Source organism: Pseudorca crassidens, chromosome 8 (genome assembly GCF_039906515.1).
Source record: "Pseudorca crassidens isolate mPseCra1 chromosome 8, mPseCra1.hap1, whole genome shotgun sequence".
Taxonomy (NCBI): Eukaryota; Metazoa; Chordata; class Mammalia; order Artiodactyla; family Delphinidae; genus Pseudorca; species Pseudorca crassidens.
This window is the reverse complement of record NC_090303.1, coordinates 84,975,511-85,119,689: the sequence shown is the minus strand read 5'-3', so window position 1 is coordinate 85,119,689 and position 144,179 is coordinate 84,975,511. Positions and strand designations below refer to the sequence as shown.

At 40.6% G+C, this 144,179-nt stretch overlaps 4 protein-coding genes and 1 non-coding gene across 6 annotated transcripts in view; 1 reads left to right on the top strand and 4 right to left on the bottom strand.

Moving 5' to 3' along the window:
* CPA5 (carboxypeptidase A5) overlaps positions 1-3,473 on the bottom strand; it is a 21,832-nt gene extending 18,359 nt beyond the window's left edge. Inside the window, exons 1-2 of the mRNA XM_067747010.1 lie at positions 3,401-3,473; positions 849-1,038 (exon numbers count right to left, since the gene is read on the bottom strand). Coding sequence (XP_067603111.1) covers positions 849-964 — 116 coding nt within the window. The 5' untranslated portion in view covers positions 965-1,038; positions 3,401-3,473. The remainder of the gene's footprint in view (positions 1-848; positions 1,039-3,400) is intronic.
* Positions 3,474-3,687: 214 nt separating this feature from the next.
* Positions 3,688-3,760, bottom strand: TRNAG-CCC (transfer RNA glycine (anticodon CCC)). Its single transcript has one exon. It is a non-coding gene; the product is annotated as a tRNA-Gly (tRNA).
* Positions 3,761-25,428: 21,668 nt separating this feature from the next.
* On the bottom strand, positions 25,429-53,917 carry CPA4 (carboxypeptidase A4). Its single transcript, XM_067747012.1, is given in 13 exon segments — positions 25,429-25,768; positions 29,948-30,032; positions 30,970-31,029; positions 31,140-31,339; positions 32,747-32,838; positions 33,990-34,099; positions 34,865-34,969; positions 36,262-36,363; positions 40,998-41,096; positions 42,346-42,446; positions 42,449-42,479; positions 42,911-42,992; positions 53,151-53,917. Coding segments are annotated over 13 exon segments (1,323 nt in total). The 5' UTR covers positions 53,219-53,917; the 3' UTR covers positions 25,429-25,580.
* A 2,425-nt stretch (positions 53,918-56,342) lies between these two features.
* Positions 56,343-111,731, bottom strand: CPA2 (carboxypeptidase A2). The gene is given in 18 exon segments (XM_067747011.1): positions 56,343-56,530; positions 62,832-62,909; positions 64,405-64,411; positions 64,940-65,138; positions 66,708-66,803; positions 67,947-67,973; positions 67,975-68,001; positions 68,003-68,040; positions 69,743-69,841; positions 71,712-71,813; positions 73,529-73,621; positions 74,230-74,282; positions 74,285-74,363; positions 75,065-75,152; positions 77,054-77,088; positions 77,090-77,207; positions 97,420-97,474; positions 111,688-111,731. Coding segments are annotated over 16 exon segments (1,239 nt in total). The 5' UTR covers positions 77,120-77,207; positions 97,420-97,474; positions 111,688-111,731.
* Positions 111,732-111,782: 51 nt separating this feature from the next.
* TMEM209 (transmembrane protein 209) lies at positions 111,783-140,623 on the top strand. Of its 2 annotated transcripts, none has more exons than XM_067747005.1 (15): positions 111,783-111,897; positions 112,847-112,983; positions 113,127-113,185; positions 113,999-114,130; positions 114,592-114,833; positions 120,675-120,876; positions 124,919-125,094; positions 125,696-125,767; positions 128,133-128,229; positions 131,066-131,191; positions 132,626-132,723; positions 133,974-134,088; positions 134,189-134,286; positions 135,975-136,048; positions 138,934-140,623. In XM_067747005.1, exons 1-15 carry the CDS (start codon positions 111,832-111,834, stop codon positions 138,986-138,988), a joined length of 1,749 nt encoding a protein of 582 aa, XP_067603106.1. In that variant the 5' UTR covers positions 111,783-111,831; the 3' UTR covers positions 138,989-140,623. The 2 variants fall into 2 exon arrangements, with proteins under 2 accessions (XP_067603106.1, XP_067603107.1); XM_067747006.1 differs by lacking the exon at positions 111,783-111,897 and adding an exon at positions 111,904-112,095.
* Positions 140,624-144,179: the final 3,556 nt, after the last annotated feature.

The window sequence follows — 144,179 nt, the reverse complement described above, 5'->3', positions numbered from 1 at the left end:
GGAGGGAGGGAGAACAAAAGGAATAAAGGAGAGAAAGGAACAGACACAGGGAGTCAGGGGCACCAATGGTGGCCCCTTGTGCTCTTCATACAAGGGCCCAAGGCCATGTCTGCCCCCAGCCCCGTGCCCTCTCCTGCCTTCTCCCAAGAGCCGCAGGACATGGAAGAGATCAATCTCACACTACCTCACAGGGGGAAGCTGAGCTCCTTCCTGTCCCTCCAGAGGGGTGGGGAGGTCATGTAACTGAGCAGCCGGCAGTGTGACCTCTGGGGTCTGAGCCTGGGATGGCGATGGCTCTCTCCCTGACCGGCTCTGACACCCTGGATGATGAACACCCTCTCTAAGCTTGTGTCTCCTCTTCTCTACTATGGAAATACTATGGAGTGGTTACCTTGCAGGATCTTTGAGAAGCTGAGAAATCATGTCTGTAGAGAGTATATAATACTCATACTTATTTTTACTCAAGGGAAGACAATACCACACCCATACGTTAGGAGTACATAGTCTTTGGGGGGTTATAACTTTTTTAAGAATCAGAAAAAAGTTACAAACACTTCCTCCAGAAAAAAAGTAGATACACAAAAAATTTTACATATGATTTCAGGGGGTTCTTGGAGCCCTGAAAGCTTACCCTTGGAGTCCAGACTAAGAACTCTAGGTTGCGGGAGGGACAATAATACAGCTGCGTGTCCTGCCCTCTCACATGAAATTGAGAGGTGACGGAGTTGGAAGTGGGTTCAGGATGGGAACTCAAATCCTGAATCCCTTCACCTTGATCAGGTCCCGCTGGGTCACCCGGTCACCTGGCTCCCAGCAATCCTCCCTCCCACTAAGGAGCAGCCACTCACCCTGTGAAATTCATTTGGCCCAAAGCTGCTGCCAGGACAAAGTTGCAGACCAGGAGCGTCTGCCTGTCCACAGGGGACAGCCCTCGGCCCACACTTCCTCTGGGGAAGCCCTGCATGCTTCTTCCTCCAGGCGAACTTCAGGGGTTCTCCTCGTGCACGGGCACGGCCAGGCCTCAGGACAGCAGAGCACCTAAAGGCCGACAGGCCAGACCCGAGAATGTGCGTTAGGCTCTCTCTGGGGAGACCCTGCGTGGGATTCCCACACGCCAGGTCTTGGAGAGCTGGGGCGCCCCTCCCCACTCCTAGGTGAGTCTTCTCCTGAGAAGGGGAGGAGGGGAGGGAAAAAGGAAGACAAGGCCTTTAGCTGTTTCCCTCCCCAGAGGTTTGCTGGGCCAGCCTCTCGTGAACATCGAATCCTCCATCTCCAGAGAAAGACGAGAGAAGCCAGAGGCCAAAGGAAACCACTCCTTTCCTCCCTCTTCCTAATCTTTCTCTGTGCTCCTTCTCCCTCCCCATCCACTCACACATATCCTCCCTGCACATAAGGATGTGGACACCACTGAAACAATGCCGTGTTTAGACACAGAGCCGGTGCTCATTTCCTGTCTAAAAGGTCTGGGGCAATTGACCTAATCTCTCTAAGTCTCAATTTACTCATCAGTCAATCAAACGGGGTTAATAAAATCTCTCCTCCCTGCTTCACAGGATTTTTGGGGGGTATTAGATGAGACAACTTGGGTGAACTGGCTTGGCAAAGCCTGCAAAATATAATGTCATTATCTCAAAGCATTAGCTCTTAGTCACAGCTGCATCTTAGCTCAGGACTCCAGTTGCAGTGGAGAGAAGGGGAGAGAAGAAAATGGAGAGGGGAACAAAGGAAATGTCTATTCTATGAGAAGGAATTCAGTGAAGAGTCCCTTTTCTCTATCTTCAGGTGGTCACCATTATGCCAGGATAGGTAGTGCATTTTCTGCCTATACATGAAGGTCACTGCAGTCATTATTATAGTTCTCGACAGAGAGCAGAGTCAATTTCTCAGTGCTGCTGAAGCCCCACACAGCCCCCTTTACAGTGTGGGAACAGTAGGAATAAAGCAGAGGCCAGCACACAAAGCAGTCATATTAGAAGGAGAAAGTGAAAGATGATGCCTGAATGGTAAATGATGAATCTAACAGAAAATCTGCAGGAGGTGGAGGAAAGGCAGAGACTAAATCCAACAAAGTTGTTCAGCAGAGGACATCAACAAAAGGCCACTTAACTGTCACTGGCGATTCTCAGAAGCCCCCCCCCCCATCCATGCTTTCCCAGAATGGCCAATTAACCGGCCATGTGTACAGAGAGGGGAGCTCTTTTATTGAGAGAATGCCCTGCTCCCACACCCCGCTGGACCTACTCCATTATCTCGTAGTTCAGCTGTTCAGACATGCCAAACTCTCCTAGAACCCTGGCTTTGGGAACTCTCAGACTGAAACATTAGCAAAGGGTTTAAGGACCTAGAAAAGAAAGCAATTAGGCTTTCTACCCAAGTAACAGTCAACTTCAGTTAGAAATAGGAATAAAAGAATGTATTAGTAAACAATAGCTCAGGAATTTAAAAGAAAGAAAAGTGAGATGGTGCTAGTCACCCAAAGTACCCAGCATCTTGTTCAAAAGCACCATTATAAGTCACTAATAATAAGACAATCCCTGCACTTGGTTTAGAGGTGGGGAGAGAGAGAAAGAAAGACTGAGAGCAAGAGCAAAAGAGAGACAGAGGAGCAGTTAAGAATTCTTGAGAATTCTAAGGCAGCACTTCCAGCAGAACTTTCTATGATAATGGAAATGTTCTATGTCTACAGTATCCAATAGGATAGCCACAGTGGCGAGTGTGAGTGAGGAATTTTAAATTTTAATTAATTTTAATAATTTAAATGGCCACATGTGGCTAATGACTGCCATATTAGACAGCATAGTTCTATGGGAATTCACCAGCCCTGAGTACTGTCTCCAAGGCTGGATCTGAAGCAGAGACACACAGCTGTGTTTGATCTAATACCTAATATTGGCTTCTCACTCAAAATTAATTACTCATTAATTAATTCTACTTTTAGACATTAAAATATCTAATTAAGTAGACATTATTTACTCAATAAATGTTTACTGAATACCTACTATGGGCCAAGCACTTGTTAAGGTGTGGGAATAAAACAGAGCAATACAGACCTAGCCCTTAGATTTCTAATGGGGTAAGTAGACAATTAAGTTAAAAAGCATAAAAATAAGTGTGAAAATATAGCTGATGTATGTGCTACAAGGGGAAGGTACAACATGCCAGGAGGATGGGTAACATGGACTCCATGTAGACTGAAGAGGCAGGGAGAGTTAACCTAAAGAAGTTGTTAGAAGGACTTTCATCTCCTACAGGTGAGTGGGCAATCCTGCCCAAATGAAATAACTAAAATGCTAGATAAAATATTTTTAATAACAACTTTTCTTAACACCTCACTGGGCTGGCATGAAAGTAAGAATCTACAGATTCCAAAAAGAAGTAAAAGAAGTAAAAGCAAACTTACCTGAGAGGTAAGCAAACATGTCCCCTGAAGAGTAGATAGAGGTCTCTCAACCCTAGAGTTCTTGATCTTCCTCCTAAAAGAAAATACCTTGTAACTAGGATCATTTTCCTCCTGCTTGAAGTATGTATTTAAATTTTCTTTAGTGAAGCTCTCTGTTTTTATTTGTTTGAAAATTCTTTATTTGCTTCCTTTTTTAAAAATATTTATTTATTTATTTGGCTGTGCCAGGTCTTAGTTGCAGCACGCAGGATCTTCCTTTTTATTTTAGTTGCAGCTGCGGGATCTAGTTCCCTGACCAGGGATTGAACCTGGGCCCCCTGCATTGGGAGCACAGAGTCTTAACCACTGGACCACCAGGGAAGTCCCTATTTGCTTTCATTCTTGAAAGAGTCTCACTGGTTATAAATTCTAGGTTGATTATTGTTTTTCTCTCAGCACATCAAAAACATTATCACTTTTGCTGTTAAAAGGTAATCATTTAGACACATGTATAATGTGTCTAAGTATAAATTTCTTTTGGTTTATCCTGCTTGAGATTGGATTACTGTACCTGGGGACAGCTCTCTCTCCACTATTGTCACAAATTTCTCAGTCATTATACTTTTTTTTTTTTTTTTGGCTGCGTTGGGTCTTTGTTGCTGCACGCAGGCTTTCTCCAGTTGTGGCGAGCGGCGGCTACTTTTCATTGCCGTGTACGGGCTTCTCCTTGTGGTGGCTTCTCTTGTTGCGGAGCACGGGCTCTAGGCACGCAGGCTTCAGTAGTTGTGGCACGTGGGCTCAGTAGTTGTGACTCGTGGGCTCTAGAGCACAGGCTCAGTAGTTGTGGCACAAGGGCTTAGTTGCTCTGTGGCATGTGGGATCTTCCCAGACCAGGGCTTGAACCCATGTCCCCTGCATTGGCAGGTGGATTCTTAACCACTGTGCCACCAGGGAAGCCCCCATTATACTTTTTTTTTTTTTTTTTGTGGTACGCAGGCCTCTCACTGTTGTGGCCTCTCCCGTTGCAGAGCACAGGCTCTGGACACTCAGGCTCAGCGGCCATGGCTCACAGGCCCAGCTGCTCTGTGGCATGTGGGATCTTCCCGGACCGGGACACGAACCCGTGACCCCTGCATCGGCAGGCAGACTCTCAACCACTGCGCCACCAGAGAAGCCCCCCATTATACTTTTTAACGTTGGCTTTTTCCCAGTCTCTTTATTACCTTCTGGAATTTTGATGTAGTATATGCTAGGTGCTCTCATTCTATCCTCCAAGACTCTTAGTCATTCTGTTATATTTCTATTTCGTTGTATCTCTGGGCTACAATCTGGATAATTTACTTGTATTGAATATTGTTTCTTTAGCCCAGTTAACTGATTCTCTCATCAGCTGAGCTTAATATGTATTTTAATCAATCTCCTAAATTTTAACGTTTCAACTTACACAGTTCATCGATTCTAAAACAACTTTTTTCCAGATTTTAACACCCCTGAAATCCAGGAGCATCTTACAATCGGTGGCATCTTGAATGATAATTGTCAGTATTTTTGACGACACATAAAATTATGGCTCATCTTATGATCAATCTTATTTTATAGTCAACACAGTATGGTATTCTTTTTTCATCTTTTGGATGTTCTATTTTATTCTTTTTGAGCCCAAATGACTTGAATTTCTTACCTATTTTAGAACTTCTTGTTTGTTTGTTTTTTAAACTTATAAAACTTGGACTTCCCTGGGGGCACAGCAGGTAGGAATCCGCCTGCCAATTCAGGGGACACGTGTTTGATCCCTGGTCCAGGAAGATCCCACACGCTGTGGAGCAACTAAGCCTGTGATCCACAACTACTGAGGCCATGAACCACAACTACTAAAAGCCCACACACCTACAGCCCATGCTCCGCAACATGAGAAGCCACCACAAGGAGAAGCCTGCGCACGTCAGTGAAAAGTAGCCCCCGCTCGCCACAACTAGAGAAAGCCCGTGCGCAGCAACAAAGACCCAACACAGCCAAAAATAAATAAATTTTAAAAAATTAAATCTTTAAACTTATAAAACTTAATAATCTTATATTCTGTGTCAGATAACTGCAATATCTGAAGACTTTGCAACTCTATTTCTACTGCATACTATTTCTGCTGGTTTTCATTCATGGTGCATTTTTTTCCTGTGCTATTTATCTGTGAGTCAGTCATTTTTTTTGGACCTTTACCTGTGGAATTGCTTTGAGGCCTAGATTGAAGTTGAGTTCCTCCAGAGAGGATTTGCATTTACTTTTATGAGTTGCCTGGGGGGCACGTCCAACCTGAGACCACTCTAAATTAAATTAATTTGCTTGAATTATTTTGGATTACATAGTTAGCATAAATTTAGACCACAGACTCATGTAGGGGCTTACTTATTATGGTTATGAAGTCTCAGGAGATATTTTTCTCTGGATCACTTAACATCAGGATTTTAAATCCTGCACAATAACAGCAGATTATTTGCAAGCAGGTAATCAGAGCTAGTGTTTTAAGGTCCTCTACTGTAACAAAGGTTAGACAGTGATACTTTTCTAGACTTAGGTTAAGTATGCATGTTCAGATTGCTAGAGTAATAACTTCCAAACGGGTAGAAAGGGTAAAGATGAAATGAAAAACAGGGGAAAAACAAATCAAAAGAAGACAGAAAGGAAGGTGGGAAAAAAAGGGGGTGTTAAAAGTAGGACAAATGGAAAGAACATAAAAAGAAGAAACTTACCTAAATATATTTCAGTCATACTAAAAGTAGTTTTAACTCTCCAGTACAAGACAAAAATTATCAGAATAGATTCTTTTTTAACCTAGCTATATGTATTCACAAGAGTTATGCTTAAAACATAAGAACAAAGAGAAACTAAAAGTCAAAGGTGGAAGAAAGATATGCTAGGTAAATGTTAACCAAAAGAAAATATCTGTAGCTTTATTAATATAAGATAAAATAAACTTCAAGGCAAAAGGCATTATGAGAAATAAGAGGGTCACTACATAATAATACTACTTTCAATTTCCCAAGAATTCTTAACATATAAAAATATTCAGGAATAATTCTAACAAATAATGTGCAATCCTTCCTGGAGACAATTATAAAACTTTATTGAAAAATGCTACAATTCTAAATAAACCTGAAGATATACTTTATTCTAGGACAAGAAAATTCAATGTCATAGAATTACCCATTCTCCCCAAATAGATTTAGAGATTCAATATAATGCCAATCAAAAACCCAACAGCACACAACTTCATGTTTATATAAATGTATATGAAAAAATAAAGGTCCTAAGAAGAGTCAAGACAATCTTGAAGAATAAAGTAGGAGAACTTTCCGTATCAGACATTGAAACATATTATAAAACTATAGTCATTGAGACGGTACAGTACTGGCACAGATAAACAGAACATAACACAGAAATAAACCCACACATATTTGGAAACTTAATTTTTTGCAGACTTGGCACAGCACATCATTGTGGAACAGAAAGACTATTCAATAAACGTTGCTGAGACAACTGTAGATCTACATGGGGAAAATGGAATTAAATCTCAATCATACCATATACAAAAATCAATTCCAGGTAGATTAAAATACTTAAATGTAAAAGGCAAAATTATAACACCCTCAGAAGACAACATAGAGAATATTTTATGACATTGGGATAGGTAATAATTTTTCTAAATAAGATGTGAAAAGCAAAAAAAATAACTATAAAGTTTCCCATAAAGGGAAGAATGGATAAAATCAACTACATTATAATTAAGAACTTCTCACTAGAGAGTAGAAAGTAAGCCTCAACTGGAGAGGACATATTTGTAGCACATAAAACTGGAAAAAAAATATCCATGATATGTAAAGAACATCTGTGAATCACTTTTTTAATGGGCAAAGAACACAAAAGTCCATTTCACAAGAGGACTCACAAATGATCTATAAACATGTGAAAATTATAATTAGTCAGGGAAAAGAAAATTAAACCACAGTGAAATTACCATATCATACTACCAATGTCAAGAGTTAAATGTCAGTCAATACCAAGAGTTGGCAAGGATGGGGGCAACAGCACCTCTCATTCACTCCTGGTAGAGCTTTAAATTGGTGAAATAACTTCAAAAAACACTTGTTACCTAGTGAAGTTGCACATCCTACACCCTAACAACTGCACTCCCAGCTATATGCCCTGAGGAAACTCATGTGCATGTGCAGCAAGATATATGTCCAAGATTGGATTTCTAAAATGGAGATGTAGTTGTAATACAACAGAGCAGAGGAAATGAACCGACTACAACTACATGCATCCAGCAGACAAACCTCAAAACCATGATGTTGAGTGAAAGAAGCCAAATTGGAACACGCACTGTATGTTTCTATTTATATACATTCACAGACAGGTAAGACTGAACAATATATTGTCTAGGAATATGTGCACAGCTGATAATTACAAGGAAAAGGAAGGAACTTAGTGTGGATTTGTGGTTTCATCTGGGGAAGGGAAGGGAGTGCAATGAGGAGCACCTGCAGGCTTCTAAGGTGTATTTGCTCTTGTTAAGCTGAATGGTGGGTAAAAGAGAGTTAATTATATTTTTAACAGGCTATGAAAGCTTTACACAGGCTCTTGTACATATGATATACTTCACAATAAAATATATTTTAAAGGAAATATGGGAAAGCTAAATTCTTATTTTTCATAGTGAGAAATCAATAGAAAATGCCTAAAACTGAACAAAGCAAGAGGTAGCAATATAAACACTGTATCTAGGTTTATGGATGTGAATGTCAAGGCTAAAAGAATTCAGTTTGGTTGTTGCTGGAGAGCAAGACATGGAAAGAAGGAATGGGGAGCAGGACTCAGCTGCATTTTTTTTTTTTTTTTTTTTTTTTGTGGTACACGGGCCTCTCACTGCTGTGGCCTCTCCCGTTGCGGAGCACAGGCTCCGGACACGCAGGCTCAGCGGCCATGGCTCACGGGCCCAGCCGCTCCGCGGCATGTGGGATCTTCCCGGACCGGGGCACGAACCCGTGTCCCCTGCATCAGCAGGCGGACTCTCAACCACTGCGCCACCAGGGAAGCCCTCGGCTGCTTTTTATAACAAGTCTTGTAGACCTGTTGGACTCATTAAACGATGTGCCGTACAATTAATTTAACTAAAAGTGAAGTTTAAAAAGTGGCGTCTGATACCTAGGATAGTCAAATGCATGGAGACAGAAGGTAGAGTGGTGGTTTCTGGGGGCTAGTGAGGGAACGGGGTCATGAAGGGTTAGAGTTTAATGGGTACAGAGTTTCAGTTGGGGAAGACGAAAAGATATGGAAATGGATGGTGCTGATGGGTGCACAACAATGTGAATTTCCTCAATGCTACTAAACTGTACACTTAAAAATTACTAAAGTGGTAAATTTTATGTTATGTATATTTTACCACACAAAAAAAATTAAAGTTCAAAAAAAAAGAGAGTGGAATTTGAGCTAAGTCAGAGAAAGTATGAAGGAGTTAACCATCTGAGGCAGGGAGAAGAGGTTCCAGGAAGTCTGATTCTTGCCCTGAATCCTTTCTTCATTAAAGGTATTAATTCCCACTTCTGGTTGGAAACCTCCCTAACGGTCTCCAGAGATCACATGAGGTGCTCCAATATTTGCAAATAAAACTCCCAAACTAAATTATGTTTAATTTCCAGAAGTCCCCTTTGGGTGCTTAATGGAAATGAATATATCAAATGTAATCTTAAAAAACAGAAAAACAGGAGTATCATCATTCACACTGCAAAAGGATTCTTTGACTGACAAGAGGATTTACTACAGTTTCTTAACATTCCTCCCCCGGGGACACTCAAAATGTGATTTAATTAACACAAAACAGGCTTATCCCACCTTCCAGAAATATGCCAAACAGGCGCCTTCAAGGAAATTGAGAACTGAAAATCCAAGAAAACAATGACGCACCAAAAGGTGGGTTAATGCTGCTCTAGACTAGTTTCTAAATCAACTTTATCATTGAAAAGTCCCACACTGAGGTCATTCCAGCAAGGGAAGCTGTAGCTGACCGACCATATCTCCATCACATCTCATGCTTCCCCCTATCATCACACACCATATAAATTCTAATTCTTCACAAGCATCCGTCTAACACGAAACAAGCTCATCCTGGGCTGGGGCTGTGTCACATTCATCTGTGTGACCCAAGAAACCCTGCATACAGCCCAGGCACTGCCCAGGACCTACTTATTGATGATCTGTTGATCCACTCATTCTGCTAACTGCCCAAAGCCTAGGGGAACAAACCTTGCTTCCTAGGCCTTTGCCCTTGCCTGTTCCACCAGCTCTGCATCCACCAGCTCAGAGCTCCTAAATCTTTGCTCTGTCCTGCTTCCCACTTTTAGTTACTGGACCCCTTTCTCACCACCCACAGTCAGAGACCTCACATGGTATCATACTTAAATGCAACCCTCCAATACCAGGGTCTTTCCTTCCCCTCCCCCAGAACTGGCATCCACCTCCAAACCTAGGCCCAGCAGTTGATGACAGACTCTTGGGCCACCCTCTGCCACATGGATGCCTTTGCTTGGACACCCAGCTGGCCTCCTCTCTATTGCAGCACACCCACCCTCTTCCTCACTGGTCCAGCCACCTACCCGGGAGACCCCAGCTCCAGTCCACCTCCACCCAGTCCCTAAAGGGGAGAGGGTTTGCCCAGTGACATTCCCTGGCCCTCAGCCCACAGCTCTCACCCCACTGTGGCTGAGGGACTGGCCATACCAGGACTACCCAGCCAATGACGATCAGGTGCCCCAGACCACAGGCCAAGAGCCTGCTCCCAGTGAGGCAGAGGGTTGGCCGCCACCACCCAAGAAGCCACTTCCTACTTTTTTGGAGGAAGGGCACCTGCAGGTCAAGGGGTGCAGCTGCAGCCAGGGGCCAGCCCCCGGTGCTGGGGAGCCATGCATACAGCCCTGTGAGGTGCTGGTGAAGTCTCTACTGTGTGGAGGAAACGCAAAGGTGACCAGACAGTTTTCCTGTCTGTGGGCCAGCAAACTCTTTCTGGAAAGGACTAAACAGTAAATATTTTAGGCTTTGGGGGGCCCATGAGGCCATATACAGCAAGTATTCTCACTGTATAGTCTTTCTTATATTTAAAAATATAAAGAGCTTTTGGGCTATACAAAAATAAGTGGATCTAGATTTAGCCTGCAGGCTGTAGTTTGCCCACCCCTGTCTAGTTGAAGAGGCAGGCATTCATTTATGAGACTATTGGAAACTATTAGAAAGCTCAAGGGAAATCAGAGACCAGAGTTAGAAGCATTCTTCAATCAAAGCCAATGATCTCCAAAGTGAGGCATTTGCTCTTACCGGGTAGAAAGGAAGAAATTAATAAGACTTCTAGTGTATATATATTTTTAATTAATTAATCTATTTATTTTTGGCTGTGTTGGGTCTTCATTGCTGCGTGCAGGCTTTCTCTAGTTGTAGCGAGAGGGGACTACTCTTCATTGCGGTGCACGGGCTTCTCATTGCGGAGGCTTCTCTTGTTGTGGAGCACGGGCTCTAGGCACGTGGGCTTCAGTAGTTGTGGCGCACGGGCTTAGCTGCTCCGCGGCATGTGGGATCTTCCTATACCAGGGCTCGAACCCATGTCCCCTGCACTGGCAGGCATATTCTTAACCACTGTGCCACCAGGGAAGTCCCTCTAGTGTATATTTTTATCTCATCCTTTTTTATTTCAATTTTTGTTTGTGTTTTACTAAATACATGATATAAATACAATGGTATTTATACAGAATTTATAAATACATAATCACATATGTTGGGTATGACATGCTAAAAACTTTAATTGTAAGGAGGGCAGGATGAAAAAAATCTGATTTTGAAATTTCACCAATTTTGAAAAGTCTCATACTGTCATGGCTTTGTTTCTGTAAGTACCTCTTCTCTTACATAGCATTGGGTGGCAAAATCTGATTTTTTTAAATTAAAACTTATTTAAATCAACGTTGACAGATACTGGAGGATTTCCCTATCTTTGAAATCAATGTATTATGGGGGGGGTACTATTTGAGCACTGCTATGAGCAAGGTTATGTCTTTAGAATCTGATGTCTGATTGAGATTTTGAATCCTTGCTGCTCCTTTTTGTCATGTGGTGTCAGAACAGTCTTCCCCCATAACAGGCCTTTGGGATCAAGAATTTTAAGACTACTGCTGGGTCCATGTTTACTTCAGGCTCTCCTTGACTTAATTACATAGTAACACTTCTTGTATGTGCTGAACTCAGCCTCTGTACAATAGCAGACTTTTGTGCAACAGAAGACAGCAACTGGGGGGATGGGGTGCTGCCTGACAATTTAGCTCCTCACCTTACTTGATTTCATCTAAACAGAGTTGTTTGCACATTTTGCCCAGATTTTGTAAAAATTAGTGGAAAATGGAAAACTGAAATTTTTAGTGCCAATTTTTAAACCGTTGAGATAAACTTGATGCAACTGAGATAAAGATGGAAAATAAACATTCTGGAAACAAATAGCCTCACTCGGACATTCACTGGAGTAACCTAGGTAACTAGGTATTGATTTGGACAGGAAAAGATTAAAACTATAAAAGATGTTGTCAAGAACTCTGAAAGGTCAAAATTTTTACCCTGACTTCAAGTTAATAAGTTGGCTGGCCACCGTTTCCTGGATGCCAGCAGAAGACACAAAACCCTGGGTCACAGGCAAAGAACTTTATTACTCATGGCAATATCAGCATTTGTGCCAGTTCTCTGAGTTCCATTTTCCACAAAGAGGGTCAGGTGACACCTGCCCAGGCAGTAGGTTGAATTATAGGAGAGGAATCCTGAGTGTAGGGCACCTTAAATCTATGATTTCTATTCTTTTAAATTTGTTAAGTTTTTTTTTTTTTTTTGCCATGCCGCGGCTTGCGGGATCTTAGTTCTCCAACCAGGGATCGATCCCACACCCTTAGCAGTGAGAGTGTGGAGTCCTAACCACTGGACTGAAAGGGAATTCACAAGATTATTTTTTATGGCCCAGAATGTGGTCTATCTTAGTGAAAGTCCGTGAGTGCTTGGGAAGAATGTGTATGCCACTGCTGTTGGATGGAGTGTTCCATAAATGTCAATTAGATCAAGTCAATTGATGGTGCTATTCAGGTCAACTATATTCTTTCTGATTTTCTGCCTGGTTGACCTAAAAATTACTGAAAAAAGGGTGTTGAAATTTCCAACCAGATAGCAGATTTGTGTATTTCTCCTTGCAGTTCTATCAGTTTTTGCCTCATGAATTTTTTTTTGTTTTGCGGTACGCGGGCCTCTCACTGTTGTGGCCTCTCCCGTTGCGGAGCACGGTCTCCGGACGCGCAGGCTCAGCGGCCATGGCTCACGGGCCCAGCCGCTCCGCGGCATGTGGGATCTTCCTGGACCAGGGCATGAACCCGTGTCCCCTGCATCGGCAGGCGGACTCTCAGCCACTGCGCCACCAGGGAAGCCCTGCCTCATGAATTTTAACACTCTGTTGTTAGGTGCAAACATGCTAAGAACTGTTATATATTCCTGGAAAATTAAATCCTTTATTGTTATATAATGCCCCTCTTTATCCCTGATAAGTTTCCTTTTTCTGAAGTCTGCTTTGTCTGAAATTAAGACAGCTACTACAACTTTCTTTTGATTAGTGTTAGAGTGGAATAGCTTTCTCCATCACTTCACTTTTAATATATCTGAACCTTTATATTTAAAGTGGGTTTCTTGTAGACGACTTAATAGTTGGGTCTTCTTTATCCAGACTGACAATCTCGGTCTTTTAATTGGTGTATTAGACCATTCACATTTAAATTTATTACTGATATAGTTGGAGTAATATCTACCATGTTTGTAACTGTTTTCTATTTATTATACTTGTTTTTGTTTCTTTTGTTCCCCTTTACCTGCTTTCTCTGGTTTTAATTGAACATTTCAAAGAATTCCACTTTATCTTCTCCCTTGGCATATCAAGTACGCTTCTTTTAAAAATTATTTTAGTAGTTGCCCTAGAATTTGCAATGTACACTTTTAACTAATCTATGTCTGCCTTCAAACAACACTACTTCACATGTGGTGTGGGTACTTTAGAACAGGTGGCCCCAACCCCTGGGCCACGGACAAGTACTGGTCTGTGGCCTGTTAGAAACCGGGCCGCACATCAGGAGGTGAGCAGCAGGCAAGCGAGCAAAGCTTCATCTGTATTTACAGCTGCTCCCCATCGCTTGCCTTACCACCTGAGCTCGGCCTCCTGTCAGCATTATGGTGAGTTGTATAATTATTTCGTTATGTATTACAAGGTAATAATAATAGAAATAAAGTGCATAATAAATGTAATGTGCTTGAATCATCCCAAAACCATCCCCCCACCACCCCAGTCCATGAAAAAATTGTCTTCCATGAAACCGGTCCCTGGTGCCAAAAAGGTTGGGGACCGTTGCTTTAGAACATTCCCAGTTTCTTCCTCTTACCCATTATAACATTGCTGAAATACAGTATATTTCACTTATCCATAAACTGTAATCTCATTGTTACCATTTTTCAACAGTTATCTTCTAGATCAATTAAGAATAAGAAAAATAAAATATTTTATTTTACCTTCATTTATTCCTTCCCCTTTCCTTTCTTTATGTAGATACAAATTTTTGACCTATGTCATTTTCCTACTCCCTGAAAAACTTTTTTTAATATTTCTTGCAGAATTCAAAATCCGAATTCCCTCAGATTTTGTTTGTCTGGGAAAGTATTTCTTCTTCACTCCTTTTTAATGTTGATATTTATTTATTATTATATTTTATTATATAAGTTTCAGGTGTACAGCATCATAATTCAACATCTGTATACACTACAAAATGATTATCACAAGTCTAGTTACCATTCATCACCATACAGTTGACCCCCTACCCTCTATTTCACCCACCTCTCAACCCCCTTCCCCTCTGGTAATCACTAATTTGACCTCTGTATCTATGAGTTTGTTTTCAGGTTTTTTTGTTTGTTCATTTGTTTTGTTTTTTTAGATTCAATATGAGTGAAATAATATGGTATTTATCTTTCTCTGACTGAGTTAATTCACTTATTTCATAATACCTTCATGATCCATCTATGTTGTTGCAAATGGTAGGATTTCATTCTTTTTTATGCCTGAGTGTATTCCAATTGGTATATACACCACATCTTCTTTATCCATTCATCCATCAGTGGACACTTAGGTTGTTTCCATATCTTGGCTCTTGTAAATAATGTTGTAATGAACATAGGGGTGTGTACATCTTTTTGAATTAATGTTTTCATGTTCTTTGGATAAATACCCAGAAGTGAAATAGCTGGGTCAAATGGTAGTCCTAGCCTTAATTTTTTGAGAACCCTCCATATTGTTTTCCATGGTGGCTGCACCAATTTACAGTCCCACCAACTGTGTATGAGGAATCCCTTTTCTCCACATCTTCTGCAACATTGTTGTTTCTTGTCTTTTTGGTAATAGTCATTCTAACAGGTGGGAGGTGATCTCTCATTGTGTTTTTGATTTGCATTTCCCTAATAATTAGTAATGTTGAACATGTATTCATGTGCCTGTTGGCCATCTGTATGTCTTCTTTGGGAAAATGTCTATTCAGGTCCTCTGCCAATTTTTTAATCAAAGTTGTTTGTTTTTTGTCAAATTATATGAGTTCTTTATATATTTTGGATATTAGCCCCTTATCAGATATATAATTTGCAAATATCTTCTCCCATTCAATAGACTGCCTTTTCATTTTGATGATGGTTTCCTTTGCTATATAGAAGCTTTTTAGTTTGATATAGTCCCATTTGTTTATTTTTGCTTTTGTTTCCCTTGCCTTTGGAGTCAGATCCACAAAACATCACTAAGATGTCACTAGATGTCAATGAGGTTACCACCTATGTTTTCTTCTAGAAATTTTGTGGTTTTCGGTCTTACATTCAAGGCTTTAATCCATTTTGAGTCAATTTTTGTGTATGGTGTAAGATAGTGGTCTAGTTTCATTTTGCTGCATGTGGCTATCCAGTTTTCCCAACACTATTTATTGAAGAGACTATCCTTTTTCCTTTGTATGTTCTTTGCTCCTTTGTCATAAATTGTCCTTATACATATAGGTTTATTTCTGAACTCTCAATTCTGTTCCATTGATCTGCGTATCTGTTTTTGCCAGTACCATATTGTTTTGATTACTATATCTCTGTACTATAGTTTGGTATCAGGGAGCATGATACCTCCAGCTATGTTCTTCTCTCTCAAGACTGTTTTGCCTATTTGAGTCTCCTTCAGTCTCAAGGGATAATCTCACTGAGTAGGAATTCTAGGTTTGTGTTTTTTTCTTCAAAACTTTAAACATTTCCTTCCACTCTCTTCTTGCTTTCACAGTTTCTGACAAGAAGTCCACTGTAATTCTTATGCTTGTTTCTCTATAAGTAGTAATTTCCCCCCTGCTCGCTTTCAAGATTTTCTGTCTTTATTTTTCTGCAGTTTGAATACGATGATTATTTTATTATACTGAACAGTAAACAAATCTTTCCTTCACAGGGAACATTATCTCTGTCTTCCAAAGCTATTTATTGTTCTAACAGCCTTGAAAAGATAATCTGGATGTGCAGAAACATAGAGATCCATGGAGAATTTATCCATGTATAAAACACTGTGAAAATGGGTTCAAAACAGGGTCCTCAGGGGGAATTCTCTGGCAGTCCAGTGGTTGGGACTCGGTGCTTTCACTGCTGTGGGCCTGGGTTCAATCCCTTGTCAGGGAACTAAGATCCCGCAAGTTGCCTGGCACAGACACAAAAAAAGTGTCCTCAGCCTTGGTTGTCCATTAGTATCACCTGAGCAGATCTTTACAAACCAATGTCCACAGATTCTGTTTTAATTGGTCTGGGATGGAACCTAAGCATCAGTAGTTTGCAAAAGCCCCCAGGTGATTCTGACTTATAGCCAGGGTGGAGAACACCTGTCTGAAAGATGATGAGGTGAGGTGTAATTAGTAAATATATTTTTAGCTCAGTGCTTCCCAAGGTTTGCTGGGCATGTGAATTACTTGAGAATCATGTTCAATGCAGATTCTGATTCAGTAGGTCTGGAGTGGAGCCAGAGATTCTGTTTCTGACAAGCTCCCTGGTATTGCCTGATGCTGTCATTTGACTTTGAGTAGAAAGGTTTGGGTTCACTGGGAATACTCTAATTATAATCTGTGTCTACTGCTAAAATTTCATATACATACATGTTCAGGAATTTATCATATATGAAGGGAGAAGGCAGCCTGACTCTGGAAGATGGTTTTGCAATAGAGTGAGGCCTTACGGTTCCCAGGACCACAGAAATACCTTGGGTGTTGAGATCTTGAGAAATTTGACAGACACTTCAGGGTGTTAAAAAAACAGATTTAGAACACAGGGCCATTAAATCCTAAGCAACGACTTTACTCTGAACCTTACATTGCTCAAATATTGATGATGGTAATAGTTGAGGACGGGTCCACAAATTTGGATCCAAGTGTCAGAGAAATAAAAAGTAAAATCCTGATATTAATAGAGCAAACATTCCATCAAGTTTGGGCAACTCAGGAAAAAAATGATCAATGTGTTATTATTTCTCCTTCTATTGGGAGTAAGGGAAATCATCTCTGGACTGCCTCCTCTCAATCTTTTGGTTTAATTTCTAAAGGTTACGATACTATTGGCCTCTGAGGCCACAGAGCTGGCACCTATATCCCTCCACCACTCTGTAACCCTGGCAAAGAGTAGGAGAGAAACACCCACTTCCAGGGCCAGTGCTATTCATCATCAGGCCTTCTCCAGCCTAGCAATTTGTCCACTTTCCAGCTTGAACAAATATCTTTCTGGCTACATGAGTCCCTCATTTGTTTTCCTGAGTAAACGGAAGGCTCCTAGACCTGCTGCCAGGCACTACAGAGCCTGGAGGACATAAAGAAACATGCCTGTAAGATATTTATCCTATTGATGGCCCTGGGGCAGGAGGGAGAGAGGGAGATCTGGGGACTTCTTTGACATGCCTCCTTAACAAGTTAATACCTGTTCAACCACCAGCTGCCTCTAGAAGTATTTAGAAATACCACTTCACAATGATGATACCACTGGGCCTAACGTCTCTGAGTTTTCTAATACAGATTTGCTGAAATGAGAGCAGTTCTTTGCTTTCCCTGACCTCTGTGCTTCTTACATCCATCAGAAAAGAACAATACTATAGCAAGGTACTCAGAGCTGAGGAAGGGAGAGTGCCTCAGCCAGTTAGCTAAGTAGATCAGCTGACTCTGCTGCAGGTGTCACCGATGCTTAGGTATTGCGGACCCAAAATAAATAAAACCTTGGCTCTGCCCTTGAGGGAATTATAAGCCCAAAATCTGGGTTAATGACTTTCTAAGGTTAGGCCAAGTTGTTTAAATACCCAAACAGAATATGTCTACCTCCTTGTTGACAGCAGTGGGCATTTTGTCATCAAGGTTTCAAGAGGCTAAAGTTAAAGATGGGAGTAGGTGGTTCTATAGGTTATCTAATCTCTAAGGGCATGAAGTCCTTAATGGATGGGTATAGTGTCTTTGGTCCATTTCAGATGTTTCTTAATAACTAAAATATTGTCTCTTGATGACAATGTTGGGTGCAGGCACAGGGGGCAGACCCATGGGAACCACACAATGTCCCTCAATTGTGGTCATCATCAGCCAGCAATGGCAGCCAGAGAGGGAGGCCTGGCTCCTGTTTCTTCCCTAAATTCCCTCTCATCACTGCAAACCTGGAAACTCAAAGGTTTCAGGGGTCAGGCAGATAATACAGGGCTGTGAGACCAAAGGAACTGGAGGAACTCTGTGTATTTTAAAAGCATTCAAATTGCTTTCTCAGCAACAATCTCTAGAGCTGGCCTTGAGAATCTGCTTCGCCATTTCCATCTGTCTGTGTTTGGACATGTTACTTCACCTCTTTAATTCTTTGACTCCTCATCAGTAAATAGAGATAATAATACCCATCCTGCACATATCCCCAGGTGGTTGTGATAATTTAATTATCCAATATCTATAAAAGCATTTTAAAACTATAAATCATTACAAAAATGCAAGCAACTTAAACAATATCAAGTCTTCCTTATCTCTGAAGGTTTAATTTATGCTCTGTTTCTCTTAGAACTTAGGGACATACATTCCTATCTATTTTACAGAATTCCACTGATAATACTTGTTGGAAAAGGTACTCTTTTTCTGCTGCCCTAACTTGTTGAGAGTATGGTTTATGCGATTGTTAACTTGCTGCCCTACAGCAAATCAATCGACAAATATTTACTAGCTGCTGAGCTCAGCTTTGTAGGAAATACAAAAACTATGAGATTCTCTTTCTGCATTAAAGGAGCAAATTGCCCAGCTGCACCATGGTACCCATATATTCTAAGGAGGAAAAAACTGCCTATGCTCTCTGGATGCCCCCAGTACACCTGGAGCTTTACTTCAAATACAAGAAACAGCTGGTGTTCATGATTTAAGGCTCAATACAAATAGTAGGGGGAATTTATTTTACAAGCTGTCTAGTTTGGCAAAATTCCAGAACTCATCAAATAGAAAGATAAAGATGATGGTAATAATGATAAAAATTATTCTTCAAATGGCCGTCGTCAAAAAATCTACAAAAAATAAATGCTGGAGGGGGTGTGGAGAAAAGGGAACTCTCTTGCACTGTTGGTGGGAATGTAAATTGATACAGCCACTAGGGAGAACAGTATGGAGTTTCCTTAAAAAACTAAAAATAGAACTACCATATGACCCAGCAATTCCACTACTGGGCATATACCCTGAGAAAACCATAATTCAAAAAGATACACGTACCACAGTGTTCATTGCGGCACTACTTACAATAGCCAGGACATGGAAGCAACCTAAATGTCCATCAACAGATGAATGGATAAAGAAGATGTGGCACATATATATAATGGAATATTACTCAGCCATAAAAAGGAATGAAATTGAGTTATTTGTGATGAGGTAGATGGACTTAGAGTCTGTCATACAGAGTGAAATAAGTCAGAAGGAGAAAAACAAATACCATATGCTAACACACATATATGGAATCTAAAAAATGGTACTGATGAACCTAGTGGCAGGGCAGGAATAAAGACGCAGACATAGAAAACGGACTTGAGGACTCGGGGTGGGGGGAAGGGGAAGCTGGGACAAAGTGAGAGAGTAGTAGCGTTGACATATATACACTACCAAATGTAAAATAGTTAGCTAGTGGGAAGCTGCTGCATAGCACAAGGAGATCAGCTTGATGCTTTGTGACAACCTAGAGGGGCGGGATAGGGAGGGTGGGAGGAGGCTCAAGAGGCAGGAGATATGGCAATATATATATATACTTATAGCTGATTCACTTTGTTGTACTGCATAAACTAACACAACATTGTAAAGCGATTACACTCCAATAAAGATATAAAAAAAATTTTTTTAAAGATTCTTCACAGCTGTTCTTAAGATAGTGACATAAAAGAAGTGCAATCTACATAGGACCTTCCAAAACTGGAACATACCCTCAACTTCACCCAAAATAGACTTATAGCAGTCAGGGCCTTCCCAGCACCTGTAGAAATCAATGGTGACCCTATACACTTGATATAGTTGTGCTTGGAAGCTGGACCTTTGAAGGTTTCAGGCCAGGTTCCTTTGATTAATCCAGTAAAAGGGCATCAATATTTGTTTAACATAGGAAAGCTCCCAAAGAACCCCAATATTTCAAAACCCAAATGATACTCAAAATGACAACATCCAACTAGTGCTTTTCTGTGAACTGTTGAGATCTTTAAGTCTCAAGATAAGTCTAAAGAAAATAAGGCTTCTATGGGACTTCCTTGGCGGTCCAGTGGCTAAGACTCTGTGCTTGTAATGCAGGGCACGTGGGTTTGATCCCTGGTTAGGGAACTAAGATCCCACATGCTACGCAGCACGGCCAAAATAAGATAAGGCTTCTAATAAGGGAAAATGCCAATGTCCTCATTCATAAATGAATTTTCACCACTTGGTGAGAATAATAATTCAAGCTAACACATACTGAGTACTTCTGCTTCCAGGTAAGGTGCTGAGGACTTTAATACATTAGCTTACTGAATTCTCTTGATAAGCTATTGTAAATATAGTCACTATTCTCATCTTAAAGATAAGGAAACTAGGGCTCCCAGAGGTTACATCATGGCCCAAGGTCACATGGCTGAGTTGGGCTATTCGGCTGCCCCTCACCACGTGTAACCCAGACAGAAGTGGATGTGGTCTGCCTTTCAGTCCCCAGGTGGCTGCAGTTCAATGAGTGGCTCTGGTTTCAAGTAGGCAGCACATGGATGACAGCCAATCCCACCCACAGCCATGGACAGTATCCCTCACCCTACCAGTTACTTCACAGAAGGTCTTCTTTTTGTCCCCAACAGGACTGGGTGTAAGACCTGGAAATGGCTCAGCAAGCCCCCTCCCCAGTACTTCGGAAAAGAGAATCTAAAATACATTTTTCCATTATCAATGGATTATCCCTTTCCATTCTATTTAGTGTCCTAAATAGTAGAAAATTCCATGGAGACTGGTTTGATGTGGTATAAGAGCCTTTCGAACTGAAATGTGTTTCAGAAATTTAAGTTGTGTCCATGAATGTTTATGACTTAGATATTCTCTTTTTCAGTGGGGTCTTCACTTAGAGGACCGGAGATATTATTTGTCTTGGGCAAGAAACCTATTGCTCTTGAGATTTTCCACCTGTAAAATGTGGATAATAACATTTAGCCCACATTTTCCACGTGGTTTTGGGGAGTATAAAAAGAAAGCAAAAAAGAGAGGTAAGAAGACTTTTACAATACAAGCCAGATGCCATCTTCTCTAACATTTCCAATCTAGAGGCCCCACCACCACCCATCACTCTCCTGACAGCAGCCAGTTTTCTTTTATTTATAGCAGCTCTCATTACCCAAATTAAAATTTTTAATTTGTTTACTTGAGAACTTCCTGTGTCTCCAACTACAATGAAATTCCATGCAAGAAAGGATTTTGTCTCCTTGTTTGTCATTGCATTGCCAGCACCTAAAACTGCCCCTGGCAGACATTAGACTCTCAATAAATGCATGTTGAATGGTAAAACCTTTTTGTAAAAAAATTTATATCTTTGATAACATTTTTAAAAATGGGATTTCAGGTCCATAGAAATAGATTAAGTATAATCCTTGGTTAATGGCACGACTTCTTTGGTTATTTATTTAGCTGTTGAATTAGGTTTTTTCCCTAAAAAAAAAAAAAAGAAACATAACCTAAAACAAAAGCTAAGGTCCTTCATTTCACCATAGAGCCTTGACCCTTATCTCATCTCCGAGCCTCTCCCCATCTAAGGTAATCATCATTCAGAATCCCAGGTTCTTCATTTCCCTAGAAGTAGAGCCTGAGATGGGATTCTTGCTTAGGTGATTTACTGAGGGAGTTCTCAGGAGAAGGGGAGTTTAGGAAGCAGGGAGGGACAGGGGGGAAAAAAGCTAAGCAAGAATGAGGAATCTGCTGGAGGCTGGATTCCGAGCTCTCAAGCATACACTGAACCACAGCATTGAATCTACCTTGAAGTAAAAGACTAGCTGTTTATACCCCGAGTCAGACAGTCATTGGCTGACATGTGGGAAGGTGATAAAGAGAAAGCAGGTGCATGGCTTCCTAGGTAAGGCAGGCCTCATTTGGCTAAGGACAGTTCTCCAGAGAAGGATGGGGCCTTGAGCTGTTGATAGCCAACACTCCTAGCAGCTGGGGATGAGTGCACTTGACTGGGAAAAGGGGTCTGAGCATGCCTACTATACCTTGCTTCCCTTCACCCAACCCTTTTTACTGAGTTATAGCTGATTAACAATATTATATGTTTTAGGTGTACAACAAAGTGATTCATAATTTTTAAAGATTATACTCCATTTATATTATAAAATATTGGCTATATTCCCTGTGCTGCACAATATATCCTCATAGCTCATTTATTTTATACATAGCAGATTGTACCTCTTAATCCCCTACCCCTATCTTGTCCCTTCCTTCTTCCCTCTCCCCACTGGTTTGTTCTCTATATCTGAGTCTGTTCTTTTTTGTTATATTCACTAGTTTGTTTTATTTTTCAGATTCCACATATAAGTGATAACTTACAGTATTTGTCTTTCTCTGACTTATTTCACTATTGCTTCCCTTTTTTACACAGTTTTATCAAATTTTATGCCTTCCTTATAAGCATATGTGTATATATAAATTATATATATATTTTTTTCCCAGTTATTTGGAACTTTCTAGAAAGGAAATCACCCTAAATTTTGTTTTGACTGTAGTATAATATTTCAGTATGTGAAAATACCATACTTACTCACCCATTCTCCCACTGGTGGACTTTTAAGTTGTTTTTAGGTTTTTGCTATTATGAACAGTGTTGCTGTGAACATTCTCATTTATGTCTCCTGTTGTATACTACAAGAATTTCTTGGGTTTATGCCTGGGGTGGAATAGGTGGATCATAAAGTATGAACTTTAGAAGATAATGCCCAACTATTTTCCAAAGTGATTTTACTAATTCACACACCAACCAATAATGTATAAAAGATCCTATTATCTACCTCCTCCCCAACTTTTTTTTAAAATAGATCTTTATTGGAGTATAATTACTTCACAATACTGTGTTAGTTTCTGTTGCACAACAAAGCGAATCAGCCATATACATACACATGTCCCCATATCCCCTCCCTCTTGAGGCTCCCTCCCATCCTCCCTATCCCACCCCTCTAGGTCATTGCAAAGCACCTAGCTGATCTCCCCATGCTTTGCTGCTGCTTCCCACCAGCCAACTACTTTACATTCGGTAGTGTATGTACGTCGATGCTACTCTCACTTCGCCCCAGCTTCACCCTCTCCAACTTTTTGACTTATGTAAATTGAATAAGTATAAAATGGCATTTCATTTTGGTCTTGATTTGTACGTCTTCCATCAGTAATCATCTCTTCCTGTTTTTATCAAAATACTTGTTACCTCTTAAGTGAAATGCTTGCTCATATCTTTTGTCCATTTTTCTATCGGATTATTTGTTCTTTTCTTACTGATCTGTAGGAGTTCTTTGCATCTCCTTCATCTGTTGAGTGTATTATGAATGTTGTGACTATCTTCTCCTAGTTTGCAACTTTTCTCTCTTTATGGTGTCTTTTAATTAATAGCTCTTAATTTTATTATAGTCACAGGTATTCTTTTATGGCTTTTTAATGCCTTGCTAATAAATCTTTCTCTTAAGGAATCTAAAGGACAATCTCAATCTTGGGGGTGAGCAGAGGGGTTCCACAAATAGAGCCAGGTTACAGGCGAGTCACAGAGGCAAGCATTGTCAGGTCTACTGAGGCATTGTCTGGTCTGAGGCAGCCCTGACTAGCCAGCACAAGCGACCAGCTGGCTGGCAGGTGTGTTCTGGTTATAGAATTGGATGTATCATGCTATTAGAGCTGGATACCATTAAAAATTCTAATCATAGACTGTAATTAACTTTCCTTGCTCTGATGCCCCGCTCACTAAACAACCTTCTGATTATAATTTGGCTTCCCATGTATCTTTGCCTACAGGGAGAGAATGTACTGTTCAGGCCGACGTGAGGATCCAATCCACTGAACAGTTACATGCCATGATGTAAATTAATAAATTCGTATTCTGATTTTATCATCTGCCTCATCTGAGCTCTCTAGGCATGAGTCAGCATCCCCAAGTCTAATCAATATGGATACAGAGAATATCAAGCCTCTGAGCTGAAAAACTAAGAACTAGACCTAGGACCAGAGCGAAATCACCAAGGTAACATTACCCTGGAGGCCCCTCGGCCTGATGGAGAAGGCTTTCCTACATGTGATGTGATATGGACAGGGATTAAAACTGACTTTTGACGTTATAAAGAGCTGCATATTCAAAACCACGGCTTGGTTCCATTCAGGTGAAGGCGAAGAATAGAGGATGATCAGGAGACTCATATTGAATATTTATTGGCTTATGAGCACACACCAGATGCTGCACAAATCCTAGGCAGAAGGATAAGATTTACAGTCATGTTCGAAAAAGGCAAATTTAAAAAAAAAAGAATAAAGAAAAAAGGCAGATGGTACATGCTAAGGAGGAATGTAGCAAGAGGAGCCTGACTGATGAATCCTTGCTCCACCTTGGTACTCATGGTCCAGGATGCAAAATAGAAAAAGGCAACTTTAAAGACCAAAAACAAAAACCAGGAGAAGGAAACACAAGGTACACCAGAGAACAAATTGTAATGTGCCGGGCAGGGAGATTACCCAGGCCGGCGGAGTGATTTAGGACCAATAGGGTAAGAGAAAGATCTCTGAAGTAAGTTCAAAAGGCAAAGTAGAGGGAAGCCCATTAGGACAGATAGGGATAATTTAGCAATCCTGCTATTAGATCACCACTTCATCCAGGGTTTCTGAGTGAGCAGTACCTATAAAGACACAGATCCCCTTCTGGGATCCCCAGTTACACTGAATGATAAAGAGAAGAATGTGATCAGAACTGTAGTATCTGGGAATTTTTGGCCCAGTGATGAGACGTGATCCTCTACTTTGTATTCAGACTAAGAATAAATAAACAAAAACAGAAAAGGGGGATGACCTATACTGATGACCCTTTGGGATTTATTTTTCAAAGAAAAATATGTTCAAGAAAGGTGAGATATATTGAAGGAAGTTATGCGTCATCTTCCGAGACCAATCTAAAAGACAAACATTATCTCCCACAGCACTTCCCTTGGGGCCTCCACCAGAGCAAGATCATGGGCGTGGCTAGATTGGATGAGGCTACAGAACCATTTCACATGTCCTTTTATTCTAAAAATGAGGTAGAGACAGGCCACCCAGGAAGGGTTGATCCCAAGTGTGGCCTGCCCACTCAGCTATGTGGAAGGAAAGGCATACAAAGGGCTCAGTGAAACAGCGGGACCAAAATACAGCAGGGTGGCAGAAGTGCTTCTCTAAGCACACCACCAGAATGCACAAACTTCAAGGAAGGGGGCTGGAGAGGGGCTGACCTGTGTTCTCTACAAAGCCAGAGGGCTCTGACTCACATGTGAAGGAATAAGCTCCCTTTAATAGTGGCCTCAGTGTGTGTGTGTACATGTGGATAAATAAATGTAGACAGAGCAGGCTCTCTTCTAGGAGAGGTTGTCCCGCACATGCTCCATGATGGTCTTCAGCCCCAGCCAGGTCTCCTCTGCAGTGGGGATGATCTGGTTGGCTGGCAGGAAGAAGCCATAGTGCCCAATATCTCTCAACTCAAAAGTGAATGCATACTTGATGCCATTATCATATGCCCAGTCAACACTGCTGCCACTAGCTGGATCTGTTAAGTCAAAAGAGAAAACACCTTTGAAGCCTAGTTCCTTTCAGGGTTAGATGGAAAGGGGCCTGGAGCTCTGCCCACCTGTGGTTCCTTAGGGATCTACAGTTATTTCTGAAAGTCATCAGGCCTACAACATAAACACTGGCCTGATCCCTATGTCTCAGACTGTCCTGCACCATGAGGGTCTTCACTAGTCTCAATCCAAGAGATTTTAAATCCTCATTTCCATCTTGTCACCAACTCACTGTGTAGACTCCTTCAGGTCACTGGAAGAAAATCTTTACAGAGTGTGGTAGGCAGCCTCCAAGATAGCCACGATGATCCTTGTCTCCTGGTATTCACATCCTTGTGTTGTGCCCTCCTACACTGGACAGGGCCAACTTGACCTGTTTTTCAGGAGACTGCAGAAATGAAAGTGTGTGCCCTTCAAAGCTAGGTGATAAATATCATGGCTTCCGCCTTGCTCTCTCTTGGATCACTGGCTCTGGGGAGCCAGCTGTCATGTTGTAAGGACACTCAAGAAGCCCTATAAAGAGGTCTATGTGCTGAAGAACTCAGTGCCAGTAATTATCCCTCACTTGCCAGGCATCTGAGTGAGCCATCTGAGAAGAAGATCTTCCAGCCCCATCAAGCCTCTAGATGACTATAGCCCTGGAAGACACCTTAACTGCAACGTCCTGAGAGTCCCTGAGCCAGAGCCACCCAGATAAGAAGCTCCTGAGTTCCTGACCCACAGAAACTGTGTAAGAAAATTAATGTTTATTGTTTTAAGCTGTTAAATTTTAGGATAGTTTTTTACATCTCAAGAGATAACTGATACACAGAGAGAAAGAAGCACAGCCCTTGGGACTTCTCTTTGCCGAGAGGCAAGAGGCCTGTTTTCCTGCTTCTTCCAGTCAAAACTCTACTAGAGAAGAAACTGGCTAAAAGTGCAAAGTGTAGATGATACTGAATACTAAAATAACAATGTAATAGCAGCTATCATTTGTTGAACATCTACCATGAGCCAGTCATCATACTGTAAAGTTTACACTTATGATCTCATTTCATCTTTAAGAGGCCAATGAGGTAGGTATTACTGTCCTTGTTTTTCAGATGAGAAAATCCAGGTTCAGAATGAATAATTTATCTAAGAAAATATAGATGGAAAATGGCAAGGCTGGAATTTAAACCCAATCCATCTGATGACAAAGCCCATGCTTTCTTCAACCGACTTGGGGTCCATTTATTATATAATATATATGTCTACTAAATGAAAATATGGGTCCCTTTGTTTTTCCATTGTTCCTAAAGGTTGTTTCTCATGATACCATTTGTGATTTTCTAGAGATGCTGCTTCTGCTACAATTACATGCTCCCAGAGGTTATGGAACAGGCTCTCCTATACTCTCTGAAATTCTTATGTAATTCCCACAGCCTTTCTCTACACTAAGAAAAATGATGAATTAAAAAAACAGGCAATGGCACCAGAAGTTTCTAGAAGTTATTTACATGGCAAGCTCAAGTATTTCAGAACAGATTTTAAATTCAGGAAGGGGCCAAGAAGACCTCTGCTGAGCAAAGTGATCAGGTTCATGAACTTCACTTTACTTGGGTCCCTGCTAAGTCTACCTACTCTTTTTTAAAAAAAAAAACATATATGGGGGACTTCCCTGGTGGCACAGTGGTTAAGAATCCACCTGCCAATGCAGGGGACATGGGTTTGAGCCCTGGTCCGGGAAGATCCTACATGCCATGGAGCAACTAAGCCCCTGCGCCACAACTACTGAGCCCACATGCATACAGCCCATGCTCCGCAACAAGAGAAGTCACCGCAATGAGAAGCCCACGCACTGCAAAAAAGAGTAGCCCCCTCTCGCTGCAACTAGAGAAAGCCCAGGCACAGCAACAAAGACCCAAACACAGCCATAAATAAATAAGTTAATAAATAAATTTACAAAAAAAAAAGAAAAAACACATATGGGAACTTACTAATAACACTGTTGTATACACTGTATTTTTCAATTAACATTTGAAGATTATTCCCTATTAGCACATACAGATCCACCTCACTCATTTAAGGGCTGCATAGTGTTTCACTGTAGTAATGCACCAAACGTGTTTTTATCCAGCACTCTACTGATGAACATTTAGTTGCTTACCAGTCTTTTGTGACTATAAACAATGCTGTCATGAACATCCTTAATACTCACAATCTATCCATGAGCTAAACGAGCCCAATGAACTTGTTTCCAGAGGAGGGGAAAGGGTTGCTAGAGGAAGGTGGCCTGAGGAAGGAGACATGAAAACTCTAAAAAGCAGACACAAGAGTTAAAGAAGCAAAACAGGCTGCGCTGTTCAGCAAAAGGATTGAGCAGTCCAGTACAGCACAGAAGGCCTTCAAGATACAACAACTGACATTCAGAAGGCCACTCAGTCATGAAGAACAGAGCTTAAATCTCTTCTACATACTCTGTTTAAGAAGGCAGGAAAGTGTGAAAACCCATTTTAGAATTATTTTCATCTAAAATGATTAATCTAAGGAAAAGTTCAGCACTTGAAGGGACAAATGTCAACTACTTATATAACACATACAATAACCCAGGGAGTTAGAGTGCTTTTATTCAAAAATTGATTTCATTTTGGGGAATAAAGGAGGGCAGACAAAGCCTATAAAAAATACAGAAGATGGGCTCTTGAAAGAGGTAGGAAATATTATGTATCCTGGACAATGCTCAGGAGAGCCTTTCTCCTCTTCTGCTGGAGGAATCTGATGAGTATCTCTTAATTTTGGCACAGCTTATGCTGGGGAGAAGAATGTTTTTGACATGAGAGGAAAAGGCCATTCTTTAAACTGGCATCTGACCCAAAAGCCAGGACCCTGGTGACCCGCAAAGATCTTTTGAGAGGACCTCCTCAGAAGGCTCCTGCCAAGTTCCTTTAGCTTTCTTTGGTGTAGGACTCAGTTCTGACTAATTAGAGGGTGGAGAACCTCTCCTGATGTGTTTGTTCTCTGAGGAGCTCCCATTCAACAACACTAGTAATAATAAACCATGAGTAATTACTGGATTGTTGCTGCAATTAGCAACACAACCACCAGCATCATGCTGAGGGCTTTATGCAGCTTGGTGGCATGTGAAACACAGACAAGAGTGCTGAGATCAGAGTACAGAGGAGGACCCAAGAGGTAGGTTGGAGAATCTTCGCAGAAGCGGAAGACTGAGGGGAACAGCTAGTTGAGGGCGAGGTAGGTAGGACGGGACAGCAAGTTACAGTATGGAAAAGGAAAGAATTATCAACAAGTTTGCAGGGGCTTTGAGGGTGGACCAACTGTTGGAAGACTATTTACAGAAGAGGCACAGGAGGGGAAAAGAAGGGCACTTGCTTGAAAGGAGCTTTGCTCCCCACATTTTTTGTTTCTGTTTCCCATTTATAGCTAGGGCCTTGGAGAATAATCATATCCTTCAATTTGATCTAAAAATTTAAAGATCACGGCTTCCCTGGTGGCGCAGTGGTTGAAAGTCCGCCTGCCGATGCAGGGGACACGGGTTCATGCCCCGGTCCAGGAAGATCCCACATGCCGCGGATCGGCTGGGTCCGTAAGCCATGGCCGCTGAGCCTGCGCGTCCGGAGACCGTGCTCCGCAACGGCAGAGGCCACAACAGTGAGAGGCCCGCGTACCGCAAAAACAAAACAAACAAATAAAAAAAAATTTAAAGATCAGACTCACAGAATAAGGGAACTGGAAGGATCTCAGCAGGAATAGAGTGAAATGCTCAGATGAAACACTTCAGTGAGAAACCAAAACAAGGGTATTTCCTCCAATTGGGGTTAAGTTGTAGATGATGGGCCTCAAGACCATCTTCAGGTCTGAAGTCTTGGTAGAGTTTTTGTTTTTTCAGCTCAATGCTAATGATTGTCGGGGGAACCCCTCACCTAAACCTGTTATGCTCAACACGTGTTCATTTTGGACAGGAAGGTGAGGGGTTCCCCTCTACCCACCGTACCACCACCTCAGTTTGATGAAGATGGCTGCACGCGACAGCTACCATCACACAGACTTGACATAAATTCAGCCTATCACTAACAACAAAAAAAGACTACAACATAGGAAGGCTGACTTGCAGCTCTTCTCCCGCTCCATTTCAAGTATCCTCTCAGAGCATTTCCTTATAACCAATAAACTCAGTGAGTACTTACAGACAGTGGTGCAGGTAGGACACACTTGGTACTCAGGGTCCGACAGGGAAGCCAGAGCTTTGGCTACACACCCTGCCACCTCATCCTAGGAGTGGGGAAATCATCAGAGTGAGAAAGAATGGATCCCGAAGCCAGACATTCCTCAGCTGTGCTGTACTGCAGTGGTTTGAAAAATTCCCGACCCCACCCTCAATGTTCCCTCCTGGTCTCCTTCTTTCCCAACCAACCAGAGCAAAGGCCTGACTATGAAGTGAGGGAAATGGTATGGTTCCTCCAACTCCTTCTCTTATCCTCAGTTCTTTCCTTCCAGTTTGGGGCAGGGGGTAAGGAGAGAGGTGGAAGAAGACCAGATAAGCATTCTGAAGCATGTATATTATAAACACAAATTGGAGGAACTGTATTCAAGCTCTTCATAGATCTGGAAGGCTGCTCACCAGCCCATTAGAAATCTAATAAAGGCACAACCATCTTCACCTATCCTGAGGAAAGGGAATGTCATGTTCATGAACATGAGGAAAGGGCAAGTATGTTCAAGAGAAAACCTTCTAAGAGTTAGGTGCTCCCAGAGAGGAGGTGGAGACAGGGATGCCATATATGGATGTGCCCTACACAGAGCACCTCGAGAGCAGAATCTAGTCCACACCTGGCCAGCCCTGGGTGGGGCTGCATCTGCTGGGAGGCGTGTGAGCTAGCTGTGGCCCCGGGCAGAGGGGCACACTCAAGCAGACCAGCGCGGAGAGAGAGGCCTGCAGTCACTCTGTGGATGCCAGCCCTACTCCAGTCAGTTCACCCTAAGTGCCTGCTCACATCCTGGGGTGAGTCATTGCATGTGACCCAGAGCACCCCTAGGCTGTGGCCTACACCCTACTTAAACTCTACCTTACACCAAGTGAGGAGCACCTCCCCCTTGCCCACCACAATGCTACCCACAGTTCTTGGCAAGCAGTGGGTCTGCAATATGTTTTGGTCGGAAAAACAAGTGAGAAGGAAAGACAGGGTTGGGTTTGGTTCTTGGAACTCACAGCAAACTCAGAAATAAGAGGCATCATCTTCTTCCTATTCCCAGTAGGCCTGATGGCACACTGCAAAGAACAGAGAGAGAATACTGGGGCTTCTTGAAATAAGCCCTGCTCCTGGACTTTGCAGCACCCAGGGGAAAAGCATGCCCAGGGCTGGATGCAGCCCCGCTTACCAGCTCATCAGCATCCGGGGCCTTTTTGACCATGTACCCACATGGATACGTCAGCAGCTGTGCGTAGCTGTGCAGGTCGATGAAGCATGTGAAATTCCCACGTTCCTGGATGAAATCTACCACCAGTTTCACCTCCACTTCTGAACTGGCGTGGGCTCCATGGTATACTTCGGAACAAGGGTTGTCACTGGCTCCCTCTCCTGTGGGGGGTGGCCGAAGCAGAAACCTTAACCCATAGGCTAAGGAAACAAAAATGCAGGGTACTCTACCCAGAGGAGGGGGAGAAGGCATAGGCAGGCCATTACTAGCTTCTCCCTGAGAATCTGGTCCATAGTGTATGTAAATTGCAGGGAGGGTGTGGCAGTGGGGTGCTGGATCTGCCACACATGGGCAGGAAAACTGGTAGAACTCCTCTAAATGGAGAGAGCTGACCTTGTATTGTATCACCAACAGTTGTCATAAATAATTAATATCATACTTGACGGTGAGTTGTCAATTAATAAGTATTCTAGATAATTAATATGAATACCAATTAATAATGAAAATGACTCCATTTATTCTGGTGTCAACTCATTCTCTTGGTTCAGATCTTAATGGCCAAGTGCTGCCAAAGATAATCTATGGTTGTGGCTAAAATCTCTTGATTATTTGACAGGTATTTAGAATTACTGCCTTCTGTATTACCTCACAATATAGGCCCCTAAGGTATCTGGTGTATGTGTGAAACCACCCCTGTTGTAACTTAACTTTGACACCCTCAATTCCCACATTTGTATCAGCTCCTTTCCCACAGTCACATTATTTTTCCCCCAGTGGTTTTTGTGGTATTTCTATGCAAGTAAGAGAATTAAAACCATTACATTAAAACATTACACTAAAAACAAAACATCAGTACAGCTGAATAGTGAAAGAGAACTCTCGGGCTTTGAAATTGAAAAGTGAGTTTAGGTCCTAATTCTTATCAACCATATGCTCTTGAGATTGTCTCTGAGCTTCAATTGTTTCATTTCAGACAAGAAAACTCAGTCTCCAAGTCAGAAGAATAAATAAGATTATACATGGGAAGGTACCTGGCACATAGTTGGCACTATTGTGGGGATGATTTTTAAATAACTGGAACTCAGAACCCAGGACTCCTAATTCTCATTCTCTTTCCATGACATCAAAGGGCTGAGGTTCATATTTACACATCTAAGGGTAAACTGCTGTAGTTTAATCCTCACAATGTGATTTTGCCTGTTGGGGTAACAGTGCTAATTGCTCTCTTCTGAGTTGCCACCAACAGCCCTTCCACCCATCCGGTATTGCCCAGAAGCTGGGATGGCCAGGGTACAAAGCAGGCCCATGAATTTATATATATAAGATAGAATAGTTTTTAAAATAGTAGCATTCTCTCAGGAGGACAGGAATTGTTCCTCCATTCCCTTTCAAAATTACAAATAATAATAGTAAAATGATACATAGAGAGAATAAGGGACTTACCCAAGTTTCTCAATGAACCAGCAATGGAACTAGCCTGGAAACCAGCTCCCTCACTGCCAGCTCAGAGGCCTGTGGACCAGACTACCCAGGGGTAGCAGGATTTAAAAACTGTCTCCCCAACCTACCTGCAAAACTAACACTCCAATTTCTATTTGGATCAGTACCAACGCAGGAGCTTCCAGGATTTAGAGACCGTGTCTTCCTCCATAATCGGTTCGGAAAAATTCACGAAGGAAGGAACAACATTCAGAGATGCGTCAGGGCACAGGAGAGGTGAAGGTTTTCTTTGGGGGACTATGATGGAGATGGCACCATGGATGGGACAAGCTGCCTGCAGCTCTGGAGGCAACTCCAGAGATCTGGAGGATCATCGGGGCTTCAGCCCTCACTAACTGCGGAGTCTCTCATGCCCCAGAGAGAGGAGGTTTAGCCCTTCTGGCCCGGAGAAAAGGACCTCGCCAAAATGCCCTGATGGGACCCAGGCTGACACCATCTGAGTCCACTGAATAACTTTGGGCTTCAGTAAAAGTGGGACAAATGGACATTATGGGCCTCAGTGATCACTGATGTGACAGGAAGTGCACGGCAACTATTTTATCCTTGCCTAAAAAATTAACCTGACTCCAACCAAGCATCTAGATCTGACCACAAGTGAATAGGAAATACAGGAGATGAGGGAATAAATTAAATGGCATAGAACAAAGAAGCCATCAGGCAAATTCAGAATGTGACACATTCTACAGGACAATTTACTTGGTTTCTCCAACAAATGAATGACATTTTAAAAGATATGTTGGGGGGGGCGGGGGTGGTACCACTGTAGAATAAAAAAGCCTGCAGAGCCGTAACAACCAAATGCAGGTACAGACCTTATTTGGATCCTGATTTCAACAAACTTGTCTCAAAAGACAGTTTAAAGATAATTAGGGATATCAGATGATATTAAAGAACTTCCATTAATTTTTTACAGTTGATAGTGGTATATTGTTCGTTGTTTTAATTATCATCAGCTAGAGATGACTACTAAAGAAGTTTGAATGAAGTAACCTTATGTCTGGGATTTGCTTTAAAATACATCAGGAAAAATGTGTGGGAGGGAAAGAAATGAAAAGAAGATTGGTAAAGTGTTGATAATTGTTCAAGATCCATAATAGGGAGTTCATTAGACTATTCTCTCTAAGAAAAAAATATTCCCTGGTGACTCTTAGCTCAGAGAATGACTGGAAAATGAGACCCCAAGGAAGCTCCTAACGTGCACATTTTGTGGAAGTTTTCTCTAAGGTCATACAACTATTTAGTTGCAAAGCAAGGAATTCAACAAAAAAGTCTTAACTCCAAACCCAGCCTATTCTGTCAGTATTACTCACTTGAGTTTGTGTGTATACATATCCATCAGGATTGGCCACAGTCAACAAGAAAATATCCATTTTCTCCAAGATGGAGGTGATGGCTGGATCCTTCCCATAATCAGATACAGTCTAAGCAGAGACAACGAGCTTGTCAGCTGTGCCCTGCAGGCTGGGTTGCTAGGTCTAAGTCCGTTTATCTTCCCAAGATGCCCAACTCCTAGAACAGCATCCACCCTCTGCAGCCTCCCTGCCACCCTCATAGGTGCAGTGCTCTGCAAAGCCCATGGAGCACTTCAAAACCTGGGGAAACATGGTTGCCTGATGACATCAACCTCAGTGAGTCCTGGGCTGCCTTGTTTATTCATTCCTTCCAGGGGGCGGGAACAGGGGAGGGGAGAGCCGCACATCATAATAGTTATTAGGAATCTGAGCACGCCCCCTCCCCGTGCTAGGGGTAGGGAAGATGGATCCTCCACTTGCACCACCCCTCCACTGGTGCTGGCTTAAAATAGACTTTCCAGAGGGACATGGAGATAGCATGAGGTCCCTGAGGGTCTGGGTGGCCTGAAAGGGACTAAAGGTAAAGCTTACCTGAGCTTTGCTACTGAGAAGACCCTGCTCCCTTCCTGCGGGACTGACTGTGGGTCAGGGTTTTAGGGCCACCTCTGCAGCTCATTAGCTTGCTTGCTGCTATGAATGCACTTTGTCATTTAGCCACAGTGGCCTGACTATGGGGCTCTGATCTTTTGCTTCTCCAATCAGAAAAGGCACCCCCCCAGCCTATCATGTCTGTGCATAGTGCCTTCCTATCTCATCGCCAGGGTCTAGCTGTGTGGGACGCTGCAGGGCAATCCGGGCCCAACAGAATTCTGGGGTAATACAAGGCAACATGACCTTCCTTGCGGTCCAGATCACCGTGGCCTGTGAGATTCACTCCTGGGAATGGATACCTGAATTCAGCCAAATGGTCAGCTGCTGCCTGCCTTCTCCAGTGCTGAACTGTGGAAGGAAAAAGAGGCCAGAAAATGACCCTCCTGCCCGCCTGCGTCTCCGCTCACCTCTCCTCTCCTCTTCCCAGCTCGCCCCTATTCATTTAATCAATTTAAGATCATTCAGAGACCAAATGTCTGAGGGCACCATCCCTTTATCGGGCTTCTTCGTGACCAGGGAGCTTAATTTGTTGGCTGGCAGGGCCCAGTTGCAGCACCGCAGCTCCGGGCAGCTTGAGCCACTCCAAGGTTGGAAGCAAATAGGAAGGGGAAACAATTGCTACTGTGAATTATAATGCCCGTGTGATTAGAGATACTATTATGCCTCTTGAAAGACCTCAAATGGTAGCCCAACAGAGAGACACAAAAGTGCATGAACCAGCCTGTTCTACTTGAGGCAATAAATGAAATCAGTTTTAAAATGAGGAAAGGGAGGGTTCACTAAAGCTCTTTGTAAACAGCATGAAATGAATTCTGGCTGCTGCTTTTTAGTGTGGGGCCCCCTTGGGTCAGAGCTTGGTGCTAATGAAGCAAGGGTCTCCAGCAGTTGGCAAATAATCTAAATTCATGTAGATAATTTTACAGCAACCAGCTCAATGGCAGGTCTTCTCCCACCGGTAATTTCACCATTGCTATAAACCTGGGCTCCTCAGGGCCTGTATGGATTCAAGGGTTTGACAAATTCTAGGCACCATCACTTGTTCCATGGTTTGTAACTCCAAATTCCTTTTTATTCATTTGGCTGGATTATTTATGTAATTTATGTCACTGCCATAAATTCTCTATTTCTTTTGCCAATATAGACCTGAAATCTGTTAGAAATATCTGGAAATTAGGCTTTATGCAGCCAAGGATCATAGACTGGGCTTAAAACTACATCAACCCTAAAATCAGCTTCCTAGATTGCTTTTCCAATAAGGAAAATAAGCAGAATAGAATTTTTAGGCCCATCCCAATTTGTCTTAATATTTACAGAAGATGGGAATGGAGGGAAAAGACTGTGGCCAATCTGAGAGCTTTCTAGAACACTAACCGCCTCCCATCTCTTCCTGATTCTGCTTTTCAGCCAAAACTTGGAATGCGATGTGCTCCTTCTTACTCCTCCCACATTAGGCAGAAGCAGGGGACCCTCTGTCAGACCAAATTCGAATCCGGGTAGATGTCTCCTCACCTCACCCTCCTCCCTAAAGTCAAGGAGGTCCTATAAAGCTACCTCTTTCAGAGGTGTGAGGGCTGAATCTTGGACACAAGGAACCAGGAACCTGAGTCTAGTCGGGCCCTTCAAAGTGCATGGGGCCTCACCTTCAGTACATATACTGACCGGTTTTCAAATAAATGCCCAATCTTCACCCTGCTTGCCAAGTCAGGAAAATCTCTGGCAATGCTGTCTATCTCATGGTAAATCTGAACTGTGAAAAGGTAAACACAGGAGCATTTAAAAATTTTGTTCAGCTCTGGGTGGGTATATGTGAACTTAATCTTGTTGACCTTAATGATTTTTTACAGTCCCCTAACCTGGGGGTTGTCAATATTATCGGCATGGAATGCTTATTCTTAAGCAACTGCCTAAGAATCCGTTTCTACAGTTTTCTAGAGAAAAACACATTTTATTTGTCCACAAAATTATAGCCCATTAAACTAGAGTAGAGAGACTTGTGCAGATACTGCTCCAACAGTGTGGCCCTTTGCAGTATACTAGGCTCAATAATCAGCAAGGGTCCCATTTAGCCAAGGTTCTTAAAAAGCATTGCTCTCCAAACTTTTTTATCACTTTCTCCATCAGTTAAAAAAAAAATTCAGTTGGGCTTCCCTGGTGGCGCAGTGGTTGAGAATCTGCCTGCTAATGCAGGGGACACGGGTTCGAGCCCTAGTCTGGGAGGATCCCACATGCCGCGGAGCAACTAGGCCCGTGAGCCACAACTACTGATCCTGCGCGTCTGGAGCCTGTGCTCCGCAACAAGAGAGGCCACAATAGTGAGAGAGGCCTGCGCACCGCGATGAAGAGTGGCCCCCGCTTGCCACAACTAGAGAAAGCCCTCACACAGAAACGAAGACCCAACACAGCAAAAATAAATTAAATAAATTAATAAACTCCTACCCCCAACATCTTCTTAAAAAAAAAAATTCAGTATGCACCATGAATATATATAATACCACACAAGTATATTATGTACATTATAAAACAAAAAATAGAAACAAAAATTGTTGCATTGCTCAATATCAGAAAAACAAACCCAATGCAAAAATGGGCAGAAGACCTAAATAGACATTTCTCCAAAGAAAATATACAGACTGCCAACAAACACATGAAAGAATGCTCAACATCATTAATTAGAGAAATGCAAATCAAAACTACAATGAGATATCATCTCACACCAGTCAGAATCGCCATCATCTAAAAATCTACAAATAGGGCTTCCCTGGTGGTGCAGTAGTTGGGAGTCCACCTGCCGATGTGGGGGATGCGGGTTCGTGCCCCGGTTCGGGAGGATCCCACATGCCGCGGAGCAGCTGGGCCTGTGAGCCATGGCCGCTGGGCCTGCGCGTCCAGAGCCTGTGCTCCACAACGCAAAAAAAAAAAAAAAAATCTACAAACAATAAATGCTGGAGAGGGTGTGGAGAAAAGGGAACCCTCTTGCACTGTTGGTGGGAATGTAAATTGATACAGTCACTATGGAGAACAGTATGGAGGTTCCTTAAAAAACTAAAAATAGAACTACCATACAACCCAGCAAACCCACTACTGGGCATATATCCTGCAAAAACCATAATTCAAAAAGAGTCATGTACCACAATATTCATTGCAGCTCTATTTACAATAGCCAGGACATGGAAGCAACCTAAGTGTCCATCAACAGACGAATGGATAGAGAAGATGTGGCACATGTCTACAATGGAATATTACTCAGCCATAAACAGAAATGAAATTGAGTTATTTGTAGTGAGGTGGATGGGCCTAAAGTCTGTCATACAGAGTGAAGTAAGTCTGAAAGAGAAAAACAAATACCATATGCTAACACATATATATGGAATCTAAAATAACAAAAACAGAAAAGGTCATGAAGAACCTAGGGGCAAGACAGGAATAAAGACACAGACCTACTAGAGAATGGACTTGAGGATACGGGGAGGGGGAAGGGTAAGCTGGGACAAAGTGAGAGAGTGGCATGGACATATATACACTACCAAATGTAAAATAGATAGCTAGTGGGAAGCAGCCACATAGCACAGGGAGATCAGCTCGGTGCTTTGTGACCACCTAGAGGTGGGGGATAGGGAGGGTGGGAGGGAGGGAGACGCAAAAGGGAAGAGATATGGGGATATATGTATATGTATAATTGATTCACTTTGTTATAAAGCAGAAACTAATACACAACTGTAAAGCAATTATACTCCAATAAAGATGTTAAAAAAAATTGTTGCATTAACAATAAATACAGGACTTCTATGGTGGCGCAGTGGTTAAGAATCTGCCTGCCAATGCAGGGGACACGGGTTCGAGCCCTGGTCTGGGAAGATCCCACATGCCACGGAGCAACTAAGCCCGCGTGCCACAACTACTGAGCCTGCGCTCTAGAGCCCGCAAGCCACAACTGCTGAACCCATGTGCTGCAACTACTGAAGCCCATGCGCCTAGAGCCCGTGCTCCACAGCAAAAGAAGCCACCGCAATGAGAAGCCCGTGCACCACAACAAAGAGTAGCCCCCTCTCGCCGCAACTAGAGAAAGCCCACGTTCAGCAACAAAGACCCAATGCAGCCAAAAATAAATAAATAAATTTATTTTAAAGATAATAATAAATACAAATATATGTAGAAATATAAATAGAAGTTGCAATAGTTTATTTCTCCATCCCAGTGGACCATCTTGCTTATACCCTGCCATACAAGCACCCCACTTTGGAAATGATTCTTCAAAGGCTTTGAGAGGGCACGTGAAGAGCTATATAAATCACGGCTACAAATGCTTCCATTTGCTTTCAGTAAAAAAAAAAAAGTTTGATTTAAATGGAGTTCATCCATCTTAGTTGTTCAAACCTTTTGAGGATTGAAATAAGGAAATAAACAAATTTCTGTTTAGACCTTAAAATTGAAAGAAGGAGCTTTACCAAGAACGAAAATGTGTAATCAATATAGAATAAAATCAAGCTTAAAGGATTTATCAGACTTGCAGCCATTATGGCAGATTGAGCAGAAGCAAGAAACTACCTCCCAAATATATAGACAAGCCAGATAAAATACAATGAAAATGAGTCCCAGCCAAATTTAAAAGCCAAAAAAAAGGAAAAATTGTGGGTGCCAGAAATTTAGAGGGAACAAGGTAACACAGTAAAGGGCAGAAGATGAAGCCCCAGAACCAGATATCCACTTTAGGCACCGAGAGTTTATAGCAACCAGGAATAGGAGTAGAGGGCAATGGACCCTGCATGGGGCAAGGAGCTGGAACTTGAGAGCTGGGAATTGGTAATTCTGGCCATGCAAAGGGCCTGGAAACTCTACCCACTGACCCTAGAACGTCAGATGCCTGCCCTGAGTCGTGAGAGGAAAAAGAGTCACCCAGGAAAAGTTAAAACACTAAGCTGTGTCCAGATGAGGGGTGCAAATTCACACTGCCAACATCAGGGGAAAACTTACCCACAAAACTAACAACAATAACAGCAACCACAACAATACATACAAAGGATCTGAAACTAGAAACCCTGGCAGAGACAAACATGAAATTCCCTTTAGAGACCTAAGAAGGCCCAAGTGATTGTGGAATATGAGCTCTTAAAAGCTGTTTTTAAAAAGAACTGACTATGAACAAGTCAGAAGGGAGATGGTACACCAACCCACAGCAAAAGGCCTTGCAGGGAATGATAGATGGCTGTAAGCCAGATGACAATGATACCTAAAGCCAGAGAACAAAAGTGAGTGGATGGGAAAGTGAGGCTCCTGCAGCAGGCAGGTGAGGGGATGGAGTTTCCAGAATCTGGGGTGACATTTGCTACTGGTTAGCTCAGCTAGGGAGTGCCCCATGTTAATGAGGCTAACATCATGGGTTTGATCCCTGTGTGGGCCCTTAGCTCTGCTTTCGTCCATGGCCCTGGACTGAACTCCTAACTTTATCCAGGTGTTTTGCAGCTGTATGTCATTGGTCACAAGAGGGATCAAGGGGCAGTGCGGCTGGAAGTGTACACATTAAACAAAGCTACTGACAATCCTGGGAAAGAAGGGGAAATATTTGGTCAAGCTTTGAAAAAAACCTCATCTAGAAGAAAAATAATTCAAAGGATATGCCTCATGAAAAGCATGCCAAGGACTCTATCTTTGGATATAAAGAACAACATATATTCAGCTATAGGAAGAATACCAATTTAGATTTGGGGTGTCTTCCTGAGTTAATAGAGAGTTTCCAGACTAAGGAAGAAGACATTGAGGGACCTAAGAAAACCGTATGCTATGTGATTCAGTTCCATTCCAGTCCTTCTTGGTTCCTCAAATTCCAATATCATATTAAATTATTCTGCTCTAAATTTCTCATTTGAAGGGTTGGCTTACCTTGAAAGTCAGTCATCTATATAAGTGATTTCTAACTAAACACAGCACCAAAGCGCATTATGGAATAAATATACGTTATAAGTAGTCATGATAAATGAGTGGAAATATTTGGTTAACCTTGGAAATAATCACTTGTCTATTTGCCTGGGATAAGAAACACTTTAATCTGAGTGAATAAAATACAGGGATTCTGGTGGGGTATAAGAAGGTTGAATTACAAGGACTGGAAATGATTGCAATTATTTCATGGTTTTCTTTGAGGGGTTGCTTAAGAAAAGAACGAAGCACGTGGGAGAAAATGTTCAGTTTGTGTTTCACTATGCTCTTAGGTGTTGGTGGGAGATAAACAAACAAAGAATTAGAAAAGAATTGAAAAATGGATAACTAGTAAGAACCTGCTGTATAAAAAGATTTTAAAAATTCTAAAATTAAAAAAAAAAAAGAAAAGAATTGAAGAGTAGCCAATGACCTTGATCTTAACCTGCTCTGAAATACTTACAGCTTCCAGGGAATGATAGGCTCCATAGTTGAAGTTATTACTGCTCCGTTCTTGACCTTCATTGTACTGCATTTCCTCATCTTCATTATCTAAAAGGGCCTAAAACAGACAGGGCAACATTACAAAGTGATCCTTTGGGGATGGAGCTTCATGCTGTTTCCACCATATCTTGGGACATGTGGTAGCCAAGATGGCAGCACCCTTGGCACACATATCAAGAAGCACAAATGTCAAGGTGTAAAAGGAGGTCTGATTTCTTCCACATATCTATATAATCTTACTTCTTGGAGCCCAATGTACATCACCTCATTCAAAACCTACTTACTTCCTGGAAGCAACATATGTGCTATTTGGTTATTCTATACCACAAATTCTCTAGCCATCAGTCTGCATCTGGTATCCAGTGCCTCTGAAATACCCAGCTTGGGAAACCATTCAGAAACAAAGAAATTCTTACAACCACTCATACTTTGAAGGTTCCTGGCAGATGTCTGTGACATGTGAGGATGATTAATAAGCTCACAGCTGCTCACACCATCAGGAAACTCCTGGGCCAAATCACCAATTAGTCCACAACCCACCTCAGTGAAGGAGAGAACATGAGCCAGACACTGCCCTGCTGTTCAAATACAGCTCATGAGGCTGGTGTCTGGCTTAGGCAGTGATGTTCCCTCTGCTGGGGGCTGCTGGTGACATTCTCCCTTTCTCAAAGGATGCTTTTTTTTGGCCGCACCGCACAGCACACGGGATCTTAGTTCCCCGACCAGGGATCGAACCCATGTCCCCTGCAGTGGAAGTGTGGGGTCCTAACCACTGGACCACCAGGGAATTCCCAAAGGATGCTTTTTATGACTGGTCTTCAGCACCTCCCCACCAGGGCCCCACCTTCTACCCACCATACACTCTGTTCTTCCCTCCTGACTTCAAATAAGAAAAGGGAGAGGGACTTAATACTTGTGGGGCATCTATGACATACCTGGCACTGTTAGACATTTTATGTACATTGAGCCACTTAAACTTCTCAATAAATTGTATGAAGTAGGTATAACTATTACCGTTTTACTGATGAAGAAACAGAGTCTCAAGAGGTTAACAGCTTGTCCAAAGTCACACAGCTAGCAGTTAGCAAAATCAGTATTTGGATCCAGATCTGGCTGGTTTCCTAACCCATGTATGCCCTTTCTAGTACAACATGTTCCTCTAACAAGTCACTGCACTTTACTTCCATATACTTCAATGTCTTCATCTTTTAAATGGAGAAGAATAAGACCAGAACTTGAAAATGTCTCAAGTCCACTCTGGCTGCTTGGTCCTATGTGAGACCAGTGAGGGACCTTGGCCTATCCACCTGCAGGTCTTCAACAGTCACCAAGTACTCTAAGCCCTGGGACTTCAGGAAGGATTTGACTGGCTGCAGACTGACAGAAGGGAACACGACATCCACAGGCAATCAAAGGTAGAGGGAGATTTCCAGAAGTTGAGCTGAAGAGAACAGAAGTAAAACCAGGTTAAAGGATAGTTCAGGTAAAAGGCACAATGAGCTCATTCTTCTAGAACAGCTGCCAAAAGCTTTGGTGATCCCTGAGGGGTTGGATTCTGCACAAGGGAAAACTTCGCCATTTCATAATTTTATCTGGTCAGGCCTCCCCAGCAGGCAATACTTGGCAAAGCCCAAGAAGTAATAAGTCAATGCAGACAGAAAGATGGAGCCCATTGCTGAGGGCTCTCATCTCCCTGGACAGCACTGCTGCGATCTACAGCACTTCTCCCCCACCAACCCTCTCAATTGTATAAAGGCATGTTGACTAATACAGGATTATACACAGAAACTCTTCAGGAATAACAATGCCAGTGCTGCAAGAGTCTTCTCCCACTAAAGTTAATTGATACCCAAGAGAAGGAGAACTAGGTACCTTAAAGTTGTCTGAATTCACTAGCTGACTTAGTTTGCTGATCTCATCTCCATTTCTGACATTAATCCTGAAAACTTGGTCCCTGGAGAAAGGAAAAAAAAGTAAAAGATAATGGTGAGCTTTCAGCTGGCAAATAAACCTCAGGCCTACTATCCCAGACATAACTGGGCCGAATGAGAGGAAATGGTCTAGTCTCTGGTTATAATGTATAGCCATTAAAAATAAGACTACGTGGCAAATATGAAAAAGTGCTTATGGTATAACTTTAAGGGAAATATTAAGTGAAAGAGCAGGACACAAAATTGTATGTATGCCATGATTGCAAGTATGGAAAAAGCAGATGCATTGGAAGAAAAACAGACAACGGAAATATAGCAAATGCTGACAGTGCTTATGTTCGGGTCATGGGATTATGGATGACTTACTTTTTTCCCCTCGTATCTGTTTTCTGTAATGTGGTCATATTACTTTATAATGAAAAACATATATATTTTGCAGAAAGGAATGTTCCTGAGTTACACGCAAAGCTAACTCAAGACATAAAGAAGCACTTCTTCACTGTCAGGGTCTAGGACTGAAACTCTGGCTGAATGTCCATGCTGGAAAGAGCTAGAAAAGAGAATAGACCTTCCATCCTTGGAGGGTTAGTTATTTTTCTTCTTAGCAAAGAGGGGAGAGGCTGGGTGCTCTCCCAGGCCCTTCCAGCTCCAGAACCCTATACAAATGCATGGTACTGGGGCTGAACTCGGGATTCATCCTCCCTATGGGGCCCTGATAGGGGCCAGTCCCGAATCCCCCTTTGTTATTTGTCCCGCACTTGTTTCCTATACACCATTTAGCTCCCGCAGCAGCAGCAGGGGTAGAGGCCCCTGAAGTCCTGTGTGTGGGTGGGAGAAGGCCGAGCCTGAAAAGCTGCCTTTGTGCTCTGGGCCGGCTCAGAAAGCCAGGGGAGCCATTAGGCCGTTGCTAGGTGACGGCCCGAATGAATCCACACTCGACGCTGTCACATGCGTCATCCCTTTAACACAAATGAATGCAGGAAAAGCTGCTGGAGAGGGCTGTGGGCTGAAGGACCTGTTGACAGAGAAAATGGTTCTGTCACAGGGAGCTAAACGTGCAGCCACATGTGGCAGATCAGCATCTCCTCATCAGAAAACTGGCTCAATCCGGATGGACTCTCAGAGTTTAACTTTGTTCTGGGAGCTTCTGGGGGATCTCCGTGGGGTCTAGGCTAGCATCAAGGAGGCAAGGTCCACTGCAGAGTTGCTTCTGTTGCAGATGGCAAGTCTGGAGGAAACGCCATTGATGAAGCTTCACTTTCTCCCAGCTCATCCGGTCTCCACAGGGTTCTCGGAGGTGGGCAGCCAACTGCATCCCATGGGAGCTGCTGAGGCCATGGTGGAGAAGCCACTGGCTGGCGGGTCTCAGCTTGAACCCAACAGGCTTGCTAGGTGTTGGACTGCAGCCCTGCAAAGATGGGGAATCAAACCACCATTTCCCTGACACAGGAAAGCAGCCTTGCAAAAGAAACAGGTTGAAAACAGAAGAGAAATCCTTCCTCCTGGCTGAGTACAAGGACCCATCTGCAGAACTCATGCTCTGTCACAACTCACCCTAATACCCCAGAAAAAGAGGCGTCTTAAAAATGGGTGTTCTGGAAAGTGCCTGTGCATTGACATCTCTGTTAGCAAAATGAGGCATCGGTAAAATACAGCACTGACTTGAGTAATCACAAAGAGAAAGAGGAGAGAGAAGGAACAGGAAGAGGAAAAACAAGAGAAACATAAGAATAAGGAGCTCTTAAGAGTATGAAAATCATGTTACACATTCATCCACAGCATGTGTTTTAATTCTCCCAAAGTGATAACTTCACAACAGAACTTTCATACTCCTGGGCACTGTTCATGATAAGGGAACACAGTGAATCTAACTGGCCCAGATGATGATTAAAACCACAGTGCATTTCATCATGTCCTAATTAACCCAGCTCCAAAGGATAAAGACACATCTGCAGCATGCAGAGAGACAGGGCGGAAAGGCTGGTGCAGAATGGAGCCTTTCCCCATCTGTCTCTCCTCCACCTCTCCCTTCTACACATTCTTGGCTCCAGCCTCACTGAAATTCCGAATTCACCATATACTTTGCCCTTCTATGCCTTTGCACATGCTGTTCCCTCTGCCTGGATGTCCAGCCCTTTTCTTTACCTTCCTAGCCAATCTGCCACGCAGGCCTTAGGACCAGTTCCCATCACCCACGAGGTTTTCCCCAACCAGAGCAGACAACCTTGGTGACAGACTTCAGATGGTGCTAAAAGCTGGCAGGGCGTGGGGAGAATCTTATGTTATTCTCATGAACATAAGCCCATCAATATCTAGAAACAGAGAGAACATAAGTGGGTGCCAGGTGAAGGGCAGCCTCTCTCTTGCCCTCACTGTCCTTGTCTCTATTTGGAAAATACCTTCCTGAAAGTGTGGGTGGCAGAACACAACCTATCTCCACCACCTGGAAATCTTTTCACAGACCTTAAGCTCTTTCTGAAGATGGAAGATTGGCCTGGGAAGGGGGACATGTTGGGGTTTGCAGGTTGCCATGTTCACCCCCCCTCCTACTCCACACAGGTACGTGCTCCTAGAGCTCTTCTTAACTCTGGTACTTTCCAATACCCAGGGCTGGCCAGCTGCCACCGCGCAATGGCTAGTGATCCACTCTCAGTCACCCTCACATGTGTGCCATGTTCTGGAGAGTCAATAGTCACCTTGGTGCTGAGCTTCTACCTCTCCCCCTTCTACCATGTGGGCAGCCAAGTGGCCTGTTCTTTGTGCCTTTCTCACCTGCATCCCCAGCCAGGCTTAGAAGCCACCACAAGAGATGATTTCACAGAACTCTTAAATGCCAACCAGTTACTGCTGATGTTACAAGTTCTGCAACTTCTTCCTGTTCTATGCTTGCTGTGCACCTTTAGGCATCCTGGTCACCATCCTATCCTTAAGATGAGTGAATCCCAGGACAGAAGACACCAGCAGAGTGAGAGAGACTGGGGAGGTAGGTGAGTTAGATGGAATGAACAGAGACCTGGGGGTGTGGTGGGGGGAGAAACCATCATCTTCATCTCCATCAGCACTGTTCCCCCTCCAAGCCAACCTGCATCCTGGCTTCCCAACCACTTGAATGCTCAGAGGCCAGCTTCCCCTTGCTCTAAATGTTCACCAAGCTGGCTGCCTAGGCCGTGCATCCCATGGGAGCTGCTGAGGCCATGGTGGCCTCCACCTTTGCTGGGTTCCCTACTATGAGGCAAGAACAGACTTGGGGGTAAGGATGACACTATTGGTTAAAACCATCTGCAATTTGCTCAGGCACACAGCCCTTTCTGTGCAAGCGCCTATGGTGAGCACTCCAGAGCTCAGCCAAGAAACCTCAACCCAGGCGTCCGCTGCATTATAAGAGAAGTCTGTATCCTGAGAAAGAAAGATTTTTCAGCCACGTGAATAGGAGCAGCGAGAGCCTGAGAGCTCTACGCATCAGCCCACATGGCAGCAAGCGTAGTTATTACACACTTACTGCTGAGCTGCCTGTGGAAAAATCTCCTTCCCTGACCACCTGCTATGCCTAAACCCTCTGAGCTATTTGGCAGTAGAGACCAGGTGTGAACGGAAGTCATCGTTATAAACATTACTCAATCAGGGCTTCCCTGGTGGTGCAGTGGTTGAGAGTCCGCCTGCTGATGCAGGGGATGTGGGTTCATGCCCCAGTTCGAGAAGATCCCACTATGCCGCGGAGCGGCTGGGCCCGTGAGCCATGGCTGCTGGACCTGCGCGTCCGGAGCCTGTGCTCCGCAACAGGTGAGGCCACAACAGTGAGAGGCCCGCGTACAGCAAAAAAAAAAAAAAATTACTCAATCACATATAAGTAATTATCTCAATAAACAATTCCAAAGTCCCTTTAGCCAGATAGTATAATGGAGAGTAAACTAACAGATATAGACAGATCAGTGAGATACAGGATTCTATCTGGAGATTAACTTGTGTTATAACAAAAGCATATGGGTTTTGCTCCAACTCCCCTGCTTACCAGCTAAGTGGCCTTGGCCAGGATTCTTAACCTTTTTTTTTTTTTAAATAGATCTTTATTGGAGTATAATTGCTCCACAATTCTGTGTTAGTTTCTGCTGTACAACAGAGTGAATCAGCCATATGCATACACATATCCCCATATCCCCTCCCTCTTGCGTCTCCCTCCCACCCTCCCTATCCCACCCCTCTAGGTGGTCAAAAAGCACCGAGCTGATCTCCCTGTGCTATGCAGCAGCTTCCCACTAGCTAGCTATTTTACATTTGGTAGTGTATATATGTCGCTGCTACTCTCACTTTGCCCCAGCTTCACCCTCCCACTCCGTGTCCTCAAGTCAATTCTCTATGTCTACATCTTTACTCCTGCCCTGCCCATAGGTTCATCAGTACCATTTTTTTTTTTTAGATTCCATATATATATATGTGTGTTAGCATACGGTATTTGTTTTTCTCTTTCAGACTTACTTCACTCTGTGTGACGGACTCCAGGTCCATCCACCTCACTACAAATAAGTCAATTTCGTTTCTGTTTATGGCTGAGTAATATTCCACTGTATATATGTGCCGCATCTTCTTTATCCATTCATCTGTTGATGGGCATTTAGGTTGCTTCCATGTCCTGGCTATTGTAAATAGTGCTGCAATGAACATTGTGGTACATGTCTCTTTTTGAATTATGGTTTTCTCAGGGTAGATGCCCAGTAGTGGGATTGCTGGATCATATGATAGTTCTATTTTTAGTTTTTTAAGGACCCTCCATACTGTTCTCCATAGTGGTTGCATCAATTTACATTCCCACCAACAGTGCAGGAGGGTTCCTTTTTCACCACACCCAATCCAGCATTTATTGTTTCTAGATTTTTTGATAATGGCCATTCTGACCAGTGTGAGGTCATATCTCATTGTAGTTTTGATTTGTATTTCTCTAATAATTAGTGATGTTGAGCATCTTTTCATGTGCCTCTTGGCCATCTGTATGTCTTCTTTGATGAAATGTCTACTTAGTTCTTCTGCCCATTTTTTTACTGGATTATTTTTTTTTTGTATTGAGCACCATGAGCTGTTTGTATATTTTGGAGATTAATCCTTTGTCCGTTGTTTCACTTGCAGATATCTTCTCCCATTCTGAGGGATGTCTTTTCATCTTGTTTATGCTTTCCTTTGTTGTGAAAAAGCTTTTAAGTTTCATTAGGTCCCATTTGTTTATTTTTGTTTTTATTTTCATTACTCTAGGAGAAGGGTCAAAAAAGATCTTGCCGTGATTTATGTCAAAGAGTATTTTTCCTATGTTTTGCTCTAAGTGTTTTATAGTGTCTGGTCTTACATTTAGGTCTTTATTCCATTTGGAGTTTATTTTTGTGTATGGTGTTAGGTAGTATTCTGATTTCATTCTTCTACATTTAGCTGTCCAGTTTTCCCAGCACCATTTATTGAAGAGGCTGTCTTTTCTCCATTGTATGTTCTTGCCTCCTTTGTTGTAAATTAGGTGACCATATGTGCATGGGTCTACCTCTGGGCTTTCTATCCTGTTCCATTGATCTATATTTCTGTTTTTGTGCCAGTACCATACTGTCTCGATTACTGTAGCTTTGTAGTAAAGTTTGAAGTTGGGGGGCCTGATTCCTCCAGCTCCATTTTTCTTTCTCAAGATTGCTTTGGCTATTTGGGGTCTTTTGTGTTTCTACATGAGTTGTAAAATTTTTTGTTCTAATTCTGTGAAGAATGTCATTGGTAGCTCGATAGGGATTGCGTTTGAATCTGTAGATTGCTTTGGGTAGTATAATCATTTTCACAATATTGATTCTTCCAATCCAAGAACATGGTATATTTCTCCATCTGTTTATGTCATCTTTGATTTCTTTCATCAGTGTTTTATAGTTTTCTGAGTACAAGTCTTTCACCTCCTTAGGTAGGTTTATTCCTAGGCATTTTATTCTTTTTGTTGTGATGGTAAATGGGATTGTTTCCTCAATTTCTCATTCTGATTTTTTGTTGTAAGTGTATAGGAATGCCAGAGATTTCTGTGTATTAATTTTATATCCTGCAAGCTTACCAAATTCATTGATTAGTTCTAGTAGTTTTCTGGTGGCATCTTTAGGATTCTCTATGTATAGTATCATGTCATCTGAAAACAGTGACAGTTTTACTTCTTCTTTTCCAATTTGTATTCCTTTTCTTTTTCTTCTCTGATTGCCGTGGCTAGGACCTCCAAAACTATGTTGAATAATAGTGGCGAGAGTGTACATCCTTGTCTTGTTCCTGATCTTGTGGAAATGCTTTCAGTTTTTCACCATTGAGTATGATGTTTGCTGTGGGTTTGTCGTATATGGCCTTTATCATGTTGAGGTAGGTTCCCTCTATGCCCATTTTCTGGAGAGTTTTTATCATAAATGGGTGTTGAATTTTGTCGAAAGCTTTTTCTGCATCTATTGAGATGATCATATGGTTTTTATTCCTTAATTTGTTAATATGGTGTATCACATTGATTGATTTGCATATACTGAAGAATCCTTGCATCCCTGGGATAAATCCCACTTGATCATGGTGTATGATCCTTTTAATATGTTGTTGGATTCTGTTTGCTAGTAGTTTTTTCAGGATTTTTGCATCTATGTTCATCAGTGATATCGGTCTATAATTTTCTTTTTTTGTGATATCTTTTTCTGGCTTTGGTATCAGGGTGATGGTGACTTCATAGAATGAATTTGGGAGTGCTCCTCCCTCTGCAATTTTTTGGAAGAGTTTGAGAAGGATCAGTGTTAGCTCTTCTCTAAATGTTTGGTAGAATTCGCCTGTGAAGCCATCTGGTCCTGGACTTTTATTTGTTGGAAGATTTTTAATTACAGTTTCAATTTCATTACTTGTGATAGGTCTGTTTATATTTCCTAATTCTTCCTGGTTCAGTCTTGGAAAATTGTACCTTTCCAAGAATTTGTCCATTTCTTCGTGGTTGTCCATTTTACTGGCATATAGTTGTTTGTAGTAGTCTCTTATAATCCTTTGTGTTTCTGTGGTGTCAGTTGTGATTTCTCCTTTTTCATTTCTAATTTTATTGATTTGCATCCTCTCCCTTTTTTTCCTGACGAGTCTGGCTAAGGGTTTATCAATTTTGTTTATCTTCTCAAAGAACGAGCTTTTAGTTTTATTCATCTTTGTTATTGTTTTCTTCATTTCTTTTTCATTTATTTCTGCTCTGATCTTTATGTCTTTTCTTCTACTGACTTAGGGTTTTCTTTGTTCTTCTTTCTCTACTTGCTTTAGGTGTAGGGTTGGATTGTTTATTTGAGATTTTTCTTGTTTCCTGAGGTGAGATTGAATTGCTATAAACTTCCCTCTTAGAACTGCTTTTGCTGCGTCCCATAGGTTTTGGGTCATTGTGCTTTCATTGTCATTTGTTTCTACGTATTTTTTAATTTCTTCTTTGATTTCTTCAGTGATCTCTTGGTTATTTAGTAGTGCACTGTTTAGCCTCCATGTATTTGTGTTCTTTTCAGTTTTCTTCCTGTAACTGATTTCCAGTCTCATAGCATTGTTGTCAGAAAAGATGCTTGATACGATTTCAATTTTCTTAAATTTTCCGAGGCTTGATTTGTGACCCAAGATGTGATCTATCCTGGAGAATGTTCCATGTGCGCTTGAGAAGAAAGTGTATTCTGCCACTTTCAGGTGAAATATTCTATAAATATCAATTAAATCTATCTGGTCTATTGTGTCATTTAAAGCTTGTGTTTCCTTATTTATTTTCTGTTTGGATGATCTGTCCATTGGTGTAAGTGGGGTGTTAAAGTCCCCTACTATTATTGGGTTACTGTCGATTTCCCCTTTCATGGTTGTTAGCATTTGCCTTATGTATTGAGGTACTCCTATGTTGGGTGCATAAACATTTACAATTGTTACATCTTCTTCTTGGATTGATCCCTTGAACATTTTATAGTGTCCTTCCTTACCTCTTGTAAGGTCTTTATTTTAAGGTCTATTTTATCTGATACAAGTATTGTTACTCCAGCTTTCTTTTGATTTCCATTTGCATGGAGTATCTTTTTCCATCCCTTCACTTTCAGTCTGTATGTATCCCTAGGTCTGAAGTGGGTCTCTTGTAGACAGCATATATATGGGTCTTGTTTTTGTATCCATTCAGCCAGTCTGTGTCCTTTGGTTGTGGCATTTAATCCATTTACATTCAAGGTTATTATCGATATGTATGTTCCTATTACCATTTTCTTAATTGTTTTGGGATTGTTTTTGTGGGTCTTTTTCTTCTCTTGTGTTTCCTGCCTAGAGAAGTTTCTTTAGCTTTTGTTGTAAAGCTGGTTTGGTAGTGCTGAATTCTCTTAGGTTTTGCTTGTCTCAAAAGCTTTTGATTTCTCCATCGAATCTGAATGAGGTCCTTGCTGGGTAGAGTAATCTTGGTTGTAGGTTTTTCTCTTTCATCACTTTAAGTATATCTTGTCAATCCATTCTGGCCTGCAGAGTTTCTGCTGAAATATCAGCTGATAACCTTATGGGGATTCCTTTGTATGTTATTTTTTGCTTTTCCCTTGCTGCTTTTAATATTTTTTCTTTGAATTTAATTTTTCTTAGTTTGATTAATATGTGTCTTGGTGTGTTTCTCCTAGAGTTTATCCTGTATGGGAGTCTCTTTACTTCCTGGACTTGGGTGACTATTTCCTTTCCCATTTTAGGGAAGTTTTTCACTTTAATCTCTTCAAATATTTTCTCAGACCCTTTTTTCTTCTTCTTCTGGGACCCCTATAATTTGAATGCTGGTGCGTTTAGTGTTGTCCCAGAGGTCTCTGAGATTGTCTTCAATTCTTTTCATTCTTTTTTCTTTATTCTGCTCCTCAGCAGTTATTTCCACCATTTTGTCTTCCAGCTCACTTATTTGTTCTTCTGCCTCAGTTATTCTGTTATTGATTCCTTCTAGTGTATTTTTCATTTCAGTTACTGTGTTGTTCATCTCTGTTTGTTTGTTCTTAGTTCTTCTAGGTCTTTGTTAAACATTTCTTGTATTTTCTCAATCCGTGCCTCCATTCTATTTCCGAGATTCTGGATCATCCTTACTATCATTACTATGAATTGTTTTTCAGGTAGAGCGCCAATTTCCTCTTCATTTATTTGGTCTTGTAGGATTTTACCTTGCTCCTTCACCTGTGACTTATTCTTTTGCTGTCTCTTTTGTTGTTGTTGTTGAGTGGGATTGTGTTCCTGTCTTACTGGCTGTTTGGCCTCAGGTTTCCAACACTGGAGTTTGTAGGCTGTTGGGTAGAGCTGGGTCTTGATGCCAACATGAGGACCTCTGGGAGACCTCATTCCAATGAATATTCCCTGGGATCTGAGGTTCTCTGTTAGTCCAGTGGTTCAGACTTGGAGCTCCCACTGCAGGAGCTTCGGCCCAACCCCCAGCCATTCGCTTGGGGGTTCCTCCTGTCTTCTTGGGTGTCAAGGTCCCCCACCAGTGTCTGGCAGGTGCCCTAGTTGTGGGGAGAAATGTACTCCGTGTCTTCCCACACTGCCATCTTGACTCCATCCCCCCCAATCTTCTAGTAGGGTACCATACCATCCTTTCACCTTTCCTACCTCCCAAACGTCCTCTCCCTTGCAAACCTCAAGGAATTCTGTGTGGAGCACGTGTGCATGTGTGTGCATACACATGCACACACACACACAGAATGTACAGGTGTATCCTTGCATGTCACTTTTCATAGTTACGGCTAGGCAAGACCTATCAAATCTCCATATGCCAAATGCTGACGAGAAAGCTCCACCAAACCTTAACCATTAACAGAGAAGCGAAGCCAAAAAGCCTATGACCCAGGTTTTCCCTTAAGCATGGCAGAAATTGAAACAATTTCTGGTAATTCTTAGTAATTCATAATATAGGAGTAAGAAAGTAGAAATGCCTGAAACTGACCTTACAAATAAGAACTAGGAAGGAAAAGTATTGGCAGGAATTAGGGAGCTGGGGAGGGACTGTGGAGACCACCTAGTCCTGATATCACAGATAAAGCTGAGCCTGAGAGAGAAGTAATTGACCCAGGATGACACAGGGGCAAAGCTGGGACAGGAGTCCAGCACCGTACCACTTGAAGTATAATCAGCCATTCATTTCCAAATCCATTTGGTTCCCATATCTCTGAACTAACCAAGTAATAGTAAGTCCAAAAGGAACTTACCCAAAAAACTTTTCTTGGCCACAGATGCTGGACCCAATAAGGTCCCCAAAGAACAGTATCCACTTCATGTCCCAAGGGTGTCAGTCATAGAGTGGCTGAGTCAAGCTGTATTTATAAGGAGTCTGAGGCAGTCTCATGTCCTCAAAAATGCTAATATGACTCCCAAGCACCCTTGAAACTCTGACAGTACATCAGATGCCTCTTTCATTCCTTTTGAGTGATAAAAGCCAAGCCTCTTGATTTACAAGGTCAGGAACTTGCTCCTCAGGCTGGAAAAGTCTGTGCTAAGGGTGCTATAATGCTCATCACTTGATATTTAAATAGTGTCTTTTGAGTAAATACGCAAGTCCCATAGTGCTGGATAGAATTTATACTGATAGAGGAGGCCAGATTATAAACCTGAGATGAAGTTACCTCTAGAGTAAAAATAAATAAATAAAGACTATCAAAGAAACCCCAAGCCAACTCCAAGACCACACACTTAACACACTTGACAAGCCCTTCTCTGGTGACAGCAGGTCATGATGAAAGTTTGTGGCTTCTGTTATGAATCTGACACTTAATTCGTATGACTCCACTAAAAAGGCAGAAATATATGAGGTAAGTGGTATAGGAGGAATGTGTTTGTCTGAATAAATTATCAGTTTTCCTTGAAATCTGAGCTAAAGGTAAGGTTTAATGGTATTATTAATAATAAGACTTTCTTGCATTTACTAGATTCTGAGTCTGGTGTCCTTTCCACCAAGTCACAGCAGAACAAATGGAAGACACTCATGATCTCCATGACTTCTTCAAGGATTCTTGAAGGGCCTTTCAGGGCCTTTCAGTCTGTCCTAGGTGCCCCAAATCCCACAAGCCTCTCCCACCCTACTGTCCCCCACCATCTACATACTTTCTGCGCTTTCTCAAGGGGAGTAGATTCAACCAAGGGTCATGGTTGAGAGTGTTAAAGAGATGTTATTCTGACACTTGTTACAACTGTAAGGAAGACTTTATTCAAGATACAATAAGAGAGAGTAATTGTGTTCAACTTCAAATACGTAAAGATACGCAGAGCAAGGGGATCAGTGGATGGAAAACTGTTAAGAGGAGACATCAGGGTAGGGGGGATTCTTGTTTAACTGACCTAACAGATTATTGCTAAAGGCAGGCCAAGGACTTAGACATCAATGGTGGTGGTTGAGGAACTCAATCAGATGTCAAGGATTGGGGGATTACTTAGCAGGATTCTTTGCTAAGACTGACTTAGGGCCCAAGGACAAGGCTAGTAGAAAAGAGAGTTCAGGGAAGCCTGTCCAAGGTTTGGTCAAGAAGAGTCTTTGTCAGGAGTTGTGGAGCTGGGGGCCTCTATTGGGGCTCTTTTGTCCTTCCAACACTGGAAGTGAACTCCTAGGCCCACCTTGGTCTATCACAAAGGCTGGGCTGTACTTCACTATGATAGATTTCAGCTTTGAAATTAGTAAAAAGAGAAGCTGAGACCTGAATCTGCAAGAAATGTGAACTAAAGAATCAAGTACCCAGAATTCTAGGCAAGCTGAAATTCACTTCCCACCCTTTTCTCCCAGGGAAAGCCATCAACATGAAGAAAATATAAATCTCTAATGGAAGCCAATGTCTAAAGAGAAATTGTATGGAATCTGAGACCCAGACTTGATGGGGCAGCCTGGAGGAAGGAGCGTCATTGGTTTGCACCTCCACTAGTTTTTCTGATGCAGCATACCAGAAACAGAAAAGCAGAAGGCAACATGGAACCAGAGGATACAGCACCTAGCATGATACTTAGCACAATGCAGTTGCTTAATTAGTATTTACTGAATAAATAAACACGAAAGTCCCCTTCTAGCTCTAAGATGCTACTCTATTAAGATGAACGAACTGACACATGCCACAACATGGGTGAATCTCGAAAACATTTGCTAAGTGAAATAAGCCAGTCACAAAAGGACAAATACTATATGATTCCATTTATATATGGTACCTAGAAGAGGCAAATTCATAGAGACAGAAAGAGCACAGAATTACCATGGGCTAGAAAGAGGGAGAACAGGGACTTATTGCTTAAGGGGTGCAGAGTTTCAGTTTGGGACAGTGGAAAATTTCTGGAGATGGATGGTGATGACTGCACAACATTGTGAATGTACTTAGTGCCACTGAACTGTACACTCAAAATGGTTAAAATCGTTTTATGGTATGTATATTTCACGACAATTTTGTTTTTAATTTTTAAAGGATGTTGGTAGCATTTTGCTTAAAATGGGATTAAAAAGATAAAGGGGTACAGCTCAGTGTTGCTGTGTTTAAGGGCAACATAAATCAAAGATATAATGCTCCTATATCAGGATTAGAAAAAGGAATAATCAGGGGCTTCCCTGGTGGCTCAGTGGTTAAGAAGCCACCTGCCAATGCAGGGGACACGGGTTCGAGCCCTGGTCTGGGAAGATCTCACATGCCGCAGAGCAACTAAGTCTGTGCATCACAACTACTGATGCTGCGCTCTAGAGTCCGTGAGCCACAACTACTGAAGCCTGCACACCTAGAGCCCATGCTCCACGACAAGAGAAGCCACCTCAATGAGAAGCCCGTGCACCGCAATGAAGAGTAGCCCCTGCTCGCTGCAACTCGAGAAAGCCCACGCGCAGCAACAAAAACCCAATGCAGCCAAAAATAAATAAATAAAATAAATAAGTTTAAGGAAAAAAAATTACAAATCTTTAAAAAAAAAAAAAGAAAAGAAAAGAAAAAGGAATAATCACAATGCAGGGGCTTCCCTGGTGGTGCAGTGGTTAAGAATCCGCCTGCCAATGCAGGGGACACAGGTTTGAGCCCTGGTCTGGGAAGATCCCACATGCTGCGGAGCAACTAAGCCCATGCAACACAACTACTGAGCCTGTGCTCTAGAGCCTGTGAGCCACAACTACTGAGCCTGCGTGCCACAACTACTGAAGTCCGTGAGCCTAGAGCCCGTGCTCCGTAACAAGAGAAGCCACTGCAATGAGAAGCCCGCGCACCACAACAAAGAGCAGCCCCCACTCACTGCAGCTAGAGAAAGCCCACGCACAGCACCGAAGACCCAATGCAGACAAAATAAACAAATAAATAAATAATAAATTTATTTTAAAAAATAAATAAATAATCACAGCCCAACTTTGCTTCAAACCAAAGAGCTTTTAATGGTGTTTATTCCCAAGAGCCTTAATAGGGGTGGTCTCACACATGCTCCATGACTGTCTTCAAGCCAAACCAGGTCTCTTTCACTGTGGGTAAGATCTGATTGGCCAGCAGAAGGAACTCATATCGATCTGTGTCTCCCAGTTCAAATTCAAATGATTATTTGATTCCAGAGTCATAGGACCAGTCAATGCTTCCTCCACTGGCTTGGTCTGAAGGGCAAATGAGAATAAAGTCTGGTTATACTATTCCCACTGGCCTCTCACAGCTATGTAACCTCTATATTAAGTTCCACCACTATCAAAAATAAGTCAGGCCCCTATCTGCATGGACCTTGAGAACAGGGATAGCTTAGTAGAGGGCCATGCTTATTAAAAAATACAAGATTAATTTGAAAAGCAAAAGGTGTTACTCAAATGGACACTATACTTAGCCTTCCTTTGGTGTTCTTAGGAGCCTCTGGCTTCACCCACCCATTTGGAATCCTGCCTGCTCTCCTACTGGCATCTTCTACAGCTTAGGGAGGCTACACCACTTCCTTCTTCAGTTGGGTGCTAGGTGTAAACATTGTTTCCTCTGGTGGGAGAGAAGGGATTACAAATAGAGGAAGAGATTTGGTCCCTGCTCTCAGGGGACTTTCAGTATAAGGATGGAACAGGCTTTGCTCTGATAACAAATAACATGCCCAGCACCTATATGTGTGAGTAAAACCAACAATGTGCACCTGTGTAATATGTGGCCACTTACATGACAAATGATAAAGGAAGGTAGCATTAGCCTACAAAGACTTCTGACAATCATGACTCAGAAGAGCTAAGCAATAGGTCGGCTCTGAGGCCCATCCGAGGGAGGGCAGGTAGAGGTCAAATGGAGTCACCTAATCCCTAAGAATGGGGCTGAGCAAAGGGGAAGACCAGGGAGGTTATACCAGGGAAAAGTAGGACTAGTGGTTAATATTGGGAATTAACACTATGAACTCGTGTGTCTTGTGTCTTTGCCTTCACCCACAGCAGCAGTAGTAGCACCTGGTAAATAACAAACACCAAATGGCTGCTGATTTGAACTGAATTTTCCTGGGTACCAAAATTACTAACTTATACCTTTGGTGTGGTCACATGACACAGATGATCCCACTAAGAGGTCCACAGTGGACTGGCTTCAGATTGAATCCTGACTCTGCAAATCATTATTTGGGTGACCTAAGACAGTCACTTATCTGAATCCCAAACGTTTCTTCTGTCAAATAAGGATAATACTACTACTTACTTCATAGGGCAGTGAGAATTAAATAGGATAATATAATGCTCATGATTCGATCAATTGTTGAGTGCTTATTAAATGTGTTAGACGTTATGCTAAATTGGTTTATTTAATCCTCACCTGTGTCACAAGTAGATATTAGTATTAGTCCCATTTTACAGATGAGGAAATCTCAGAGAGATTAAGTGAAGGAGATGGGATACTATATGTAGAATAGGCATTCAGTAAATGTCAGTTGTGATTATAATCATCATTATCAATAAATGACTAAGATCCCATCAGAAAAGTTGGACCACATTAAGGATCAGAGGTATCTGGAGGAGAGTAGTTCACCAGGAAACTAACAAGCAACATTTATATAGTGCCTTCGAGTTAGTGAACTCTTTTATTCTACATTCTATCTTTAGAGCTTCTCAACAACCCATTTCATAGATGAAAAAACCAAGGGAACCTGGTTTGAGTGACCGGGCTTGAGTGACCTGCCCAAGGTTACTTGGTTCCAAAGTGATGGAACTATAACTCAAACCCAGACCTCTCTCCCCAAGGTCTGTGTTTTATTTCCCTCTGAGAAAGGCTCAAGTAACAACTTCTGGACCAAACACCTGTTGTGATGCAGCTCCTTATAGACCTTTCCAGATGAGAAACTGCCCAGAAAATGTCTCACCCACCACAGACGTCCAGCCATGTCTTGGGTGGAGTGAAGCAGGTATTCAGCCCAGAGCTGCATACCAATCAGGGGCAAGAGGCAAAAAGTACTTAACTGGGACTCGTTCTTAGAGGCAGTGCTTGTCCAAGCTGGAATGAGGCCAGAATCAAGGATAACAGAGTCAGCTCTGGACAGAGATGCAGCAAGAACTTGATTAACCATTAACGGTCACATTACAAAAGATCAGACAATAAACCCTATACTTGTCTGACATTTGCTTAATGGAAGTATCTTCAACATCTGTGACTTTACCAAAAAAAACATACTAAATGTAGGCCTTTCAAGGTCTACAGTACTTGTAAATACCTCAGAAAAGGAAGGTGGAAAACTAGATTCCTTGTAATAAAATGGCTGAGACCCCATGTATGTGTCTCAGGGGCAAATGATGCCATTCTGCTGACATTCTGAACTCGAGCCTCCACTCAGAGGTGGCCAACAGGAGAAAACATGTATTCCTCAGCCTCAAGTGGCCATAATGGCCTTCTACCCCACTGTCACCAGAGCCCTCCTCCCTGGAGGTTCTCCCACCAAAGGGGAGAACATGGAACACAGTTAAAAAGGTCTGGGCAACTGTAAGATCAGTCTTCCCAGAGAATAGCCTAAAAAATATGTAGATAGAGCTCCAAAGCTGTTCATTACATTTGACTTGAGAATCGCCTAAAAGAAAAAGAAGTTTGTGCCAATATGTTCATAGTAGCACTATTTAGCAAAAAGCTGAAACAATCCAAAGGCCCAATAACTGGGATATAGCAGTATAATTGAATAACAAATACCTAGAGCGGAAATAACATAAAACTATGTAGGAAATGTACAATGGAATACTACTCAGCCATAAAAAAAATGAAATAATGTAATTTGCAGCAACATGGATGGACCTAGAGATTATATACTAAATGAAGTCAGAAAGATATACCATATGATAGCACTTATATGTGGAATCTAAAATATGACACAAATGAATTTATCTATGAAACAGAAACACACTCACAGACATAGAGAACAGACTTGTGGTTGCCAAGGGGGATGGGAGAGGGATGGATTGGGAGTTTGAGATCAGCAGATGCAAACTATTATATAGAGAATGGATAAACAACAGGTACTACTGTATAGCACAGGGAACTATATTCAATATCCTGTGATAAACCATAATGGAAAAGAATATGAAAAAGAATATATATATGTATAACTGAATCACTTTGTTATACAGTATAAGTTAATACAACATTGTAAATCGATTATACTTCAATAAAATAAATTTTGGGGCTTCCCTGGTGGTGCAGTGGTTGAAAGTCTGCCTGCCGATGCAGGTGACACGGGTTCGTGCCCCGGTCCAGGAAGATCCCACATGCCGCGGAGCGGCTGGGCCCGTGAGCCATGGCCGCTGAGCCTGCGCGTCCGGAGCCTGTGCTCCGCAACGGGAGAGGCCACAACAGTGAGAGGCCCACGTACCACAAAAAAAAATAAATAAATAAAATAAATTTTTTAAAGAACTATATGGGAAATGATGTTACATGAAAAAAAGCTAAACGCAGACATTGATTACAACTAGATAAATATATTTGTGTTCAGTGACAAAACATTAATGAAATTGAAACTGATAATAAAGTATAATCATTATTAGACTCTTTTTTCTATGAAGTTTTAAAAATACATCATAATAGCAAAAAAGAAAGAGAGAAAGAGAGAAAACCATAATCTGGAAAAAAAGAGAAACTTTCATGCTCTGAAATATTACCAAATCCATAGTTTTGGGATTTCCATTAAGTGTTCTGGATATGGTGAGTAAACTATTACTCCTCTGCTCTCCAAGACTCCCATTAAGAAAACCATGACTGGGACCTCCCTGGTGGCACAGTGGTTAGGAATCCACCTGCCAACGCAGGGGACCCAGGTTTTATCCCTGGTCCAGGAAGATCCCACATGCCGTGGAGCAACTAAGCCCATGCACCACAACTACTGAGCCCACGTGCCACAACTACTGAAGGCTGTGCGTCCTAGAGCCTCTGTTCCACAACAAGAGAAGCCTCCGCAATGAGAAGCCCGCGCACTGCAAGGAAGAGTAGCGCCCGCTCACCACAACTAGAGAAAGCCCACATGCAGCAACAAAGACCCAACGCAACCAAAAATAAAATAAATTTTTTTTAAAAATCAAGTATGCTTTAAAAAAAAAAAAGAAAAGAAAAGAAAACCATTACTAACAAGTGTGCTCTCCCTCAGATTCCCACCATCACCCTCTTACAGATAGAGCTACGTCAGTGTCCCCAGCATGTCAGCACACTCTCCTCTTGTTCAAGCCTGATCTGCCCACCTCTGCTTATCCCTTTCTTGCCCCTATTCTCCCCCTCTTTGGAACAGCACTGCCTTGGTCATTTCTTCTCTCTCCTATATCTTCCACCTCTCCCTCTCTATTGTTCCTTTTCCCACAGTCAATAAACAAATCTCTTATCTCAAAAACAAAACCCTCCATTCCTCTCTCTCCTTCCCTTCTCATCCATGCTCCTCTGAAGAGTAGTCTACTCACTGGGCCTCCCCTTCTCCCATTCCATGTACTCCTCCAGTAACCCTCACTCTTCTGGAACTGCTCTGGTTACAGTCACCATAAGCTAGTAATGAAAACCCAATGGTAAATGTTCTGTCCTTTTCACATTTGACCTTTTTGTGATCTTTTTGTCATTGTTAACCACTGCCTCCTTCCCAACAATTGCTCCTTCCTTGATTTCTGAAATGCAAGGTTTTTGGCCTCTCTGCCCAGCCCTGCTGCCATGCCCTCCATCATTGCTAACCACTTCTGCTGCTTAACATCTTACTCCCCTCCTCTGTCCAAGGCTTTTCCCACTTCAGATGACCTCCTTGCTCTCCTGTTCCAACCACCTTCCCTGTGTCAACTACACTTAAATCTCTCTCTCTGCAGAATCCCAGGGGTATACAGCCCAAAGCCTACAGGACATCTCCACTTGAAAACACCACACTTATCTCAACCTCAGTATGTCTAGAGCTGAACTCATCTTTCCAACCCCACCCCTCCTTCACCTTCCTGGATGTCTCCCTCAGTTAATGGCACCATTCAATGACCATCAGTGAGAAACTCTCCACTTCTGTTAAACGCCAAAAAACTTTTGATTTTACCTTGTAAATGTCTCCCTTCATTCCTCACTGGCACTGCTGTAGTGTGAGCCATCATCTCTCCTCTGAACTCTTCCTGCTCTTCTTGTGGGATGTTCCTACTTCTAGTCCATCATCACCACATCCTCCATGTTGCTGCTAATGTGTTTTATCTAAAACACAATGCCTCAGTGCGCTCGCTGCCCTGCTGAAAATGCTCCAATGGCTTCCAGAATCCTTTGGGTTAAAACCTAAATTCTTTAATATGGCACACAAAAACTTGAACTCCCCCAACTCTTGTTACCACCTTCATTCCTTCTTGTAGTTCACAGAGCCCATCATGCAGTTTCACACATCTGTGCCTTTGCATGTGCTGTTAATGAGCCAGAATGTCCCATTCCTCTTCCCCTTCTCTAGCCTTCAAAATCCTGCCCTCTTCCTAGATGAAATCAAATCCCCCCAACTTTCTAATACTTTTGTACCATGTATAGCCTACTATTGCACATATCATACTAAAGCTTTTCTTCCCATTCATCTCCATATTAAACAGTGAGTTCTCTGTGGGTTCATTATGTCTCCAGTACTTGGAGACAGGTATATAATCATATACAATGATTAGCACATAATATATGCTCAATAAAAGCGTGTATTTTAGGCACAGTGGGTGCCTACAAAAGTCATTTGTTTCCAAAGGATCCATGGGCATGGGAGCACTAGGGAACTCCTGGGCATTCAACTGTGGGGTCCTGAGTTTCTGGCTTTGTCCATAACAAAGTGAGGGGATTCCTTTGGAGGACTAAGAATCTGCATGTGGGTGCATTAGGATTTCCAACAGCGCTGCAGTCATTTCTTGTTCTTATCTCGATTTACTATGGGAGAGAGGAGCATCGGGAAGTCTGACAGCAGGCTCCCAAGCTTTATACCTGCCATTGCCATTACTCCTGACATGTCCTCCTCTTTGTTTCCCCAAGCTCTGCATGGACAAATGGCTGCAACAGGGTCTATCCACTGAAACCTCTGGGTCCTCTTAAGAGTTGCACCCATTCTGTCCCCACATACAGTCCATGGGTTTACTTATGGTGTGAGCCTCTCTTAGTCAAGAAATGGGTAATTAATAAAAGTGGTAACTTAGGTCAGAGTCTTGATAAATGCCCATTTTCAGGCAAAGAAATTCCACATAATGAGAGTGAGCCATTAAGGATCAGGACAAGCAGAGCAGAGAACACACAACTCAAATATTTAGGAAGTTCTTTGCTCTAAATACCACATAGTAAGTATATCATGGAGGAGATCTAGCCTTGCCGAAGAAAACTGTGTTAAGTTTGGGTTCCCTGCATTTTTAAGGCCTACCCATTTCATGTCAGAGCATTTAAAGGCTTTGACCCCAAATCACATGGTGCCTGCTATCTTAGTGGATCATTTGTAAAAACACGTTAGATACTTACAGATGACTGAGCAGACAGGTCCCATTTTGTACTTGGTGCTGTGCAGGCTTGTCAGAGACTGGGCAGCCTTTTGGGCCACTTCATTTTAGAGTGAGAGAACCAAGGAAAGGTGGATAGATAGTGCTTGTCTCTTGGAAGAACAGATGCCCAGTTGCAGAATGTAGAATGGGACAGTCTGATGAACTGGACTCTGGTTAATTAAGCACAACACCCTTTTTGTTTCAACCATTTTCACTGGGAAGTAAGCACAAGTTCACTTCTGTTGGCTCTGAAAATACAACAGACCCTCGTTGTTTATTTGATCTTTCAGGTTCTTGCAATAAATACACCGGGGTCATTATTTTGCCACCAGCTCTCCTTGTTCAGGAGTGTGGATGGAAATAGGGTGGGAGTAAGGGGCTAAAGAGAATGTGTACTGACTCAAGGATGTATCCAGGAAGTTGGTTTTCTTTTTTAAACTAGATCCCTACATTGGCTTATTTCCCTATGATTGTCTCTTTTTCCAAGAAGTAGAGCTCAGGAAAGTATTTTCCATTATTTGAGGGTTCCAATTTTGACTGATTGAGGCTTTACTGTCCTTGCTAGGGATAAATGTAAGGTCTTGAACTTGGGTCCAGGAAAACGACTGTACAACTACCAGATGGGGGAAACCTGGCTCAGCAGAATACTCAGAGAGCCTGGGGGTTTCGGCTGTCAATGAGCCCAACATGAGTCAACGGCACGACGCCACTGCCAAAAAACTAATGTGACCCTCAACTGCATAAGCTGGATGAGGGCAGTTACGGTCATGCTCTGCGCTATGCTTGTTAACCCCACAACGCGAGTTTTACATTCACTTCTGGGAGCTGCCCTTGAAGAACACAGACAAATCAAAGCATATTCGTAAAATAGCAACCAGAAGGGTGAGGGAAGTTGGGGACATATTCTGAGGGCTTGAAGGGACGGGGGTACTTAGCAAGGATAAGGAAAAACCTAGGAGAAGCAGGTTACTACCTTCAAGTAATTAATGAATTTGTCTCTCAAAGGGAAATAAACTTACTCTCTGGAGCAAGACGATAAACCAGGGCTGGTATGTGAAAACCATAAGCAGAAGGCTTGAGCTCAAACAATCAAATCTGCCCCAACATGGAAAAGGCTCCCTTGGAGGCAGGGAGCTATCCAATCATAGGCTGGATGACTATATGGTAGAGATTTAAGCACCAGGTTTAGGTAACGTAAGGTTATCTAGAGCTACTAAAAGTACCTTTGATATTCAACTCTGACATTCTCTCTCCCTTGATTCAACCTTCAGTGATAATATTCACCACCAAAACCCTGAAAACTGCCTTACAGGGGCTAAAATGCAACTGATAAGATGAAAGATACACCTGAATTTGAATAATCTATTCCATTTCTGCTAGCTGCTGACAACAATCTAGTTGAAAGTAAACTGACCAAAAGGTCCCATCTCAGGGCTTATCTCTAATATATGGGTTTCAAAAACCAAGCATAAAAGCCAAATTGGAAATATTTGCACATTCTCTTCAGCTGGGGTAGCACTTGCTCAATTATAAGCAGCCCCCTGAGATGTCACCATCTGACTTAAGGCTGCCACCAGTTTGCTCATTCCTGAAACAGGAAAGACGATGGAGGGTATCAAGTGATACCTTAGGGAAGTGTTTTATGCCCAGCATACACCAGTGCAGCATGATGACGGATCACAGAGCCAAAGACACCAGGAAGGTATAAGGCAAAGAGCTGAGAGGCAGCATTGCTTAGCATAGAGCAACTGACTACAGATCCAAGAGCTTCAGGTCCAAATCCAAGTGATTATTTCCTAAGCAACAGAAAACACATCCTGGGAATTTATAGTCGAATCAGCCTCCTGCTCATCTAGATAAAGGCAACAATAATTTCATGAATTCTATTTCCCAAGGAAATTTAATTTAGGCAAGTCTTTCAAACCTTTGCCTGTGTCACAATCTTCTCAGTGGTTGGACATATTATGTCTCATTCATGTTTGTAACCTGTCACAAGTATCCCCCCATCTCAATACCTATCTTTATGACTGAAACTTATTTGTCCACACCATGGATGTTTGTATCTGAAATGAAGTTTCAGAAACTTACCAGCTCATCAAATTTATGTGACTCGGCACATGTATACCCATAGGGGAACATCAGCAGCTGGGAATAGCTGTGGAAGGTAATGAAGGCCGTGACTTTTCCAGGACTCTTGGTAAAGTCCACTATGGATTTCACTTCAACTTCAGAGTTGGCACTGGGTCTATGGTATGAGTCAGAGCAAGGGTTGTTGCTGGCTCCAGGTTGTGATGGGATGCAGAAGATGCCAAGTGAGAACAGTGAGCTTTAAGGAGACAGTGTATGGAGGCAGTTACCATGCATCACTTCAGTTCCTCCTCTGGAAATCAGAGCAAGATTGTCATTGTGTTAGATTGAATTACTACCTAAAGACACAGTCAGGAGACCTAACTCAAGAGATTCTGGACACATCTCTCTTCTTTAAAAACATGGCTCCTCTATATGGCAGAAAGAACTATCAAATTAAATCATCTCCTCTCTGTGGGAGTTGTTGGAAGAAAAGCTAGATTTAATATTATAGATGGAATTCCTGCATTGGGTGGGAGTTCAGCAAGCTCATTTTCTGGGACTTCTTCCAATTCTTAGAGCCCAAGAGTAGAAGATTCTATGCATCTGTACTTCTAAGTCACAAAGCCACAAATGCAAGGAACCTCTGATACCCTTTCTGTGGTGAGGAAGTCACAATTACTTTTGACAAAAAGGCTACCTTTGGCCTCATTTTCTCAGCTACTGGAGTTACCCATGACCACTGAAGTGGGCCCACTGTGGCCTGGCCAGGGCTCTGAATGCTAGAGAAACTCTGAAGGGACAGGTAGAGGCTGGGACTCCACAGAGTCTCTAAATGATATGGACAAAATATATATACAACCTATCACCTCATTTGGAGATTATTTAATAAGAACAACAAGCCAGGAAAAATTTTGACTTTGAATTGCTGGACATTGTTCAGTATTTTGGATCTGATGCTTTGATTTTTTTCTTTCCTACACTAAAAAAAAAAAAAAGAATTTGTAAAAGCGATGAATGAAGTTGCCACTCATCCATATCCTGTCAGTGTATCCTTTCTTGGTTCAATGATTCTCATTAATTCATCTGTCTTTCAAGTCTTTAGTGATTGCCTTCTATGTGCCAGACACTATGCTAGGTGTTAGGAACACTACAGTGGAAAAGACAGTTTCTAATGTTACTGCTATCATACCTAATGAGGAAAAACCAAATACATTTTAACTCTGTGATTAGAGAAACATAAGGGGTTTTAACTGGTGCCTGAAAGCAAAAAGGAGCCCCCCAACCAGCCTGGCACTGGACCCCGAAAAATTAGAGCTGTAAGTCAACAAAGGCAGAGCAGGAAGCAAGTATTTTCTCTTTGAATCTATTTTGAAAATCAATTTCTTAATCTTATTCGTACTTCATTTTAGTTTTCTTTCTCGAAGCATCCATAGATGATGTAATGCTTCTCCTGTGACTAGATCCCAACCCCCTCTAGTGGTTGGTTCAGGGCTTCCTGGCGCTTCCCACCACCACACAAAGTCTTGCTCTGGAAGCTCAGAAGCTGAGCCGGGATACAGCTTATGGGAAAACCAAGATGTGAGACAAAATATATTAAATGCTCCTCAGAGCTCAGTGACAGCACTGTGTGCCTGTGAAGGGAATTTAGTGAAGTGTTTTTCAAATAGGTTTTTAAATAGCTTCAATCCTGAATGGGCTTAGCAGGCTGACAGCACTGCAGAGCCATGCAAATAGCTATCTGGCCAGACAACATCTGACTATCCCTGGGGGAAAGTCCCCATGCTCACCTCCAAAACCCACATCCCAGTTCCGGTTAGGATCAACACCAACACTGAGGCTTCCAGATACCTTGAACTGGGTCTTCTGCCACATACGATTCTTTAAAATCCCAACAGAAAGAAAATACAGAAAAAAAAAAAAAGACGGTCATTCAGTCCAATGAGAAGTTTCCTTTAGAATTTTGTTAATTTCTCCCAATCCCTCACGGGAAGGCCCTTTTGGAATTGCACTCATTTCCCTTGCCCACAGACTTGACCAGTAGTCCTCACACAGGGTTCTGCTTGGAGCTTCTCGGCCGTCTCACCGAGGCGAGAAGTAAATAAGCCCCCATCTCCTCCAATGAATACCTGCTAAACCATGTTCCGTAGAACCACAGTCCTCTCAAACGTTAACAATACAATAACAACAAAAAACAAAAATTAAAAAACAAAAAAATAGTGGGGAGAGCCCGAGGGTTCTGTGATAGAATATTTTGGGAAAATAACAGGGTTAAATTGGCTAATTTACTTCAGAATTTCTAAAGGTTTTTTTTAATGCTTTAATGTTTTTTATCAAGCTCCAAGAGAGGGATACAGTGGGCGGTATTTCCCAAACTTGACTGTGGAACCCTTTATTCATAGGGTATCTCATGAGACGAGTACTACTATTTCTACAAGTTCCTTCTGAACACGCGTTGAAAAATGCTATCGTAGTCTGCTGTCTTCAAAAATAAACTTGAAGCTCTGATTCATTCTGAATATACATGGGGTCACAGTTGCCATAATGGTGTTGTGTAATGAGATTTTTAAAGAAAAAAAACTGCATAACTTGTTTTTGTGATATAACAGAGGATTTCTTCTACAGATTGTAAGTAAAATGCCAGATGCATTGTACTGCCTACCTAAATCCTACAGCAATCTAATTGTCAGCAGGTAACATCCGCCTCCTCTTTTCTATCAATCCTACCATCAAAACACAGGGATAATTGGAACAAATCTCCTAGGTGACTCACAGTGAACACTGAACTCTAATAGCCCAGCCTAACAGCTGAAATGGGCTCTGACCAAGGCAATATGGAAAGATATCATGTGTTGGAAAATGAAATGATTGTAAACATCACTATATGCCTCAATTCAGGGCCACTACTGAGAGATGAGGCATTCCATTTAGAGTAAATCAAGAACAGAAAATCACTTTTGTTTTGTTTTGAAGTTCCTACACATCTCCTTAAATTCTTGTTGAAGAGAAAAAGTCCAGGCTTCCTTTGGTTTGAGAGAACACTTAGCCATCAGAGCAGCAGGAAGATGTCCATCATATCCAATCAAAGTGATGGATGGGTCATTTCCATAATCAGAGGCAATCTGAGCAGAGACAACATATATGTCAATCTCACACTCCCCTTTCACCAGGGAACAGAGGAGAGAATATTAAGGCAATGTGTTTTTTCCAAACATAAACTAACACTGCTGGTCAGTGAGAGTCTTCCAGGACTACAGTCCAATCTCCTATTAACGTGTTTAATATGCCAGTGTCGATACTTTTATTTCCAATCAGAATAATTTACTTATATTAAATAAAAATCAGGTATCACTTATCCATTATCTCTCAAAAGCAGGATTCTTCCAATTAATTTTAGTGAGGCATTTTGCAATGGTGGGCAACTGTGTTTGTGGCTCAGAGGGATCTATGAACCAAAAAGAAATCTTTTCAGTTTCCTTAATCACCACACAGGCTATACCTTCTCAAAAGTACTCACGACCAACATCAGATTACTTAATTATGCAGAGACTTCTCTAAAGACCCAGAGAACCAGTTAAATTCTATTTGGGGAATTACATTTCTACTTGTGATCAATTGCAGTAGAGTTGAGGTTTCTGCTGGATTAAAATTTATTCATTTCCTGTGCTCAGCCATCCTAAGGCATTATTATTCAACTGTTAAATATCCATTTCATAATACCCTAAAGGTAACTGCATTTTAATTGAAGGGAAAAATGTATCAGCCGGTAAGCATGTGGTTGCACATGCTTGAATGATCTGATGTGGATTGATTTCCTTTGCTCATGAATTAACATTCTGATTTATAGCATGTCATTTTTGAATTACTTAAGAAATACCAGACTAGGTCACACCCAGAACGGTGTCCTGACTCTAATTCCAATGAACATGTGGAAGAGACATATCGCTACACCCTAACTTTAAGTGAGATTTGGAAATTTTTCAGAACCCAAAAACCCTCAACGAGTTCGTTCCACTTTGTATCTGTAGGTCAAAGTAAACTCTTCTAGCCCATTTATATTCTCTATCTAAGCTCCTTTTGTGATTTTATAGATCTCTAGTACATCGTGCCACAGCCCTAGGAGCTCCAGGCAGCAAAGCAATGTTCTCTAATCTGTTCTTATGCTGAAATCTGACTCTTGGTGTCCTTACTTGCCACCCTCTTAATCTCTTTTAGCTCACTATCTTTTCTTTTTAAATTTATTTCATTTATTATTTTTGCCTGCACTGAGTCTTCATTGCTGTGCATGGGCTTTCTCTAGTTGCGGCGAGCAGGGGCTACTCTTCGTTGCAGTGCACGGGCTTCTTATTGCAGTGGCTTCTCTTGTTGCAGAGCATGGGCTCCAGACACGCGGGCTTTAGTAGTTGTGGTACGCAGGCTCAGTAGTTGTGCCTTGCGGGCTCTAGAGCACACGCTCAGTAGTTGTGGTGCGCGGGCTTAGTTGCTCCACGGCATGTGGGATCTTCCCAGGCCAGGGATTGAACCTGTGTCCCTGAACTAGCAGGTGGATTCTTAACGACTGCGCCACCAAGGAAGCCCATAGCTCTCACTATCTTTTAACAGAGCATGCAGTGGCCAGCAGGTTGCGGGAGTACGGAGGTACATGCCAGGGTGCTGGGTGGAGCAATACCAAATTAGGTTTGAATGGGTCTGTTTCCTGACTGTGTGACAAGAGAAGGACTTGGGATGAGAGCGTCAGCCATAGGACCACAGGGATTGCTGTGAGGTTAGGTGGGGCCTGACCCCAGAAAGACAAAATAAATGGGGAATTTGGAGTAAAATGACCTTATTTGCAGTTCACAGTGCAGTAGCTTGTGTAACCTACTCACCGGCATGGATCCCAGCCTCTAGCCAGATAGCCAGTTTGTCTCCTCCCGTGCTGAACTGCAAAACAAGCGTGGAAATGTGAATGGCTCCACCACCACACACCCCTTGTCTGTTCCTCTTTCTGTACTTGATGTGATTGAGAAGGAGGAGGTGTACACAGTGATGCTGTCAATTAGCTTTTCATTTAACGTAGGGTTTTTTTGTCCCTTTCCTTTAATATAAACCTAAATACAGGCTAACAAGAAGAGCATCATTTGATGTTTGTAAAAAATCATTGCAGATAACGTGATGACATGAAAATATGTTCATCATATGCCATAAATTTTTAAAAATAGATTACCAAATAGTATGATACCATTTTTATTTCTTAAAAGGCTAGCTCATGTGTATGTATATATATGTACACACACAGACATAGGAGAAAAAGGGAGGGGGAAAAGAAAAGAGAGGAAAAAATAGACAGATATACAACAAAATGTTAATAGCTATCAATCCCATAGTTGTGAAATTAGTAAAATAGGGATGTTTTTCATTTTTTGTTTCTCTGTTCTCCATTTTTTGCAATGATTGTGTTATTTTTGTAATAAAAATGCTTGTGGTAATCTTCTGAGTCCTTCATAAAAACAGGATGGTAGGGTCTGGAAGTCCTTTCCAGAGTTTAAATTTTATGATCTAAGGGACTCAGTTTTATTTGGAACAGTGGCTTTGCCAATTGAATCAGTAAATGGGGAGGAAAAGATTATTTTTGCACCATCAACTTCTATCTTCCTGCAGCATTCTAAACATCACAGATAAGGTAAATGAGAAATGTAAATCCCTGCTAAAAATTACTTTTCAAGCGTTTTGAGAGTTTTAAAGTGTTTCATGCTTTTTCCTCCAAAGAGCTCACATAGGGAACTTTGGAAAACAAATAACATTCTCAACCACGAACCACCGAAACACCCGGGAGAAGGAAAGTCCAGGAAAATCCAAGGGGGAGGAGAATCTGGGGTTTCCTGACCCAACTGTAGGAGAAACAGGGAAAAGGAAATCAAAAGAAAAGAAGGTAGTAAATATGAGCAAATGTGCCGCGGTGTCATAAAGTAGGCAAACCACTCCTCCCAGGCCTCCTTCGGGAGAACCGCTCTGGAGAAATCCATCTGTCCCAGTGAGTCCGTTGGTCCTCAGCCATAATGTTTCCAAATTTAGCAGGGAGTTGTGACATTATCTTCCCCCCCACCCTTAACAAACTCTTTCTAGGAAATCTGGGGAAATACTTTTCACTCTTTTGCAAGGCAAGGTGAAAAAGCTTGAAATTATCAGCACTAACTGTTGTCAGCGTGTACAGGTTGAAGTAAAACCATAACCTTTTTCCGGCTAGCAAGTAAAAAATGCCTGCGTTTCAGGGCATTTGCCTTTGCCATTTGGTTGCCCATCATTCTGCACACCACAAGAACTGTTTTGGTTTTAAATGAGGCTCCAGCAAGTACGGAACTTTTATCTCTTTTTCTTTTTTTTTTAAACTCTCGGTTTAAAAAAAAAAAAGAAAGAAAGAAACGAGTAAAAGAAAAACAAGGCACAGCACGGCTACCTTGATTAATTACAGAATACCTCCCCCTTCCCAGCTCACCCAGGGGCCCGAACCACCTCCCCCTTCCTCTGTTCCTATTGGTACATACGCCTGTTTCCCTGAGAGCAAATCTATCAAGAGGAGAACATTAATTCACTCCTGCAGACCTGCGTCAGCTCGCGCAATAAAAAGAAGAAAGGGAGGTGGGGGAAGCAGGGAGGTGGATAGTCAAAACCAGCAAGGACTGGTTAGGAGAGGGAAAAAAAAAAAAAAAAAAAAGGAACAGCTCTGCAGGCAGAGACTGTACTGACGGCCCGCCTGGGAAGACGGGGATTCTAGAAGCATCGAGAGGAAAAAATCATCACTGCACCTGTGTACCTTGAGCTCGTTCATGGGCCGGTTTTTGAAAGAATAGACAATGTTCATTTTGCTCACTAGACCAGGGTGCTCAGCAACGAGGTTATCCATTTCTCAGGAAATCTGAAATGTTTAAGATGAAGAAATACACATTTGCAAATGAATAATCTGGTGCGTCCATTAGTGACTTTTCTCTCTCCTCCATTTCCATTCCCTCAGGGAATGGAGAGGGCCACTCGGCAGATGCTGTGGGACTGGGGACGCTGGAATCAAAGCTAAGAGATGATGAGTCACTGGGCATCCGTAGGGGCTGGGAAAAGGGAAGCCATTTTGTGGCAGCGGAGCCGGCTCTTTCCAGTTTTGTGCTTCAAACAAAATAGCACTGCTTTGGTTGCCCTGTGGCTTGCCTCAAGCCAGCTCTGAGGTGGAACTTCCCCAGCCAGAAAGCATCTTCCCCTCACTAGCAGAGGAACACAAATGGTAGTGGCACCAAAAAAAAAAAAGGTGATTTAGAAGCAGACGCTGCAAAACGCAGCCGGGTTGGTTCAGGCCGGGGCATCGGGGTGCCTGCCTCAGAGGCACTTCTGCCACAAGCCACTTCGGCTCCTATTTGCAGGGCTGATTGCAATCCTGTACAGCTGGGGCACCCAAACTGTGTCCATTACTGGGATTGAGACATGTCTGGGCATGTCTGGAGAGTGCTCGGCATGAAAACGGCTCCTCCAGCTGTTGCCAGCATTTGGTCTCCGTAGGACGTGTACAGCAATTTGTGAGGCCAGGCAAAGGAGGGAGCGCATCCTGTTTCGGCCACTCCCTTTTCTCCCTCACTCTCTGTACTGGTCCACAGTCCCTACTCTGAAACCCTTTAGGGACCATACATATTTCAAATTAAGATTTGTGTGTGTGTGTGTGTGTGTGTGTGCAATTTTAAAAAGAAAAATACATTTTACACATGTGGCAGTGCTCCATACTCAAGCACATTAATATTTCTGGCAGTAAAATAAGTGAGTAGCAAGTCAGTTCAGGTCAGATTTTGCCACTAAATGAGTTTAGTTCGGGTCAGGGTTTGCCACCAAATAAATGCAGGGGGAAAATTGTTTTCTAAGTTCTCTGCATTTTAGAATTGCTGATTTAGGGAATCAGCACCTACCAGACAATCTCCTCTCTGGCTCTTTCCTGCTCCTCCACCTCTCTCCTTAACCCCCAACCCCCATCTCCTCATCCCCTCCCCCACCCTCCCAAATCAGTTAGTGCAAGCAGACACCTGTATCCCCCAAGAAAAGCTATGTGTCACAAAGAGGCAGATGTAGCACTGTCCAGGTGATCCAGGGGAAGGAAGGGGCATTCTTCACACCAACAAAACTCAGGAAAGATAGCAGAGAAATTGCACAAGACTTTGCTGTCATGAGGTCTAGGAGAATTTGGCAGGTTGGGAGACTCCACCGTTGGCTGGAAGTCAGTGGTATCAAGTGTCCCCTGATTCCATCATCAGTGGTAGCCATGAAGCACAGCTCTCAGATGGCTTGTGGGTGGCACAGGTCAGAAATCAGCCAGGGGACCTCGAGGGGAGAGTGTGAGCATTAGAGGCTGTCTTGTGCTCACTTAAGCCACTCCTGGACACTTCTAAATAATGCAGTGGCTGCTGGGATGGGCAGATGGGCTTCAGGTCCTAACTTAAGGCAGTGACACTGATACTGGCTGTGAAATCCTAGGGAAATTTGGAGAAGTTAGGAGATAATATGAGAATAATTTCCATTAAACCACCAAGTGGAAGTATAGGCCTTGTTATCAGGGGAAAGCATGGCCCATTTCTCTGATGTTCATTCTGAAACACCTACCTCTTCCAAGGTATAGATAAGCCTCAAAGTTGAAGTTAACATTCTGTTCTCTTCTCTGAGTAATATTTCTTCATTCTCCTTGTCCAAGAGAACCTAAGATAAATCAGTCACACCTATGATTAGTTTATAGCAATGCATTTGAATCTACAGTTGTGAGGGAAGTGGTGACATTCAGGCCCCAATCCCAAGCATTCTTCTTTCTGTCCTATAGGCTTTGGGGTCATGCCTTTCCCTTATTCTGGCAGCACCCTGAAAGGGGATGGGGCATTAATGAGACTTCGGGCCAGACAGATGCTGCAAATATAGGATGACAGTCAGTCCTGTGGCTGTGTTATGGCTCATTCTCCCTTTCTGGGAACCCAGGGTCAGAGGTAACCTCCAATTAAAAACTAAATGAGTAACAACTTATATTTGCCTACTTTGACTCACACGCTTCAGTTTGCCCTTTGTATTTCATGCCAGAGACTCTTTTTTGCCCTTTCCATTACATTTTTTTATTACCATATCCACTTGTACCAAATGCAAAAAAGAGAGGGATAGAACCTTCCTACACACTGCAGGGGTAGTCCAGACTTCAGGAAGGCCCTAGTGGTACCCACAGGTCCCTTCCCTGGCAGAGGGTACCCAAAGATAAAAGAGGATGGACCTTCAGTTCATATGGACCAGCAAGCCTCTGGAAGACTGGGCTGTGGGATAATTACTTGAACATCTTCAATCACAATGGAATAAGCAATTCCCTCGGATTTAAGGAAACTTTGACTGCCTGGATGCTGACAAAGGGAACTCAGACATGGATTGTGTCTCCTGGGATGGTGGGTGATTTCCAGAAATCAAGCTGAAAGGGATAAAAGGCCAAGGCAATGACTGGGTCATTCCAGGGAAATGGACAGCTCAGCGTGGATAGATTTCAAGAAATCAATTCGTTATCTATTTTACCTCAAGCCTCCAAGACTAGAATTGTTGTGGAATCGCTATGATGTTGCAAGAAGTGTTTTTAAATGTCCAAGCATCAGCATATGTGTTATATGGTTTTCCCCCCATATGGTTAAATATTAAAACTGGAAGAAGGTAAAGATTATTTAAAACTATGGCAGTTTTTTTAACAGTTGACATTCAGGTGATCCAAATCATTTCATAACAGAATATTAATACTATAAATTATTTAGGAGGGAAATAATGCATTAAAGTTATTCAATAATTTTTCAAAATAACTTTCACATTTGATTTCTCTTTTCGTTCTTACAAAACATCTGTGAGATAGAAGAATGGTATATTTATCCTCATTATACTGAATGGGAGAGAAGTCAGTATGACATTGGGCAAGTCACCTACCTTCTCTGAGATGCAGAAGGTAGATGACTTGCCCAATGTCATACAGTTGGGACTAGAGCCCAGGAGTTCTGGATCCCAGTTCCATGAGTGAGCATTCCATACTTCTCATCAGAGAAGACAAGATACAATCCAAAGTAAGAGATCTTAGTCATCGTGTCTAACTGTGGAGTATTCACTTTGGGAAACAGAAGCCCCCTCCAGGACAGATATCTGAAGATGTTCTTCAGCCTCCAATTCCACCAGAGTTTTTATTTGTTCTTCATTCCTTGGTGTGATCTCAAGAACTTGGTCTCTAAAAAATATTACCCACAGACATGACCTTAAAAACAAAACCTAGACACTGTTTCCTGTTGCTTTCTGCTCCTGTTAGTCTCCGCACATAAGAGGTTAATGCAGCAGTCAGTAATCTCTTTGACAATCAAGAAATTAATAAATAGTATACTGACCCACATCCCAGAATGAGGAGTTGATAGAATGGCTTTACTTCCCCCAAGGAAATGTTATCTAAATAATAATTAAGAGCTGTACCTAATCCTAGCAGGAACTTTGCCAGTAAAGTTACCTTTCCTTTAGCTAATGATTATCAAGTAACACCTGCTGCTCATAAAGCATCGGCTTTTAAAACTTGTCTGTTCCTGTTTTTCAGAAATAAGTTTTTAAAAAGTAGAATAATTAATTTGGTGCTTATAAGTGCTCAAAAGAGGAATCAAATTTACATCTGGGTAGACCTAGGGTGTTTTTGTTGTTAACTGAAATGTATCAGAGTTCCATCTCCAAACCCCATTCATGTGGCCCAAACTTGGGGTATTGCTAGGGACAATTGAAACCCAGACAAATCATGGTGTGTGTATGTGTCTCTCTCTCTACACACACACACGCACACACACAATGAGTAATAAAGGATATCAAGGACTCCTTGGCAGCAAAGAGAAGTTGCAAAACAAGAAACAAATATCCTTTAAAAAAAGTTCAGTAGTAGAGCTGGATTTCTTATAGCCCTTCCTTGGTGACAGAGGTTTTTCCTCTCTCCCTTTCTCTGAGTAGGCTGACTTCCTGAATCACCACCCTGCCCATTTATGCAGTGGGGAAGGGATTGGTACAAAGAGCCATAATAAGGGACCAGAACCCAGACCCTCTGAAATCAAGTATCATCCAATTTCCAGTGAACTCCAGTGGAATACATAAGTGATAGAATGTGAGCTCTTCAAGTCTCTTCTGCCTCCCAGTATCCATTGGCCATAGATGGTCTGAAAAATCTTCCATTTGAGTCTCATTCCTTTTGGTTAATGTATAGACTCCCAGGAGTCCTCCTTTAAAATGGGAAGGCACTGGGAAAAGTAATACATTGGGCTAATATTTCCTGGTGTGTGTTCTAAGGAATAACAGCCCTTTGAGTTGTTCAGCATAAATAAATAAATAAATAAATAAATGTGGGGAGGAGTTTGAGGATCAAAAAAAGGATAGTTGCAGCAACCTAGATCCCCTCTTATAGGTTTACAATATACACTAATTTAGTAAAAGTTCCTAGAAATTCTATAGTTTGTTTAACCCTCTGATTCCCAAATTTATTTGATCATCCACTTTTTTGGGTCAAATTTATTTGGCCACTTCATTAGTTCCCTGGAATACTCTTCAAGAAATGCTGTCTAAAGCTCTTCATAGAATCTTGAAACCAAAGTACTTTGGAGCAAAGATGGATCCTACAAAGCCATGAGAGTTGGATTTGGGCTGAAGTCTGCAGCTCTGGTCCTCCCACTTCATGAGGTCCCACTGCCTAGACACTAGATCTGAAGATGGGAGGACTTAAGGTGACATGGAGGATGAAGTCCGGAAAGGTAGGGAGGCGGATGGGAGAGTAACCCAGCACTTACTAAGATGACACAGAGACAATGACCAAACAGCTTTATTTTCACTGATATCTGTCATCCCCACATTCTGATCATCAGAAGGGAAAAAGATTAAGGACAGAGAGAAATAGGGTGCATGTGCTCTGTTTTCACTTTTTTTTTTCCTTTAAATTCATTCATCTCTTTTTTTATCACTCATTCCTATTATTTCCACTACCTCCTCTCCAAATCTAAAAGAACTCTGAAAATGCTGAACGCTTACACTCATTATTCTGCAACAATCCAGTGAGATATTCTGTGACTCAGGTAAGCAAAATTCAAATAGGCATCAGAAAGCATAACTTACCCCACAGATGTTTCTCCACAGTAGATATGCCCCCAAAAGGACACCAAAAAACAGGATCAATCGCATAGTCAAGGATCTTCCAAGAGTCCAGAATTCAGTGTCACTCCTGAACTTTATTTATAGGGACCACGGCTGAGGCTGACCTGTTGGCAGTCTAAGAACTCAAGTAAATTCCCACATGGTAAAATTCCCACCTGCATGTCAAATTCTCAAGACTGTAGACACCCACCTGTGTGATATCACCAATCCATACATTTTACATTCTTTCAATGAGATAACAAACTTTGATGGAAAGAGAACAAAATTGCTAGAGCATACCAAGGGCAAATCATGCATTTATGATTTAGAACATAAAGTGCCACTAACTCTGACCAGTGACAGAAGCCAGATTAATAGACCTAGAGGTTAAAGTCTTTCCTGGGTCTCTGACAGAAAAGGGGCACAGCATTTATAGTAATTACTCAGGCATCCTGTCTATCACATTCCATTAGTTGCCTCATTTGTTTATTTTTATAATGTTTACCCTGAAACACTGCAATCACTTAGTCCATATCTGCTGTATCTCCCTGTAGATATGACCTGTTCCAGTCCTCACACTATATTAAAACAAAACAGAAGGCCTTTTTTTTTTTTTTTTGCGATACCCGGGCCTCTCACTGTTGTGGCCTCTCCCGTTGCGGAGCACAGGCTCCGGACGCGCAGGCTCAGCGGCCATGGCTCACGGGCCCAGCCGCTCCGCGGCACGTGGGATCTTCCCGGACCAGGGCACGAACCCGTGTCCCCTGCATCGGCAGGCGGACTCTCAACCACTGCACCACCAGGGAAGCCCACAGAAGGCCTTTTAATATTCAATTTTGAACTGTTTCTAAAGTGATCCATCTGCATTTGTACTAAATTGATGTCCCTGTTTCTGTGCTTTTTCCCAAAATGAAAATGTCTTTCTAATTATGACAATGAAATTGCTTGTTACAGAAAGTTTGGATTAAAAGGAAGTGTTTTATTTAATCACCAATAATTCCTCCACCCAAAGAAAACCATTTGGAGTATATCTTTCCAAACTTCTTTCAATGTTTTAGAGCTTTTTCTTAAACAAAGATTAGACCATAACATATATTCTGATTTTTAAACAAAGGTTTTTTTAAACAAAGGCAACCTTTCCTTGTCTATAAACATACATCTACATTGATCTGACTTTGCTCTTCATTGCAAAAGGAGAAGATACACCATTCTATTTTTAGGATTCATATTTTATTATATTTTAGTCTTCACACACACTATATTCAGCCTAGCAAGTATCAACCAACAGACACAAGGAAATTTTCATCTGTCCTCTTGTAACCGAAAGTGGGGTCCAGCTGCTCGCTGCTCAAAAGTCAATAAAGAGGCCAGGTTTATGGAAAGGAAAGTTTGCTGTATTTTGGATGCCTACAACTGTTGGGGGAGTGAGGGAAGGGCAGACATCTGTCCAAAGGCCTACTCTGACAATCAGGGGCAAGAGATTTTATAGGCAGAGAGAGGGGGCTGCATGCAGAAACAGCACAGTCAGCTCTGACCGTCATCTTGAAATTGGTCATGAGGTGGTCTGACCAGCATCATCTTGATTGTTTCAAGTATAGTTGGTCTTCAGTTCCAGGGTCTGTTTGTTCCCATTTCCTTGAGGCCAATTCTTGGAATCGTGGCAGCTTATGTCATGGCTACAGCCTGGTCATCACGTAGTTTAACTTCTTCCACCTGGCGGGGGTTTCAGTATCTATAAGACAGCTCACAGGATAGGGCTCAGGATATTATCTATAGCCCTTGAGAAAGAACTAAAGGTCCTTGACTATGCTTAATGACTAAACTACTATTATTTGGTCTCCTTTGACTATTTTCCTTTGTTTCTGCATGTTCTCACTTCTCTGATTAAACTTATTTTTTGGCTAAAGTTTTTCCACAGACAAAAGGCAGGCAGAGGACCTGGGGGACAAAGACCAAAGGGTCCTGCTCCATTTCACTCAGTGTCAAATTCTTTATCTGCACAGGCTCTAAATCCCTGGGTTAGAATTTTCAAGTACCTACTTTACGGGTGTTTCTGGTTTTTTCATTCTCTTGGGTGTTGGGGAGAAGAAAGAAACCAAGAGGCAGAGACCATAATTCATCCTCATGTCCCCAGCACCTATCAAGTAGACAGTAGTCATATGAATTGAAATTAACATACTTCTGGAGAGGGCCTGTGCACAGAGACAAAGACCCAACACAGCCAAAAATAAATAAATAAAATAATTTTTTAGAAAAAAGAAAGAAAGAAATTAAGGTACTTGCAGAATCAGTAAAAGTTTCTTGGAAAAGACGGGCAGATAGGATTTGCTGAGGAGAGTATGGATTTCTGGTGGTTTGGAAACATGAGAAAGGTAGAGAACTGGGGGAAAATGGTACACGATAGAGTTGGGAGGAAATTTGCCCCACTTGGGCAGACCTGACCCTGGGCATGGTGGAGAAGGTAGAATATGAAAAGAAGATACGAGAAGGTGATAGAGGGCCTCACAGTTCAAGCAGAAGACTTTACACCTGATGAAAGGAGCAAATGTAGAGCCTCAGAAGGTTTCTGAGCTGGTAAGTGACTGCAGTCTTGAGAATGATGAATCATGCACAACCGATGCTTTAAGCAGGAAGCCAAGCAAGGAGCTTCCTGGAGAAATCCAGATTTTTAAACGAGGCATCTGGGCTGGGTGGTGGCTGGGAGTGCATGAGAAGGGCTCCAAGAGGCATTTCAGTGGAAGAATCAGAGTCCCTGGTGAGTGACTGGTGCCTGACTGGGCATAGGAGAAGTCAGGAAAAGGGTATATACCAGTAGGTTGGAAAGGAGGGGCAGATAGCCACCTCCACAGCAGCCTCTGAGCATTTCCTCACCCAATTGTCACAGTGTGTGAAGTTCCAATGTAGGAATTTGTTTTATCTCCCTTACAATATGCTTTCAAAGAGGAATTTTTGCTGAGAGTTACTACCCAACGAGTTGAGTTCACTGTAAGTGTTAGGGACATGACAGCTCTCTTCTCTTCCTGAAAAAGATAGTGGGGATGAGCCTAGAGCCACATTGGGGATCCAACTGAAGCTCAGACCCCTTGCTCCTGAACCTCGGGCATTCCAAAAAGGAGTGAGGACTCAAGGATGATGCCTGAGATGAACAAAATGAACATTTCCTGGAATGGATGAAATCAGTAATTTTTTTTAATGAATAGAAGAAGTTGGAGGAGGAGAAAGCACAAGCCTTAGTAGGAAGCTGTAGGGAAAACTCCAGAAATCACTGTTGTTTCTCTCTGCTACTGACAATATAAACAGATGCTTATCAGAAGAGAGTATCATCCTTTCTACCGCCTCATCATTCTGAAAGCTGGATAAAATAAGTTTTTTTAGATAGCTATATCGAGATATACATGACATACAATAAACTGCATATACTTAAAATATGCCATTTGAAAAGCTTTGACATATGTATATATCCATGAAACCATCACCACAATCCACATCATGAACCTATCCATCAACCGCAATAAAATCTGTTTTTGAGACTCACTGAGAAATCTCCAGATGGAAAGAAACCACTGAAGACCCCTTGCTTTGCAGATGAGGAAATGAGGCCCCAAAAGGGGAAGTGACTTACACAAATCCCCAGGAGTGATCAGGGGTAGAGCAGGCATCCTCAGACCCTGGGTCACTGCTCCAACACTCTTGGCTGTCCAGTCATCCAAGGTATTTCCACTCAGTTCTAGGAAAAGACCATTTTAGACCAAACACCTCTTTATCAACCTATCCCTGGGGAATCTGTAATTCAGAAAGAGAAAGATGATAGCTGTCTTTAGAAAAGTGTTCTTGGGACTTCCCTGGTGGCGCAGTGGTTAAGAATCCGCCTGCCAATGCAGGGGACACAGGTTCAAGCCCTGGTCTGGGAAGATGCTACATGCTGAGGAGCCACTAAGCCCATGCATCACAGCTACTGAGCCTGTGCTCTAGAGCCCACGAGCCACAACTACTGAGGCCGTGTGCCACAACTACTAAGCCCATGTGCCACAACTACTGAAGCCCACGCACCTAGAGCCCATGGTCCATGACAAGAGAAGCCACTGCAATGAGAAGGCCACGCACGGCAACAAAGAGTAGCCCCTGCTTGCTGCAACTAAAGAAAGCCCACCCACAGCAATGTAGACCCAACACAGCCATAAATAAATAAATAAATAAATAATTTTTTTAATGATGTATAAGAATACTAAGAATGGAAAGAATGGAAAGATGTTTACAGAATATTAAGGTGGTTTTTTTTAGAATCCACTTACAAAACAAAACATGCATTCAAAATAATGACTATATAGGAAGGAAATACACCAAAAATTTAAACAAGTGATTTGGCTATACACTTCTGTGTGGTTAACAGTAACTTTAATTTTCTTCAATTTGCTTATAATTTACATAAAAATAAAGAAAGAAAAGACCAAACCTCCCTCTAAGGTGGGATGGGAAACCACAGGTCCTGGCATCTTTCCTTATACCTTGGTCCCAACTGGGTTTGGCATCCTTCCTGATGCTGTGCTTTGTAGCCTTGGCTTTCCTTTTGGTCTGTGAATTCCTGATTTGGGTTCACCTTAATACTTCATTTTCCCACCTACCCATACCTTGGGGCTCCTCAAAGCTCACGACCCTGGTGGTTCTCTGCTGCCCTCACCTGCCACCAGCAATCACCATGTTAATCCAGTGGGACCCAGTTTACACTGGGCCCTGGCCTTCTTCCAAAGACAGCCTCTGTGCTTACTTAGGTCTAAAAGTCCATTACACAAATTCTTGTTTCTATCAAGTCAGTTGGGAAGAACAAATAGAATTCATAGATTTGCTGTTTGCAACACCAAGCTCAAAAAACCTCCAGTACAATAACTATTTGTCCTTCCTCAGCTGGAAGATAACCACCCAACACCATATTGTGAAGATCTGTCTTCTCATCCTTCTCTGTCTGCATCAGGTTCCCATTTATGATCACCCCAGCTCAGGTTCCATGAATGGATCCCTCATTTATGGAATACCTACTATGTGACAGGCACTGTTAAGTTGTAGGACTCCAAAGATGAATAAGATTTTATCAGTCAAGAGCTCAATGTCTAGACTAGCACTGTCCAACAGAACTTTCTGCAGTGATGGAAATGTTCTATATCTGCACTGTTTCAAGAATGTAGCCACCAGCCACATGCGGCTATTGACCACTTGAAATATGACTAGTGTGACTGGGGAATTGAATTTTTTTAATTAATTTTAACTCAAATTTAAAAACTGAAGCAGTGTAAAATATTTTTCCTTTAAAAACAATGTAATATTTTGGTAGGACATTTTAACTGTTGAAATTTAGCATCCAAATTGAGATATACTGCAAGTATAAAAATACACACCAGATTTCAAAGACTTAGTATGAAAATTAGAATGTAAAACATGTCATTAATAATTTTTATATTCATTACACATCAAAATGATAGTATTTTAGATATATTGGGTTAATAAATTATATTATTAAAATTAATTGCACCTGTTTCCTTTTACTTTTTTAAATGTAGTTATTAGATAATTTAAAATGACACATGTGGCTTGCATTAAATTTCTATTGGATAGCACTGATCTAGAGATAAAAAAAGTGATATCTAAATAAATAGTCTTCAACTAAAATACATTATATATTCCTGGAAATGTATACAAAAGTCTAATGCATAAAAGTTAAACAATAGATTTACCTGATATAACAGGGTAGGGTAGTTAATTCTTAAGAGCTAAAATATATTATAAAATTCCTAATTTCAATATGCATTAAATAATAGTCCTTTATTCCAATTGCAAAAATAATTCATGTTGCTCATTAAGAACTGACATATTACAGAAATAACTCAGAAAGTTAAGGTGTCCCTAGAGATAATTAACAGTTTGAGCTATATAAAAACATACTGTTATTACTGGTTACTTTTGTAAGTGTGAGATGATACTATATTTGGGCGAGAGCTAAATTATATTCCATGATATGGATATATTATAATTTATTTAACCAATCCCTTGTATATGACATCCAATTTTTCACTATTTCAAAGCATATTATAAGGAACACTCTTATACTGCCTTTGTATACTTTTTACATATTTTTCTGCTTCTAAAATAATATTCTCATAGTAAAAACATTCAAATATTGCTGAAAATTATAGCAAAAATATGACTACCTCTCATGTTGCCCCCTGCCCTGTCCCAATCTGTATCTCTGATGATTATTACCAGTTGGGTATATACATCTTATCAGAAATTTTTTTTCTGTGTATATATTAATCAGCTTATTTTTTTCTTTTCCAAAATTTTAGACAGACTATACATACTGTCGAACTTACTTTTTAACTTAAACATATATTTAGTAAGCAACAAGGATATACTGTATAGCACAGGCAATTATACCCATTATGTTGTAATAACTTATAATGGAGTATAATCTGCAAAAATACTGAATCACTATGCTGTACATATGAAACAAACACAATATTGTAAATCAACTATTCTTCAATTAAAAAATGAGAAAAAAACACATAAATTTGCACACACACAAAGGTGAAATCATTATTTTTCTCAACTCATAAGGAATATCAAGGGTTGAAACCTCAGAGCGCAGGCTTGGCCTTTATAAGTCCCTGGGCTTAGTGTCCAATCTAGCCTCAGACACAGGTTCTAAAGGTTTCACTAAAACAAATACTTGCTACATTTACTTTTCCACACTTATTTCTATAATATGTGGAGAAGACCAGGCTCAGGGGAGATGCCATATATGCTCAAACAAAAGATGCAGTGTTGTGGGCTATTTCCCCTGAGAAAATCCAAATCCAAAAAGATGTGTTTTTAATTTTTTGGCTAAGCTCTCATCTATATTCTCTTGATGAAATTGTCAAACGATGGTAACAGGTATGTAATTTTTAAAGCTGTAGAATTTAGTGGTTGCTTCATTTGTATATAAAGTTTACAGAATCAAAAATTTTAAAAAGATGACACTGACATTACTTGCAATTAGAAATTTCCTTTCAAGATCTTCATCAAGATTTTTTTTTAAATGTCAAGAAACTTTTTTTCGAAGAATAAAAAACCTCCTGATTTGCTAAAAAAAATTATTACTTGGGCAAAGGGGGCCAAAAGGTAAAAAGAAAAAAACTATAGTTGATGTAAAAGAGACAGAAATTTTGAATCATATTCAAAATTTAAATTTAATGAATTAAGTAAGTAAAAGAGTGGATTGCTGGGGCAGAGGGTAACTCTTATGTTTAACTTTTTTAGCATCTGCTAAATTGTTTTCCCAAGTGAGTGCCAAACGTTTTTATAGGCGTTTTGGAAAACACAGAAGTGAAGATAACCCCTCATTCCAAAGAGCTTACAATTTACAGTAGATGGAGAGATGCAATTAACATGTATACATTAAAAGTATAATTATAATATAGCTTATAATTCAGAGCCAAACCATGCAACTCTAAATTAAAAGTGCATCTACACACAGTCATACATTTTTAGAGCTGGAAAGGAAAGGAAATATATATACATTCTATATATATATATGTATAATTTGGACACCTTTCCGTGTCAGTACATATACTTAGGTTACCAATAAATGCTCATTGATAAGAAACTCATTCAACAAATTACGATAGAGCTATACAATGGAATACTATGCAACCATTAAAAAGATATGATATAGGTCTTTATGAACTTACATTGAATGATGTCAAAGTATATTTATAAGCAAATAAGGCAAGTTGTTGAATAGTGTATATTAATTTTTTTTTTTTGGCCGCACCGCATGGCATGTGGGATCTTAGTTCCCTGACCAGGGATCAAACCCTCGCCCCCTGCATTGGAAACCTAGAGTCTTAACCAATGGACCAGCAGGGAAGTCCCAATGTTCCCCTTATCTTTGGTTGGTGTGGATTTGTTCTGTTTAACCAGTTGACAATTAGAAGACACTAGGATTTTTCTAATTTTTCATCATTTGAAACAATATAAATACTAGGTAAATCTTTGTGTATATCCATGATGATCTCCTTAGAATAAATTCCTAGAAGTAGAATAGTAGGTGAGAGGTTCATATCTGTAAGTTTTTAGATTTGAATTGCTAAATCCTTCTCTTGAAGGCTCTAACAGTGTACACTCTTCCACTAGTGCCCAGGCTTCTGGATTTTATTTGTACTGTGCTTGGAAAAGTCTTCCCTACTTGAGATTAGGATACTTTCTACTAGTGCACTTTTCTAGTACTTTTATGGTTTCCTTGTTTTATCTTTCAATTTTGTTCCATCTGGAATTAATTTTTATATAAGGAATTAGTTCACATCACCTTTCAGATATATTCTTCAGGAATATATTTTCCAGCATTTTATATGTGTTCTTTAATTTTGATCTTTTTTTTTCTACAAATGAGCAGAGTCAACAGGCTTAAGTCCAAATATGTAATTGATGCTAAAATGCACCCCTTCCAGCATGTCTAATGATTTCCAGCTTTGTCTCAAGTGAACTAAATCTATAAAATCTATTCTTCTTATCACTAACATCGACACATTCATTTTTCCATGTATAAATGTCAAGGACTAACTATTCAAATAGATGTACAAACACCAGTGAACAAAGATATTGATGCCATTGAAACTAAACAATACAGTCATCTGAAATGCTCATTCATGAGCTCAAGTACAAAAATCCAAGTTCTGGGGTTTAGGAGTGTCAATGCATAATGTCCAAAAATCCAGTTTTTGAACATCAAACCTAAGAGAGGAAAGATTGGGGGTTCATGATAGCAAGATATGATGGGCTACAACAGGGGTCTCAACTGTGGGAACCAACTTTCCTGGGAGATCCACAGAAAATGTTAGAGGGGTGATCTTTGAGATTGGTCTTAAAATTGAGGAGTAGTTCAACATTTGAAGAGTCCAACATTTGAAGATTTGGTGACTGGTGTTTCAGGCAGAGGAATCAAGTGTGGGAAGGTGGCAAGGCTTGGAAGGGGCTTCTTAAAGTCCTGATACCATCTTTCTCCACCCCTCCCAACTTCCCCTCTTCAAAAGGAGGGAAGGATATGATGCCAGACCTACTGATTGATTATTTGACCTCATTCGCAATAAATGTATTACTCCAACCCTGCATATACATTTTATACCTTCTTATCTTATCTTTAATTGTGTAATAAAAGGCTTTTCCCTCTTTAAAGGAACTTCAGACAAAAGCAAAGCAGGTCAGGAGATTTTACAGATGACAGCCAAATGACCTAATTTAGTCCTTTGTTGGTGTGGTGGCCTGGGGTACCAGGTAGCCTTGGCTTCTCACCCCTAGAATGCCTGTCTTCACCTGCAGAAGGTGATATTCTCCTTTTTGTCAAGGCCTGGACCCTGCCCTCACACAGGCCACCTTCTTCCCCATCTTTCCAGCTACACTCCCAGCCTCTTTCCCTTCCTCAGTCCAAGCTCCCTACCTCCCATCTAGTCCCAATACACCCAAATCACTATAATACTTTTTAAAGTTTTTTTTTCAATATTTAAGAACTTAATCCTACTTCCTCTATTCCCTGAGTCCCAAGACTCTGCACATTTAAAATTAATTAAAAGATTTTAATACCGGAATTCCCAGCTTAGCAGCCATCAGTGTATATATCCTTGAACCTCCCACTTAACACAGATGATTTTCTGAAAAGCATGCTGTGTGTTGTATTCTTTTTTTTTTTTTTTTTTGTGGTACGCGGGCCTCTCACTGTTGTGGCCTCTCCCGTTGCGGAGCACAGGCTTGGGACACGCAGGCTCAGAGGCCATGGCTCACGGGCCCAGCCGCTTCGCGGCATGTGGGATCTTCCCGGACTGGGGCACGAACCCATGTCCCCTGCATCGGCAGGCGGACTCTCAACCACTGCGCCACCAGGGAAGCCCTGTGTGTTGTATTCTTTAGGCAGTGCTGGAGCTGTCACAGACCAGCTCACCAGAGCCACTATGCTCATTTCTTCGCAACTCAACGTTCAGTGGTGTCACTTTGTTAATGTGAAATAAGCAACAGTGGGAGTATTTATATCACAGAAATCAGCAAGTACTACAAAATCAGGGCTTTTAACAATCAGAGCCAATTGTTAAACATTTACCAGCACACCACTGTTTTAAGGATTCTTTTGGTTTCCAGTAATAGAAATTCACTTGAGTTAGCATAAGCAAAAAGGGGAACTTACTATAAGAGCCAACGAGTGAAGTGTCATGATGCCTATGAGAGGGTAAACAGATTGGCCTTAGGAATTAACTGGAACCAGGGACTTGAAAACCATCAGAACTTTCCATTGCATCTCTCTGCCCTTCTTTGCTTCATTCTTTTGTTCTTGTTACAACTTGCTTTCCCTGGTTTCCAAATCTATATGAAGGGAAACGTGAAAACCTACTCTGCTCTAAGTCCAGTCACCTCAGGAGACTGATCTCTTTCCTGGTCCCAATTCCAAATTCTCACGAAGGAACTTTGATTGGAAGAAAGTCCTACTGAAATCAATGACTGGACAGGGTGAAGGGATGGAAACAGGCAGGATCACACTGTAACAACATGCATGAGAATCAGGGAAAAAAAGAGGCTCCTAGAAAAGAAAAGAGATGAGGCAGTCAACCTAAAAAGTCCACAACATTTATAAAGACCTTTTCTCAGCTATTAACAGCTCTCAGCATCACCACCACAGGCTCCATCAAAGGAGTACATGTACTTACTTAGTATTTATTTAACGTCTGAGCACCTTATAATAGGCAAAAGGAGCTGCTCTAGAAATTATAGAGGATAAAAGATGATTAAGACTCCATAACGGCTGCAAGTAAAAGAAAAGCCAACTTAAAATGATTAATAAGGGAAATTTTCTTGCCTAACAAAAAGTCCAGAAGTAGGATGATTCCAGAATTTCTTAATTTAGCAGCTCAGGACCGAGACTTTTCCATATTTTCACTTTGATATGTTTAGACTAATGTTCTATGGACACAGGTACCTGTCACAGTTGAAGTCATCAACATCACCCGCCAAATGAAAAGGGACAGTGCAGGTCTTTTTTAAGACTGAAGAGACTTTTCTCAGAATGACCCCACCAGCAAACTTCCCTTTCCAGAATTAGATCACATGCCCATGCATGAACCACTCACTGACAAGGGGAATGGCACCACCCTGGTTGCCTTAGACCGACTGGGACCTAATTCCTATAAGGGAAGGAGAACAGTGGAACAAAATGGGGAGCTGGAACAGAAGGAAAACAATTGATGGAGGCTACCACAGACGCTTGCTGCATCTGAAGGGGTGCAATCAAAGAAAAGAGACAAAAAGACTCTGGCCCTAAGTTGCATTTCTCCAAGCGCTTTTGTCTCATTCAACTCTCTGACCTGCCACGTCACTTTTACTAACCCTGGCTGCAGACCCTTCCACTGGGACCTGGTTTTTATCTCCCTGCTTCCCTCTTTTGGTTTACACTAATTAGTAGCAGAGTTGGCTCCCTGCCTGATGTTCTCACTGCTAAAGCAAGATTTTGAACACATGAAACTTCATAGTGACAGAGAGCCCTAATAAACAAAGACAATTATAGACTACAGGCCCCTGTAATCAGGCAGCTTGAGGGCCTGCCTGTGAAAGAGGCCAAGCTCAGAAGATAAAAGATAAGAACTAGAAAACAGTACTGTCTGGGATTATAACATTTTTGTTTTTGTTTTTAAGTATTTCATGCACTTCCTTTTGTTCACTGAGTGGAGATCTGCAGTGAGAAATGTTATGCAAAAAAGGACAAGTATAATTTTTTTTTTGGAATACGTCTTTTTTTTGCCAGCTTCTCTGGGCCTCTCTAATAACTTCCAGTCTCATACAAAAAAGTTCAGTTTTCTATTTCCATCTGTAGCTTTGTGAAATTTAAAGTGCAACTCTTCTTTACAGTAAAAAGTGCCTATAAATGTACACTTCAGTTGGTATTAGATACTAAAAAAAAGAGGAGGGACATTTTCTCCCTTTTGTCTCCTTCACTACCCCTGCATGTTTGTGCCTGATTTGTATTTCCTCTTACCCTCCAATGCACCTCTGTGGCCATATGTTCCTGACAGATAGAGAATATCCAGGTGGCCTGGTACTTGGAAACTTGTCAGATGTTATTGAAAGCAATAAAGAACACATCATACAAGTCTTTGGTATATTGTTACAGGGAAACCCTGTTTAGAATTCACTAATTGGGAATTTGTGATAATTTGAGGAAGGGCTGGCTGAAGTTAACCTTTGTACTATCTATGGAAAAAAAAAAAAGAATTCACTGCAGTTCTGAATAGTGTAAACAAGATTGGAAAGGGAATAATTATCTACTTAAAAGAACCAGTTGTTTTGAAAAGCTTTAGAAGTATCCTTTTACATACAAACAGGGTAATTATGATTTAAACAAAGGCTGGCCTGTTTCTAAGGCTTCTTTGAAATGTCAATTACAAATTATTCTTGTTTTTTCACCAAGGCAAAACCCACCCCTGTGTACCAGGCAACAGTTGGTTAGCTTGCTTTCACTTACTCTATTTGAAAATAATAAATCTAAAGTTCTTTTAAAGTTGTATAATTTAATTCAAGCTTTTCACAAATCTAGACAGTTGGTCCATCCTTTAGTCTCTGAGTGACGATTTACTAATTACTAGCATACAACAATCACGAATGCATAGAGTGACACCTGCCTTCACTAACGTGGTGGAATAGCTGGCGAACACAGAAAATTGACAAAGAAAACTCCTCCAGAGCGGTGGCTCCTATTTTCTATCCTACCTAGTAAGAAACACATTTTGCATTGATTGCAACTCAGTACACACACACTAAAACAAAAACAATACTTACCTTTATTATGTGCGACACTGTTATTTTCTATTCATTTGTTACTAAATGCTAGTCACTACCCACTAAATTGATTGCACAGTCTATTAATGGGTCACTGTTTTGAAAACACTACCCTGGAATCTGTTGGGAGATAGTATTCTTTTGTGAGAGAAAGGGATGGTGGTGGTGTCACCAGCAAAGCCCATTAAAAATTCCCAGGAAATAAAAATAGAATCTGGGTAATAAAGTCTAACCTTTTTTTTTCTTTTCCTTTGTGCTTCGCCTAGTTTCAGTTGCTCATGGCGTACTGCGCGCAGAGGCCTCGCACGCAGCACTGCAGCCCAGAGCTGCTAGTGCAAAATGGCCGCTTGGACACCTCAGCTCGGTGGGCCGTGGGCAGAAGCTCTGCGCACGACACTGCAATTCAAGATGGCGGCGGCAGCAGGCTGTGTGCAGAGGCACTACGCCCAGCACTGCAATCTGGAGCCTTGAGCAGAGCAGCTGTGCCCGCCCCGCAAGATCTCTGCCTCCCTCCCTGCTGACAAGATCCCTACACAGCAGCCCTGCCCAGAGCCTGTTGGGAAGAGTGTGGACTCTAGAGCAAGATGTCACACCTCCCCATTCTTTGATCAAAGAATAAAACTTTCCTTTCCTTTTGAACCAAACTCAGTCTCATTCTGTTGGCTCCAATGACACCAGGCAGGAGGACCCTTTTGGGGGCCCTAGGCAGGAGGGTCAGTAACAGTGGAAGGAGCTGTAGCTATGTGGTTTTCTTGATGGTGTCCTCCCCCAATTCTCTCAAAACTTTGGCCATCAACCTCACTGCTCTAGTCACTACTGCCTCCTATTCCTCAACATTCAGTACAAAGCTCATTCTTACCTTCACCAACCCTTTCAGCTAAGTTTCCATTTCCCTTCTTTTTTCAAAAGCCCACCCTGAGTTTCTGCCTGATCTACTGATAGTTGTCCAGCCTTACTCACTGCAAATGAGGTAAGATGATGCTAAGGCCTCTCCACTGAACAGTGTCAGCCCTCCCCTGTTTTACTTAACTGCTCCCATCTCTGCTCAGCTTCTGACCCTTGGCTCCATTCTCCATGAACAGTCCTTCTCTAGCCTCTGGACTCGGTTTGGTATTTGGGGTCTGGTCTCTCAAGTTCTTATCTAATCACTGTTCATTAAGAACATGGATAATGTGTTATCATCACGGTAAAAACAAAATCTTTGTGATCAGACAAAACCCAAGACCCAACTCCCCAACTCACCAGCTCTATGACCTTGGGTATATCATTTAATTTCCCTGAGCCTCGGTTTCATCATCCATAAAATTGGATGCAAGCTTGTGAAGGGTAAATTAATCCTTATAAAATGCTTACTTTGGTGTCTGGCATATAGCAAGCACTCTCTAAATGTCACCTATTATCAGTATTATTATTGTTGCTGTTATTGCTACTGGCTTGCCTCTCCTTCCACCAAAACCACACCACCCAATCTTGGAGGGCAGAGGTTCAGAGTTTGAGACTATCTACCATGTAGCTATAGTTTCCAGTTCCCCTATTCCCCAACCCCTCTCCAAACACCTATGTGTATACTCTCATTTTTTGCCACATCCATCTCAGTTAAAACCTTCCCTGGGCTTCCCTGGTGGTGCAGTGGTTAAGAATCCACCTGCCAACGCAGGGGACACAGGTTCGAGCCCTGGTCAAGGAAGCTCCCACATGCCGCAGAGCAACTAAGCCCGTGTGCCACAACTACTGAGCCTGCGCTCTAGAGCCCATGAGCCACAACTACTGAGGCCCACGCACCTAGAGCCCATGCTCTGCAACGAGAAGCCACTGCAATGAGACACCCGCGCACCGCAACACAGAGTAGCCCCCAGTCGCCGCAACTAGACAAAGCCCGTGTAGCAATGAAGACCCAACACAACCAAAAATAAATAAATGAAATAAATTTTAAAGAGAAAAGAATATATTGTTTTTTTAAAAAAAAAACTTCCCTGCATCCCATAGTTCCCACCCTCACAGTTCCTGACAAGAGTTGTGAGGCTTGATGTAGGTGGACATTGCTACACAGGTCAGTTCTGACCATTTAGTTGCATGGATGGACCACAGATAGGAAGCAAGCCCAAGAATTCCATGCCTCCCCACAAGCAAGCTACCCAAACAGGTTACAACCTTCTACCATAAAAACCACAGGTGCCCAAGTTTTTCCCATTTAGCAAGGACAGACTGAAAAAGGGACTGTTATGAAGCCCAGGGGCCCCACCTTGACAGCTCACACAGGCTCTGAATACAATGAACACCAAGCCACAACTGATGTTTGCAGCCCTAGTTTCACGAACTATCTTCCACTTCACGTGTTCTGTACCTTGCTCATTAATTCAGTTCCAATGAGCCTGGCCATGCTTTTGCTCCTCATCTTACAATGCCCTTGCCTTATTCCTCTGATTCAGTGTATTTCTTTCTTTGGCTTTGGCTGTCCTCCCAGCTGTGTTTGGTCTGTTTTTCGATTAACGTACTTACAAATTACCCTAATTAATCCCTTCATATTTATAGCCCCTGGTTTAACTCATCCATGATTCCTTCTTCCAGTGGACAGCTATCTCCCACCCCCAACTCTGACCTGTGCTAGCCCCATAGATGAGACCATGAAAAGTAGCAGTCTTTGACATACATGACTTTTCGGATAATAGTTCATTGCTTATATTTTAGATCCACAAGCAACACATTTGGGGCATGGACCCATCGTACTCTGTTATCTAGAATACAGTCATTGTCCTCTTCCTGATGAGATTATATCAGCTTGGATATCACTTATGGCTATGTGGGAGGTGGCAACTGACTTACCTTGAAATCAGGATTTTTCCATCTTCAGAGAATAATGGCTAAGATCACAGTAATTAAGAGCCCAAACTCTGAAGTCAGATGACTTGGGTCTAAATCCTGCCCCTGCAACTTACTACTATATTTTGAGTTTGTGTTTTTGGCTTTTGGTATTTGGATTTTGTTTTGGTGCTATTTAAATAAACAAGATAACAAGCATCTTGATCATATAAAGTTAGAAAATATCAGAATCATTCACTAAATTTTAGATATTGGCCCCTGCCCTGCTTTCTCTGCCTCTGCTTTCCTCAGCTCCTCCCTTTTGCATTCATGAATCCCTCTGCATATTGATTCAACTGCATTATTTATCTGCCATGTTTTCTGGCCCTGTGCTGGGTCACAGAGATACAGATAAGTCATGGACTCTATCTTTAAGGGTGGATATATATATATATATATATATATATACAAACAAATACATGCATTAAAATGTTAAGGGTGCTGAGATAGAGAACTTTTCAAGGTACATTGGAGCATAAGGGAGGGCACAGTGAGTTCTGCCTGAGGGGACAAAGTGGAGGAGGGTAAAATCAAGAAGTAAAGGAAGTCTTTGTGGAAAAGGTTGATGCTTGAAGTCGAAACCTGAAGTTGTCCTCTTTTCACTTGCAGCCTCAGACCTGTTCCAATCCTGAGGAAATCTGAATAAGACAGTCTCCACAAATAAGCTGAGAAATGTCACCCCATGTCCTGGATTCTAGCGGCCTAGTTCCAATGGCTGGGACTTCCACATTGCCTCCCGGGTCTCTTTGTTGCCGTTAGTTAAGGAACTTGAAATTATCAGGAGTAACTCCCAAGCCCACAGTCATAGTTCTGTTGTATTTCTCCCAATACCCCATAAAAGGCTCAGTTCTTAGTATTAAGCTGCAGTCTTTATCAATGTAGTATCCAAATTCGTCCCTAACACTTAAACCCTTCTTTGAACTCCAGCACAGAGCCCCTGCTGCTTATCTTGTCCTTGTCAGCCCTCTTCTCTGGGATCTGGGCCTTGTTTGATATCCCACTTGGGGTTCTGCCATCCTCCAGAATAGCCACCCATCTACTAGGCCTGCTTGAATTCCCCACCACTGGGGTCCCCGCCTAACTGGAAAACTCAGCCCCAACTATGTCTGGATTGCGGCTAACTTTCAATAAAGACTCTTTCTTTGACAAATTTGAGTTAGGCTCTTCTGAGCCCTCTTCTCATCCAGATCTCAACCTTGGCGCCCATCCTGTCTTTGGCTGCCCAGTCCAGTTTTAGCAAGAATTCTGCTAAGTAAGTTTAGTGACAGTCCCCCACCCTTGATATCTGAGCACCCTTGACATCTGATCAAGTTTCTCATCCTCTACCTTTGCTGTATAAGTCCTTGGTCTGCCTTTAGCAAGAATCATGCCAGGTCAATTTAGTAGAAATCCCCCTATGCTTGATGGCTCCTCTTAGTAATTTTCCATCCACTGACACCCTTACCCTGCTCCTTGGTTATAAATCCCCACTTGAACTTGCTGTATTTGGAGTTGAGCTTGACTTCTCTCCCCATTTGCAATAGACTGGACCCCTATTACAAATAGTCTTGAATAAAGTCTTCCTTATCATTTTAACACATGTAAGAATAATTTTTTCTTTAATACTTGTCATGCCCTTTGGACAATAACCACGGACAGCCCATGGCCCAGCTGTCCTTCTGGTCTACTCTAGGAATCCAGTCTCATTCCAGCTCCTCCTCACCAGCCCCAAGCTGACACATGTGCATCAATACAGCTTAGGTAGGGAATTCCCTGGCGGTCCAGTGGTTAGGACTCCACGCTCTCACTGCTGAGGGCCTGGGTTCAATCCCTGATGGGGGAACTAAGATCCCACAACCTCGCAGCCAAAAAAAAAAAAAATACAGCTCAGGTAGAGCCACCTGTAAATATGGATCTGGAGAATATGAGCCAATTCTATTCCAACCAACATTACCTAATTCATTCAGTCAATCAGATAATCAAAACATATGAATAAATTTAAATAGTTTCTAAACATAAATATATTTTCAAAGAGGTTCCTTATTTGTATTACAGATATAAACAAAATACATACACTCAAGGCATAAAGTATCTGTCTTGTGCTCTTCTGAATAAAAAAAATCACAGTGGATACAGATCTTTGATGCTCCAATGGTGCCATAAACAAATTTACTGGTCTGTTTTTGGACAAAGAATTATCTGAAAATTTTTTTTTTTTTTTTTTTGCCGTACGCGGGCCTCTCACTGCCGCAGCCTCTCCCGCCGCAGAGCACAGGCTCCGGACGCGCAGGCCCAGCAGCCATGGCTCACGGGCCCAGCCGCTCCGCGGCATGTGGGATCCTCCCGGACCGGGGCACGAACCCGTGTCCCCTGCATCGGCAGGCGGACTCTCAACCACTGTGCCACCTGGGAAGCCCTATCTGAAATTTTATCTCTTGCATTCCAAGAATGTTTTTGTTGTTAGTAGAGAGACTTTATTGTAAAAGCCTCCTCACCTAGAGCTCTGGTCATTTTTTGTGTTTTATTCATCTCTTTCATTTGGCTTCAAGTAAGGTAAGGACTAGATAAAATTCAAAATTTACTGAATTTTATGTTAATACCAGGTCCAGAATTTCATTCTTGAATATCTCCCTGCATTGGGGTTGTTACCGAAGCGTTTTGAAGGAAATGGCGGGTCAGCCATTCATTGGTTCTCATGGCTTTGCAGTGGAGGCAGGGCCTTTCCCTGATTTGGCAACCTCCCATATTCCTTTGCCTCTGAGCTATTTTTCTCTTCTTAATACTGGCTGGTGATTGGTGGTGTTCACTTTCACTCTCCTTCCAAGAGGAGGCTCCCGAGTTAGATACTTCACTCTCACACTCAGTAGTATCACTGTCAGGTTGTGTCTGATTCACCCGGCTGAATTCAGAATGGTGCCTCGCTCGTCTTTGTTCAAGATATGCATTGACCAAAGCCACTTCTGAGTCAGTTACAAGAGGAAGTTGGTTCTGCTTTGGTTTTGTCATCATTTGCAAAGAATCCCTGGCACCATCTTTGTTTTGCCGCTTATAGGAAGTATCTTTGCTTGCTAACAACAATGAAACAAATCAACAAGTTAGGCACATTGCTGGTTACTATAATCTCATCTTACCTAAAAAGGAAGCCTATCGCGTGGGCTCACTCTTTGCTGCCATTTGCCAAGCCACCACTTTTCCCCACTCATTTGCAAGTGTTGGCAGCTGACTTCATTTTCCAGTACCATACCAAAACTCCTAAAAACCAAAAGGGTCAGATAGATGCTTGACATATTACTTTTGAAGTTTCATGGACACTTGATATAATATCAAGGGAAAGGTCTCCAAACTTTTCCAGAGAAGGACCTTTTTACCTTTGCCTTGACGGCTTAAAGATGCAAGCGTGTATATGAATGTGATTTGGGTAGCAGAAAACTAAAAAGGATCTTCTTTTTATACACTGGCGTGCTGGAGTTGGCTCACACCAGCCAGTTCACAAGAACTGATAAACTTTCAGGAATTTTGCAAGATGGCTGTTAAACATAGTTATTGGTAAAAATTAAATTGTATAAACTTATCACTAAATCAATTTGTTACAAATAAATGTAATAAATACTCAAAACTCATCACTTCCTAAATTATTTTACTAGATTTTATTGTGAGGTTTGCTCTTGAAGCTACTATTTATGTCTGTTGTCTCTGGATATCAGAAATACTATGCAATGATGTGCTACTGTGCATCTCTTCCTAACTCCTATGTTCAGTGACATCATGTTGGTAACCTGAAATTAGTTTTGGTGGGAATAAAAATCAACAAGCACTAAGAATCAGGTCTTCACTTATGGTTTTCTTGATTGTCTAGACTTAAAGTAATGGAGAACATGTTACTGACATAGATTACATTTAAAGGTGTCATGCCTATAGCCGCTATATTGTGAATAGCACCCAAAAGTGAGGAAATATTCTTCCAGAGTATTCTAAAACTATTATCCAGCTCAACAAAGATGTCATATACATCGTTAACAACCAAGTTCAGTTCCAACATACATCTTTCTGTTTCTTTCATCTTACTCCTTAACTTAAAGGAAAGTATCAATAACATGCATATTAGAACTACACTCGTTCATCTATTGCAGCTATAGGTTGGCTAAGGCTATAATCAAAAAACTATTTTGTGAGAATCAGTGGCCTATATGGAATTTACCATAAAGTGTATTATATGTTTTATTATTTGTAAATTGTCTGATATACATCCTTTATGTTAGCAAAATCTTTTAAATGATATATACACACATTTTTGGAGAGCCAGTTGTTAGACATTTATCAGCACACCACTATTTATAGGTTATTGAAAAAGATGTCATATATAGCTCATAGTTCTGTGGTAACACTAGCAATAAATGTGTGTGAAAGGCAAGCTGTGTGATGGGAGAATGCTGAGGAATGAAAAGACAGCTTGAACTCTACCTAACAGTAATTTTTAGCCTCTAGCAGCTTTGCTGAAGTAGCTAAGCAGTCCTTCTGCACCAAAGCAAGGTGTTCATTCAGTGGGCCACCACAGGTCTGGGGAGGCTCTATAACACTCTTGGCTATTTACCTCTGTTGTTTGCTTTCCACACACAACACATATTTCTCTCATCATAGTCCAATATCAAATATGCACTGGCTCTCACCTTTACTTAGCGAACTGCTTGTCCCATTGTCTTCATTCTTTTTCTTCTCAGACATCTGTTTCAGAAATATCGATTAGTAATAGTGATCTCAGTTGGTTGTTTTTCCCTCGTATTTACTTGTTAAGAAACACTATTGCCTTGGGCCCTTTGACAATGTCTAATTTTAAACAGTGCAGTTCAATAAATACTTACTGAGTTCCTATTATTTTGATCCTACTTCTGCTGCCCATTAAGAAGACCATGCTTTGATAGCAGGATCTACCAAAATGTTTTGAACCCAGCAAAATGGAACAAAGATTGAGAGAAAATAATACTGATGAGAAGCTATTAGTTACAAAGTTTTCTTATACTCACTGATTTTATAGAGAAATATCGTTTAAATGTCATTTAAAAACAGATATGATAGTACTAGGATTAGTTTTAAATTACTTTTTTTAAAATTTTTGGCCATAATGTACAGCTTGTGGGATCTTAATTCCCCGACCAGGGATCAAACCCACGCCCCCTGCAGTGGAAGCACGGAGTCTTAACCACTGGACCGCCAGGGAAGTCCCAGTTTTAAATTACTTTTTAAAGGACATTTTATCAGGTCATGTTATGATAATTCTTTAAGATCTTTATATGAATTCATAGACTTATATCTCCTAAATCCTTCCGAAACTTTCCTCCACAATGCAACCATAATATATTACCTGTGAATATGGCAACTAGAAGAAATTGATTTCTTTGAATAGTTCTAATTCTGCCCCAATATTCCATAAATATATTTGTCCCATTTTTCATGTGTCCCACTTTTTGATGCTGAAAATGGTTTTGCTAAAAGATATGCATACAAAGCAACTCTTTCAAAATATATCAAGTATGTTAGAAATACTCATAACACTTTTGGCACATAATAATTCTGGGAATCTATCACTGGGAAATAAACTCTAAAAGAGAGAAAGTTTTACGTACAGAAATATTTATCCCAATGTAATTAGGGTAATATAAATACAAAATTCAAAAGTCGGCTCAGACTTCCCAGGTGGCGCAGTGGTTAAGAATCCGCCTGCCAATGCAGGGGACAAGGGTTCGATCCCTGGTCTGGGAAGATCCCACATGCTGTGGAGCAACAAAGCCTACGTGCCACAACTACTGAGCCTGCGCCCTAGAGCCCCCAAGCCACAACTACTGAGCCCACGTGCCACAACTACTGAAGCTTTCATGCCTAGAGCCTGTGCTCCACAACAAGAGAAGTCACTGCAATGAGAAGCCCACGCACTGCAACAAAGAGTAGCCCCCACTCACCGCAACTAGAGAAAGCCTACACGCAGCAACGAAGACACAATGCATCCAAAAATAAATAGATTTTTTAAAAAGGAGGCAATAGTTAAATAAATTATGATGTAATCATACAATATATAGTTGTAAAAATTATAATAAAAGTATGTTCTAACATGAGGAAATAAATGTTATAATATCAAGTTAAAAATCAAGATGCAAATTTATATATGCCGTATGATCACGTTAGCTAAAAATATGAAAAGAAAAAAGACTAAGGGATGTACGCAAGTGTTAGCAATAGTGGCTTTGAGTGTTGAAACTGATTTTTTTTCCTTCTAATTCTTAAAATTGTCTACAATTAGGGAAAAAATGAATTTATGTAGAAAGTCATACTGCCTCTGGGTTGAAAAGTACCACACTTGGTTATTCATAACTGCAATCTAAGATCTTTGGTCCACTCCTTTCTTAATACCTGATCTCCACAATGGTAGGCAAGTTTCTCTAACGAGGTACCTCTTTGCTTTCTGGGTTACTGAAATCATTCTCTGAAAGCTTTCAGTGAAATCCTCTTTTAAGATACCTGTTTTTTAAAAATGTTTTTGGGTGGCCTTATTTTAAATTTAAAATGTATAGAGATGATTATTAAAATATTAGAAGTTTATGAACCTTAAAAAGTTAACAGTAGTTGATTATTTCTATATAATCTGGAGTGGTTTTTATTTCATTTTTTCTACTTTCCTATAATGTCCACATTTTCTATAATGGGTACTTTTGTAATTCAGGGGGGAAAGTGTTTTAAAACACTTATTAGGTTTATATCTTTTTCATGGAAAGCTTCCATATTTGACTTGATGTCAAATCAAAATGTAATCACAAAATCAAAAGAAAGATTTTACATCAAGCTAAGTGGAATCATATGAACTGTGGTTACCAAAAGCATTTTATTAAGTGTCTTTGTGTGTGACTCAGCTGAGTGAAAACAGCAGAAGTGCCTGCCCTGAAGTGTAGGGTAGGACAGTGGTGAGATCTGGGCTATGGCTCTGCCTTTCTTCCATTGTGATTTTACCAAGCCACGTAACACCTCCTAAGCTCAGTTTCCACATATGCAAAAAGAAGAGCCTGGACTGGTTTTGTTTGGAAAAATTCCAGCACTAGCTGTCTGAATAAACACTAAAAATATATATAAACTAAATATAGTATATATAATCTCTGAGAGCAAAAGGGTACATGCATCTTAGATAGTGGCAAATCCAGAGGAAATCAGTGTGCTTCATGTTTGAGGGTAATTACCACCACATTTCCATCACGCTTTTACCATTACTTCAAGGTTTGTAAATAAATGTTCATAATTTAGCAGAGAAAATGAAGTTCAAAGTGAAGGAAAAATTCCATCCTTTTTGACTAGCTCTCATGTGGTTCTCAGATTTCAAATCTGGGACCCTTTAGAAGAAGCAGTTGAGTGGATTATAGTTGCCATAAGGGTACAAAGTGAAAGACAAAACCTCTAAGATAATTAAGGTTTTAATCAGCACTGAATAGATATAATTCAACATTTCAACTATGCTATGAAACAAACAAATGATATGGCAGGAAACCTGGGTCTATTCTCCTCTCTGTCATAACCACTCATGTGTCATTGGACAAGTCACTTAATTTCTTTGGGCTTTATCAATAAAAATACAAAGGATAGATACTGATATCTTACTTGCCTACAAGCAGGAGGCTGGACCATAAGCTCTCTTGAGGTCCTTGAAGCTCAGGGCTCTGTGACTCCAAAAGCTGATGCAAGCAAGGGAGCAGAGAAAGAACTTAGACCTCTCAAGGGGGTCTTCATGATGAAATTGCCAAGAATCAATTTCAACTTTTTGTTAATTTTCTAAAGTAGCTTTTCTTGCCAGGCTAGACAAATTCAATGTACTCAGCTAGGGAGTCTAAGACATGTATAAGCTATCACTATTCTAAATATTCTTTTGGCAAAGTATCTATCTTAAGCATTTAGACTTTAGATGAAACTTCTTTTTAGGGGGAGGAGGTGATGAGGGGAAGAGACTTTGATTATTACAATGGAATCCAGCTGGCATAGACATAACAAGCCTCCTCCTCGCCATCTAGAGCTGATAACAGCATTCAGCCTAGCTGACCATTGCCAGCCTAGTGCTCTGGCTGTAATGCTAAATGGTGGTGGTTTTATTTTTTGAGTTTTTTTTTGCGGTACGCGGGCAGCCTCTTCCGTTGCGGAGCACAGGTTCGGGACGCGCAGGCTCAGTGGCCATGGCTCACGGGCCCAGCCGCTCTGCAGCATGTGGGATCTTCCCTTACCAGGGCACGAACCCGTGTCCCCTTCATCGGCAGGCGGACTCTCAACCACTGCGCCACCAGGGAAACCCAGTGGTGGTTTTATTAATCATCAGCCTGGTATTAATGGTCAGCAAGGATTCCACATCCGCAATTTATAAGACCTCAGTTACTCATAATATGTGGGAGCATCACAGCCCTGATTAAGTGGGCTATCTCACTCCTTAGGATGGCATTTTTTCCCCTGGTAGGTGGTCTAGAGTGGTGACTTTAGCTCTGTTTAGTTTAGTTCTGTATCTTTTTCTATGTGGAGAATGTAATGCCTCATTCTAAAAACCCAAAATCCTACAACATGTATCCTATATTATATATGACAACTTCTGTATCTTTGATTAGAATTACACAGCTACAAAAGGAATTTGGAGGTCATTAACCAGTAGGGAAGTTTATCCCAGTATTACTTAGCATTTGGACAAACTGAGAACAACCTAAATATCTCAAAATTGCAGATTTGTTATGGTGCAACCATGACAAAATTATGTAGTCGTTAAGAGTGCTGCTAGGGGACTTCCGGGAAGATGGCGGAAGAGTAAGATGCGGAGATCACCTTCCTCCCCACAGATACACCAGAAATACATCTACGCGTGGAACAACTCCTACGGAGCACCTACTGAACGCTGGCAGAAGACCTCAGACCTCCCAAAAGGCAAGGAACCCCCCACGTACCTGGTTAGGGCAAAAGAAAAAACTAAACAGAAACAAAAGGATAGGGACGGGTCCTGCACCAGCGGGAGAGAGCTGTGAAGGAGGAAAAGTGTCCACACACTAGGAAGACCCTTCGCGGGTGGAGACTTCGGGAGGCGGAGTGGGGGAGCTTCGGAGCCGCGGAGGAGAGCACAGCAACAGGGGTGCGGAGGGCAAAGCGGACAGATTCCAGTGCAGAGGATCGGGCCGACCGGAACTCGCCAGCCGAGAGGCTTGTCTGCTCGCCCGCCGGGGCGGGCGGGACTGGGAGCTGAGGCTCCGGCTTTTGTCGGAGCGCCGGGAGAGGACTGAGGTTGGCGGCGTGAACACAGCCTGCAGGGCGTTAGTGCACCGCAGCTAGCCGGGAGAGAGTCCGGGGAAAAGTCTGGACCTGCCGAAGAGGCAAGAGACTTTTACGTCCCTCTTTGTTTCCTGGTGCACGAGGAGAGGGGATTAAGAACGCTGCTTGAGAGCGCTCCAGGGACGGGCGCTAGCCGCGGCTAGACGTGCGGAGCCCAGAGACATACATGAGACGCTAGGGCCGCTGCTGCCGCCACCAGGAGGCCTGTGTGCGAACACAGGTCACTAGCCACACGCCCTTCCGGGGAGCCTGTGCAGCCCGCCACTGCCGGGGTCCCGGGATCCAGGGACAACTCCCCCGGGAGAACGCACGGCGCGCATCAGGCTGCAACCTCTGCCGCCGCAGGCCCGCCCCACATTCCGTGACCCTCCCTACCCCCCGGCCTGAGTGAGCCAGAGCCTCCGAAACAGCGGCTCCTTTAACCCCGTCCTGTCTGAGCAAAGAACAGACGCCCTCCGGCGACCTACACGCACAGGCGGGGCCAAATCCAAAGCTGAGCCCCTGGGAACTGTGAGAACAAAGAAGAGAAAGGGAAATCTCTCCCAGCAGCCTCAGAAGCAGCGGATTAAAGCTCCACAATCAACTTGATATACCCTGCATCTGTGGAATACCTGAATAGACAAGGAATCATCCCAAATTAAGGAGCCCTGTGGATGAAAGGCTCTTGGGGCTGCAGCCAGGAGTCAGTGCTGTGCCTCTGAGGTGGGAGAACCAACTTCAGGACACTGGTCCACAAGAGGCCTCCCAGCTGCACATAATATCAAACAGCAAAAATCTCCGAGAGATCTCCATCTCAACGCCAGCACCCAGCTTCACTCAACGACCAGCAAGCTACAGTGCTGGACATCCTATGCCAAACAACTAGCAAGACAGGAACACAACCCCACCCATTAGCAGAGAGGCTGCCCAAAATCATAATAAGTCTACAGACATCCCAAAACACATCACCAGACGTGGACCTGCCCACCAGAAAGACAAGATCCAGCCTCATCCACCAGAACACAGGCACTAGTCCCCTCCACCAGGAAGCCTACACAACCCACTGAACCAACCTTAGTCACTGGGGACAGACACAAAAAACAACAGGAACTACGAACCTTCAGCCTGCAAAAAAGGAGACCCCAAACACAGTAAGATAAGCAAAATGAAAAGACAGAAAAACACACCGCAGATGAAGGAGCAAGATAAAAACCCACCAGACCTAACAAATGAAGAGGAAATAGGCAGTCTACCTGAAAAAGAATTCAGAATAATGATAGTAAGGTTGATCCGAAATCTTGGAGATAGAATGGACAATAGAATGGACAAAATGCAAGAATCAGTTAACAAGGACCTAGAAGAACTAAAGATGAAACAAGCAATGATGAACAACACAATAAATGAAATTAAAAGTACTCTAGATGGGATCAATAGCAGAATAACTGAGGCAGAAGAACGGATAAGTGACCTGGAAGATAAAATAGTGGAAATAACTAATGCAGAGCAGAATAAAGAAAAAAGAATGAAAAGAACTGAGGACAGTCTCAGAGACCTCTGGGACAACATTAAACGCACCAACATTCGAATTATAGGGGTTCCAGAAGAAGAAGAGAAAAAGAAAGGGACTGAGAAAATATTTGAAGAGATTATAGTTGAAAACTTCCCTAATATGGGAAAGGAAATAGTTAATCAAGTCCAGGAAGCACAGAGAGTCCCATACAGGATAAATCCAAGGAGAAATACGCCAAGCCACATATTAATCAAACTGTCAAAAATTAAATACAAAGAAAACATATTAAAAGCAGCAAGGGAAAAACAACAAATAACACATAAGGGAATCCCCATAAGGTTAACAGCTGATCTCTCAGCAGAAACCCTACAAGCCAGAAGGGAGTGGCAGGACATACTGAAAGTGATGAAGGAGAAAAACCTGCAGCCAAGACTACTCTACCCAGCAAGGATCTCATTCAGATTTGATGGAGAAATTAAAACCTTTACAGACAAGCAAAAGCTGAGAGAGTTCAGCAGCACCAAACCAGCTTTACAACAAATGCTAAAGGATCTTCTCTAGGCAAGAAACACAAGAGAAGGAAAAGACCTATAATAACGAACCCAAAACAATTTAGAAAATGGGAATAGGAACACACATATCGATAATTACCTTAAATGTAAATGGACTAAATGCTCCCACCAAAAGACACAGATTAGCTGAATGGATACAAAAACAAGACCCTTATATATGCTGTCTACAAGAAACCCACTTCAGACCTAGAGACACATACAGACTGAAAGTAAGGGGATGGAAAAAGATATTCCATGCAAATGGAAACCAAAAGAAAGCTGGAGTAGCAATTCTCATATCAGACAAAATAGACTTTAAAATAAAGACTATTACAAGGGACAAAGAAGGACACTACATAATGATCAAGGGATCGATCCAAGAAGAAGATATAACAATTGTAAATATTTATGCACCCAACATAGGAGCACCTCAATACATAAGGCAAATACTGACAGCCATAAAAGGGGAAATCGACAGTAACACATTCATAGTAGGGGACTTTAACACCCCACTTTCACCCATGGACAGATCATCCAAAATGAAAATAAATAAGGAAACACAAGCTTTAAATGATACATTAAACAAGATGGACTTAATTGATATTTATAGGACACTCCATCCAAAAACAACAGAATACACATTTTTCTCAAGTGCCCATGGAACATTCTCCAGGATAGATCATATCTTAGGTCACAAATCAAGCCTTGGTAAATTTAAGAAAATTGAAATTGTATCAAGTATCTTTTCTGACCACAACGCCATGAGACTAGATATCAATTACAGGAAAAGATCTGTAAAAAATACAAACACATAGAGGCTAAACAATACACTACTTAATAATGAAGTGATCACTGAAGAAATCAAAGAGGAAATCAAAAAATACCTAGAAACAAATGACAATGGAGACACAACGACCCAAAACCTATGGGATGCAGCAAAAGCAGTTCTAAGGGGGAAGTTTATAGCAATACAAGCCCACCTTAAGAAGCAGGAAACATCTCGAATAAACAACCTAACCTTGCACCTCAAGCAATTAGAGAAAGAAGAACAAAAAAACCCCAAAGTTAGCAGGAGGAAAGAAATCGTAAAAATCAGATCAGAAATAAATGAAAAAGAAATGAAGGAAACGATAGCAAAGATCAATAAAACTAAAAGCTGGTTCTTTGAAAGGATAAACAAAATTGATAAACCATTAGCTAGACTCATCAAGAAAAAAAGGGAGAAGACTCAAATCAATAGAATTAGAAATGAAAAAGGAGAAGTAACAACTGACACTGCAGAAATACAAAAGATCATGAGAGATTACTACAAGCAACTCTATGCCAATAAAATGGACAACCTGGAAGAAATGGACAAATTCTTAGAAAGGCACAACCTGCCAAGACTGAATCAGGAAGAAATAGAAAATATGAACAGACCAATCACAAGCACTGAAATTGAAACTGTGATTAAAAATCTTCCAACAAACAAAAGCCCAGGACCAGATGGCTTCACAGGCGAATTCTATCAAACATTTAGAGAAGAGCTATCACCTATCCTTCTCAGACTCTTCCAAAATATAGCAGAGGGAGGAACACTCCCCAACTCATTCTACAAGGCCACCATCACCCTGATACCAAAACCAGACAAGGATGTCACAAAGAAAGAAAACTACAGGCCAATATCACTGATGAACATAGATGCAAAGATCCTCAACAAAATACTAGCAAACAGAATCCAACAGCACATTAAACGGATCATACACCATGATCAAGTGGGGTTTATTCCAGGAATGCAAGGATTCTTCAATATACGCAAATCAATCAACGTGATACACCATATTAACAAATTGAAGGAGAAAAACCATATGATCATCTCAATAGATGCAGAGAAAGCTTTTGACAAAATTCAACACCCATTTATGATAAAAACCCTGCAGAAAGTAGGCATAGAGGGAACTTTCCTCAACATAATAAAGGCCATATATGACAAACCCACAGCCAACATCGTCCTCAATGGTGAAAAACTGAAAGCATTTCCACTAAGATCAGGAACAAGACAAGGTTGCCCACTCTCACCACTCTTATTCAACATAGTTTTGGAAGTTTTAGCCACAGCAATCAGAGAAGAAAAGGAAATAAAAGGAATCCAAATCGGAAAAGAAGAAGTAAAGCTGTCACTGTTTGCAGATGACATGATCCTATACATAGAGAATCCTAAAGATGCTACCAGAAAACTACTAGAGCTAATCAATGAATTTGGTAAAGTAGCAGGATACAAAATTAATGCACAGAAATCTCTGGCATTCCTATACACTAAGGATGAAAAATCTGAAAGTGAAATCAAGAAAACACTCCCGTTTACCATTGCAACAAAAAGAATAAAATACCTAGGAATAAACCTACCTAAGGAGACAAAAGACCTGTATGCAGAAAATTATAAGACACTGATGAAAGAAATTAAAAATGATACAAATAGATGGACAGATATACCATGTTCTTGGATTGGAAGAATCAACATTGTGAAAATGACTCTACTACCCAAAGCAATCTACAGATTCAATGCAATCCCTATCAAACTACCACTGGCATTTTTCACAGAACTAGAACAAAAAATTTCACAATTTGTATGGAAACACAAAAGACCCCGAATAGCCAAAGCAATCTTGAGAACGAAAAATGGAGCTGGAGGAATCAGGCTTCCTGACTTCAGACTATACTACAAAGCTACAGTAATCAAGACAGTATGGTACTGGCACAAAAACAGAAATATAGATCAATGAAACAGGATAGAAAGCCCGGAGATAAACCCACGCACATATGGTCACCTTATCTTTGACAAAGGAGGCAGAAATGTACAGTGGAGAAAGGACAGCCTATTCAATAAGTGGTTCTGGGAAAACTGGACAGCTACATGTAAAAGTATGAGATTAGATCACTCCCTAACACCATACACAAAAATAAGCTCAAAATGGATTAAAGACCTAAATGTAAGGCCAGAAACTATCAAACTCTTAGAGGAAAACATAGGCAGAACACTCTATGACATAAATCACAGCAAGGTCCTTTTTGACCCACCTCCTAGAGAAATGGAAATAAAAACAAAAGTAAACAAATGGGACCTAATGAAACTTAAAAGCTTTTGCACAGCAAAGGAAACCATAAAGAAGACAAAAAGACAACCCTCAGAATGGGAGAAAATATTTGCAAATGAAGCAACTGACAAAGGATTAATCTCCAAAATTTATAAGCAGCTCATGCAGCTTAATAACAAAAAAACAAACAACCCAATCCAAAAATGGGCAGAAGACCTAAATAGACATTTCTCCAAAGAAGATATACAGAGTGCCAACAAACACATGAAAGAATGCTCAACATCACTAATCATTAGAGAAATACAAATCAAAACGACAATGAGATATCATCTCACACCAGTCAGAATGGCCATCATCAAAAAATCTAGAAACAATAAATGCTGGAGAGGGTGTGGAGAAAAGGGAACCCTCTTACACTGTTGGTGGGAATGTAAATTGATACAGCCACTGTGGAGAACAGTATGGAGGTTCCTTAAAAAGCTACAAATAGAACTACCATATGACCCAGCAATCCCACTACTGGGCATATACCCTGAGAAAACCATAATTCAAAAAGAGTCATGTACCAAAATGTTCACTGCAGCTCTATTTACAATAGCCCAGAGATGGAAACAACCTAAGTGTCCATCATCGGATGAATGGATAAAGAAGATGTGGCACATATATACAATGGAATATTACTCAGCCATAAAAAGAGACGAAATTGAGCTATTTGTAATGAGGTGGATAGACCTAGAGTCTGTCATACAGAGTGAAGTAAGTCAGAAAGAGAGAGACAAATACCGTATGCTAACACATATATATGGAATTTAAGAAAAAAAAATGTCATGAAAAACCTAGGGGTGAAACAGGAATAAAGACACAGACTTACTAGAGAATGGACTTGAAGCTATGGGGAGAGGGAAGGGTAAACGGTGACAAAGCGATAAAGAGGCATGGACATATATACACTACCAAACGTAAGGTAGATAGCTAGTGGGAAGCAGCCGCATAGCACAGGGAGATCAGCTCGGTGCTTTGTGACCACCTAGAGGGGAGGGATAGGGAGGGTGGGAGGGAGGGAGACGCAAGCGGGAAGAGATATGGGAACATATGTATATATGTAACTGATTCATTTTGTTGTGAAGCTGAAACTAACATACCATTGTAAAGCAATTATACTCCAATAAAGATGTTTAAAAAAAAAAAAAAAGAGTGCTGCTATGTAAATATAATTTGAGGAATGATTACAATATAATATTAAGTTTAAAAAAGCAGGTTATAAAAATATATAAAATATAATGCCAACCATCTAAGATCAAAGACAGATGAAGAGAGATATACTGTGATGCAGAAAAAGAAAAAAACTAGAAGAACATACTCCAAAATGTTAACAGTGGTTATCTCTAGGAAATAGGATTACAGTAGTTTAAATTTTCTTCTTCATCCTTTTCTATATTCTTGGGTTCTCTAGAATGATACTGCATTATTTTTAAAACTAGAAGACAAACTTTTAAAAAGTAGTTTCACCAATGTAAAATAAATTTATTTTATGGAAAATCCCCTAGTATACAGTAAATATATTATTTAAAATGAAAAAGGATATCCTACCCAGAAAGAAGCCCGAGAGAAGAACCAATATAATGGTTGGGAGAAGACCAATAAAATGACAAAATACCAAAGCAGGAAGTTCCCTATTGTCTCACAAGAGTCACCCTTCTGGCATTCATAATCTTGATTTGGAATGGCAAAACTTGTAGGTATGGGGGGAGGATCCACCTCCCAAAATAAAGAAAAAAGGTCTCCCATGATGGCTTCTTGAACATATTCCCCTCAAAGGGATGAAGAAGACTGGGAAGTACTTCACTCCATGTGTACGACAACTTCCTTGGCAACCTATTATGACATATTCTTCAGTAACTATGACAGGAACTGACAAACATTTCTTGGATTACTAAGTTTTTGGAAGATCTGTCTAAATCACTTCTATGAAAGTTTAAGGTATATGCCCCATATCTTAATATGGTGCATTCTGCCATAATCTTTTTTTTTTTTTTGTCCTGAAACTTGTATATACAGTATTTTCTTTAAATACAGTATTTTAATGTCTTTTTTTTTTTTTTTTTTTTGGCTGTACCACATGGCATGCAGAACTTGCCTGACCAGGGATCGAACCCATGCCCCCTGCATTGGAAGCGCAGACCACCAGGGACCACCAGGGAAGTACTTTAATGTCTTTAAAATCTAAGTCTCTGAGGTGTCCATTCATTTTTTTCAGTCTCTTTGATATATATCATATCATTGTAAATTAACATACAGAGTTCTAATGTATTATTGACTGAATTGTGTTTCCCAAAATGCCTATGTTGAAGCCCCAAGCCCCAATTTGGCTATAACTGGAGACAGGGACTTTAAAGAGGTAATTAAGGTTAAATGAAGTCATAAGGATGGGGACCTAATCCAAAATGACTCTTGTTCTTATGAGAAAAGGAAGAGACATAAGGGATGTGCAAGCACAGGAAAAAAAGGCCATGTGAGGACACAGAGAAAGGGGCCATCTGCAAGCCAAAGGACACAAGGCTCAGGAGAAACCAATCCTGCTGGCACCTTGATCTCAGATTTTCAACCTCTACAACTGTGAAAAAATTTCTGTGGTTTAAGCCACGCAGTCTGTGGTATTTTGCTATGGCAACACTAGCAAACTAATACATAATGCCAACAATACATCTAATTTAGGTAGTAGTCGTGTTCCTTTTTAAGCCTTGAATAAATGCACAGTAATTCATAGATTACATTAAGAGGGAAAACATAGATGTACCTGTTGTGAATTACATCAAACATGCACAATTTCTTCTTATGAAAGAGTCAGACATGGGTTGGGGAGGAAACTCGTATTCTAACTTTGACTGTACATTTGCACAATTTTCAAGTTAGTTCATCTCTATATCTAAAACTAGAGCAAAACACCATTGCTGCTAAGGCAATCTAAAAAATATAAAAACTCCACTCCAAAAAAATTGGTTACATCTTTAAGAGCACAGCATACCTGCAGATTTTCATTAACATGCAATACCACAAGGAAACTTCATTTTCTTCTATTGGAACTTAGGAGCATTTTAGGAAAAAATTTTGGTCACTGGGACGTACAAGATGTAACAATCCGTTAGCTTATTATGACACGGCATGATGTTTTTATTAGAGGCACACTTTGCATCCCCACGAGCAAGTCTCCAGACCCTGCGCACGCATCCTGGACCATGCCGGTCTGCTTTAGGCCCTCATCGCCTCCTCCAGGAAGCTCGCGGGGATCCAGGGCTGAGCCCGCCGCGACTCCTCGGGGCTCACTGCGCCCCACTTCACCTGCCTTTCTACAGAACCTACCGGCCTCCCCCGGGTTAAGCTCCTCCAAGTGGTAACCAGGGAAGATTTTATTTTCACATCCTCGCGCGGCTCAGCGGCACATTGTGGGCGTTTGTATTTGTTAGATAAAACCAAACTGTAAGACAGGAATAAAGACGCAGACCAACTGAAGAACGGACTTGAGGATATGGGGAGGGGGAAGGGTGAGCTGTGACAGGAGAGTCATGGACATATACACACTAACAAACGTAGTAAGGTAGATAGCTAGTGGGAAGCAGCCGCATGGCACAGGGATATCGGCTCGGTGCTTTGTGACAGCCTGGAGGGGTGGGATAGGGAGGGTGGGAGGGAGGGAGACGCAAGAGGGAAGACATATGGGAACATATGTATAACTGATTCACTTTGTTATAAAGCAGAAACTAACACACCATTGTAAAGCAATTATACCCCAATAAAGATGTTAAAAAAAAAAAAAAGCAAACTGAACTCCCTGATGAACCTTTTCCTCAGGATTAGAAATTCTTCCAAAGAATATGCAGGAAAAGTAAAGAGTGGGTTTTTTTAGAAAAAAACCCCTCAAAACCACTAACAACTTTAACAAAACAATTTGGTTTTTCTTGTTACTGCTGCACCCTCGTTACACGGATATTTTAGAATTTACATCGGGTCAGAACACTTAATTTTTTTTTTTTTTTTAAACACAGAGGTATGAGAAATGCTTTGTCATTGCTGATGGTGTCTGGACCCATCATCAAGTACTCTGTATCCTACACTTGGCCACCCTGCTTAATAAAATCTGCTTTAAAATGTGTCCATAGGGCTTCCCTGGTGGCGCAGTGGTTAAGAGCCCGCCTGCCGTTGCAGGGGACACGGGTTTGTGCCCTGCTCCGGGAAGATCCCACATGCCGTGGAGTGGCTGGGCCCGTGAGCCATGGCCGCTGAGCCTGCGCGTCCGGAGCCTGTGCTCCGCAACGGGAGAGGCCACAGCAGTGAGAGGCCCGCGTACCGAAAACAAAAAAAATGTGTCCATAAGCGCCCTAAGGAAGCTAAAGTTATATTAATATATAGGAATTCAGCTTCTTATAGTTATTACTTTTTACTGCGGGCTCAGAACCTGGTCTGAATTTTTCCGGCTGAGCTTTCTCCCCTCACCTGAGCTGGCGCCACAAATCCAACGGCTGTTTCCCTGGTAACGCTCCTAGCCCCTGTCCCTCCCCAACTTCCCTCTTCTCGCGAGAAGAAAGAGTCTCGTACTTCCTGTAACTGTAGCTCCACAAGCCGGTCGCTTTCGCCTTAATGCTTGGCTTCGCGCATGTGCAGTGGAGAGTGGCGCGAGCCAGCCGTTTCCGGGCGAAGAACGCGGTGCGTTTTCGGGATTATCTTTGTGGTGTTTGGACTCTTGAGTCCACGCGGGCCGTGGGAGTTAACGTGCGTGTGGACCTGCCGAGGGTTCAGCCAAGGGGGAGTGTGGCCAGACCTTCCACTACCCGTGGTGGAAGGGAGGAAAGAAGCCGTAAAGTTTGTGCTGCGAGAGCCAGGGAGGGAAGCTCTCCGCATTGGGTAGTGTTGACTCGGGGGCAGGGTGGCGGGAAGTGTACTGCTCTTACTCTGTGGGAGACGACTCCATGTATCTGGAACAAGTCTTAACACTTGTCTGCAAGAGATGAGGCCTAGGAAAACAGACAGAGGAAATAATAAATCCTAATGTGGACCAAAACTGCGCACTCTCCCCAACTCACCCGTATCCCCTTCACACCATGAGTATTCGCCCTTCTCAAACTTAAATCCCTATATTTTATCAGCAACACGAATCAGAGATCTCTGGCGTGTGTCGGTCGTGTGCAGAGTTGTTAAATAAAGATCATAGGCAGTTAATGACTTATGCACGAGCATGTGGGCGGAGAGTAATGACATATCTTATTTGGAATACTTTCTCCCAAAACTTGGTATTTTGAATTTCTTATAGCCCTTGGCCTAGTCCTTGTAACATATTCCAAAAACACAACAGGGCGTAATTGCAAGCATAACCACTAACCCTTAAATTACAAAATAAGATATTTTTCTTTATTGGAAGTGTTAAATTATTCTCTGAAGGAAACAGCCAGTTCTCTGTTGATTACAGTGTGGTGCCAATGAAGCTGTAATTTAGGGTTCCCTTTTCATATACTAATATTAAAATTAGAAAAAGTTAGGAAAGACATTTGAAGATGAGGAAAAGTAGATGCAATTTTTAGTTACCTTATAACAAGTTTGATTTCTTAAATGGAGAAGTAGTTTCTTTTAATTAATTCTGCTTTTTGATTTTGAACAGATGCAAGGGGAGCCAAACCCTAGTGCTTCCCTTATTGACAGAACCATCAAGATGAGAAAAGAAACAGAAGCTAGGAAAGTGGTTTTAGCCTGGGGACTCCTAAATGTATCTATGGCTGGAATGATATATACTGAAATGTAAGTTAATTAGCCAAAAAGGGAGGGAAAAGTGAAAATTTAAGAGGCCAATGGTTGGTTCCACAGGTTTTGTGTTTGTTTTAATTTTTGGTGTGGTTTGGTTTTGTTTTGTTACTATTAAAAAGCCTTTTTAATTTTTTCAGGACTGGAAGAATGTGTAGCTTATATTATAATGTGAGATACTGGCCCCTCTGGTATATAGGTAAGTAATTAATTTTCACTGCAATGTAGTTACTCCCAGTGAAAAACTGTGTTCCAGTTTAATTCAGCTTAGTATTCATTCCTTTATTCGACAAATATTTGAGTGCCTGCTGTGTTCCCAAAACTGGGAATACACGAGGAAGGGAACAAGGAATATTCTAGTAGAAGAGACAATCAAATTAATAATACGATTCCAGATAATCAGGAAAAATAAAGTTTGGAGCTGGTAAGATTTGTGTTTGTATTTGTCTCCCTCAATTGCCTTCCCTACTTCTCTACTTTTTCACCTTTCAAGATCAACCCGATTTCTACTCCATTGATGACTTCCTCAGTTTCCTCATCCTTCCTCTCTGTCTGCTCTTCAGTAGTCCTTGGATATAAAGGGTCCTTATGGCCATTGAAGTAAATTCCAAAGTCTAATACATACATTAAGCTAAAGTCTGTGATAGGGAAGTGGTGTGGCAAGTGGAAGAGCAAGAGTTTTGGAATCTGCATACCTGAGTTAGAATCATGGCTTCAATAACTAGCTGTGAGCTACTGCAAAAGTCACTTGACTTCTTTACAACTGGTGGTTGATCTTTAAAACAAAGATGAAAATGTTTTCTGTAAAAGCTTGTAAAGATTAGTGATAATATTTTGAAACTCACTGGTAAATGCCCTACACATAATAGACATTCATTAAGTGAAGTGGTAACTCTTAGGAATAAGAAGATAGTTTTCAATTTTGTTGTTAATCTGCTAAAGTATGCATGGTTTTGTTTCCCCCCTTTAAATGTTCCACCCCCCTTTTAAAAAATAAATTGTTCTCTTCCAGAGCTTGCCCTTGGATTTCTCTTCAGCCTAAACGCTTTATTTGATTTTTGGAGATATTTCAAGTACACTGTGGCACCAACAAGTCTGGTTGTTAGCCCTGGACAGCAAACACTTTTAGGGTTGAAAACAGCTGGTAAGTGTTTCATATCTTTTGCAAAGGTGGGTGAAAGGTTGGCAATAAATCTTTCTCAATTTAATTTTCTCTTCTCATAGACTCAGCTAGAAGGGACTCCTAAGGCCATCTGGTTCAACTGTATTTAACAGTTCTACAATAAATGGTCTTAAGATCAATGATTATCTTTCCTATTTATATAAATTGAGTAACATTCACAGTCTCATGGAATTTTGTTCCATTGTTTAATTACTGTTAAACTTAAATTACTAACTTTTGCTACATTAAAGCCAATTTCTTATTTTGAACTCTATGGAAATGGTAAACAACCATTTGTGTCCTTTGGTAGTAATACTTTATGTAATTTAACAACCAGGTCACTCTATTACTTGCCCTTTTCCTGAAGGAAAAGATTCAGTTCATTAAATCTGTTTTCATAGAAATTTTATTTATACTTACAATTATTTGTTTGTTCCTTCTAGTTGTACAGACTACTCCTCCACGTGATCTGGCAGCACCCCAAATCCCTCCCTCTCCACCTTCTCCTTCAATTCAGGGTCAGAGTGTATTAAGTTATAGCCCATCTCGCTCACCCAGTACCAGCCCCAAGTTCACCACCAGCTGTATAACTGGATACAGCCCTCAGCTACAAGGTCTGTCATCAGGTGGCAGTGGTTCTTATAGCCCTGGAGTGACCTACTCACCCATTAGTGGTTATAACAAGGTAATGACTCTTTTCTCTTGGCCAATCACATTACCATTTTAGAATTGGGAGGTTTGAATTGAAAATCATCTAGTGAGTCGAAACTCCTTCTTTTATCAATGAAGAAACCCAGGACCAGTGGATAATTGACTTGCCCAAATTGCCCATTTAAGAGCTAAGAATAGAAGCCAGATTTCCTGACAGCAGTTAGAAGTTCTTTATATCACATCGTAAAACAAAAGAAAAGATTTAGCTTTTGAAAAGATAACGAACTGAGGTTCACCATCTAGGATTTTTCTGCAGTCTTTAAAACAAGTTGAAATTATGATGATTTTCTACTCTAGTTTCCTTTACTCATGTTTTCCCTCTTTCTTTGCCTCTTTATGTGAAACTTTTATATATTCTTATAGAATATTAATGCTTTTCATCATACTGGAGTATCTTCTAAGCTAGAAACTGGGATTGTCATGTAACTTGACTCTTGAGTATGAATACTCTCCATAGGATGATTAGAAACCTTCATACCATCTCCCACAGTAAAGTGGACTTTAGTTTTAATTTTTAGGCTTGATAGAAACAAAATTGACAAATTTGAAATGTGACTCCTGCCTGATGCATAAGGCTATAAAATAGACGTTAAAAGAGGGATGGTCACATTTTCAAGTACTTTTTTTTGGCCACACCACGTGGCTTGCAGGATCTTACTTCCCTGACCAGGGATTGAACCCGTGTTCCCTGCAGTGGAAGCACGGAGGCCTAACCACTGGACCGCCAGGGAATTCCTGGGATGGTAACATATTCAGATGCTGACACTAGTTAGACTAATATCTCTATAGTTAAATGAGAAATATCTGGAAATGAAATCAACACACTGTCTGCCCTTACCCTTTTACATAATATTCTTTGTAATGAAATTCCATACTACTGGTCATCTAATAATAATTTTGGCAAGTAATGGAATTTAGAAAATTTTGTATAAGTTAAATATTATAAGGGTAATTTATAACCCATAGGTAAATATGACTTTTTAAAATAGTTTTACTTTGTTTTCATGGGAAAAGTACCATATGATCATTACGGAAAGTTAGGAAATTAGTAGAAAAAAATCACTCATCATCCTACCACCCAAACATAATTTCTGTTTAATGCCTACTTAATACTCATCTAGTGGATATACCCTAGTTTACTCTTGAATATTTAAGTTATTTTTATTTCTTAAAAATTATTATTAGTATCTACTAATTAGCTCTGTACATAAAGCTCATAACATTGCTTGATTATCTTGTTTTCTACTATATTATAACCTTGAGCACAAGATTATGTGTTTTTACTCATCTTTGTTTCCTTAGCACAGTGTATGGAATATAGATGCTATATGTGTCTGTTGAATCAAAGTAATACTTTGGAAAAATTAATGAAATTAATAATTATTTTTCTGGAGAAAAAAATGCTAAAATTGATATAGCCACTATGGAGAACAGTATGGAGGTTCCTTAAAAAACTAAAAACAGAACTACCATACGACCCAGCATTCCCACTACTGGGCAAATACCCTGAGAAAACCATAATTCAAAAAGAGTCATGTACCAAAATGTTCATTGCAGCTCTATTTACAGTAGCCAGGACATGGAAGCAACCTAAGTGTCCATCAACAGATGAATGGATAAAGAAGGTGTGGCACATATATACAATGGAATATTACTGCGGCATAAAAAGGGACAAAACTGAGTTATTTGTAATGAGGTGGATGGACCTAGAGACTGTCATACAGAGTGAAGTAAGTCAGAAAGAGAAAAACAAATACCATATGCTAACACATATATATGGAATCTAAAAAAAAAAAAAAGAAAAAGAAAAAATGGTCAGAAGAACCTAGGGGCAAGATGGGAATAAAGATGCAGACCTACTAGAGAATGGACTTGAGGATACAGGGAGGGGGAAAGGTAAGCTGGGACGAAGAGAGTGGCATGGACGTATATACACTACCAAACGTAAAATAGATAGCTAGTGGGAAGCAGCTGCATAACACAGGGAGATCAGTTTGATGCTTGTGACCACCTAGAGGGGTGGGATAGGGAGGGAGGGAGGGAGATGCAAGAGGGAAGAGATATGAGGACATATGTATATGTATAGCTGATTCACTTTGTTATAAAGCAGAAACTAACACACCATAGTAAAGCTGTTATACTCCAATAAAGATGTTAAAAAAAAATAAAATGGTAAAATTGACAAAGTAGTAGAAAACCTAAATAAGGAAGAAAATTTTAAAACTATTAATCAAATACATCCACAGAACACATTAGGGCCCAGAAGTTTTACCACTGAGTTCTTTTAAATTTTCAAGAAACAATTACTTTTTAAACTTTTGATTATGGAAATTTTCAAACACACACAATAATGAAGGGACAAGTATAGTGAACTCCTGCGTATCTATTACCCATCTTCAACAGTTTTCAACATTTTGCTATTGTATGAACAGATCATTCTGATCCAATAAAACATGTTAGAAGTGTAAGCTCCAGAGTTAGAAAACTGGAGGAGATTGGTTCAAGATGGCAGAGTAGAAGGACATGTGCTCATCTCTTCTTGTGAGAGCACTGAAATCACAACTAACTGCTGAATAACCATCGAAAGGAAGATGCTGGAACTCACCAAAAAAGATACCCCACAATCAAAGACAAAGGAGAAGCCACATTGAGACAGTAGGAGGGGCGCAATCACAATAAAATCAAATCCCATACCCACCAGGTGAGCAACCCAGAAACTGGAGAACAATTATACCACAGAACTTCTCCTACTGGAGTGAAAGTTCTGAGCCCCATGTTAGGGGGTCTGGCAACATGAGTAGGAATCCCCAGAGAATCTGACTTTGAAGGCCAGCAGGATTTGGTTGCAGGACTTCCACAGGACTGGGGGAAACAGAGACTCCACTCTTGGAGGGCACACACAAAGTCTTGTGTGCACCAGGACCCAGGGGAAGGAGCAGTGACCCCATAGGAGACTGAACCAACCTACCCACTAGTGTTGGAGGGTCTCCTGCAGAGGTGGGGGGTGGCTGAGGCTTACAGTGGGGACAGGGGCACTGGCAGCGGCAGTTCTGGGAAGTACTCATTGGCGTGAGCCCTCCTGGGGGCCGCCCCACCATATATCCTGTAGGCTCCAGTGCTGGGTCACCTTGGGCCAAACAACTAACAGGGAGGGAACACAGCCCCACCCATCAGCAGACAAGTTTTATTGAGCATGGCCCTGCCCACCAGAGAAAGACCCAGTCCCTCTTAGATAGCCTCATCCACCAGAGGGCAGACAGCAGAAGCAAGAGCTACAGTCTTTCAGCCTGCAGAACGAAAACCACAATCACAGAAAGTTAGACAAAATGAAAAAGCAGAGGATTATGTCCCAGATAAAACCCCAGAAAAATAACTAAATGAAGTGGAAACAGGCAACCCTCCAGAAAAAGAATTCAGAATAATGATAGTGAAGATGATCCAGGATCTCGGAAAAAGAATGGAGGCAAAGATTGAGAAGATGCAAGAAATGTTTCACAAAGACCTAGAAGAACTAAAGAACAAACAGATGAACAATACAATAACTGAAATGAAAAATACACTAGAAGGAATAATAGAATAACTGAGACAGAAGAATGGATAAGTGACCTGGAAGACAGAATGGTGGAAATCACTGCCTTCGAACAGAATAGAGTCAGAAACCTGGAATGGTGTCCTGGTATGATCTTGAGAAGTTACCTAACCTCTTATACCTAAAATTAATACAGTAATAATATTTACCACTTACTGAGAGGGTGAAATAAGGTAATGTAAATGAATCATAAAATATTGTGCCCCTTGAGCAAGATAAAACCAGTTAATGAAACAGTAACCCAAATACAGTCACTATATATAAGGATTTAACATGTTAATTGAAATAAAAGAAAAATCAATGTGGAAGAGGATTAACATTTTTATTTGTAAACAGCATTAAATATTATAAAATTTGTTAATCCTTAATTTATTACAAACTAATATAAATTGATCATGAAACCCCAGTAGAAAAAAAATTGTCAACGTACTGGAGTAAGTAGTTAATATAATAGGTAATACTACTGACAAGTAATTGTATTTTTAAGGTGTTTAACTTAATAAGTATAAGGAAAATGCAAATTAAATATACATTTTTTAGAATTTTATATATCATAAATATTTTTAAATAGTAATGCTGATGGACACATACCAAAATAGGTATTCCTATCTATTCTCTTCTGATAGGAGTATAACTTAGTACAACATTTTCATTTAATAGAATGGAAATGTGTATTAAAAATGTTCATATGCTTTGGTCAAGTCATTTCAGTTCTAGGGATCTCCTAAAGGAAGTCATCAGAAATTAAGCTAAGATTTATGCACAAAGATGCTGATCATAACATTATTCACAGTAACCAAAAATTTTAGACAATCCAAATGTCTAGAATATAAGAATGTAAAAATAAATTATGATAGATTTGTATTACGAAGTATTATATAGCTAGTAAGAATATTTACAAAGGATTTTTATAGAAAAATTCTTGTTAACTTTAAAAAAAACAATATAATGCTAAAGGGTATTATCTCAATTATATAAAAACAAAAATATATTAACATATATGTACATTTAAAGAGTTGAAAATACATGAAATGTGAAAAAGGATTATAGTATCTCTAGGTGGTAGAGTTACAAGTATGGCTTATTTTCTTCATGCTTTTCATTTTTTAAAATATACATATAGGGCTTCCCTGGTGGCGCAGTGGTTGAGAGTCCGCCTGCTGATGCAGGGGACATGCGTTCGTGCCCTGGTCCGGGAAGATCCCACATGCCGCAGAGCGGCTGGGCCCGTGAGCCACGGCCACTGGGCCTGCGCGTCCGGAGCCTGTGCTCCGCAATGGGAGAGACCACGGCAGTGAGAGGCCCGCATACCGCAAAAAAATAAAAAATAAAATATACATATATTACTTTTTTGGAAAATAGACTATTTTTAGAACAGTTTCACGTTCACAGCAGAATTAAGAGGAATAGAAAAGAGATTTTCTGTGTACCCCTGCCCCCGGCACAGGCACAGCTTCCCCCACTATCAACATCTTGCTGCAGAGTTGTATGAATAGAAGAGCCTGCACTGACACATCATTATCACCCAGAGTCCATAGTTTACATTAGCATTCACTCTTGGTGGTGTACGGTCAATGTGTCTGGACAAACATATGACGTGTCCACCATTATGGTTTCATACAGAGTAATTTCATTGCCCTAAAAATCCTTTGTGCTCTGCTTATACATCCTCCCCCTACCCCAACCTTTTCCACAATCATACAATATGTAGCCTTTTCAGATTGGCTTCTTTCACTTAGTAATATGCATTTAAGTTTCCTCCACGTCTTTTCATGGCTTGCTAGCTCATTTCCTTTAGTGCTGAATAACATTCCATCATCTGGATGTACCACAGTTTATCCACTGACCTACTGAAGGACATCTTGGTTGCTTCCAAGTTTTGACAGTTACGAATAAAGTTTCTTATAAACGTCTGTGTGCAGGTCTTTGTATGGACATAAATTTTCAGCTTTGGGGGGTAAATGCCAAGGAGGAGGATGTTTGTTATGGTAATAGTACGTTTAGTTTTGTAAGAAACTGCCAAACTGTCTTCCAAAGTGACTGTTTTGCATTCTCACCAGCAATGAATCCAAGTTCCTGTTACTCTACATCCTTGCCAGCATTTGGTGTTGTCAGTGCTCTGGATTTTGGCCATTCTAATTGGTGTGTGCTCTTTGAAAGTCAAAAACCAAAACAAAGAAATTTCAGTTAAAGAAAAATAAAATAAAGTTCTTTTATTTTGTATAGTTGGCCAGCTATAGTCCCTCTCCATCTTCTCCATACCCTACCACTGTTGGACCAGTGGAGAACAGTGGATTGAGATCTCGCTACCGTTCTTCACCCACCGTCTACAACTCCCCTACTGACAAAGAAGACTACATGACAGACCTACGAACCTTGGATACTTTTCTTAGAAGTGAAGAAGAGAAACAGCATAGAGTTAAGCTGGGTACATATATATTTTATTTAGATCTATTGTACGTATTTTTGTGTCATTTTACGTTATCTTCAACCTTTACTTTGATCCCATACATAAATGTTTAAGTCCTTTAGTAATACACCTTGTGTAGCTTAGGAGAGAAATACATTTTGGTTTTGTATTTTGTTCAGTTAGAAGAATTAAGTTCACCAAAATTTAAGATGTAAAATATAGCTGAGTTAACGGAAATCTTGAACCTTTTGTCTACATTACTATTGAAAGCTTTTTCGTGTAAGTTATAATTTGTTTAAAAGTTGAGGTCATAAAACTGTTTTTGATGCGGTCCGCAGCAGAGCTTCGTGAAGTGATAGTTGTCTCCTTTCAGGTAGTCCTTGGGAAGGTTGGTGTGGCAGGGAGGCTGGTGAGAGCATGGATTTACTCCAGAAGTGCTGTTGTTTTTGGAACATTTTTTAACTTGTCTCTAGTTTGCCTTGGGAAGCAGTGTTAGCAAATCTTAATCTATTTGGGGTGGATTTGATTATTACAAAGTCTATTATTGAAACCAAGTTAGGCTATTGAGCCAAGTAATGATTTTTCCCCCTCAGGAACTTTCACAGAAAGCACATTAGGTGCTAAAGCATGGCCACAGTGAGGAAGCCAATTATTGGACCATGGCTCTTTGTGTCACTTGAAATCTCTCTATTGATTTTTAATTTAATTTTGCCTGAAAGTGCCACAGATGTCAAAGAAACAAATCAATATTATCTTGTTATTTGTTGATACATGCTTTTTTTTCTTTTTAAATTTTGAAATATTTCAAGGATACCGAAAATTATAGAGTGGAATACAAAGAACCCTATGTACCCTCTACATATTTTTGTCATATCCAGGTATTTTCTGACTTGCATTTTTATTTCTTCGTTGACATATAGGAGTTATTTAGAAATATTGTTTGGAAGTATTATTGGTGATTGGTGTTGCTTTTAATTTCCAAGTGTGTGAAATGAAAGGCTTTGTTATCTGTTTTTTCCTAAGTTAATTGTACTCTGGCTAGAGATTTTGATCTGTACCCTATTAATTTTTTAATATTTTTTTAATTTTTTTCGGTACATGGGCCTCTCACTGTTGTGGCCTCTCCCGTTGCGGAGCACAGGCTCCGGACGCACAGGCCCAGCAGCCATGGCTCACAGGCCCAGCTGCTCCACGGCACGTGGGATCCTCCTGGACCGGGGCACGAACCCGTGTCCCCTGCAGTGGCAGGCGGACTCCCAACCACTGCGCCACCAGGAAGCCCCCCCCCCCCAGTTTGTTTGTTTTAGCCAGTTTGGACTGATAGTTCTTTCTTCAGTGGTGTCTGAACTGCTGTTTAACTAACTCATTGAGCTCTTTGTCTTCTTTTCTTTTTTCAGTTTTCAGAGTTTCATTTGGTTCTCTTTCAGATATGCCTGATTTAGAGTATCTTGTTTTGTTCTTATATTTTCAATTCTTTTTCCTATCTCAATCACTTTAAACGTGCTTTTTAAAAGTCTCTGTCAAGTAGTTCAGTTATCTAAAGTGCTTGGAGATTACATGCTAACATTTTTTTCTTGTTGACTCATTTGCTTGGAGACATGTTTCCCTGTGATTTATGTAATTTTTGTTTGTTTTTGGTAAGCTCATCTTCAGAAGAATTTTATCTGTGCTTTTTCTGTCCTAGGCAGGCTGGATGGAAGCCTTGTTTCCTGCTAGCAGTTTTATATTTGCCTCTACCGGGTGCCTAAGGAACATCATTGACCTTGAACTAACTTAAGTAATTTTGGGGCTTGGAGGTTCCTGGACCTCACAGGGAGTGTAAACGGGCACTATAAACCCATGTGAAGATAGATCTGTAATTTTTAAATCTCCGGGGGTTTCTTTTAAACAGCCTAAGAGAGACAAGCTTCCTTATTATTTCCTGGTGTCAGTGGACAGATGTTTTTTCCTTATCCACTGAGAATGTGGCCCTTTGAGGTTCCTGGCTCTATGCAGGGTGCAGGGAATAGAGACAGGAAGAAGGTCTCAGTCCAGCTGTCTACCTCTCCTGGACCTGTATCCACATTTCCAGTTCCCAGGCACTGAAATCAAAGCTGATAGGTTTCCCAAAGCCTACAAAATGCTCCAGAGCAGCCACGGCATCAGCTCACATGCAGGCCACTGGCCACCGTGACTTTCAATTCCCTCTTCATTTTTAGCCAGTGACTCTTCCTCTTACATTATTGCAAGCTCCATTATTCATTTAAATTATATATTTTATTTGATAAGCATATATATATCTGGAGATGTTTCAGGTTACCTGATTTGTTATGTTGCCAGACTTCCAAATCTCTTTGTGCTTTGATTCTTTGGTCTTTGTGGTTCTCCAGCTACAGGTTTTGTGCTATTTTGGTGGTGGTGGTCATTACAGAGAAGCCCTATTGTGTCACTTGCTATATATATTTTCCTTGTACTTTGGCTAATGTACAACAGATATAAAAACATATTTCTGTCATCTGTATAAAACTTCTTTTGTCATCTAAAGCCACACTTTATTGAAATTTTAGTTCAAGTTTTCTCTCAGAAAGCTTGATTATCATTTTCAAAGTTAATAGTCAAAATAATTAATCAAAATAGGATAAACTTTGTGCTCTATCTGACCATGTCTCTTACCTTCCTTTTTTATTCCCTATTTATTAAATCATTTGTGCTTGTTTAAAACTTCTTTTCTTGACATTAATTCATTCCTATAAGTCAGTGTTACCAGAAGTCCTACTTGAATTTTTTTTACCCCAAGTGAGGTATTTATTATATGTAATTATTTATTTTCATGTCAGCATGAAACTACTTTCACCAGTGCTACTAGCACAAGACTGGCTAACCTTCAAGGTTTTGATGCTGTGACTTGAAATACTGCCACATATTCCTTTCATGATTTCTCGTCTTTTGTGCCTGTAAACATCACTAGAAAAACAGTTTCATTATTTTACAGTCATTCCTTTTAAAAATTCTGCTAAGATAAAAAAAAACTAGTTTTTATTTGTGACTTTTGTGTGAGGGTATAAAATATTAATTGATACTTTTGATATCAGGTAAACTCTGAAAAAATAAACTCTTCATAAGTATCATATAGTTGTCGTTGAAAATTTGCTCTTTATTCAGGAACTGGGCTAGATGCTCGGGAAAAAAAATACTCCCTGCCCTCAAAGAGCTCAAATTTTATTTGGAAAAAGAAACAGGCCTTAAAGTGTGATAAGTACTGTGGTAGATTCCTCTGTAGTATTAAGTCCCTAAATTTGACTATTTACATTTCCTAAAAGTAAATTTATAAATTTAGAAGTGTAATCAGCAGATGGTCTCTTAATACAAGGCAGGAATTACTACAGACTATAAATAGAACACAGTGTAGTACAGGGAAGAGTGAGTTTAGCTGCTAGCCAAAAGACTAGTTTATTAATAAGAGGCTGTAATTATCCCATTCAGAAAGAGCTTCCAAAAATTCAAGCAAGGACTCCTTAGCCTATTTATTTCCTGAAGAAATTTGTCTTTTGTTTCTCTCTGAATCATTTGAAAGTCTTAGAGAATGAAACAAGCTTAATTTTACAACAAAAATAAACAGACACTTTCAGCCACTTAGCATATGGCTCTCAAAGTGATACTGCTCAGAAAATGTTCTTTTTAATTTTCCATTTCTCTGAAGAAGAGAGAACGTTGGGAGCAGGGAGGAGAGGAGGCTTTGTCTTTTTTTTTTTTTTTTTTTTTTTTTTTTGGCGGTACGCGGGCCTCTCACTGTTGTGGCCTCTCCCGTTGCGGAGCACAGGCTCGGGACGCGCAGGCTCAGCGGCCATGGCTCACGGGCCCAGCTGCTCCACGGCATGTGGGATCTTCCCGGACCGGGGCACAAACCCGTGTCCCCTGCATCGCCAGGCGGACTCTCAACCACTGCACCACCAGGGAAGCCCGAGGCTTTGTCTTTGATTGCCATTGCCATCCAGATTCCTGGATACCCAGAGTTCATATAGCAGCTCCAGATATCAAAATTACTACAACACACTGATAATCTTTAAATTAATCATTGTAGGAAGCCCAGATTCTACTTCGCCTTCCACCAGTCCTACTTTCTGGAATCACAGTCGTTTTATGGGGGATTATGCACAAACTTTAAAGAAGTTTCAGTATCAGCTTGCCTGTAGGTCTCAGGCCCCATGTGCTAACAAAGATGAAGCTGATCTCAGTTCTAAACAAGCTGCAGAGGAGGTAAATGGAAAATAAAAATGACTTGATATTTATGATTTACAGATTGTTAGAAAGTCTTTTCTTCTTCTGGAACTTTTTTTTCTGTAACCTCCACTTCTACTGGCTAGAAACATAAATCTGGCACACATTAAACGGTAGAAAGACTCCTTAAGTTTGTGTACCCAAAACTGAATTATATTGTACGTTTTACTCTTTATGACACATAGTTAACATTACTTTCCTGCCTAAAACATTTTTCTGCACTCATTTATATTGAAAAGGTATCTCAGGTATCTACTTGTACTTATTAGCATATACAAGACTCTTGCTCTTGAAATACATTTAGATTAGAACATTTGATATTCTGTAACTTCATCAGTTTAAAAGCAAATAAAGGATTTAAATTTTGTTCTTAAAAGCAAGAAGAATGTTCTTCAAACATATCAATGTAAGGAATTTTAAATATATATGTGTGCATGAATTGCAACTACTGCATATTAATTAGATCAGTATTGATATTCATGAAGTTTTTTCCAAAGTATTCCAAATATTTGAGGGTGGGGGAAGGAATGATTGATAACTGGCATTTTATTTGATTGTTCATTTTAAACATTTTTAATAGGTCTGGGCAAGAGTGACTATGAATAGACAACTTCTTGATCATATGGATTCATGGACAGCCAAGTTCAGAAATGTAAGTTCTGACATTACTCTTTGGACAATATTAGTGCCTCTTAATGTACAAAGTATGTTGTTAGAATATCAGTTAGAGATGTTAATTATTAGAATATCAGAATTAAGTATTATTAAAAGTACAATATGTGTGGCACATATATAAGAATAAACATGACGTTTACCATATAGTGTCCGTATTCTTGGGGATTTTTTTTCCTTCTGTATTTAGCAAATCAGTGTATTTTGAGTGGATAAAGGAACAGTGTATTTAGTTGCTAAGATTTTCCCTTTCCCAACATCTCAATTTTACTTTTCAAAGAGCTTTCCTGTCAGTCTGTTATGTGTCTAGAAATGTGAGGGGAGCAAAAATGAGGTCCTTTATGTCAGAAAACTTCAGAGTTAGAGAACATAACATATGCTTGAAGCTACTTCAGAGTATATCAATTTCTTCAATTTTTCTAAAGAAGAACCTTCTAATCTTTGGCCTAGAGGTTGGCAAGGCCAGCTCTTGCATATACAGAGTGAGTTAGTTCCCTGGTTTCAACCCTGCCTCTTTCTGTTGTTCTCTGTAGTACCCATTTGTCCGGATTCCAGGGGGGCGAATTGGCCCCTCCTTCACTGCAGGAAGCCCCTCCACTTAGATTCTGTAGAGGCTGCCGCTTCTTCCACTGTTTGATCCTTCAACACTCATCCACCCACTGTATAGTTTCTAGAAATATGTTGAAATCACTTGTTCTTTTTTATTCTTTTTTTTTTTTTTTTTTTTTTTGCGGTACGCGGGCCTCTCACTGTTGTGGCCTCTCCCGTTGTGGAGCGCAGGCTCAGCGGCCATGGCTTACGGGCCCAGCTGCTCCGCGGCATGTGGGATCTTCCCAGACGGGCACGAACCCTTGTCCCCTGCATCGGCAGGCGGATTCTCAACCACTGCGCCACCAGGGAAGCCCCTTTTTTATTCTTTTACTATAATTTAAATAGGGTATCAAGAAGGAGTGCTGAAAGTAGTAGCCTACTTTCTTGAACCAGAAGCCTGATTGGCTTTTTTGAATAAGAATTCCAGAGCCAGCCCTAGAACTACTCAATCAGGTTTTCTGGGAATGAGGCCTAGATCTCTCTCCTGGAGCTAGTAGATAATTTTGTTGCAGGCTAGGAGTGGCTGGCAAGTAGGATACACTTAATAAATGTTGGAAGAATGAACAAGTGAAATGATGTCCTAGAACTGTACTTTCTTTTATTTCCACTCATAGGCTTATCTAAAAATGTTAATATATTTATAAAGTCTTGGTCAGAAGTATTAGCTTAGAAGAAATACAAACACAGTCCTTTATCTGAATTCCTTAGGCTACAATGTTCTGAAATTTAGGGTTTTTTGTAGTTTTTTTTAAAAAGCAGTATATGCATATACCATATATTTTATAATACAGTAGCAGGGTCTTGTTAGTACTCAGTAATCAACCACATTAATGTTTCTGCAGCAGAGCATATAAACTGTCACACTAGGTAGGATAAAGTCTAATAATAGCTTCACAGGAATTCAGTTCAGGTCTTGCCAGTATATCAAATTTTCTTGCTAAATAAATTATAAAAACACTTCATTTTCAGAGGCTTTTTAATTCAAAAATTTTATAATGAATTGTATAGACTTGTATTTGATCTGAAGCTTGTTTTCATCCTTCTACTTTATGGTTAAACAGAAGTGTGGAAACAGAAATGGTGGTTGAAGTTGCTGTGAACAAACACAAAACACATAACACAAAAACTAGATGGGGTATTTCCTTGGGCAGTCTTTTCACATCCCAGAATGAGTTTGATATCAGCCATGCAAAGTGGAATTTGAAATTCCTAGTCCTAAAGTGAATATTGTAATATTCACAAACTAGTTTCAAATACAGTAAAATCTGTTTTCCACATGGTTAGGGGATTGAGTGAGCCTGCTGAGAGCTAATCTATGTTATGTTATGTTACGTAATGTTAATCTAAGTTATGTTTAGTTTTAAAAACTATTCTACTAATCACAAACCAGTATAAATGCTACATGTGTAAATGTGTGAATAATTACCCTAGAAATGTAAACTGAAGATGATCCTTTTAGCTAAGTATAATGATCCTAGAAAGAAGAATTTAAGAAAAACTTAACATGTAGCTGAAAGTTTTATATCTTTAAAAAATAGGCATATGTGATTTAAGAATATAACTTTGTCAAGTTATACTCCGTTAGCATATTTACTTATCTCTCTCTAGACTTCAGGTAGCTGCTACTTCCATTCTCTTTCACTATACTCTGTTAATATTCAAGTACAAGACAGCAAAAATAGTTTCATGAAAATAATTATTTGAGAAATGCTTTAAAATTGCGTGTGTAAAATCATTACCTCATTTCTTCCTAGTGGATCAATGAGACAATATTAGTGCCACTTGTACAAGAGATTGAGTCTGTCAGCACACAAATGAGGCGAATGGGTTGTCCAGAGCTGCAAATAGGAGGTATGTGAAAATAGAGCCCAGCGTTTGAGTTCCTTCAGTGAATCTGCCAAGTGGAAAATTTCTTCTTGTAATGGGCTGTTTAACAACACCTTTTGTTATCTTGAGGTGAAGAAAAAAACTAAATGTCTATAATATCACTTTTTAAAAAATATAACAGTTTTATTGAGATATATGCAGTTCACCCATTTAAAGTCTACAATTCAAAGGTTTGGGTTGTGCAAACCATCCCCACAGTCAAGTTTGAATAGTTCATCACCCCAAAAGGAAACCCCATAGACCCGTTTCCAACCACCACCCATCCTCCAGCCCTAGGCAACTACCAGCCTACTTTCTGTCTCATTATATAGGCCTGTTTTGGATATTTCATCTAAATGGGATCATACAATATGTTGTCGTTTGTGACTGGCTTCTCTCACTTAACAATGTTTTCAGGGTTCATCCATATTGTAGTGTTTATCAGTACTTCATTTCTTTTTATTGCCAAATAATATCCCATTGTTTGGATCTACCACATTTTGTTTACCTGTTCATCATTTGATTGACATTTGGGTTGTTTTCACTTTTTTGGTTAATATGAATAATGCTGCCATGAACACATACATACAAATGTTCGTGTGAATATATTTTAATTTCTCTTGGGTATTACCTAGAAGTGGAATTGCTAAGCCATATGGTAAATCCAAGTTTAACCTTTTGAGGAATTGCCAGACTGTTTTCTAAAGCAGCTGCACCATTTTACATCCCCACCTACAGTGTATAAGGGCTCCAGTTTCTCACATCCTTGCCAATACTTGTTATTATGTGTCTTTTTCAGTTATCCTAATGCATATGAAATGGTATCACATTGTATTTTTAGTTTGCATTTCCCTGATGGCTAATGATGTTTAGCATCTTTTCATGTGCTGGTCCATTCATATATCTTCATAAGCAAAATATCTTTTCAGATCCTTTACCCAGTTTTTTTTCCCCTTTACCTATTTTTAAATTGGGTTACTTGTCTCTTTATTATTGAGTTGTAGGTGTTCTTTATATATTCAAGATACAAGTCTCTTATTAGATATTAATTTAAAATTGTACAAAGCATAAAAAATGTGTACAGTGCTAATTTAAAGTCCCCTTTTTTCAATATAAGAAAAATACATTTTTCTTATCTGCTAAAAATAAAATTATTAAGGTTTTGTGTAATATAATTTGCCTAAGTATATATACACTATAACTTATTTAGTGTTAAATAATTAGGTTTCAAAATAAATAAGGAATATTTTAGTCAATCAGCTTTCTAGAGAATAAATTTCTCTTTGAAATATGTAAGGGCTTTGGATTGCACATTAACACTTTCTACTTGCTTTTGGGTATCTTTTTTTAATCAGTCTTTATTCTCTGGAATAAGTATAGTGTTGTGCATCACTAAAGTACCCACGTGTTGAGTATCCGTATATTTTGTATATAATGTATACAACACTCACATTAACCTTGAAAGCTAGCTTTTAGTGCCACATTTATGGATCAGACTACTAAGACTCAGAGAGGTTAAGTAACTTGCCCAGTGTCACAGAGCAGTGATTTGAGGCCAGAGCTTTCTGACTCCAAAGTCAGAAGGTTACTTTCTTGGTAATGTTATTTGAACCTATGCTTATCCTTTTTGAGCTTTTTTATAAGCTATAAAAATATGTTATGTTTCACAACATTTTTACCAGTGTGATGTGCTTTTTAAAAAAGAATAACATTGTTTTATCACTGTGAAAGCAACATGCATATGTTCATTGTAGAAAATTTGGAAAGTACAGAAATACACAAAGAATATTACCCATGATTGCGCTTCAGTAGATAACCACAATCAATCATTTTAAATAACAATCACTTATTCCTTTTGGAGAAAAATACTATGATACTATATATATCAATGGTAAGTTATACCATAATTTAACAACATTAAAATGTGAAAAGTGTATATTTAGGAGTTGAGCAAATAGTACATATGTATGTATATATTTTTAATTAAATTGGGGTCATACAGTTTTGTTACCTGCTTTTTTCCCTCTACTTTTTCTATTTTGTTAAATATTCTCCAGTACTATTTTTATGGCTAGTTTGTATTTCTTTTTTATGTATGTAATATATTGTATTTAACTGATCTTTATTATTTAAAATTTAGAAGATTTTCCCTTTGCTGTTATTAATAATGCTGTAAGTAAATGTCCTTTTACCTAAATATTTGTGTACATTCATAATTATTTCCTTAGGATAATTTCTTAGGAGTGAAGTTGTAAGTTCAATAGGTATAAATATATTAAGGCTTTTAATATACATAACCCTTCAAAAAGCTTATACCAATTTATATTCTAGCAATAATGTCACATATAAGAAAGCCTTTTTCCCAACATTGGGTATTACTAGTATGGTTGTACATTTTGAAACTTTTTGTTGGTTTATTCATTTCTTTGGATAGTTGTCTTTCATGAAGTGATGAGCGAAATCACTCATAAAAAGTGTTCACTTGTCACTGGCATAATGGGCAACTTTTAATTCAACCTGATTTTGAAAGCTCTCATGTGTCTTTTTATATATACTCCACAAAAATCTTCTATTAGTTGTTTATAGATCTGGCAAAATGGATTTGGCTGTTTTTGGAGTATGCATGTGTTTGTTTAACTCTGGCCACCTTGCCAGAAATGATCAAATATTTTGTAGGTAAAGTAGATAATGCAGCTTGTTAAGATAAACTATCGTTGCTTTCCTTTATTCCTTCAACATCTATTGAAGGAAGAGCATTTGAAGTTTTTTCAAAGATCCACATGAGGAATAATCTGTTTTCTGTGTGTTTTAATTTTAACAGAGGCTAGTATTACTAGCTTGAAGCAGGCTGCTCTGGTCAAAGCTCCACTCATTCCAACTCTAAATACAATCGTGCAGTATCTAGACCTCACGCCAAATCAGGAATACTTGTTTGAAAGGATCAAAGGTAATTATTGATTTGAAGAGGGAAAAAATGAGAGCTTTTTCACTAGTTTGAAATTTTATACAGGTAACATGGAACAAAATTTTTTTTTAATTATAAGTATCACTGAAGTGTGATCTTATTTTATAAATATGTATTTAATAATGGCTTTATTAAGGCTTATACTTGAACAACTTTTGAGTTTTATATTCTGTATGCTTAAAAATGGTCAAAATAATGTAGTTAGCCTTGAATACATTAATTACTAATTTTGTTCTAAATAGGGAAACTTAAATATGAGCTAAATGGGCTCACATGAATATTTCACTCATTTTCTATTCTTAAGCTACCAAGAATGGATGCCACAATGACATTCTTTATAATTTCAGCATGCCGATCCTATTTCTTTCGATTTTTATAAGTCATATGTAATACGTTGCTTCTTTATATTTCTGTTATATTCTGATTATTTGGGGGAAATATGATCTTCTGAGGAGACTGACTTGAGACTCAGGAAATTTAGCCTCCCTGGTACTCCCACATACTCTCTTTATGCCTCCCTACATTTATTTGGATAAACTCTGTAAAATGTTCTCATCACTAAAACAAGTTTTAGAAATAGTATTTCACTCTTTAGATTTATCATAAATCTTAATTTGAAAATGTAATGTTGCCCCTTCTCTAGTCTAGGTTTGGACTGAGGTTTAGGAATAAACATTTATCATGACTTACTTAGGAATAAACATTTATCATGACTTACGTACTTATTTATTTATGGCTGCATTAGGTCTTCTTTGCTGCGCGTGGGCTTTCTTTAGTTGTGGCGAGTGGGGGCTACTCTTCGTTGTGGTGCACGGGCTTCTCATTGCAGTGGCTTCTCTTGTTGCGGAGCACGGGGTCTAGGCAAAAGGAATTCAGTAGTTGTGGCTCGTGGGCTCTAGAGCACTGGCTCAGTAGTTGTGGCGCACGGGCTTAGTTGCTCCAAAGCATGTGGGATTTTCCTGGACCAGGGCTCGAACCTGTGTCCCCTGCATTGGCAGGTTGATTCTTAACCACTGAACCACCAGGGAAGTCCCCATGGTGCTATTTAATTTTTTATATCTTGTATTTCTTTGTCTGCATGTTTTGATCAGGTTTTTAGATGTTATACTTTCCTTATTGTAACCCCTTAGCCTTTTTTTTTTTTTTTTTTTTGCGGTACGCGGGCCTCTCACTGTTGTGGCCTCTCCCGTTGCGGAGCACAGGCTTGGGACGCGCAGGCTCAGTGGCCATGGCTCACGGGCCCAGCTGCTCCGCGGCATGTGGGATCTTCCCGGACCGGGGCACGAACCTGTGTCCCCTGCATCGGCAGGCGAACTCTCAACCACTGCACCACCAGGGAAGCCCCCCCTTAGCCTTTTTTTTTTCCTTCTTTCTTGTATATTCTTAGCTTATTTTATTTTACCTTTGTTGCTACAGAACTTTCCCAAGGAGGCTGTATGAGCTCATTTCGATGGAATAGAGGTGGAGACTTCAAAGGCCGCAAGTGGGATACAGACCTGCCCACTGATTCTGCTGTAAGTCCCCAGTTTTATCAGTTTGACATTTTTGTTATTGGGTTTATTTTTCCATTATAAAAATGAATATTAAAAAGAACTTAGAGGGAATTCCCTGGCAGTCCAGTGGTTGGGACTCAGTGCTGGCTGTCACTGCCATGGGCCCGGGTTCAATCCCCGGTCAGGGAACTAAGATCCTGCAAGCCACACAGTGAGGCCAAAAAAGAAAATAAATAAATAAATGAATAAATAAATAAAAATGAAAATAAAATAAATGAAAAGAACTTAGAAACTAAGTAGAAATACAAAATTTTTGTACCAGCATCTTAACCCAACCACTGTTAATATTTTGGTATATTTTCTTCTTTTTTTTTCTTTACTTATATTGTGCTATTTTTAATGTTTTTATCGATACAGATATAATAATCCCATATGTAAAATTATGTCTCCTGCTTTTTTTCACTTTTCAGTGTTATTTGCACTATTACACACTGTCATTTAACTGTTCTCCTATATTGGACCTAAAAGTTTGGGAAACATGTAGTGGGGGAGGGATTTTTGTTTTTCTGTCTTAAATAATACTGCCAGGAGTAACATAATGCATGTTTCTTATTTAGGATTATGATTTTAAGAAAGATTCCTAGAATTAGATTTATGAAATCAAAGAGTATAAAGTTTTTGAGCATTTAAGAGTTTTTCAAAATTATGTTTGTTTTGTTTTTTATAGTGACTGTTATGTGTGAAAATGAAGTTTAAATGCTGATACTCAAATTCAGAATTGAATGTATGTGTATTTTATTTTGATTTTGCTGTTAATTACCTATATGGGTGTGAATGATCCCCTTAACAGAAAACTAGGAATGTCTTGCTCTAATCTTTTCATTTCATAGATTTCATCTTACAGATATAACCACTTGAAAACATTTTTGCTAATTCTTTCTTTGGAGAAAAACTTAAAAATTGGAGTCATGCGCTTCCCTGGTGGCGCAGTGGTTGAGAGTCCGCCTGCCGATGCAGGGGACACGGGTTCGTGCCCCGGTCCGGGAAGATCCCACATGCCGCGGAGCGGCTGGGCCCGTGAGCCATGGCCGCTGAGCCTGCGCGTCCGGAGCCTGTGCTCCGCAACGGGAGAGGCCACAACAGTGAGAGGCCCGCGTACCGCAAAAAAAAAAAAAAAAAATTGGAGTCATTATAAACATGTTTTAAAAGTACCACATACATACTTGATCGATTTTCATGCTGACTTTGAAAAATTGTTTCCTCGTCTTCAGATCATCATGCATGTGTTTTGCACCTACCTTGATTCCAGACTACCTCCACATCCTAAATACCCTGATGGAAAAACATTTACTTCTCAGCACTTTGTTCAGACACCAAATAAACCAGGTATAAACAACCTCTCCTAAAAGGATGAATTGAGCTTTTCACATGAAATACATCTAGTGGTTTGGTTTTGTTTTTTTAATGTAGCATATTTCCTTTACAGACGTGACAAATGAGAATGTTTTTTGCATTTATCAGAGTGCTATCAACCCTCCCCATTATGAGCTAATCTACCAGCGTCATTTCTACAGTCTTCCAAAGGTACTTCTAAATGTAGCAGTTGCTATTACTAATGTCATGGATGACTTGCTTTGTTAATATTTTTAAAATTAGATTCTCTTGTTTATGGAATAGGTAAACTTTTTAAATTAGGGAAAAAATGCTAGTTTTGTATCCCTTTTTTTAAAACTCTAAAAGTAATATGTGCTTAATTTGGAGAATTATGAAGAAAAGGAAGAAAAGTTCATTATTCCATTATTTACAGGAAGCTCTTGTTAACATTTGGTATAATTTTTTTGATAAATTTCATTTTGGTCTTTTTCTGTACTTATTTATGGGTTGAAATCATATTATTTATGTAGTTTTATATCCTTTTTAAAATTAATGTTATAATTTTCCATGCCTTTAAGAATCTTCGTTAAAACACTTTTTAATGGCTATTTTAAAACTTCACAATAAAATTATAACATAATTTATTTAACCACTCCCCTACAGTTAGATATTTTGGATGTTTCTAAGTCTTCATTATCATAAATACCTTTATGCATATAGCTGTCTGCATTTTGGGTAGTTTTTTAGCCTGAAGTCCAAAAATGGAATTCTAGGTTATAGAATATTTTCAAGGCTGTTAAAATGTTATCAAAAAGATGATTGTACCAGTTTACACTTCTATCCAGGTATTTTTCTTTTGATTACAAACATCAGTTCTGTTGATGACCTTTGCAGTTATTTTTGTTACCAGCATCTATACTAAGAAATTTTACATAGACTATAATCATAAATTGTATCCTTCACTTCATCAGATACCCGGAAGAGAATATTTCTTTTTTTTTTTTAAGTTTAATATTTCAACTTTGTAAGTGTAAATATTTTGGGCCATTCAAGTTCCATGCAAATCCTTTTTTTTTTTTTTAAAGAAACACTGTCTTTAAAAATCATATATCCTAAGATTTTTTAGTAAAAACACTAAATCAGAATAAGCAGGTATAAGTTAATCAGTAAATTGAAAATCTAAATCAGGAGCTATTTCACAGACCAGAAATTACATATAATAGTTTGATTTTAGTGCTGGCAAAATGCTGCCTCATAGTCCCTTGTAGATAAAATAAATTTACATTTAATATGTTACTTACACTGTTAACATATATCATAATGTATTTTGAAGTGTGATTAAAGGTTTTTTAATTCCAACATTGTTGTTTATGCTGTTAATTTGGGGGATAGAGTATTTTTTGTGTGTAGGATACAGGGGTACCAGCTTCAGAATAGCTCCCATCCAGACCTTCATAAATGCTGTTTCCCGTGTATGGGAACTTCCCAATGTGTTTATTTCTGCTCATCTTTCAGGTCTCAACTTAAAAATTTCTCTCTCAGGGAGGCATTGCTTGCCTCACCACTCTGGGTTTAATGCATATGTTCCCATGGCACCCTACACCTTCTTCTTTCTCATAACATTCATCACACTTTATTGTAATTCTGAGTTTCCTGTCTGCCTTTCCTACTAGACCTTAAGCTCCTCAATTACATGGATCCTCTCTGTTTTATTCACCACAGTATTCCCACTTCCTAGCACAAAGTGGGCACTTTGTTTAATGAATGAATGAAAGGCTGAATTACATGGAATTCCGAGTTAGTAGAATATAAATTGATAGGATCGCATTTACCTATCAGGCTGAATGGTTTGGTTTCGTTAGGTTTAAATCTTGCTGTATTTTTTGTCTTTGTTCCAGGGCCGAAATAATATGTTTCATACATTATTAATGTTCCTCTACATCATAAAGACCAAAGAGTCAGGAATGCTTGGGTAAGTACTTATGCTTTAAAAATACAAGTACTTAACTTATATACTGTTTTCCTTATGTTCAGATGCTGCAGAAGGCAGCATCATATACTGAAGATTTGTGGACTGAACAGTAAGAGATATGGCTTCTAGTACTAGCTCAGCCCTGTCACTAACCAGCTCTGCCATCTTGAGCAAGTCCATTACAGTAATTCCTTGGAACCTCCATTTCCCCATTGATAAAAAGGCAATTTGACCACATCATTGGCTTTACAGCTGTGTCCCCCAGAGGAACAACCCTGATATATCAGGCTCTTGCCACTTTAAAATTTAAAAACAAAAACAAAACTGGAGTTCTATTTATTCAAGCTATCCCACTTCAGACACAAAGCCTTCTGCAAAATGTTTACACTTTCAGAGAGACTAAGTCAGCACCAGTTCCATAATATTGTTAATTGGGATGGAAAAATGGTCAGTTGAAATTGTTTACTTTGTTTATTCTAAATACTTAGTAATGAAGCTCACATACTGTTACAATAAACTCAAAATTGCTGTCTTGTTATTTAGATGATTTGAAATTTTAGTCCTTCAAATAATATTTGTAGTAATTTGAAGTAAATGGACCTCAGCTAATGCTGGGTAAATCTGGTAATGCAAGGACTGGAAGTCTGAAAATCTGTATTCTGGGTCCATCTCTGCCTGCACTGTGTAACCTGAGGTTAAAAAAATGTAAAGGGAAGGGCTGAATAGAAAACATCAGGGGTCTGTTCCAGTTTGGTATGCATGCTTCTTTTCAGTTTTATAGGTGCCCTGTTTTATACAGGTTCTGGAACTCCACTGTCCAATACAGCAGCCGCCAGCCACATGTGGCATTGAGCATTTGAAACATGATTAGTCCAAATTGAGATGGGCTGTCAGTGTAAACTACACAGACTAGAATTTGAAGACCTAGTACCAAAAAAGAAAAAGTAAAATATCTCTAATAATTTTGTATATTGATGACGTTGAAATAATGCGTTGGATATACTGAGTTAAAGAATATTTATGCTACCATGGCTCTTTTTTCTTTATTTTTTTAATTACAAAAATAATGCATGCTCAATATAGAAATATTTAAACAATATAGCAGTGTATAAACTAGACATTGAAAACTCCCCTCTGATCAACTCTCTCTTCTGATCAACTCTCCCTCGAGGTATCCATTGTGTTAACAGTTTCAGGTGTGCATTTTCAGACTCCTTTCTGGGGAAAGTTGATTTTTTTTTAGTTTTCATTTTGTTTAAAAATATATTGTACCCAAACATATTACTCTGTGACCTGCCTTTTAATCTTATGGTATATCTTGGATATTCTTCTGTGTCAGTAAATACAGACTTTTTTCCTAAATTTTCTAGCAGTATTTAGAAAGATATACATGTATTAGAAAGATGGAATGTGCTATAAATATATTGTTTTGTAATTCTTAACAGTGTTTCTGGAAGACTATTTTGAAGTGAGGAATTAACTTAGAAGTATTTTAAATAAATAATGAATTTTTGGTTTTAATTGAAAATTTATCTTTTCTTTAAAAATCTAAATTGATACTTGATACATAAGTGATTTGTCATGACAGCATGAAGCTTGTGTTGAGTACCATATATAGTTTGTCATATACATAAAAATGTAAAATCTGTAAAAGTATTGGATTGGCCAAAAAGTTCATTTGGGTTTTCTGTAACATCTTAGTGGGGCAGTAATTTACACAGAGACCCAAAAGAATTGGTATAATATTTAAAGTGCTTATCTTCTCTGAATGAGGAACTTACATGTGGAAAATGAAACATTTTAGACTAAAACTAATCTGTGTTTTATTTATTTGGGATTTTTTTTTTTTAACCAAGGGAAAAGTCTTTGAAATTAACTTAAAATATGATTAATCTTTTTAATACATTTTGGAACAATCAAATGTTAAAAACTGCTGTCCTATACCTTAAAGGAAGGAAATTTCCTTTGCTTAAAGGAAATAAGCAAGTGGCTCAAGTATAGACCATTTGGAATCATGCCCATAACACAGCAGTTTAATACAAATCTATTATCAGTTCAATGCCACATATTTGTGCGGTAGTGGAATGAGATGAAAGTTTTACATCCAAAAGGGAAAAAAACCTAGACAGAATTGACTGCACAGTAATTTGTGTCCTGTTCAGTAAAAGACACCATAAATAAAGTTTAAAACTAAATGACAAACTGAGACAAAGACTTATAATTTCAACATTTAGAGCAAAGCCAAGTTGATATCCATCATGTATAAGGAGCATATACGTTAATTAGAAAAGAAAAATATAAGAAATGGTCAAAGACACGAGAGACTTTCATAGAAGAGTGTCGTGCGGATGGTTAATGAACATGAAAAGATGCTTAGTCTCATATACAATCAAGCCAGAATTAAAACATTTTTTCTATCAAATTGAAATTTATCATTTGCAGTGTTGGTGAGGGTATGGAGAAATGGGAAAATATAGTTGATGAAATGACCTTTTTTGAACAGGTAAAATTCTCTAAGAGGCCTAGCATCTCTAACTCCTCAATTTTTAAAAATTTAATTGACACTTTTACTTAAATCCTACTTGCTAAAATTGTCCTGTTTAACTCTATCTGTTGTAATAATTCTTGAGGTCCACTGAAAAATTAATTTTCAACACTCCATAAGTCCATTTATTCTAAATTTGGGTTTTAAGCACAGTTAAGAAAGTAATTACTGTTTCTGGAATTCACCTGATAAACCATGTGTAACATAACTTATTTCAGAAAAGCACTAAATGTTAATTAAACATGTACCCCTTGTAAAGACTCCTATTTTAGTTATTTGAAAAAAGACCTTAAATGCTGGGCAATCAATTCCACTAAAACTTTTTTTTTTCTCTTTATAGGAGAGTTAATCTTGGTCTATCCGGTGTGAATATTTTGTGGATTTTTGGCGAGTAGTGGGTCATTTAATTCCAAACTTTTGGACTTCATTTGACTGAATCAGAAGTTGAATCTAAGTATCTCTGAGTCACTGCCTCTTCTGAAATAAGATACATATGTGTATGTTACAGACTTTAGATTTAACAAAAAATTAGCTATTATGAAACTTCTTTGTAAAAGTATGCCCTATATCTTCTACACCAAGAAACATTACTTTATCATTTCAGGAAAAAACTGCAATCCTTCAGATTTTTGTTGGCCAAAACAGTGCAGTTCCCCCTTGAGTCCTTCTTCACTGTAACCCCCCCAAATAAGAATCATCTGCCTGATTCCTCCCCACAAAAATTGTTTTTTCAGTTGAGTTATTTAGTATAAATAATTTTTTTTAAAAAGCAAATTGCTTATTTTTTTTAGTGTTTATATTACCCCAGTGTTCAACAAATTAGCCCAAGGCCCATATTTAAAGAAATGAGATAAACTTTTAAGTAATAGTTCATATGCATTTAAAAAATATTATTGGAAGAGGTTTGACGGTATTAATATTTAAAAAGTCAACTCTTGATGAAGTTCACAGTCTTGAACATGGTTTGAAAGATGCTGCCTGATCTTCCTTCTGCCCCCCTTGCCCCTGCCTCCACTCCAGTCTTGCCTTGCCCCTCTCCTTCCATGCCCCAGCCACACTGGCCCTCTCTCAGCTCTCATCCCAGGGCCTCCGTGCACTCCCGCTGCCTGAGACACTCCGGCCCCACTCTAGCCAACCCTCCTCAGCACCCTTCTAGGCTCTGCCTAAATGTTGCTTTCCCAAAGAAGCTCTCCCTTCCCCCCACTCCTTCCATTCCCACCTCCCGCAGATCCCCTGACTGTTTTCTCTCTTGGTACCTTTCACCTTTCCTTCATATCACCGACCATGGTTTGAAATCACATAGGCACGTGCATTTCTTTATATGTCTCTCTAAACCTGTGCTGTTCAATACAGCAACACCTGAGGCTGTTAAGCACTTGAAACACGCCTAGTCCAAATTGCGATGCGCCGTAAGTGTAAAATCACACCGGTTTCAAAGACTTGATAGGAATAAAAGACTGTAAACTAAGAAATAAACAACTATAAAAATAAAAAGTCAACTCTTGGGTTAAATTTAGCTGATAGAATTAAACTATTAGGTCTTAGTTAAGAGGCTGAAGACATCAAGAAAACAATTGCCTTGGTTTTAATAACTCAGTTTCACTGTTCCATAATATTGTATTGAATTCCCTTTAAAATCATATGATATCTGTTTAAATTTTTTAGATATGTTCAAAATATCTGGAAAGTATGAAATAACCAAGTTTGTAAGTTTTGCTTGACTCTCCATCTTTATTATCTTACATGTATATGTAGTATATCTAAGGCTAGTTAGCAATTGCATGCATTTTTTGGGTTGACATGTTACTAGAGACTGCTTTACCTGGAAACAACTAAAACTAGTATTTTCTCAATAACTCCGTGTCATTATTACATATGCAGCTCATTTTGTGTAATTTGTAAATCTTGTTCCTGTTTTTTAAAAGTCAGATGTCCAAAGGAAAGGAAGTTTCTATCTTTTAACTGCTTTTGATGTATGTTAAATTTGTTTGTTATGATAAAATACCAATTAAACATGTTAAATATAAGAACATGTAAAAATCGAAGTCTCCTGTTTCAGAAGCTGGTGTGTCTACTTCACAATTACAAAGAATAAAAAATGATGTGTCATTTCTTATATTAAAAAAAGTTTATGTGTCAGAAATGCAATATACAGTAAATATTTCACGTAAAAAGACTAGGGGTACACATTAAAAAGAAAAGATACTTTGTTTGCATACTAAGGGTGGTGTGGGTTACTATACTCTGGGTGGCTTTCATTTATTAACTTGTCTTCACAAATGTTTGAGCCAGCATATACTTACTATAGCTTTTATTAAAAATACTTTGATGAATTAGTTTGAATTCATACTTCAGGAAGACAGTGCACTGCAAACATGGTAAATTTTTTGGTCCTTGTGTTAAAATTAGTAAATATTTCTCACAAGTTTTTATTTTCTTTGCTTGACTCATCCTTGTGGGATCAAATCCACTAATCTTCTAGATTATGTTCACTGTATCACTTATTCTTTTTTTCTCTATGAATATCAGCCTTTTCTTCAGCCAGATTTGTTTAGAGGCATGTTTATAATTTGGTTCCTACTATAACATAAAAATGCTGTGTTGCTTGACTTTCTCAGATATACACTTTAAACTGATATTTAGTGGTGAAGACATGCAGCATGTAGGTGGCACTTCTAAACTCAGCTTTGTGATTATAAATCCTTTGAATGCGGGCATTCCTCGAAGGTCATGCTTTGGTCCTTTGTCTCACTGCTTATGCTTTTCCTTAGAGATCTCATTCATTCTGTGACTTCATTTATCACCTCTGCATTTGATTCCCAGGTTCATCACCAACCATACTGTCTCTCCTGAGCTCTAGTGTTAAATTTCCTGTGACCTGTCAGACATTTCCACTTGGATATCATGCACATTCTCCATGTGTGGAACTGAATTCACATCTGCTGAAACAGCTCCCTCTCTAACATCCCTTTTTCTGTTCATTGTACTACCAGTCGCCCACATTCAAAACTGTGCTGTCATCTTGACTCCTTGAGCTCCCTGGGTCCCCAATCCAATCAGGCAGCAATCTCATCCATTCTTTCTTAACAATGTCTCTTGCAGCTGTCCCTTTCCATTTCTGCTGCCACTATGCTCATTTACACCCTTATCAGCTCACACAGGACTACTACAACAGCCTAATTAATCTCACAGCTTCCTAATTGTTGCCATGCTTCCAGATTTTCCAATTCATCCTGCACACTCTCTTGAAATCTTCCTAAAACACTTGTTTGATCATTTCATTCTCCTGATAAATTCCTTGGCCTGACATTTAAAACCCTTCATAATCTGGCCCCAAGCTAGCCTTATCCACCTGGATCCTTGGCTTCAGCCATTGTAGGCTGCTCCTTGCTGGGCTGTCTGCATGTATCTCCTGCCCATCCTGATCACTCCCTGGGGATGTCCCCTCCCCCTCTACAGTCTACCCTTACCTTGAGACTTTGCTCTAAATAAACCCGCTATTTTTTGGAGCTGATCCTGACCACTGCAGCTGGCAGTCATTTCTCCGCCCAGGGTGATTAGATCTGTGCCCCTTTTTTGGCACTCAGCCACCATATGAATGAATTCAGAAGTGACTTTTAGTCTCTAAGGATGGGTACTCATAGCCTGTCTCATCCTCATGAAAGACCTGAGTTTTTTACTAGTCTGAGCTGTGCTACTGTTCAGGAAGACTTTGATGATGGCTAAAGCTACCTTTTGGGAAAGGCTTGAGTTCTCGTCAAAGGACACCTTTTGAGCAGCCAGGCGCACTGACTTTCCTTTTGTGTCTAGGCCTAAGGAGGAAGAAACATTCCCAGGCCTGAAGAGCTGCAGCAGGGACATTGCCTAAAATGTGTAGGCATTAGGAAAATACACAACCAATTCCCGGTACTCTTGGGGGTCTTCCTTAGTGACCTGAGGTGAGGCCGTTAAACTTACCAGCAGCACATTGTCCCAGATCTTGCAGGGTCCACTGTGAGGGGCCAGGAGAGGCTAGCTGGCCCACCCTTCCATCCAGGTGGCTTCAGCGACAGCACTCCCCTGCTTGTAGGTAGGGCCAACAATACCCGAGGATAAGCAACAGAGGGCTGGAATCTCTGGCAAGAAGGCCTTGGGGAAGGATCCTTGCAGGGGTTGGAGGGGCGGTAATCTGCCCACTTAGAGTGAGAGGGGTTTGCACATCAGCACCTGTGCTTCTTAGGCCCCAGTGACATTGCCACATCTCATTGTGTATGCCAGTGGCTTTGTGCTGAGCCTGCTGGATTGTTAGGCATTAGCTCTGAGCCACATCTCTAATTTGACCCCTGAATGGTCATTAGTAATTCCATTTCCACACTGAATGAGCTGCACTGACCTGGGGGACAGGTTATGGATTCTACAGGGGGTGGCACCTCAGTCGGGGTTAGGGAGAAGAGTCCAATACAACACGATGGGTATGAAGAACAGCCTCATGGGTGCCCAGAATTCTGTCCACCTAGGACAACAGTGACCCCAAAGATATTCCCTAGCAAAGTCACATGCAAACAATCCCAGGCACTGCTGTGGATGAAACTAAATCCTTTCATGCCCCCAAAACGAATATTCCACAATCAGTCTGGCTAGACGAGCCACTGGCCTGAATGGGCTGAGACTTCGAAGGACTGAGCTCTGTCACTACTGGGGCAGGGCAATTAACTTTTTACACTGTGATTTCTGGGCATAAGAAAGATACTATTCATACCTCAGAGATCATTGAGAAGCTGAATGAAAATAATGGATGACAGTGCTTTTGGGTAAGGAAAAAATGGCTTTAAAAAGTCTTTCAGAATAACATTAGGATAAAACTAGGAAACGGCCCTTTTTAGCATTGTAAACCAACTCTGTCATTCCTGGATCATGCTGAGATGTATACAGATCTTCATGCCTTGACACACACCCACCCCAACTGTCCTAGCCCAGCTGTATCTGCCTCTTGCTCCCTCTTTCCTTCCCCCACCCCAGACCTGGCCATTTCCCAATCAGAGACAGTACCACCCTTGTATCTTGAAGGCTGGGCTCTCTGGTCTACCAAGAAAACACTGTCTCCTTCCTTTCCCATTTCTAAACTAGAAGGAAAAAAAATAACAATCCTGAATCAGACTGCTTTCATGAATTGCATCCCATAGGAGGAAAGTCAGAAGGTGGTGATCGGCTCTGTTGGGGGCAAAACTTGTTTTTTCAGGAGCCGCAGCCAGGCATGATTCTTCCTCAAACACATGGTACGTAGACTGGAATCAGGCAACTCTGTGATAGTTTTGGCCCAGAATACAGGCATTAGCTTACTGAGCTCCAACTCCAAAGAAAGGCCCCTTTTGTTCCTAATGGGGAGGGTATCATCCACTGGACAGCGTGAGGAGAAGAGTAGTCCTGCTAACTTGTGAAAGTGAGACTTGACAGAATGAAGTCTGAACTAAAGCCATCAGTCCCAAAACCTGGTGGTTTGAAAAGGTGTTATATGGCTTCCATCTCAAGTTAGCTAACCACCCTTAAGAATAAATTCAGTACAATGCTCTGCTTCCAGTTAAATGTTCTGCATGCATTCTTTAAAGT

Excerpts from the sequence above, each read along its gene's own strand:
- TMEM209 (XM_067747005.1), top strand. The coding sequence starts at position 111,832 with ATGCTTGGCTTCGCGCATGTGCAGTGGAGAGTGGCGCGAGCCAGCCGT. Across the intron at positions 125,768-128,132 it reads GGACAGCCAAGTTCAGAAAT|TGGATCAATGAGACAATATT; the intron begins GTAAGTTCTGAC and ends ATTTCTTCCTAG. Across the intron at positions 134,089-134,188 it reads TCAGACACCAAATAAACCAG|ACGTGACAAATGAGAATGTT; the intron begins GTATAAACAACC and ends TTTCCTTTACAG.